This window comes from Wyeomyia smithii, chromosome 3 (genome assembly GCF_029784165.1).
Source record: "Wyeomyia smithii strain HCP4-BCI-WySm-NY-G18 chromosome 3, ASM2978416v1, whole genome shotgun sequence".
NCBI lineage: Eukaryota > Metazoa > Arthropoda > Insecta > Diptera > Culicidae > Wyeomyia > Wyeomyia smithii.
This window is the reverse complement of record NC_073696.1, coordinates 179,524,772-179,650,078: the sequence shown is the minus strand read 5'-3', so window position 1 is coordinate 179,650,078 and position 125,307 is coordinate 179,524,772. Positions and strand designations below refer to the sequence as shown.

At 39.8% G+C, this 125,307-nt stretch overlaps 2 protein-coding genes across 6 annotated transcripts; one reads left to right on the top strand and one right to left on the bottom strand.

Annotated features, from left to right (window-relative positions):
* Positions 1-4,196: 4,196 nt before the first annotated feature.
* LOC129726440 (uncharacterized) lies at positions 4,197-84,649 on the top strand. Of its 5 annotated transcripts, XM_055683133.1 has the most exons (11): positions 4,197-4,937; positions 5,022-5,592; positions 5,654-5,712; positions 44,777-45,072; positions 65,638-66,585; positions 78,630-78,782; positions 78,856-79,333; positions 79,411-79,578; positions 79,686-79,875; positions 81,964-82,112; positions 82,289-84,649. In XM_055683133.1, exons 5-11 carry the CDS (start codon positions 65,922-65,924, stop codon positions 84,261-84,263), a joined length of 3,777 nt encoding a protein of 1,258 aa, XP_055539108.1. In that variant the 5' UTR covers positions 4,197-4,937; positions 5,022-5,592; positions 5,654-5,712; positions 44,777-45,072; positions 65,638-65,921; the 3' UTR covers positions 84,264-84,649. The 5 variants fall into 5 exon arrangements, with proteins under 5 accessions (XP_055539108.1, XP_055539109.1, XP_055539107.1 ...); XM_055683134.1 differs by lacking the exons at positions 5,022-5,592; positions 5,654-5,712 and having other exon boundaries at positions 44,777-45,001; XM_055683132.1 differs by lacking the exons at positions 5,022-5,592; positions 5,654-5,712.
* A 26,819-nt stretch (positions 84,650-111,468) lies between these two features.
* Positions 111,469-111,855, bottom strand: LOC129728884 (uncharacterized). Its single transcript, XM_055687356.1, has 2 exons — positions 111,726-111,855; positions 111,469-111,683 (listed from the first exon to the last, which is right to left on the bottom strand). The coding sequence occupies exons 1-2, from the start codon at positions 111,853-111,855 to the stop codon at positions 111,469-111,471; spliced, it is 345 nt and encodes a 114-aa protein (XP_055543331.1).
* Positions 111,856-125,307: the final 13,452 nt, after the last annotated feature.

Below are 125,307 nucleotides of genomic sequence, written 5' to 3'. Positions count from 1 at the left end.
CACCGCAGGGGTTCCGCAAGGTTCCATCCTGGGTCCGGTGTTATGGAACGTCATGTATGACGAGGTGTTGAAACTAAAGTTTCCTGTAGGCGTTGTGATCGTCGGCTTTGCAGACGACATAACGATAGAGGTTTACAGTGAGTCGATCGAAGAGGTCGAGTTGACGGCTGCGCACTGCATAAGCAAAGTCGAGGACTGGATGCGCTCCAGGAAACTGGAGCTCGCGCACCATAAGACGGAGGTCACGGTTGTGAACAACCGTAAATCGGAGACTGCACCATCACCTCAAAGCGATCGTTGAAGCTCTTGGGGGTTATGATCGACGACAAGCTCACGTTCGGGAGCCACGTCGACTATACCTGTAAGAAGGCCTCATCGGCTATTGCAGCACTATCTCGTATGATGTCCAATAGCTCAGCGGTTTATGGCAGCAAGCGAAGACTTCTTGCCAGCGTGGTTTCGTCCATACTTAGGTATGGTGTGCCAGTTTGGTCCAAAGCGCTAGGTACTAACAGTTACCCCGGTAAACTGGAAAGTACCTACAGGCTCATGTGCCTGAGAGTTGTGAGTGCGTATCGTACGGTGTCATACGATGCAATCTGTGTCTTGTACGGCATGCTGATAGGCACATCGCCATCAAGGAGGACAAAGAGTGTTTCGAACAACGTGACACAAGGGGCATACGAGGTACCAGAAGGTCATTCTCGATGCTCCGTTGGCAGAGGGAATGGTCTAACTCCACAAAGGGCAGATGGACGCACCGACTTATACCGGAGATATCCGGCTGGGTCGGGAGGCGACATGGCGAGGTGAACTTCCACCTGACACAGATCCTGTCAGGCCATGGTTGCTTCATGCAATATTTGCACAGGTTCGGGCATGCGGGGTCCCCCATGTGTCCCGAGTGCGTGGAAGCGGAGAAGACTGCAGAGCATGTCTTCTTCGTATGCCCCCGTTTCGTAAGAGCGAGGAGCATCATGATGGCTGTGAGCGGGCCTGGCACTACTCCGGACAATTTGGTTCGGAGGATGTGCGACGACCCGAACATCTGGAACGCGGCCTGTGCGGCCGCCTCCCAGATTGTCCTTGAGCTACAACGTGTGTGGCGGGCCTGTGCGGCCGCCTCCCAGATTTTCCTGGAGCTACAACGTGTGTGGCGGGTCAACCACCAACACGCCAGTGGTAGCTAACTACCAGTCTCCAGGTAGTTAGCTAGGAGGTTATAAGAGTAAAGAGGGTGCATCACGCACAAAAGCCACTCCCCGACGTAATACTTAATCGTCGTTCCGGGAAGACCAGGGCTGGAGATTGGAGGGGTTATAGTGGGTCGGGACAGGGACCAGTAGGTGCCTGGGGGAGTGTAACTACCCCAGAATCTCTTCCCTAGTCTCATCCCCAAACCCTGAGTTCTCTTCTCAGGTGTCTGATTGCAGATTTCCCCGCCACCTTAAAAAAAAAGGAGGGCTTCGTTGAGGTCTACCCCATCCAGCTAGGCTGTCTCAAGGCTTTGCTTGTACTCAGTGGTGACTTCGGGGAGTTCAAGTCGCTCCAGATCATACAGTGGCGGGCGACGGCAGCGGGTGTGTTGGCGTTTTTCGATCATCAGGAGACAGTGGTCAGAATCGATATATGCGCCACGATAGGTTCAATCATATTTGAGAAATGCATTCATTCGGTCAGTTGTGGTGATCTTCAGGTGTACCCATAGGGATGGGTATGCAAGAAGCTGGTGCTGCGTATGGTCATGTTCTTGGAGGTGGCGAAGTCAACAAGTCGGAGGCTGTTTACGTTCGTGAGCCTGTGTACGCTGAAACTTTCCAGTAACCGGTCTAAATTCATTCTCCTGGCCGACCTAAACGCTGAAATCATCGATGACGATTTTGACGTAATGTTTTGGGCAGCTATCGTATGCCTCAGTTCAATTGCGCATAAAAGGGGTTCTTATGAAGGGATATGTGGTCCCCGTGGTTCTGTGGTTAGCGTTGTCGGTCGGCTAGCACTCCCACACGGTTGTGATATCGGGTTCGATTCCCTATCAGGTCGAGGATCTTTTCGAGCTAGAAATTTTCTCGACTCAGCACATGCAAAATGTGCCAAAAACAATATCGATAACGAATTCTCTCAACTAATCTAGTTGATCGAGACCGCATAAGCACCCAGGCTTGCGTGCGATATGGTTATGAAGGGATAAAGGGACTTAATGAAGGGACTTGCAATTCCATGATCAGAGTTTCCAATCGTTAATATCGCATATTTAATCGCCTGTGGATTGCATGCAATTGCTAATGACTAGCTAGAATTTCGTCGACGCCTTATGGCAGGAAATTGTGCCTACTTTGGACTTCGGAGGACGCTCCGCTCAAATAAAATCCACCGCCGCACGAAGTTGACCATCTACAAAACATTGATCAGACCAGTGGTCCTCTACGGTCACAAAACTTGAACCATGCTCGTGGAAACCAACGTGGGGTTTTCGAACGGAAGGTGCTGCGTACCATGTGTGTTAGAGTGCAGATGGATGACGGATCATGGCGGAGGCGGTTGCATCAGCTGCTGGAAGAACCACTCACGGTTTAAACGACGAAAATCGGGAGACCACGGTGGACTGGGCATGTCGTAAGGATAACAACCCGACTGAAACGAGGCGACGAGGCGCGCAGCGAGCAAGGTGGCTCGATCAAGTGGAAGACCATGGACTGAATTGAATAAAGACGACTTCTTTGAACAGCAAGGGACACTTCGGCCTGGAGCTGACTGGTAAGTAAGGTAAGTAGCTAAGATTGCGCATGAGCATAGAGTTGTCAAAATGATGCATGGAAGTAGTAAGTTATCCCCTGCATACAACTCCTTGTGACCTCACCACGAGCGGCGCAAAAAATTGAGGCATCATCCACTGGAATCACAGGAAGTGTCAGTGAGACGCTATTGAACTGGAGTTTTCAACAACTATCGTAGACCCTCGAAAGTTATATATTGATAAGTAAACATAACTCAGACGAAGTTTCCGAGCACAAGGCAATGATGTGACACACTTGATCATCTAACTATTACAAGCTTCAGTTCGGCTTGTAAGCTGTTTTATTAAATTACATTAGTCGACAAAAACGAAAAAAGTGCTGTCATAAAGCTGGAAATAGCTGCCCTAAAAATATTATAGCTTTTTAACCTTTCCTGTGAATTTTAGTGCCCCCAGCCATTACACAAAACGCGTCAACTTGCGTGAGAGTTCGCATAGTAATAGCTCTCCGGGCTCGTCGCTTCAACGTTATGTTCACGTGAAAATTCATTCAAGTCTCTGAAAAAAATTCAGTGGCAGGAACACCAAAATTCACAGAAATGGCTCAAAACCTATAATCTTTCATTTTTACGCTTTAGGGTCACACCTGTGTTGACCAGCGTTATTATAGTAAACGCAATTACCATACTGCACACGATAACTCTGATAAACTTTGGTCATTATAGGAGTGTTAATACTATTAATAAAGTGAAATAAACGGAATTTTACGCGAAGATTTATCATAACTAGTCAACCACGCTGGTAACCTTAGTTCGAATCCCAACTGCTGGATAACTGTCGGTGGTTGTGATGGCGTGATTCTTTAACAAGCCTAACTGGTTAATCCTGACCGCTGCCGAAAAATTTTCAAAGGCAAAAATAGCTAGGAATATATGCCTATATGTGTTTGTTAAGTAGAGTTATAACATGGGAGACACCTTCATGTGGTGAATAACCTTTAGTTGAGCGGTTCATCTTTTATTACACTTTGATTTATCAATAACTACTATCTGCTTTATAGTACACGTATTGTTATTGAAGTGTTAGATAGGTCATGTTCCGGTCCTCGAATGAAGCCCTCTTAATAAACATTGATCGCCTATAGATTAAGGGGTTAGCAGATTTTTATAAATAAAAGTTGTTTACCATGTTTGGTGTAGAGGTGAACTAATTACTACTTGTACCATGAAAGTGTTAGGAAATTTTTTTTCTACTAATAATCTCCAAAGCTTAACGCTAGATATCCTCTTATTTTTTGCAATATTTTTTCGCATCCCAAGGGCCAGACATTAAGCAAAAATCTAAAGATCACTGTAGTCCATGACGTATGATCATCATCGTCATTCGCGTCATCGTAGCGGTAGCGCGTCCTGAACTCAGGGAAGCAACACAAAATCTCTTGCACTCAGTCGTCGGTGAGTCTTTGGCTGGTGCGGACGTACAAATAAATTCTCGTCGTTTGTTAGAAAAGTGTAAGCCAGGAAAGTGTAGAGCGTCTAAAAGTTGTACGTGGATTAGGAATATCAACTGTTCGACCTTAAGTAGTGCGCAGCTAGATTTAATGCATTCCTCAACTAGAGCGAGAGAGGTTGATTGCGTTGTCTTTAATATTGAACTCGAACTCTGAAGCGTTGAAACGTTGATCGTGACTAGTTCCTCGAGGACGGAAGAACAGTATAAAATCGTACGAGTTGTTGTTGTGCTGTTGGTGTTTCAACAAGTATTGGGAAACCAAGGATATGATCATTTGCAGAAATTATTTAAGTGGCATTTTGAACTATTCGAGTACTCCACGCGGTCAGAGTTCAGTCACCTGCTTGTACATGTACCATTTAGTGCGTTAAGTGAACCTGCGAAAAGCGAAAGTAGAAATTTCCTTGGTGACTAAAAATATCCGCCGAGGGAAAATACATTTTGCCGGTTTAGAGCACACACAACTGGCAGCAGAAAAATGTGCTGTTCCTTCTTCCCCGTTCGGCTCATCTAAATATATATAGATTTATGTTTGGATGGTAAGTGAAGTGCGTGTTTCGATGCCTGTAAGAGGAAGCAGATCAGGAATCAATTGCAGCGTGACTGTCGTCATGCGTTCGCGCGAATTCTGCTTCGCCGCATAGAAATGCAAGGCGTATCATCATCGCCACACCACACGTCCTATGAGGTTAGTAGTCCTTCAAGCATTCGACACATCTGTGACGATTTTTTGTTTCTGTTTTATTTACCTCTGAACCCCCGCTAAATTTAGGAACCTCATACACACAGTGATTTTCATACAAATGGTTCTCTGCAGTGCGAACGACTGTGGCATTCTGAGAATAATGCTCACATGGCATGTGTATGATAGAAAGGAAATATATGTGTGCTGAATCACAACACACATCACGGATATGCGGTTGCTGAATATATGCCATATATTAGATTATTTGAAGATAACAATCTATCTGTTTTACTGTCATTTGAAAATGCGTAAAGAATCAAATGCTGTATTTTGTTAGATTTCTTTTATTATATCTCAGACTTGCAAAATAAAAGACTGTCATAGCAGAGTAGTTATTTTGCTGGAGTAATTCTAGGTCCAGTTACTTATTCACTGTTCTAATTTTAGAAAAGCTTGTAAAAATTATCTTGCCGGTACATTATATTGTCAATCAAAACAATAGACTCCTAGGAACAGGAATAGGGAATAAACAAATTATTGAGTTAATTTATCAAACGTGGCATCGAAGTGGATCAGTTATTGGAAAATTCTTTTTCATAAACCAAATAACACCGGAGGTGGACAAGAAACGATACTACTTCAGAGTGAAGCATAATAAGTAACAGCCAATAACATCTCGCACAATATGTTCACTTTTTAATACCGGATATATATTTCAGGCAAAACCCGGCAGTTGCAGAGACGCGTTCCGTAACGCTAAACTTTAGTAGCTACATTGGTTAGTAGTATGGGGCTATAGAAATGATTTGTGTAAATGTGACATAGCATATCAGACAGCTTACGATTCAATTATTTGGAGTTATACGAGTATATCTAATAGAGAGGCTAACCTGAGCTTCATTTTACATTTTGATGTCTATGGAATTTTCATACGAATCACAATACGACAAATTGGAGATTTTGAATGCTCGTTTTATATCACACTATCGTACTTTCATATTCTTAAATCTCTCACTAGTTCCAGTCAGCTCCAGGTCGAAGTGTCCCTTTGTTCGAAGAAGTCGTCTCCATTCAATTCAATCCATAGCTGCAGCTCGCCAGCCATGTCGTCTGCAAAAGTCCTGCAGGTCGTCTTTCACTTGATCGAGCCACCTTGCTCGCTGCACGCCCCGTCGCTTCGTTCCAGTCGGGTCGTTATAAAGAACCATTTCAACCGGGTTGTCGTCCGGCATTCTTGCGACATGCCTAGCCCATTGTAGTCTCCCGATTTTCGCCGTTTGGACGATCAGTTTGTTCTCCCAGCACCTGATGCAAGTCGTGGTTCATCCGCCTCCGCCATGATCAGTCTTCCATCTGCACTCCACCACACATGGTACGCAGCACCTTCCATTCGAAGCCCCCAAGGGCGCGTTAGTCTTCCACGAGCATGGTCCAGGTTTCGCGGCCGTAGAGGACTTCCGGTATGGTCAGTGTTTTGTAGATGGTTAACTTCGTGCGGTGGTGGATTTTATTTGAGCGGAGCGTCCTCCGGAGTCCAAAGTAGGCACAATTTCCTGCCATAAGGCGTCGACGAATTTCTCTGCTGGTGTCGTTGTCAGTAGTCACCAGTGAGCTTAGGTACACGAGCTCGTCTTTCACCGCGATTTCATCACCGCTAATATATATTCGTGGCGGGAGGTTTATACTGTCTTCTCTGAGACCTCTTCATCTGATGTACTTAGTCTTCGATGCGTTTGTGGCCAGTCCAATTCGGTCGGCTTTGGCCTTCAGTCTGATGTACGTCTTCGTCATCTTTTCAAGGGTCCTGAGGAAGACTGATTTTGTTTATTTGTTGCTGTTGGCAGCTATTGTATTTTCGGGTACAAAGAGGTGTAATTTTATTAGTAAATTAATCACAAAACTTTACCGTAATGAATATTACTATTTGATTGATTGAAACAGTAATTAATAAAAAAACGTGAAATAATCCACGCAGCGGTGAGATCTTTTTGTATTGTTTGTTATCAACCACATATGAACCACACTGACAACTAATATGTTCACATAATGAGCGTCTCCATCGATCAGAAAACAGATGACGCATGGTCATTTGTTTCTCTTTTGGAGCACAATCGTGGGTATCTAACTTTTAACTGCAAAATCTGTTAATCTGAAATTAACTTCAATTTGATGATCGGTTTGTCATGAGATCTAATTTGAGTAAAATCAGGCCATTCGATGTCAAAGGACTTTAGCATGAGGTTAATTCTTAAACTTACCATAAACCCTTTTTAAACACTGATGAATGGTAACAGTGGAATGAAAAAATATTTTTATTATAATAGCTTAGTTGAGTTTGATTCATCAATATTCCTTTTCAAACTTGACTAGAAGCTACGGTCCTATGCGTAATTGACCGACTCGCACTATAACTCTCGATTACCTCCATAACAGAGCGACAGAAAATCGCACATGCTGAGCTTAAAAACGAATTAGCCAAACAAAGTCATTAGATTGTTCAGCTATCCAAACAAATCACATCATCTGTTAATAAACCACTCATCGGAGGTAACAGCGTGGCAAATAATGGCAATGTTTTGACTGTGATTTTGACCGTTCCGAAGCTCGCTGAGCTTTTTTGGTTTTATCTCTCGCGTATTCACCCCAGTGTCAAACCGGAATCGTTTGAAAAATTCCCAGTGTCAAACCGGAATCGTTTGAAAAATTGGTTGAATTGTGTAAAATGTGCTGACCCTGCAAAAGTTATATCTCTGGTGAAAAAAGCAGCAAATACTGGCAGATTGAGCTACATCTCTTACAAAATTGGGATGGATCCAACCCACGAGGACATCGTGCTGGGCTCTGATACATGGCCGAAATGGATATTGTTCCGTGGATTTAAAGACTACCAAAAAAAACGATACCTCGCTTGAATACACCTCCAGCATCGTGTCACTAGTTCCGTGTCCCACATGCTGTCAACGTCCTTATCCTGAATTTTTTAACATCGCCGGAACGCACTGCCTGTCACGTCGAGTTTGAGGAAGGGGCCTCCCAACTTCAAACTTCAGGCAAGTATGCAACTCTTATGAACACTCACGTACTTGATAAGCTTCCGTGTTCCAGTCTACCTCTCGAATTCTCATCTGATGCTACACAACCTACTAGCGGTACATTGGGATGCCGCTGATACGTACTGCATTCCCAGTCTTTGGCAACCTGATATGCCGTAGCCAGTGTTCAAACAACGTAGCATCTCGGCTGATCACCATGCCCATGGACTTCGGATATACTACCAAAATGTACGTGGACTACGGACCAAAATTGACGACTTTTTCTTGAAGTCTATCGAATGTGACTACGAAATTGTTATATAAACCGAGACCTGGCTCGATGATCGTATTGATTCCGCACAACTTTTCGGTAGTTTTTACACTGTCTACCGATGCGATCGCAATCATCATAGCAGTTGCAAAACACGTGGTGGTTGTGTTCCATCAACTGTTTCCAAACGCCTCACAGTGCGTTGAGCCATAGACAAAAATCGGTTTTCTTTCTTTTTTATTTGGATGTACAAAGTACCCAGAAGTGTTCACAGATATCTCCTGGGTTGTGAACAAGTATTGGTGAGCTTTGGGAAGCATCACAAATAGTAATACAAGCATAGCAAGCGTCAGCGTCCAGAGCAATCATTAGTTTCACATTTCGTGCTAAGTTGTCGCGCGTTTTCTAAACGTTGGTAAAACTTAATTACTTCGTGTATACCAATACAAAAAAATGGGAAATAACAATCAAGGCTAGTGCAATATATTTCATTGATAGAGAGACTTGGTTTCGATTGCGGATTGCGGATTAATCGGTATGATGAGTTGGTGAAGGTATTAATCCTTAAAAAAACGCGAACTCAAACTTTCGTTGGCGTTTTAAAAAAAGTTCCACCGAGTTCCTCTCTAAAACATACATCAAACGTTTGCTTGAAGTGTCCTCTACAAAATATATAAAAATTAGCTGCAACTTCCTGCAACTCTGAGAGATTTTTTATTTTTCGTATGTCAATGCCGATCGCTCGTGAAGCGGCAGATATTTGAAAAGTGGTTTAACTGCAATGCAAGTAAAAGAACATCATGTGTATTTCGATATAATCTCTACCAGAAGACACAGTCGAGCATGTTTATGAAGATTTGCACAAGTTTTCTGCTGTATATTGTCCGAAATTGAACTCGAAATGGAAAAATTGCAATAGAGTAAAAAAGTATTTTATGAGCAAGCATGAAATTTGGTTGGAGTCACCGCTTGCTCTTCCTCGATTCGATGAGAATAATAATCATTTCTACTCGTGAGCATCCTCAGAAACTTTCTGAAAGCTGCTCAAGGAGAATTAAAAAACGGCGAGTTGCAGAGCTCGTTGAAAATAACTCCCCAAAAGAAATAGTATTTGCTGCTACCGTTTTGAACAACTATTCCAATTCGTCTGAAGATGACCTTGAAAATGATGATAAAAAAATAGCAACATGAATAATTTCAAATTGTTTGTTACTCTGGTAATTAAATATATAAAAAATAATAAAAATAATACGTAAAAGAATACCTAAAAAAATCTTTTTTTTTCGCTATAATTGCGCATAAGTCACTTTTGCAATCATGTAAAAGTAAGAAAAACATAGAAACCGCAGTTTTCGTTACAATGTACAACTTTTACAAAGAGATTAACGGTTTCTGGTATAGGATGAGTGCGTTGGCGTTTGGGACAGTTTTGTGATTTAGTGTATCACATAAGACCTTTATGCATTTAGTAGCGCTGAAGGTAACGAACAACTTCCCTTGTTACATCAACATGTTTTATCGACAAAATCGTGTAGTTTTGATTTTTGTCCCGTCCTACATTCAACGCACTGTGCGCCTGTGTAACTGTGTAGACCCTGCTATAATAAGTGACACCATTGAATACCTTTAGATTAAAATCTCTTTGCCAACTCACAGGATTAGTTTGGGTGTACTCTATCCTCCTCCCGATTGCAGTTCCAATGTTACCGGCGTTGAAAACCATCTCAGCTCCAGCAGCCAGCATGGTTTTTACCCGAAACGATCGATAACAACTCGATCAGATAAACAAAACAAAAATGTAACAGAAACTGTAAGTTTGTTATGAGAAAAACCTTTCAGGCTGTGTTTTCAATCTGATCCCGTTAGGTGTTAAAATAATAGAAATTATACCGGAATAATACCCATATTAAACTTTGTTACTAACGGATCAGCTTTCTAACAAAATAAGATAGCATATAGAACATTATAATGACAACCATTGTTAGAATCAAGTGCTTTTGATAGAGATGAAAAGTTTGTCAGACTTGTTCCAGAACAGCTTCATTTCTGGATTTGATATAATAACTCAGTCAGATTCGATGTTGTTATCAAAAGCAAATGGGAAAATATAAAATCGTATCAAAATATATTATTTGTATCTCCTGTTGATAGAATTTTGTAGTTTTTTAGTTATGCTCTTCTAATCGGGAACTAACATTGTCGAGTCCTCTCGACTTGCTTGCGAAACATGAGTAACGGTGTTCAAACAGACGCAGTATACACCGATCTGAAAGCAGCGTTCGATCGAGTAGACCGCAGAGTACTTTTAACTGAACTTGGAGCTTCATCTGCTCTCGTGCAATGGCTTGATACCTATTTAATAAATCGAATACTCTGTGTAAAGATAGGAAATAAGTTTTCTGCGCACTTCACGAATGTTTCTGGAGTCCCACAAGGTAGCAACCTAGGACCAGTCCTCTTCATGTTGTTCATCAATCATATTTCTTCCCTGTTTCCGGAAGGTTGCCGTAAGTTGTACGCCGGTGACGTTAAACTCTTTAAAGTTGTGACAAACACTGTGGACTGCGTTGAGCCTCAGCCAATAGTGGATATTTTTAGTCAATGGTACTCCAAAAACCTTCTTTCTGTAAGCATTTAGAAATGTAGTGTCATCTCCTTCTATCGGACAAGGAAGCCAATATAATTTGACTATACTATGTCGGGTAAACCTTTATCTATAATGACACAAAATCGAGATCAGAGAGCTATCTTGGGTACTGAGCTATCTTGCAAACAGCACTACAATGAGATCATCGCCGAAGGTAATTAACAACTCGGATTCATGTTCAAGATAGCCAACGAGCTCCGTGACCCGTTTTGTTTTACAGCGCTGTATTTCTCTTTAGTGCGTTCTATAGTAGAATTCTGCTCTGTGGTATGGTGTTGATTCCATAACTCCTGGATCGCTTGACGCTTGACGCTTGAGTGCAACGTAAATTTGTACGATATACGCTAAGATTCCTCTCTTGGCGCAAGCCATAAATCTGCCAGCCTACACTGAACGCTGTCGGTTGAAATCGTCGGATGAAATCGATGCTCCGGAAATCAACCACCTGGATATATATGCCCCCAACGATCTCTTAGACCAAGATCCCTAGTTGAACCTGCCTCAACGCAATGCCCAGTATGGTCAATTCGACCAAATACGCTTTAGGTCGGCTAGTTTTAACACAGTGGAAGCTGCGTTCGATTCTAATATGACTAGTGCAGCTTTTAAAAATAGAATTCGAGTTAGGTAACCTTTTTGTGATAATTTATTGACATTGTTTTAGTATTAAGATATTCATTTAGACACACACTTTGTCAGATGGATTTTAATACATTATAACAATTATAAAGCAAAGCAAATCCAAGCTTTGGTGCCACATTCCGTATCGAAACTCAACCTTCTGTTTATTATACACAGACTTCGCAACCAACTGTGAGTGCACAGGACAGCTGTGGGGCTAGCGCTACGATCCTACTGACACTAACAGTCTCTCCCGAACCGGGATTCGAACATACGACGAGTGGCTTGTTAGGCCAGCATCGTACCTCGAGGCCAGTTAGAAGAGTTTATAACAATGGGGTCCTAAAGTTTTAAACGGTTTTTTGATTTTCATATATCAGCTGGAAGAGTGCAATTTTCTGAGCAAAACATGGTTTTAAAAAAATGTTTATCGTTTTCCTTCGAATTTTAAATGAAGGATAAAAAACTGCTCGAAATGCCTCAAATGACAGTTCTCTCATATACCGTACATGGGCGAAACGTCATCTAAGACCTTTCGAGCAGTTTTTTTTATTCTTCATTTAAAAATTAATAACGATAAACATTTTTTAAAAATCACGTTTTGCTCAGAAAACGCGGCTTTTTCAAATGATATATAAAATCTGGTATAGCTTTAGGACCCAATTGACATTTTAACAATTATAACAAAAAAATTTAAACATGCTTTCTCGTGTTGTATTGTATTTTACATATGTTGGTGAAGGGTTGAAAAATTACCCAATCTGCTTCGAATAAGTTTACTGTTTTTGCAGAATAACCATTGGGTAAACCTTTTGCACAATGTTTGTGTGAAGTTAAATCAACACTTGTGTGAGTTGGAAGAACGCAATAACGCAATAAACGCAAAACGCAATCGACAAACTCCATTTTGCATAAAACGGTATTATCAAATTTATAGGTTATATTTAAAAAAAAAAAATTATAGGTTATATTTGAAAAAAAAAAAAAAACAACAACAGAAACGGATTTTCGATTAGAAAAAGAAGAAGGTTATAAATAACTTTTTCCTCTATTTCCTTTATATTCGTTTTATTTCACGTTTCACGTTTAGTAACATTAATATGAAATTAACCAGTTATTAATCTAAATAATGACGAAGTTTCCAAATTGCAGATTGTATTCATTCGATGCTTGACTCGTCATAAATTGATTTGCGCAATCATCTCACTTATTCGAGCGTACTTCAAACATCCTTGTGATAAGCTCGGGATTTGTAATAATTCGATGAAATTGATTTTCATACCATGTGGATCTTATCACGATAACATATTCAACACCGTATTAGTTTTCGTCTAATTAAACTTCAGAAGTAATCGCAAGTCACTCCCTTGCACTCAATAATTTGTTTTCCTAGGGATAAAACGGATATGCAAGAGTGTTAGGAGCAAAATAATATTAAATCCACCCACGCCAACCAACGGCGGAATGGAGATGTGTGCACATCAGCATACACTATACTCGGATCCGCGTGGACGAGTGATAAACCGTAAGCAGGGAAGTGCAGCTCACCGCAAACTCATCTCAGCGTCACCCGGAAGCAAAAAGCGTAAGCAGCTTCGACATTCTCTGGTTGGTTGCTTTGCAGGCATTAATTTATTGCTTCTGACTATAAGTACCAGCAAGTAGCAGTCCCGTTTTGCGATTCCTGTGCATGTTACCGTTCCTGGTGCGGATGAAGCCAAAGTGCGTATCTCGGTCGACCAGTCCAACCGTTAAGAGCTGCGGTACGAATTTATGGTGTCGACTTTAGAGAGGAAGATAAAAATATCTTTCCGTATCATGTCGAACGATTCACAGGAAGGAACTCGATCGATGACATTTAAATATAGGCAAGCCAACTCGGTCAAACTGCGGTAGCCACGTAACGACAATGATTAATCGCTACACAACAGCAACCAGGGCAAAAACCGACAGGTGGAATCAACGGTAGGTAGGTACCTGCAACTGGACGCGTACTCTGCTGACACTACATAGATACGCAGCGTCTTGTTAGATTCTCATCGATCATTTCACCTAATGATTCTTTCTGCTAACTGGTAGTGGCTAATGGGGATTTATTTTCAAATCAAATATCCATAAAACACTACTAACGGTGATTCATTTGATGCAAGGAACCTGATCATAAATGTTTCTGAGTTTAGTTTGTATCTTCATTAGATACAAACTACAAACTCACCATTTCTGTCTAAAGTCTGCTGTTAATACGAAACAGGCTTCGAGCTAATATAAATAAAACGCTAGAAGAATAAAGTGTAATTCAAAAAGTCAATCAGTCAATCAGCATCAATAAAAGCTATTAGTATCAGTAATAGTTGTCAGCCCTCATTTCAAAACATTTCATTATTAAATTATCGACTTGGTTTGTAGATCTTTTATTCTGAAGATAAGATTTGTTTGAAGTTGCATTAAGTGGTAGTTTTCCTTTTTGTACTAACTCCCACTACTCAAACTAGAACCATTTAGTTAAAAGAACTGCAATTGAAATTACTCAATATGATAGAATTATCGTGAGAGGTTTTAGAACAATTTTTGAACATTTTGCTAAAAATAAGATTGGCAGATTGATCTTAGTTGTTCGTATTTTGAAATAGTTTTTTTTATCAAAGACCTAGGTCACTATTCATTATTTAAGTAGGTTATCAAGTTATACATTATTATTATATCTTGCTTGAAATACATATTCCATATTTATATCCATACCTTATTTTACCCATCAGACAAGAGCTGTGGAGGTCCGTGCTCTGTCAAGAAGCTGTCATCATGTTGCTTGGTTCTGTTTTGTGTGACGCCAGTTGCACAGGCATCGCATCACCCGCAAGTTTCCTTCGGTTGAGCCATCGTGCACGCTTCGCCTCTCTATTACTTGTGCCGGTAGAGGGGTTGCTGAAGAGAAACAATTCCAAGAGTTGTCATCAGGCATCCGCCGCAGCCCAAAGACTTTCTCTCCAAGTAGTGCGTGTACTTCATGAGTCATGTGCCTTCGACATTCTCCGTCCTCCTTCTGTATTCGACCGTAGCACTTTCCATAAGAAAACTCAAAGGGTGTTCAAATCTTCCGCAAGAAGCGGTGTTGTCTCGATTCCGTAGAGGACTACGGGTCTAATCAGACTTTTGTACAGAGTCAACGTCATGCGTCGTTGCACTCGATTCCACCACCTCAACCTCAGACTGTGATGAGACAGACATTTGAGTTGGGAGGGTGATGCTATTTTTTTTGGAACCTCCCTCTTCGCCTTTCGCTCGCACTCCGATTCGTCTAGCTTCGGCTTTCAGTCGGGCGTAGGATTCTTCCGTTGTCGCAAAGCTACGTGTGGAAAAGCCATCCGCAAAGCCCACAACCGAACGTACCTTTCGCATCGATACTTTTGCTTCGGATCACACACTCAAGGGCGATGTCGAACAGAAAACAGAAAAGTCCATCACCTTGTTTTACCCACTGTACGATTCAAAGGGGTTCGAGAATATCCGCGCAACACATACGGAGTACATCAACTGCGCCATGGTGGCTAATCACGTCAGTTTATCCGGAAATTTGTTGTAGCTCTCGAACACATTCGACTGCATCTTAGGTCGCTGTGAAGTCAATAAATATGTGGTATGTAGGCACGTCAAATTCGTGACCTTTCTGTAAGATCTGTTGGATTGGAAAGATCTAGTTCCAGGCAGCCTGGGCTCCCATAAAGCCTGTTGGAACTGGGTATGAACCTTACGGTTAAAGGTGATAAACGACGGAACAGGATCTGCATACGTATTTTGTAGGCGGCATTAATAAGCGATAAGCCGCGGTAGTTGCGACTATACGCTTGTCCCCCGTCCCGCTTGACTCCGTCCTTGCACTCGTCTGGTAGCTTTTCCTCTTCCTGGAAATGAATCAGTGCCTGTTTACCATATTTGAAGATTTCTCGGTAGTCCGTCTCTGCAAGTGGCTTTAAATTTATGAGCAACGGTGACTGGAACTGGGTTATCTGCTGCTGGAACTCCTAGTTAAGTTCTTGTTCCGTTTTCGTAAGTAAACGGCTGGATAATGCGTACCAGCAATACAACTCGAGATGGCATAAAATAGACCCCAGTGTGGTCCAGAGCATAATGCCCAGAAACTCCTATTAATATCTCAACATAGTACCGATTGCGATACGAGTGACCAAAGGAAATTGGTCTACCTCTGGAGGCTTGGTCGTATGCTGACAAGGGAGGGGGAGTTGTTCTACAGCTTGTTTGAGCGTCTGTTCCATGTCAGCTGCGGCTCAAACAGCGACTCTTCCAAAGTGGATGGCCGAACTATGAAAAGCGGTGTCTCGCCAGCTACACACAAGACAGGAGCCCCGTCGCGAGGCTAGGTATCCGCAGTCCTAGTAAGGCAGCTTGTCGCAAGATTAATTCGTAGTGTTTAATCTTCAAGAAGTAAATAAGAGTCAGAACAATCGTCGACCAAGGCACATGGAAATGATCCGGGTTGTGACCGGATCCTACTGGATCAGCTAGAGCCCCACCATTTCGACATTGTAGCGTTCAATCAGCCGAAAGGAGTGAAGGAGAATATGTGGACGCAAGGCACAGTACTACCAGAGTGATAGCATAACCAACGACCTGGATATCGGCTTTATAATGCTGGGTAGGATGCATGGTCGTGTGATCAAAGGCGAGCGGCGACAAGATGCGTTTTGTTAGGCCTAAAACGCCGTTTCTACAACAGCACTGCCCTCACGAAAGAAGACCCGATGTTGACAAAGAATCGTTTTACGCGCAGCTGGAGAAACTCTAAGATAGCTGTTTGCGTCGAGACATCAAGATCGTCATCGGCTTGCACATCGAGACGAACGAAGTCGTCTAGTTATGGGTTTACTTTGCAACTTCGCGAGGACTCTTAGGTAGTCCGAAGTACCTTATTTCCCTGCAAAGACATCCACAAAATCGCTTGGAGATCACCCAAAAACCAATTTGACTATGTTCCCAGCGACAGCCGGTTCTACTTAGATATTACCTATGTATGCACCAACCACGGTGCGGATATTGATTCGGACCACTACCTAGTTTCGGTATACCTGTGCTAGAAACGGTTGTGCATCACGCACGGCATAGTCTAACCCCGCGGCTCAACAATAAGCAGCTCCGGGACTTCCAGGCTACGAAAACTACAGTTGACATCTCGAAGCAGCAATATCTACGGCGATGGGGCTTGGCACATCGCCTCTTGAGGGCGGCTGGTGTCGGATCCATACAGCTATCAGGGAGACCGCCACGGTGACACTAGAATTGGAGGTACCGATTGGCAGACTGATAGAACGGGCAGAGTGAGGCAGCGTTTGGTGAGAAGAACCGCACCTGGGCGATGATATTCCTGGGCGCAAATGGGCACAGAACAATAAGACCACGATTCTCAGACTAAAGAAGCGTGGGCAAGAGAATAGTGAACATGAGCAGCTAGCAGAAGCGATTACAAAGACATGTCGTTTGCAATTAGAACTGTGGTATTATGGAAGCAGAGACCAACAAATATTCTCCACAGCTTCAAATTTTCTTTCCGCAAATTTCGTGATAATTTTTACGCGGTTTTCTACACGGCTTTGCAGAATTTGAATGTTGACAATCAAAAAGTCGCTACCCATATAGCAATAAGTTTGAAACCTAATTGTGGAAACCATTCAGGAATTTTGATATAATCTATAGCGAGACACGCATACACGGTGTTCCAAATACCGTTATTATAAAATAAAATACGCCATCAAAACTGTTTATGCCAGTTGGTTTGTATTGCTGTCCTGCACTTCTGGGCCAAATTTGAAAATCATCGTTGGACTAATTTTTGAGTTAAGTCCTTTTAAAGTTTTAGGGAGGATTTCTCATACAAATATACTTAAACAACCCTTCCAAAACGAACATAAATCATAGTAGGTATTGTTTTGCAGACAACATATGCCCATTGATGACCTTTCTGAAAGATTTGAGCTTTAGTAGGACCATTGGGAAAATTTCCGAGTCAAAAAAAAACCCCGGATAAAATAGCCATTTGTCAATCTAAACCAATAAAACATCATTTGAACCTCAGTTCACACTGAAATTCGAAAACTAAACCAATGGAAACTTTATATCTTGATGGCTTAATACGAACAGTAATGAAAAATATACCTTAAAAACTGTTCACGTTAGATGGTTTCTCGGAGATTTATTATAAGAATAATTATTCCTTTCCTTTTGAGGTATAAAGGATTTTTATCGCTCCCAAGTTATCGTGAAACAGGGTGCATATATCGTTAGTTGAATTAATGATTGGCACAATTAATTTTTTTAGCTTTTGGTTGCAAACGATGCCTCAAAGACCCGTTCCAAAATTTGCCTCAAACCTCGAACATCATAGAAAAGATTAAAAAATTAGGTTTCAACTTATACAAATTGCTCATAATATGTACATAATAGACCAAAAACGTTCAATTAAAATAAAAGGTCATGAAATATGAAGTATTCGTGGCAATGAATAAAGAAATTTTTCGACATTGATCTCATAAAACGTGAGTTTTACCTCTTTGTCTAGTTACTACATATACATTTTAATGTTGAAAGGATTTGTGTGCTACTTTAATGTACGTATATGCTCCATTCATCATGTCTAAAAAAAGGGTTTACACAACATGTTTTTCATTCGATTCTGCTCCTGTTTCTAAAACAAAGTTCGTGCATTGTTCGAAAAGACATTGCTATTTCCCAAATATATCCACGAATATACATAACAAATAATATTGATAGATTTACCACAGACGAACAGATATACCTCTTCGAAAAAAAATCTTGTGAATCCTCGTCCTCGTTCGCAACGTTATACTTTATACTTCGTAGAAACGGATTGGACAAAGAAATCATTATTGAGTGACACGTCTGTTTATCTGTGGATTCACTATAGACTTTTTCAAGAACTGACAGGTGTCACCGAACCTGCTGATGTTGATGTTGCTTTTAGGTGCGGAACGTAGCTTTGAAATTCCAGTAAACTGAGGTGTCAAAAATGTTTTTGGTTCAGGCCCCGGGTAAAATGGCAATTTTCGCATTTTACCCCAGGGTTCTTTAATCCAAACAATTGTCCGATAGATTGTAATATTAGTCCAACGACGATTTTCAAATTTGGTTCAGAGGTGCAAGGCAGTGCTACAAATCAACTGACATTAACAGTTTTGATGGCGTATTTTATTTTATAATATCGGTATTTGGAACACCGTGGCATAACAACTAGCTTTTCATGCGCTTGTATTCAGTGCAGGATTTGTCGTAGACAAAAGTTTCAATTTTTATGAACTAAAAAGAAATAAAAATTGTTCCTTTTTTAAAACTAATTTAGATTGATTTCGCAAGAAACAAGTGTTCAGAGTTACTTGATAAGAAGTCTAGTTGTTAGACTTTAAGAGAAGACGCCGACTTACGGTCGAGCTGGCGTGAAATTCGTTAATAGGTAATATTATTTTACTGTACAAAAAGTGTCTAGATCTTTGCAATCTTCTATTCCGTCGACACCTCATTCACTGTTTGGACGGGTTTGTTGACAAAAAACTAATTATTTCATAAAAAAGCCATAAAAAATAAAGGAAATCGTAAAATCTCGCGACTTTATTTCTGTACGTTCTGCTGCTGCTACTGCATGTAAAATCTGACTGCGTGCTGCTGAAGGATTTGAAGGAACCAACGGTATGGTAAATTGCTTGATGATGTTAGCTTGTTGCCCTCTTCCTGCAAATATAACCGCTACATCTGGTTTACTTGACATCCCAGCGCTTGTGGCATTGAAAACAATGAAACCACGCGCAACGGTTAGGATGCCGTTATGGTACGCTGAACAATTGCATCTGATGATTGCGCTCACGGTAGCATGGATCCGATTTAAAGAAAAATTTACAGGAACATTTATTTATCTTCTTTGTAATATGATATTGTAACCATAAATCAAACAGCATTTCGAAATAAATTTCATTCGCTAGATTTCGTTCGTAGTCAAAGGAAACTGAATTCCATAGATTATAACATTATATAACCAATTTTCCAAGCGCTTCAATTAATTATATACAACTCACTTAGTTTTTTCAGAATATTACTACCATAAATAATCTATGTATTGTTTTTAAAACGTATATGTATAAACTGTGTATACATAAACCCAGTCTACACGTTTTTTATCTTTTATAATGAGAGGCATAAACTAACTCTCAAAACGCTCCCACTTCTAAAATGACACATCAACGCTTACTTGAAGTCACCAAAGAGCCAAACGTCATTTTCGACTAACTATGGAGTCATATTAGTACACTTCCTGGAAGTTCTATTATTTTGCCAATTTTATAAATTTCCAGCACGGGTTGGCTCAGAAAGAATCTAAGCAGATGTGCATCAGGGCGCGCAAAGTGTGTCTGCTGACATTTTCTGCTCCAGACGGGTATCGACCAGCGAAAGGTTGGTTCGCTCCGGGCAGCTGACAGGCCAGGCTGTGCATCCTATAGCTGAGAAGCTCGTCACAGCAATAATTATTAATTAATAGCGTCAAGCGAAACTTGAGAATCATTTCTCATGTTGCTGCTGACAATTCTTCGACGATACATAAATTAATTAGTCTAGAGAGCTTCACTTTTCCAAAAATAATGAAAATCTCAACTGCACCTCGCCGAGCAACAACGAAGTGGGGGCTATTGAAATTAGAAGTTGCAAAAAGGAAGGGGAAAATTCATTTGCAGAATCATTTTTGTTTTTTTTTGGCAAAGTACATCAATCTTCGTATTTCGTTGCTCTTTCCGTGCCATATGCGGCAGTTGTTCAGCTTGACTGGAAAAGGAACTCTGTCGGTCGGTCGTCCGTCGATGCGTTCTGAGTGCGCCAAACGGCCAAAATATCACACCGCTGCGAGTACCTTCCTACTTATGTATAGTCTGCCCTAGCTATATGCTACACAGTGAATGTGCTGTTCTAAGCACGAGACCGAATCGACCTGGTGCGAGTAAAGTTGTCGTTAGCAAGTATTTAAGCAATGCAATGTGAGCGATGTAAACATTCACATATGCTGTGGTTGAAGCCGGAACGTTGGCCACGAAATGAATTACCCCCCTGGAGCAGCAGTGCATTTCGGTAGCCCGGTGCCGGCTAGCCGCTCATTCCCGGTTTTCTCCACGGATGAACATGAGCAGAGTCGAGCTCAGGGATTTTCAGAAAACTTTTATTAGAAATGATTCGCTGGAAAATTTCTTGAAAGAGGTTAACCTACAGTACACAGAAAACTTTTATTTTCGATTGTTGTATATTTTCTTCTATTTTATATGAGACGCATTACGTGCAAACTCGACCTGATGTGCGCAGCACCGTATGTTGTGTTGTGGGTGTATAGGCCTCACTATACTTTGCATACTTCACTGCACACTTAATTTATTGCCGGGTCTCGGTAAATTTTGCCGAGAACGGAACCAATAAGTGCTCGGTTAAAAAGATAATGACAGCTGTCACATTTTTTCGTGAATCTCGGTTCACCTAATTGAAGTTTCGGCATAAAATATCCGTAATTTCGGTAGTGATAGCTCGGTAATATTTTATGCCGAAATTTCAGTTAGGTTGAACCGAGATTTACGAAAAAATGTGACAGCTGTCATCATTTGTTTAACCGAACACTCAGTGGTGCCGTTCTCGGCAAAAATTACCGAGACCCGGCAATAAATTTAGAAAAAAAACTCAGAAAGTGAGGTTGAATCTATCCGAATCCGCTAAAACCCCTCCAGTCTCCTGCTCTTATCTTCCCGGAACGACAATCAAGTATTTCGTCGGGAAGTGGCTTTTTGTGCTTCATGCACCCTCTTTGCTCTGATCCTCATTGCTAACCACCTGGAGACTGGCAGTTAGTTATGACTGGCGTGTTGGTGGTTGACTCGTCACAGTATTCGAGGGACACAGTATTCACAACGGAAGACAAGTCTTCTGACCCAAGAGAGATGGCTTACAAACCACAGGTTGGAAGCCACCAAAGCTAAATATAAACAAAATCCCGCTGGTAAGAAGTTTGCTTGTACACAACTGAGCTATGCGACGAGGTAGTAGTGCATTCTCCGACTCTGACCACTACCTGTAGCTCCTTTTAACGGTTATTCACAACCGTGATCTCCGTCTTTCGGTTAGCGCACCAAATTTCCTGTAGTGCATACAGTCACTGACCTTGCGTATTTAGTGCGCGGCCGTCAGCTCGACCTCTCCGATCGACTCGCCGTAGATCTCCAGCGTTATGTCGTCCGCAAAGCCGACGATCACAACCCTTACAAGGATCTTTGGCTTCAACACACTGTCGTACATGACAGTTCACAACAATGGGCCCAGGATGGAGCTTTGCGGTACTTTTACTCTGATTGGGTCGCACTTCTGACTTTTTTCCGTGTTTGTTGTGAATAAGTAGGTACTCGATTCCGGAAATGATTTTCCAGAATTTTGTACAACGACACTGGAACATGGATGCTTCTTGGAGTTTCAGCTGGCGCTATTGAATGCATTCTTCACGTCAAGCGCGATGATTGCGCAATAGCGAAAGCCCCTTCTTTTGTACTGGACTGCCTCCTCCGCCATCTTGATGCTGGAGAGAGCAGCATCCAGTGTGAATCTTACTTACCAATCAGACGAGAGCCGTGGTAGCTTGTGCTGTATCAAGAATTTGTCGCCATGTTGCTCGGTTTTGGGCTGTTTTACGCCAGTTCCCAAGGCGTCTCATCACCCGCAAGTCTCCTTCGATCTGTTCGAGCCATCGTGTACGCTGCGCCCCTCTATTTCTGGTGCCGGTTGGGTTGCTGAAGAGAAGTGATTTCACAGGGTTGTCGTCCGGCATCCTTACGACGTGACCGGCCCACCGCAACCTATTGACTTTCGTCAGGTGTGCAATGGGATTCTCTCCAAGCAGCGCGTGCAGTTCATGGTTCATGCGCCGTCGCCATTCTCCGTTGTCCGTTTGTACTCCACCGTAGATAGTCCGCAACACCTTCCGTTCGAAAACTCCGCGAGAAGCGTTGTTGTCTCGATCCCGTAGAGGACTACCGGTCTTATCAGGGTTTTGTACAGCGTCAACTTCGTGCGTCGTCGCACTCGATTCGATCGAAGTGTCTTCCGAAGTGAAAAGTAGACACGATTTCCTGCCTGGATGCGTCTCCGGATCTCTTTGCTGGTGTTATTGTCGGCGATCACCAGTGACCCCAAATACACGAACTCGTCGACCACCTCAAGCTCATCACCGTCTACAGAGACTTGAGTTGGGAGGGTGATGTTGTTCTCCTTAGAGTCTCTCGCTTGCATATATTTTGTTTTCGACGCATTTATCCGCAGTCCGATCCGTCCAGCTTCGCCTTTCAGTCGGGCGTAAGTTTCCTCCGCCATCGCAAAGTTACGTGATATGATGTCGAAGTCATCCGCAATGCCCAGAAGCTGAACAGACCTTGTGAAAATTGTGACCCTCGTGTCGATTCCCGCCCTCCGTATCACACCCTCAAAGGCGATGTTAATCAGCAAACAGGAAAGTCCATCACCTTGTTTCAACCCTCTGCGCGATTCAAAGGGACTCGAGAGTATCCCCGAAACACGCACGTAGCACATCACTTACGCCATGGTGGCTCTGATCAATCGAGTCAGTTTATCCAGAAATCCGTAGTCGTGCATGATCTGCCATAGCTGTTCTCGATCGACTGTATCATAGGCCGCCGTGAAGTCAATGAAGATGTGATGTGTGGGCACGTTGTACTCCCGATATTTCTGTAAGATCTGTTGGATTGAGAAGATCTGGTCCGTGGTGGCACGGGCTCCCATGAAACCCGCTTGGTACTGACCCATGATCCTCCTGGTTAAAGGTGATAGACGACGGAACAGGATCTGTGAGAGTATTTTGTAGGCGGAATTGATAAGCGAGATACCGCGGTAGTTGCGGCACTCTAGCTTGTCGCCCTTCTTGTAGATGGGACAGACGACTCCCTCCATCTACTCGTCTGGTAGTTTTTCATCCTCCCAAATCCTGGAAATGACCCAGTGCAGCGCTCTAGCCAGTGCCTCTCTTCCATGTTTCAAGAGGTCGCTCGGCAGTCCGTTTTTGCCTGCAGCGTTGTTGTTTTTCAGCTTCCCGATCTCACGAAGAACTTCATGAATATCGGGGGCTGGTACTCGGTCATCCGCTGCTGGTGCTCCTAGGTCAGTTCCTGCTCCGCTTCTGTTTACTGTTTCGCCTTTCAGGTGTCCATCGAAGCACTCCTTCCACCTCCTCGCTTGCATCCGTGAGAAGGTTCTCATCCGCATCGTTGCACATGTCGGCTTGTGGCACATAGCCTCTGCGGGACTGGTTAACTTTCTCATAGAACTTCCGCGTTTCACTGGCACGGTACAGCTGCTCCAACTCCTCATGTTCACGATCCTCTTGCTGGCGCTTCTTTCGTCTGAGAATCGTGGTCATGTCGTTCTGTGCCCGTTTTTTTTTTCTCTCTCGTTGACCTGCCCAGGTATATCGCTCAGGTCCGGTTCTTCTCATTCACTGCTGCCTCGCACTCTCCGTCGTACCATACGCTCCAGCATTGTTGGTGATTCCTCTGTAGGCGCCAAGACGCCTTGGTCTTGAGCATTGCGATCTTGTAGGTGTTACCCCACGGATTCAAAATGATATTACAGTAAGGGTGTGTGAAATTTCGCGAAATCTCGAGTTACTCGAAATTTAACGAAATTTACGAAACTGAGAACATATTTTTTCAACAAATAATATAAACTTATGATTTCTCAACCATTTTTTTTCTGTTATAAGCTCTAATTTAGGTTTGGAGTTGCTTCTAAGTATCAGGCTGTAAAAAATTTAGAAAAATCTAGGGTTTACTGTATTTTTCCTAATTTCCGGAATTTTCCTAAAAATTTTTCACTTAAGTATACTCTAAACATTTCTAAACCTTTTTCTTAAAATACGAATCAACTTAATACATGACCTTAAATTCATAAATTTTAGTTATTTTATGAAGAGTTTCGAGAAAAATTTAGTTAAATTTCGGGAACCGCGAAATTTTGCACAGCCTTATACTCTAGCATAGCCTATCAAAACAAGCTTTTCTGCTCGCCTTAATCGCACTCTTTAGCGACAATCTTGCAAATCCGAACGCAGGCTTCGTCAACAGGGTGTTGCCATGTGTGTTTCCGGATATCCCTTCGTGAAAAATATGTGCTAAAAATTGCCATACCTCTGTTGTCAGCGGCGAAATTTACCAATTTCAGGCCATTCTCATCACTGGCAGCATGGACGCAAGAATTATTCCCGTTCAACCTTTTTTCGGATGCGTCCCAAGTAACGATCTTTATATTACGTTTTAGTTACTCTCCGCATGTTTTATCGAGGAAGATGAAGTGAACTCCTTTTTCATGCCATCGGGTTTGCCGTTTGTCGGTGCATATACATTGAACAGACTGTTATTTAAGAATCTGCCCTTGATTCTCAACACGCATTAGAGGTCACTGACGAGGCATGCTTGATCTGCTTTCCTTGTATGACGAAAACGTCGTTTCGTTCATCTCTGTTATCCTTGAAAGTCGTTGTCACAATAAGATTTACCGTACGGAATTCACGTTCACCGGTCTTCGGTTACTGCACTTCCAGGATCGCTGCGACCATTACCTTCACTTTTGGTAGTTTCCTGGCTAAGCCACCCGTGCCGTTTTGAATAGAGTTCTGACGTTCCAAGTACCAAGTATCCAATCATTATCTCTTCGTTCACGTGAACGTTACCGATTGAGACTATCTTGTATCAATATGTCTATGTCAATGCCCATTTTTCAACAAAAAAAAATCACAGGAGGGTTGTGTGCAAAGCCACGACCGCAAGGTTGAAGTAGAATACTTTTACACAGCTCTACTTACGGCTGTAAATTAACCTACGGCCGGCGTATCGGTTCGCGCCGGTTATCGCGTTTAGCCTGGCAGAGGCCTAATGCGCACGGCCAACACAATAGAAAGGTGTTTTCGCATTGAAAATTAGACACGGCTTTACTGGAGTAAGTGTTGGCAAATGCATCTACCGCTAATACCGCCGCTATCGTACGGAAAATGACGCGCGTCTAAGAACACCCGAACTGTTTCGCCGTGCCGCTTCCATTTACTTCCTTATTACATCGGCCTCAGGGAAGAACCGGCTGCACCTACCGCTGAGGTTGTTACCATACTGCTACTGGTACCCAAAGCTATTAACTCTTCAAATGAAGTGTTTTATTTGTCCTCAAAAGAACAATTGTTCAATTCCATATCGGATATGATCGCATCTCTGTAATATTACCGACAGTGATATTCTTCTAAGCAAAATGATCCTACTTTTCCATTAGAGGAAGTGCCGGCTGATGTACCGCAAAAATCTCGCCCGATCACTCGCGTTGGCGTTCAGCCTGGCAGAGGCCTGAGACGTGGTGACCAACCACAGGGCAAGTGATTTGTTTAATTTGAAGGCAGCCATAGGCGCGACCCGCTGTTATGGTCTGTTACTGCTGAGTGCCGATATCTGCTGTTACTGCTGTCAACGTTGTGGACGGTCCATCCAGTTCACCTTCCGACTAATGAATGTATGTTCTTTAGACGAATTATTTCACAATTCGCATTTGATTTTTGTATCCAGCGAATAAACGCCGATGGTGCTCTCACACACGCAACGGTTTTAACCCGTATCTTATTGCGGTTTGTAACATCAAGCGATTTCGTTTGCTCGCTGTTGCGTGTTGCATCATGTTGCAACTTGGCAACTGGGAGACGACGAAATTCTGTTACTGCTGATTGATTGAATCGACTTCATATTAGCTCTGCATAGTCGAACTAACTGTCTTTGTGAATGCGGTCTAACAGGGCAGTTTGTTATTCAAAGTTGGTTATGCTGTTCGCAGCCTTTGCGCTGCCCCTACAGTGGGGAGTTTACTAAATAAAGTAAAAGTAAAAATAAGAACAACTACAACAGAATTTGATTGCGGTGCGGTATTTTATTTATTTTAAAACTATTCATCACATATAGGTAAAATTTGAAAACAAAACTATCTTATTTTGTTGAATATAAATCATCTTATTTTATTTAAAACTATATATCACATATAGGTACACTCTTTAGACATATTTATATGTTCCAAGAGTTCTATTTTTCGCCTTTCCAAAACAGCCTAAATATAAAAAATCGGTTGAAAAATAACCGTATTAAACATAAAAATGTGAGCTAAGGTAAAAAACAGGGTTCTGACCATAACTAATAATTTTTGGGGTATTTGAAAAACTTCAAGTAAATGCGCAAGTAACTTTTGACTAAAGCCCACACTAAGTCACATCGAAAGTTTTTGCATTTTTTCATCATTTGTAGCACCGTGTAATAAATGTGCGATAGAAGCCAAAAATTTTGGTTTTCTTTATAAAATATATAACTTAGCCAAATATCAACCGATTTCCACAAAACTGCTTTTATTTGATTCGGAATTGAATATACTTTCGAAATTATAGTGTATTTGTGGTATGTTTCTTACAAAAATAGACGGCAAATTCAAAATTAAATTGAAAAATTGCGTGAAAAAGTCTATAAAATTGGATATAAACTCAAATAACTAAACATGTTTTATTGAAATTAGAACAAACCTGTATATATTTTGAAAGCTCTATTTGTCTTCTTTCTAAAACTGCTTTAATATTTAAAATCGGTTGACAAATGACTGAGTTAAAAAATTTATATTCGCTGAGGTCCAAAAAACCGAATTTTGACCATAACTTCAGATTTTGAAGGTGTTTGGAAAATTTCTAGTATGAACGAATGTTACACTCAACAAGACCTACAACCTACACTAGGTCACTTCAGAAGTTCTTGCCTTTTTTTTTTCATTTGTAGCACAGTGTTATTTGTTTATTTGCCTTGAAAAAAGCATTTTGCGGTACAAAATCGGTTACTGATTACAACTTTGGAGCTGCCCTAACATTGGGGGAATTAAGATACACGGACAACATGCACTGTGGAAGCTATTTTACAGTCAGTAAATTCGACGGGTGCGACAGATTTAAATTGCTAGGATGCAACACAGAATGCTTGCTTGCGTTGACAAAAATTATTAACTTTCAATGACTTGTTCATTTGCCTTGAAAAAGGCATTTTGATTTCCAACATTGGATTTCCCGATGGCAATCTTCATGTTGCCCCAACACGGGGGGAATAATGGCTGTCTGGCGACACACGCTGAGAAAAACCGCGCTGCTCCTGAGACGTGGTGACCAACCACAGGGCTAGTGCTGCTGCTAAGGAAGGACGACTGCTGTTGTCGCTGTCTAGAACTATTATGAGCGGCTCCAGCTGAAACAGGCTCTTATATAGGTCAAATAGCATGTTTTCAAATGCAAGGTATATGATCCTGTCGACCGTGCTTGGGAAGCAAGCATAAAACGACCAATCAGAGGTCGAATTTTTCGTTTTGACAAGGCTTGACTATTTTAAATAGTACAATAGTTTGAATAATAAAATTACAATTATCTTATTTTGGGAAGAATCTTAGAAGATTTTCCAGTCTATTGCTGCAAGAACGAAGGAAATCCATCGAATACTAACCGATTTATTAGCATTTGAAATTGGACATATTTTTCACTTTTTTCGGTTTTAGATTTTCATTTCACATCCCTATGTAGCCGAACTTACTGAGAGAAGTATTCTACTTCAAAATTCCCGTCTTGGTGCTTCATCACAGTTTGTTGAGTGGCTTGAATCATTGCCTGAACTGGATTCCCCGAAGTTGCTGTCCAAGATGAATTTTCGTGCATCTCAACGTATGCCGTGGCACATTATACGAGAATCAGCATTATTTTTTTAAACAGGAAAAAAATCAAATAAAGTTATGAAAAAAGTTTAACAAGTTTTAAAACTCATATTAAGAATTCACACTGAACTGAAATTTTAGTAATCTGACGGACCTTTGCTGAATTCTTTCAGCAAAGTGCTGTCAAAATATGCCATAGCCGATATTGCTGAATGTTCGGTAATGCCTTAAACAATCCTGGAAATTCAGTAAAAGTCTTTTAAACTGAATGACATTTCATATTGCTGAAAATTCAGCAAAGTACCATCAAACAGAATGCAAAAAGCAAAGCCTTGGTGCTACATTCCGATTCGGAACTTGACCTTCTGTTTGTTATACACAGACTTCGCAGCCAACTGTTTAGTGTACAGGACAATTGCGGGGCTAGCGCTACGATCCTACTGACACTAACAGTCTCTCCCGAGCCGAGATTCGAACCTACGACGACTGGCTTGTTAGGCCAGCATCGTACCTCGAGACCATCTGGGAGATTACAAACACGATTACGTCAAACAGAATGACTGTTCACATTACTGAAATGCCCAGTAAAGTTTTATCGCTGAAAAGATTACTGAAGTTTCAGCGTGGCAAAAATTAGTAAAAGTTTACTGAATTTCAGCAAAAAAAAAATTGGTGTGTACTCTGCGGTCAGCGGAATGAATCAACTCATATAATTAAATAATTATTTATTATAATATGCAAGACTATATTTATACGGACTACTTTATACGGATCGAACAGTATTCCTCATGTAAAAATAGTTAACGGTACTATTCTTGAAATAGTACAAATGAATACGTTCACAAAAAGAGATGCAAAGAATTATAGTTATATTTCAGTAACTCAACTCAATTGATCAATGAATTTTTAGATTCTCTGAAAAATCTTTCGGCTGCTACGAGTATAAACATGTGCTGTCTAATTCACTCGTCGATCGATATTCAACACTTTGATTTTTATCAACAAGTGTTGCTTGAGCTGACAGACTAAATTATCGGCGATACCAATAACGGAAATGAATTGAAAGCCATATAACTAAGTAGTTATTGAAAGAATAAATAATGTTTATAGCCCTAATGTTTTCTCAACAGTGATTGGTTGGCTGTTCATCTGGTTTTATCTCATTTTGTTTTAGTCAATTTGAGTTCACTAGTGATACTACCTATATGGAACGATATGTTTTCAGTGGTTCTCTACTCTCACGGTATTTATTACGATTTTATCTGCAAGAGAAGATGAATCGACGAAAGTTACGCAACAAGCATAGATGCCGTTTATATTTCAAAAAGAAATTTTGCTGATATCAAATGTTCTTTTGGATAGATTCTTCACATTCTCATCGTCTTATACATTCATGTATAAGGTTGTTCGTAAAGTACAGAAAAATCGTTCGGAGTTTAAAGTTATACAAAGAAGTCATGAAATCATATGAAGCACAATATGAAGTTTGAATCCCTAAGCAATATTTGTACAAACTACAGATTTGTAAACACACCGGCCTTTCTTGCCTTTTCGATGTTTTTTGTACCCTTCAATGTTGTGCCCAAACAAAAAGCATAGCAGAACGATCAAACCAACAAACAGCATCAAGATATCAAGCTGAACCAAGAAAATAATAGTGTTCCAGTGAGTGTCAAACCAGCAATTAAATTGCTGTTATTTAGCTGTCATTTACAGACACCCTTATTTTATTTTACTGGAAAGGGGGTGTCTTGGTCTGGGAGATGATTAGCATTTAATTAAACATAATGTAATGATTGCACTACGAGTTAAATGTTTTTCAAACACCATTAGTACCGAGTGCGCCCCTGATTGGGATATAAATGTGTGTATATAACATGTGCTGCTTTACTCGGTGAAGCCTTTTTGTGCTGTTGCTGCCGCTGGTAATGTAGCGGAATTCAGCCCAAACGACCAGAAGCAGTTGCGGTGGATATACGGGCCCAGTTTCTATCTGTGTACGGTCGCGGTGGAAAAAGGGCAAAAGGAAAATTAAAAGTGCTCCACGGTTGATGGGAAGCTGCACTGGCAGGCAGATGCGAATCTCATCCCGCAACCGGCTGCTTTTGGTTCTGTTTTCTTTTCAATATTTTAATTTTCGCTCCAAGGCGTTGAGTAAGATTTTCCTCCTGTAGTCAGGTTTGTTCATTTCAGGTTGAACGATTTATGGTATGTTCAAATTGCGAGTGTGATCACTTGAACAACTTACATTGCGATTTAGGTTTTTTATTATTCTGAATGTTATCTTTAAATGTCGGATGGTGAAAAAATGGGACAGCCTTGGTTTGTTCCATTGAATATTTTCAATTTTACATATCGGACATCTGTTCTAATTGTTCGCTTTTTGCCAGTAAATTACAATTCTACCAAATCAAGAAAATTCATCTACCATTCAGTACACCTGTTTCATCTTCAGAGTAGTCATTTATGAGATTTGTTACATCGGTTATATTCGGAATGATTAGTAGAGGAAAATATTTTTGAGACATTTTTTAATGAACATCATAACATATTATGTTTCTATTTATCGTTAAAGGTCAACAATAAAACAACAACAATAAAATTAAACGATAAAAAGTAACACCAAATCTTTACCACAATAGATCAAACAATGGTCGCAGTGGTTCAGTCTTCTACAAGGGAAAACCAAATCTCCATCCATTACGCAAGCCACTTTTGCTTGGCCTAATCTAGAGCTATGTTGCATTTTTGTGACAATACGCACAGGCGTTCATATACAAAGTTTTAAATAGAATAGCAGGACTGGTACACGAAGTAAGTTTTCCCTTCCGACTGCCGGCTGTCGGGGATGTATTTGTGTATGTACCCTGTTTTAACGGCAGGTTGGGTGCTGTTGACGCTTCTGCTGCCAAATGCGGCTGTCCTCTTGGCAAATGCACACTCGAATCGGGCAGAAACAATCTGATTTTCAAGGTTTCAAATTGGAACGAGAGCCGAGGCTCATTTAGCCACTTACTTTCCCGTTCCCCTGTCGTCCTGTTCGGACTCGGTGTGCACCTATCGGACGAACTAATGAAGAACAGTTGCGTGGCCCATAATTTAGGGCGGGTAATTCGAATTTAAGGAGATCATACGGAGGATGATGCTCGTGTGGTGGCCTGTTCTTGGCATCGCACTATATAGTAAACGATGTCATTGTGAGCAACTGCTTTTGGCCCTTGTTCAAGCATTTCTACTATAGGTTAATGTAGGCCTGTAACGCTCACTGTGGCGTTGTTTCGGATTATAAAGTGTTTTCGTTGGCTGCACTTTTCGTTTATGATTGAGACGTTTGGTTTTTGATACCAATATTTTCGATGACCCATTAAACGATGTACCCATCCGGATGAGTAGTATCCGTAAATACGGCGGACAGATTCATGTAAACACAATAATTTATCTATCTCCTTTTTTGAGTAACTATTTATTCAAAGTCTTTTCCTTTTCGCATGCATGATTAAAATCAAATCAAAAATTCTGTAGTGGTTATGTATTGTCAAGCTTTACACGCTTTGTTGATCTTATATGAATTATATGGATGAGACATTTTATATTGTTTCCTGGGAAACTCTGCATCTTTGGAATCTTTCCAAGAACGGCAGACCGTTTGACCAGTAGTCTCTCGAGTAGCGCCATTATGACGAGCAAAAAGTTTGACTGGTGGATTCTCTCGTGCGGTTTGTGTGATACGCTGCTCGCACTGGTGCCTTGATTCCTGTTCTGCCTTTTTGAAGTTACTTGTTTTTATGTAACATTTCAGCTAATAACTTTTTTTAAAACCGATTTAACTTATGCTTGGGAGACCAAAACTTCGGTGGTGCTTCGCGTGTGTATTATAAACTAACCTTCCGTTTCGAAGAAAAATTGAAATTTATTTGAGCTGCTTGATAGAACAGCAGGTGTTGGGTAGCAGGTGGAAGAAATTCCTTGAATTTTAGAGCAAGGAGCATTAAATGTAAATTTTTTGAAAGCGAAATTAACATCAAAATTAACAGTGTAGAACATTTACATCAAAAATCTACAAGTGAATATTGAATTAAGAACAACAACATTGTTTAATTTTATTCGACCGTTTTTTTTTTTTCACAACAACAATGTGGAAAACAATTTTGAAACACGAGGTTGCCTGTGGTCAAAATAAGACAATGAAAAGTAAAGAAAATACTGTAACAATAACAACAAACGGCCGTTTGATAAATTTTGTTACATGTAACATCTACCACAAATTTAAATTGTTGATTATTGAGAATAGGTTATGTTTCCATCCAATTCTACTACAAAAGTAGTAGAATTAAATGGAAACATAACCTATTCTCAATATTCAATTCCGTTCTACTAAGACGCTCAAAAAGAAATTTATTTAAATTGTTGATATTCAGTAAGCATTTTGAATTTACGTTAAAAACTGCTTGAAGGTTTAAAAATTTGCGTTTTAGTTGAATAACTGGTATATAGGCTTGTCGTTTCTCCTCAGAGAAACACTAGCGTGTAGGAGTATGAAATGGGGTATGTGAAATCAATTGCTCTACCAGTGGTTAGTAAATCGACGCACTTATTTGAAGAGAGTAGTGAATTGTGTCTATCTGAGGAGCTTGCCAAAAAACCAGACGGGATTAACTGCTGTCAAATTTCATATACGTGTAAGTTATCGCAGATCAACTGGTCCATGACGTTTGTTGGTCCATAACGTTTGTAACTATAAACAATAATGGGGAAGAAACTTCACTACACATTCCTAAAAGTTTTCCGCGATTTGAGCCTCTATGAGAAGAAGACCGATTGTGGTAGCGAACAAGGCCTTTGACCGATTGCGTAGCAAGGTTAGGTGCTGCAGCCTAAAGATCCGCACAAAAATTGTGCTCTACATGACGCTGATCCTTTCGGTGGTGCTCTACGGTCATGAAACGTTTTCGTAAAAGTAGGGCGGTTTGGGGTTTTTGAGCGTAGAGTCTTGCGATCAATCCTCGGGGGCTAGAAAATGAGGTATGATGCAGACGTATGAAGTATTTGTATACTACACGCTTATATTATAAAACCGATGAAACACTGCAGGTTTTAGTGGGATGGTCACGTAGAACGTATGACAGATGAGCGACCGGCAAAGGAGAGGAGTAGGTCTGTGCGACGACCAGTGGCGTAGCTATGGTTTGGTGGGCCTGGTGCGGTAAAAACATCTGGGCCCCCGTTTTCCGCAAAATCGAAAATAAGGTTAATTTAAATACTCACTTTCCGTGCTTTTTAATTGGCAAAATCAGAAATTATATAGTCACGCGCGAACGCGGATTATTTCCCTCGTTCTGTTTTATGTTAGAAACACAGCAACACAGATAGGGGAACTGTTCCATTATTCATCTCAGCCCATAATTATAAAACGAAAACTCAATTGAAAACTAAAAAAAAAACGCATATCTTCTAACAAAACCAATCAACTAATCCATGGAATGGATTCTTATTAGTTCACTTTATCTCATGAAGAAGAATCCCTGAAAACTTACCTAAAATTTCTGAATTTGTTATTATAGTCGGGAATCTACACTGAAAAACTCATTTATTTCGATCATCTAACCAAGAAAACGAAATTTACCCATTGCTATATACGGCTACAACGGGATTCATTCAGCAGCCAACCAAAGTTTTTTCATCATTTGCGGACTACATTTTGTATTAATCACTAAACAAAATCACTCACTACACTAAGAATACAATAATTTTCAGAATGTTCACCTTAAATTTCCAAAAACAAGCTTTAAATTTGAAGAATTCTGACAAAATTGACATAAATCGACAGCACTGCAGTGGATAGCTAGACTATCAATTTGCGCGTAAACAACTACAGCGGATACCTAGGTAACCTACTACGACGGTATGCGGCTACGTTCATTAACAAAGTGATTAACTGTGTCGTGAATATGGGGGCGTCGTGAGATGAATAATTAAGCAGTGGTTTAGGTTTTGGAATGAGTGTGAGGAGTGTTGTGAAAAATGGTTTGTTTTACAAAATTTTGGATAAATGAATGGATTCTATGAGAGCTTGTAATCATATTTTGTTTATTTGTTTAATAAAAAATCTTTCGAAGGAACTTACATCTCCTTTGTTCTGGCTGTTTAATATGTCGTTGGAAACTGGAGTCTTCCCAAATACATGGAAAAGCTCATTTTTAGTGCCTATTTTCAAATCTGGGCGTAAATCTGACATACGTAATTATCGTGGAATCGCTATTATCTCTTGCATACCTAAACTCATTGAGGCAATTGTCAATGAAAAGATATTTGCTCAAGTCAAAAATCGAATAACTGACAAACAACACGGCTTCTTCAAAGGCCGCTCTACATCCACAAATTTACTTGAATTCGTAGATTACTCATTGAATGCAATGGATAATGGGAACCATGTTGAAGCTCTTTATACAGACTTTAGCAAAACATTTGATCGTATTGACATACCAATGCTACTTATTAAACTGCAAAAAATTGGAATTGAGTCTGGTCTCCTGAAGTGGCTTGAATCATATTTAACAAACAGGCAACAAATAATAAAATTTAATGGAAAAAAGTCAAATCCCTTTCAAGTTACTTCAGGTGTTCCCCAAGGCTCCCACTTAGGACCACTTCTTTTTATTTTGTACGTAAACGACATTTCCTTCATCCTCAAAAATATTAAAGTTCTAATATATGCCGACGACATGAAGTTGTTTTTGGAAATAAAAAGTCAAGAAGATATCAATGTATTTCAGAATGAAATCCACACATTTTACATCTGGTGTAAGGAAAGCCTACTTGAATTAAATGTAAAAAAATGCAATGTAATATCCTTTAGCAGAAAACTAACAACGCCCAAAATTGTAATTGCATTAGGGGATCAGAATGTGAAGAAATGTGATAAAGTTAGGGATTTAGGAATAATCTTAGATTCTAAACTTAATTTCATCGACCACTATAACACTATCATACACAAGGCAAACAACATGTTAGGGTTCATCAAACGCTTCTGCTACAATTTTCAAGACCCGTACACTATCAAAACTTTGTATATTGCCTATGTGAGGTCAATACTGGAATACTGTAGCATTGTGTGATCTCCTCGTCCTGGCGTACATGAAGAAAGAATAGAATCAGTACAAAAGCAATTTCTACTATATGCTCTTCGTAAGCTAGGTTGGACCGCACATCGTCTTCCGTCATATGAAGCACGCTGCATGTTGATTGACATTCAAACATTAAAAGAACGGCGAGAGTACGCGATGGCTTCATTTGAGTTGAGATAGGCATGGTTGAGTTCAGATAGGCATGTTGACCGGTTCGGTGTTCGCAAGATTTTGGGGCCCCTTTGAGTGGTGGGCCTGGTGCGGACCGCACCAACCGCACCCCCCTAGCTACGCTACTGGCGACGACCATATCATCGGTGGCGTGGACTGGCGTGACACTACCCAAGTAACACACGTTGTTATAGAGCTGTTGAGATGACTGCTCTAAAACAACCTGCAGATATAAATTTCAGTTGACATTACCTTTTCCATGACATCTCTATTACCAGAAAAGCGCAAAAATTAAAGGCTACTACAAGTACTGGTACTTTATAAAGTATTATAAAACTTCATGAAAGCAAGCCAACTTGTTAGACCGGAGCTGTAAAATACATCTCGAGTACCAATATGGTAGAAATACGTTGAAAATAGGTTATTTTTAAGTTGTAATTGCTAACTAATCAAAACATCGTTGACGCAAGCATAAAACTTTAAAATAAAAATATCGCAGAACGACACTGATTTATATCAGGAACAATAATGGAAAAAATTAGTGATTATGGCGTTTAGAATAAGCAAATAAGAAAAAATAATAAACCAACCATTTGATGCTTTTAATACAAAGTTTTACGTGCGCGTCAAATTTCATGGTGAAACATTACGTTTTACTTCTGAAAAAATTATGCGCCATTCATTGGATATTGTTTTCTATTTGTCAATCAGTGGAACATAGATTATGCATTAAAGAATGTTCACTGATTTATTTCATTGCGAAGAGTCAGTTTACCCCACCCTCGCATGGGCTTAGTTCGTAAACAACTATCTGGCATCTCTTTCTTACATGCGTAGTAAACCGCAATGTTCTTTTTTTCCTTGGGTAGATCTGCACTGACCCAATGTAATGAAGAAATTCGCGCATTCGTGGGTCAGAATTCGCCATAACAAAGCGCATGCGGAAACGCGTTGCTATGACAATATTTACCCAGCGCATGCGCAAATGTATTGTTACGCGCAGTGCAACCAGTTCGATGATCGTTTTGTCAGTGGCACTTTTAATCATTTATAAATTGATGATGAATGAATGTTCAACCTTTTAAAATGAATTGTTTCTGTCCCTTGAATATTAATATTGTTTTCGCGTTATGTAGACATAAAATAATTCATAACAAGAAAACGTTGTTAGATATACGGTAACAACAATTAGAGTGATGTTGGTTGCACTGTAGGCGTTTTGTTTACCTTTTCATGGCGCATTTTGACCCACCTCAAATAGGTTTATTAAAACCGTTTAAATAATTCTATTAACAATTTGATCAAGTAGTTTTACGTTGGTTTTCGAATACCAATGATAGGAAAAGTACTTTACAGGTACGTAGTATTGTTATTAGGCGTATAATATTGAACGCGCGCGGCTGCCCTGACTGGGCTTTTCATACACAGTTTTTCTAATACATAGTGAAAACATCTGGAGGACAACTTTAAGACAAGTGTCATTTGTGTCATAGTTGTTGTTTGTTTAACTCATGTTATTGCAAAACATCTCCAAAACCAGGAAAAATGAGTTTGTGTTCGAAATGTGGTTGAATTACTGATGAAAAACATCTCGCAAATGTTGTATTTTAAGTTGCTTTCTGTACTGTTTTGATAACATCATAAACACAAGTTACAGATAAGCAGCAGCAGTTTATATTCGATAATATATTAAACACACTTATGCTATGAAATAACATCTCGAGAACAACACAAGTCGAGAACAACACAAGTTGAATTGCGCTTATAGTATTCTTATATGACTACTGTCATTGTGAATTATTTTCTAACATGTTTTGTGTGTTACTTGGGTAATTACCACTTCTAAAATATTGCGTATAATGTGTACTCTCTCATGTTCGGTTTTTGTTTTTATTTCAAAATAAATAAATGAAAATATGTTCATCCGGCTTGACAGGATGTCAAAAAAAGAAACAAGAATGGTTAAAAATCAAGTAGACAAACAATTTAACAACCAGCAAAAAAATGACTATCGGCGCGATGTAAATTTCTTCGGCGGCGCGTCGACTCAAAATCATCGGCGGCGGCGCGGCGTGGCGGCGCACAGGACTAGAGAGGAGCAGCTCAAGGTCAGGTTTTATGGAGGCGTATACTGGATTTGGCATAGAATCTCTGTGATCTCTCGCCATAAAAGTAAGCACTGAGCACAATTATTATGACGGATGATAACTAAAAATCTTGAATTTTGTGGAGCTCTTTTACTCCATTACAAACAAGCTCAGAGAGGAATAAGAATATGTATATGAGAGCTGTATCTTTCCTCTTTATGCCAGTAGTTTTTGTTTTGTTTTTGCATGCTCAGTTCGTTTCAAAATGGCGTCCAAACAAGGAGCATTCCCCAAGCGCATTGTAGGGTTAGCTATAAACTGCCCAACAATTTAAGGGGTAATATCTACCAAATGCTCAAAAAACAAGGCTTTTTTCATTAATTTTTTAACAGGACATTTGAGATGTAAGGTATATGAATAATATATCATTGGATTGAGCAACTCTTGCAGAATAGAAAAAATAGTTTTATTGCTATTTTTGTTACAAAGCGGCGGCTGTGCATCGATTGCCGTGAACCGCTTTTTTTTTTAGTTGTTCCGCGGCGAGCAGTAAAAGTCGTACCCAACTCCACCTATAACCAAAACAAAATTTTTTTCATTATCTACATAAGTGTCGCCAGTGAAGTACAAATGATTATATTTTTAGAATTTTTCTTCGCAAAATGGCAACGGTTTGAAAAAAAAAAGTTCTGTTTCGACAAAAAAATCGGCTTTAATTGTTTATAACTTTTGTTGTTGTTAATCAATCGCCAAAATCGTGTGTACTTCACTAGATAATCTTATGAAGAAGCTGCAGTAAAAATTTCAAGTCAATCGGATGTAAACTTTTTCAGTTCTACTGCTCGCCGATTTTGAAACATAGTTTTGAGAAAAACGCGTTTAAAGTTTCAAAATGCTATGAATTTTGAGGATCGCAATAATAAAGCCCCTTCCAGTTGTCCTTCCTGGGTTTTATTTTCCTCCTTTTTCTTCTTGTAAACTGATGTATGGCTGCGCCTAGCCTCTTTCGCTATATCAGACTTGCGATGCTCAGGGACTTTGACACAGTTGGCGCCCGATCCCACGCAAAACTCAAACTTGTCACTCATATTTAAGTACCATGGAACGGGGTGAAATTGATCAATTTTCATAACAATTTCCAATTAACTGGCTTCATTTACATTTTTCCCGAAATAGTATAATTTTAAAACAAGTACTGGTATGTGCTTCAGTAAACATCTATGGCTATTGCTGAAATTTCTATCGTCTACTTCATGAAATAAATTCGATAATTCTGTAAGGTACTATGAGGTAAATTGAGGTGAAATGCTAAAGACAAATGATGATCTCTGTACTGAAAAATATCATTCACAGCTAGTTTGGAAACAGAAATAAAGATATTTCGGGTTGAAATTGGTTTATTTTGGCTCACGAGCTGCTTGTTGCTAAATTTGCTCTCATTGGATCGTCGTTAGACCGATTTCAATTCGGTTTATTGCAAAAGCTTAAAAACTAACTCTGAAATTCAAATCTTTGTGGTTTCCTGCGAATTCACCAGTATTTCTTTAATGGTATGTAATGATCATTGTTGAAAATTACATTTTTTGAGGTTTTATAAAACTTTACGCACTTCTCCAAATTTAACGTATTAAACCCTCAACTAAGATTACTTTAAGTAAATTCAATACTTGTTTTTGTTATTTGGAAACTTGTTTGATCAAATTTGACTGAGTTTTGACTGAGTTAGGAGAGTTTTTTGAAATTACGAAAAATTGCACCGGGCATGCAAGGGTTAACTTTGACAGGTATGCTGCCTATAATCGCATACCAGTTCCATATGGATTTTCATCGTTTTTGAGTTAAATATCAAATTCTATCTATTTCTTGCTCTACTATCGATTAAGGAAACAAAAAAGTATGTTTTATTCGAATAAGTCAGAAAAAAATGTAAGGTCAAATTGTCCCATCTTAAAAATAATCGCATATCAGTCCCACCAAATGTTTTTCCTGAATATGGCCATATTTTTTTCTTAAACTCATATAATAAATACTTGATGCTGTTTTTCAAGCTTTTTACTGTTAAAAAATCAACAAATAACTAATAAATGCAAGGTTGTTTCCATTAAATTTCACGCAAAAGTTAATTTTAAGTAGACACTGAAACTGCAACTTTTTCTGAAAGTTCGTTCTCGAAAGGTTATTGGTTTCGTCAACCCGAGGGATAATAGCCTTGAGCAATGCTGCTTTCTGTGAAGGGTTAATTTCCTGTGGATGATCTGGTCACTTCAAATAATTATTCAAGTTGGAATTGTTAGAACTCAAAAAAATTCGCTTTTGGTTGCTTAGCTAAAAACAGCTTATACCTCTTTTCATCGCCGTCGTCCTCTATCAAGTCACTGTTGTAATGAAATTGGAAACTTCCCTTTCTCAATACCACTTTTCCAATATGCTAGATGCACGGGCTAATGCGGAATAATTTTATTCAGCACGTATTGCAATAGGGCCATCCACATACCACGTGGACAGCTTTGGGGGAGGGGGGGTGGTTGGCTAATGTCCACGGTCCATACAATTTTTAGAATTTATATGGGCAGTTGTCCACGGAGGGGAAGGGGGGGGGTCAAAATCGTTAAAAATCTGTCCACGTGGTATGTGGATGGCCCCAAAACACTGACGACGTAAGAAAGGAAATTATTCAGTAGCATATCCAAGACTTCAACCGTATATTTTGCTTTATCAACGACGACCTTAAAGTCGGGGTAATGGGTGGACGTCTCCGTCATTCTTTATGCATCATATTTAGAAGTTGTCTGCGGCCATGAACGTCTGCCCATATTCAAAATACTTGAGAAAAATATGACAACCCCTACACCGAGCGGTTGAAAGTGAGACTGGTATGCGATCATTTCGCTACCTGATGGCCTTAATAATCGCATATCAGTCTCTTCCTTATTTTTCATTGTAATTTTCACGAAAAAGGCAATTCTTTAATGTAGAAGTTATGATTGAGGTCTATTCCATTACATTATGTCGAAAAAATTAGAATAACCCACCCCAAACAAGTGAAATACACAAAACCAGGAAAATATCTTTAAGCGCTGTTTTCTCAACTTGATGATTTTCCAGATGGGACCGATTTGCGATTATAGGCAGTATGTGAATCATGCAAAAGTTGCGTTTAAGGACACGTTAACATTGCCTAGTGTTGTAAGAGCAATATCTTTTGATTAGTATTTTTTATCACGAATTTTCAGGTGATCAATTTCACCCCACTGATCAATTTTACCCCATTCCACGGTACTTTTGAATATAACTCACAGTTAACAAGTATAGAAAAACTCAAACAAAGAATGTACACAACGAGAACGGCTGATCGACTAAACAGAGGGAAATTGTGAGTAAACACGTTCTGTAGAGACGCTATAACGGTCGAAACTTGATGCAGCGACCTCTATACTTCAAATTTGAAACACGATACTGATCATAGGTAACTTTTGCTAGTTTTCAAAGCCTCGAAATAAAAAGAAAAACGAGTATCGCCAAATTGAACGAAAAATGTGATTTTGGAGTATAAAAGTTGTTCGGTAAAAATTGACTTAAACGAACTTTGAGTTTAGATCAGTACTTGGGCGATGTAGATTTTCTTGGATAGTTTTAGCATGATTTAGACCAATAAAAAAATGGCGAAAAAAAATTTTTTTGGTAGATATTACCCCTTAAGCAAAAAGTTCACGGTAAACCATTTTGAAAACGAGAATCTTCCGGTTTCTCTTGTGTATGGTTCCTGCAAACCTCAATTATAATCCGCCAGAAAGGAAGGCCAGAGTAGTGGATAGAAAAGAACTTTTTATTTTTTGTCAAATCATGATTTAAGCCTAGTGGTTTGGCTATGAATCAAAATATATACCAGAACGAATGTTTAAATAACATTATGAATCCTTTTCTTACAAAACACCATACAGATGAAAAGTATGTATTTTGGCCAGACGAAATATTATCACAGTACGTCAAAAAAAAAAAAAAAAAAAAAAAAAACACACAAACGTTTCTGAACAACCACTCGACTCCATTTGTACCAGGGATGTTACGGATGTGATTTTTCAGACATCTGCAGATGCGGATGCGGATGTGGATATGTGATTACGGATGCAGATGTTGATGCTGATGCCAATTTTCATGCGGATGTTCCGCATTTGCGGATGCGGATGCGAATATCCGTTACATCCCTAATTCCCGATCAGTAAAAAATATCGGGATTATAACAAATCTTGATATTTTGTTACGAACTTTTTGTATCAAATCGTATTCTAAACTTGGTTTCGTTAATAGTTAAAATATCAAAATTCCTATCAAAATTACTTACTTATTATTACAAATTATAGCAAGTTTTGTAAGGTTTTTGGCAGAAAAAGATGAGAATTAGATGAGAATTCTGTACTTTTTATCATTCTGACATATCAAGAATATTACAGGCTTTGTTATTTCTACCAAGCTCAGATATATTTGTGCTCCCCGTTTGTTATAATCGTTTGATCGCGTTTGTACTCCAAATACGCAACCCAACGAATCCACCGCAGTGTCGTCCAATCGAAGATTTTTTTGTTAATTTGAGTTCCTTCGGTGCAAAAATAACTGGAGATCAACGAATTGTGAACATTTGATCGGTAGAATCAAGAAATGCATTCAAAAAGCTGACTTGAAGAACGTACAACGCTCTTGTTTCGGCATCATAAGAAAACTTCGTCGGGAAGCCAGTAAAGCCTGTATCAGACTAACCGTTGCAGCGGTCAACCGCTACCGTTCCGTTCTTTTTCGACCAATCAGAACACAGCGGTCGACCGTCGCTTGTTGTTGTTGCAAAAAATAGAATTATTTCTATTTTTGCCGCCAACCGTTCCCAACGGTTGGCGACTGCTGTCATTGTCATGGCGAAGGCAAACGTGCCTCTTTACACCTATACAAATTCACATTTAGAGACATGTCAAATAAAAATGTGTGCTTCTCTTTTTGGCACACACGACAGCCAGTCAAAACATTGCTAGCACCGGCAACGCTGGTTGGCGATGTCAAATTTCAACCAACGCATACTGGCAAAAATGAACCCAAATTTCCACTAATTAAAAGCCACTGGGCTGGATATCTTAAATATAGCATTCCTTATGTAAAATTGGTCAACAAATTGATTGGCGATGGTTTCATTCTGGACAGGGCACGGGAAATGGTCTTTTTCGCCTCTTTTCACCCTAGTTTTGAGTATTTTTGGAAAAATAGACTCTTCCTCGTGCCCTGCACAGAATGAAAATATCACCTATCGATTTATTTGCCAATTTTACATTAGAAATGCTATATTTAAGGTATTCAGTCCAACGGCTTTTAATTAGTGGGAATTTGGGTTCATTTTTGCCAGTGTGCGTTGGTCGAAAATTGACATCGCCAACCAGCGTTGCCGGTGCTAGCAATGTTTTGACTGGCTGTCGTGTGTGCCAAAAAGAGAAGCACACATTTTTATTTGACATGTCTCTAAATGTGAATTTGTATAGGTGTAAAGAGGCACGTTTGCCTTCGCCATGACAATGACAGCAGTCGCCAACCGTTGGGAACGGTTGGCGGCAAAAATAGAAATAATTCTATTTTTTGCAACAACAACAAGCGACGGTCGACCGCTGTGTTCTGATTGGTCGAAAAAGAACGGAACAGTAGCGGTTGACCGCTGCAACGGTTAGTCTGATACAGGCTTAACGGTTCTTCCTAAAATACTCAATATTTTTTGTTAGTTCACAATGAATGTATCTTCATGAGAAATAAATCAGTTTTTCTTTTACCTTTTATGACAGCTGTAGAAAAAAGGTCAAATCTCTGATAGAGTATTCGAAATTGAATTGTCTTTTTATGTCAATAAAGAAGTAAAAAAATTCTTTATCTGTGTATACATGCTTTCTGTAATCAAAAATTTAGCACTGCAAATTGCTAATCTGCTAACTGACAAATATAGCTTCAGAAATGTTAAACGTATTCTAACGAGTGAGAATGTTCAGCTTCGATCATAACATAGAAACATGAATCTAGCAAGCGTAACTTTTTACATGATGGTTATTTCGCTGTTTACATGAGTTACATGATGCATGGGCTATTGCGACCAAAGGTTGCTCCTTTTTTTTTCGGGCATTTTTTGCTTGCAACTTAATTTTATTTTATTTCAGAAATCGAAAACATCATTTTGTAATATAGTCTTCTGTTGTAAAATGGTGAATGTACCAGTCTAGTGAAGAGATGGCGGACAGCACAAAAAAGAATTTAACAGTTCCGGAAACATAAAAACATGTCCCAATTGGGGCACACCATTCCTATTCATATTTTCTTTTGCATACCATTGTAAATTTAGTAATTAGTGTTTCAAAGCCCAAATTTTTGACGGTAAGAGGAATAGCGCTCACCACTGCATGCTTAGTATACATGCTAACATCGATATTGAAGTAACGTTGTTGATTTATTATTTTCCGGATTGCTTTCCTCATGCGACACGAAATGTCATTACAGAAACGTTCATTGTCGGATTTCGTCGGTAGTGAGCCCCTACTAGTGCGTGCATGCAAATTCCAAACTTCTCTTTGTTACGGGAGACATTATCCGCTTATGTTTATTCGCGGTGACGCAGACGGTTGATCTCCATCGTGTGTCGAGAGTTCATTCGTCATCTGCGGGCGTCACCAGTTGCCGGAACTCCTTCAGGCATCCAACCACCGTCGTCGTGCAGCATCTAATGCCGTATATACGCTCTGTACGTAGTTAGAGCTAGCTACTGGTAGGAGCTCTACACAGCCCATGGTCGTACAATATTTTAAATACATCTCAAAGCAAACACACGGGGCACGCGAATGAGTGCGGAAAATGCCACACAAAAAGCGGTCCCCCGAAAATCAACTAAGGGGGCTTATAAATAGACGGGAAATATTTTCCTTTAAGCTGCCAGAATTGCAAAAAACGTAAACATCTGATTAGCTTGCTGAGTATTCACTTTTTTCCCCTCTCGGCTAATGTCGTTGTTTATAAATGTATTTTATTTTCGGCTATTCAATTCTCGCTCTACTTTTTCTCTTTTCGTTACAGAATGCTGTAGGACGCGGATCGTTGGCGGAGCACGCAGTGAGAAGCTAACTTTGGCAGTTGTACCTATGGTGGAAATCCGCATTCGGCAGGGCAGAGCATACCGAGAATCGTGTCGGTTCAAATCGAAGTGGAAAATGATCGTGAAAAACTGAACCGTTTTCTTTTTGTTTGTACGCGAGTGTTTGCTGCAGTACGTACGCGCGAGGTGCCAAAACAGAAACAAATGTATACCGAATTTCGAGAGGAAATATTAAAAACGTAATCCCATCGGAGGCACGTAATTTGATGAGAAGAATGTGTGTACAAAAGTGGAAATGCTTCCCTTCTATCTTGTTTGCCGTCACACAGCAGTGCTGACTGCTGAATGTTCAACTTTATTTGATTTTTGACTGTGTGCCGTTGGAGCTTGCCATACATCATTGCTGGCGTGAAAGGTGTTTTTGCTGGTGTTTTTTTCTGGTCAGCGTTCAGGCAAGGTGCAATGGGTTGTCTGTCAACACAACTGGAATTATTCTTGCCCCAGGTTGAAGATACTGACCGATTTGACTTCGAATTTCCGGACCGGGTTTTGCGAGCAACAGTGACACAAAACATTCGAAGAGACATCATGTTCGATCAGTTTATGTCAGCTGTGACAGGCAGCTGTGCGTTTTTTTTTCATTTTCTGTTGTACCAATGCTTTAACGGCTTCAACGGTTTCAACCAATTTTTGTGGCGCAACAGTTTTAATGCTTCTGTTGCTATGGTTAATATTATGTTATAAAACCAAGAGACCATTATATCAAATACGTTTCCTATGTGAACATGTTGAGATTGTTACCGCACACATTGATGGATTTTTATCCAAATATTCTCTTCCCATTTCACCAGTGAACCTCTGGAAATGCAATTTTTCATTCATCATTGCGGTTGCATTGCTGTGAAACAATGTGCAACTCGTATGGTTCGGAACTTTTCGAAGCTTTCCGAAAAATTCAGCCCTTACGCTCACCACTCAATAGAGCATACCTCCTCACTAAAATAACCATGTTTATTTTAAAAATGTTTGATGTTGTTGATCATTTCAGTACGCAGAAGTTATCTATGCGGCCTCCTTAATGGCATTAAGAAAATCCCCTCGATTGCCTTTCTTTTTATATTGTTTTCGGCGTTGATTATGCTAATTATTTCTTGCTTTTCACGACAGCCACTTCGCTAGCCTTTTATTGTAATTTGTCTTACTTTATGCATTAGGTGGTAGTGTGCAAAATTTATTAGCGAACCAGACGCAGCTTCTAAGTGATATTGGAGCTGTTCACTAGCACTATCTTGTTAGGAAAGTTATTTGTCATCGTTACGGTGCCAAAATTCAAGCGTCTTTTGAAAGTAGATGCTGAATATTAAAACAAGTTTGAACGTTTATTTTAGTTTTTTGTTCTAGTGCTCAGTTTTGTGACAAAAGAATGACTAGAACGATTAAACGAAAATTTGAGCTTCATTCGTTCGTGGTGATTAAGAATATCAGCATTGAAAACTAGAAACGACTCTGGCTGTGCTGTTATTTTAAGCTGCCGAAAGGAATTAGACGAATGTTGGATTACAGTTTATGAAATAAAAGCTCCCGTAGTATAAAAGTTCCCGTAGCAAAAAATTAGGTATGAAACGGCTGTATAACGAAACAATGAAACTGATGAGTTTTCTAACTGTTAAGGTTTGTTTCATTTTGGCCGCATATGATATCCAATTTCTCCATGAGGAAATAACATAAAAAATTGGTAAAAATATGTTTTTGCTTTTCATGAAACTTCAAAAAAAAAAAAATACAAGAAAAATTGTTTGTCTGCTGTTTTGACGAATTCTCGTCAAATACCTCTCTGCACAGTGGCAACATCATCGGCCCTTTTTTCACTACTTCGCCATATCAGATGATGTTTTGATTGATTTGCCACGCTTCGTCAATTTACGCTTGACTATTGCCCAATATCTTTCGATGGGGCAAAACTGAGGGCAGTTTGGTGGATCAATCCTTTTTTCGATAAGATCAATATTATTCTGCTTGTACCATTCCAATAAGTCCCGGGCGTAGTGGAAAATTTTTGTCTTTTTTCCACAGCTACAGATGGCTTGCCAAATCATCAACTTGCGGGCGAATTTATCTGCGAAAACAAATTTGAACCTACCTGGAGCATTCCTCTTACTACGGTTAGCAAATTTTCGACCCGGGATTTGTTCAAAGTCAATCTTGACGAATGTTTCATCGTCCATCAGAATACAGTCGTTGTACTCTGTCAGGAATCACGGAGGAAGGCCCCAGGATTTTTCCGGACAGTCCTTCGCTCGTAGTTTGCGGTCCAATGTTTCACTTCTACGTTTGGTTTGTTTAGCGCGATGCACCGTCAAAGTGTTCCGGTAACTTTTGAGCACGGTACTCACAGTCGATTTTGGTAGTTTGAGAGCCTTGGCGATCATTCCTCCTGACCATGTTGGGTTTTTAAAGTAAGTGTGCACACATTTTCTCGTCTCTCGCGTTCCATCTTGGATAACTTTTCAACGCATGGACCAATTTTGACGAAATTTTCACCACTAAGTAAACAAACCTTCCAGAAAACGCTGTCATTAGTTTCTCGGTACGGCAACTGGAGGCGCTGCAGTAAATAAAAGATCAAACCACAGTTTTTTACTTTGAATATCCTATTTGTTATGCATCATTCTCAGGAATATGGGGCTTTCGGGCGCAGCCAGATGAATTAGGAGAATTTTAATGCAGATGTCATTCTGAGTTTAACACAACTACCTATCGAGTGTCATGAATATTCATAAATTGTGGACTATTCGTGGTTTCTCTTGTTATAAATTTTACTTTATAAATATGATTTATGTAATCATGATTTAGTACTCATGTTTGGTGATCCATGTTTGGTGATCATGTTTGGTGAATAAATAGCACCCTGCTAGTCTGGTTTACTAACAATTCTGATTGTCTTCAAAATTTAACAGAGGATTTTCAACAAATTTGGATTTGAACTGAACGGAAATATTGACTTACAACGGTTTGCTGTAAATCAAATAATTTTCAGGAATCTACAAACGTCACCCAATGTTTTTTTGAAGTAGAATACTTCTCTCAGGAAGTTCGGCTACATAGGGAAAAAAGTGAAAAAATATGTCCAATTTCAAATGCTAATAAATCGGTTAGTTTTCGATGGATTTCCTTCGTTTTCGCAGCAATAGATTGGAAAATCTTCTAAGATTCTTCCAAAATGAAGATAACTGTAATTTTATTATTCAAACTATTGTACTATTAAAAATAGTCAAGCCTTGTCAAAACGAAAAATTCGATCTCTGATTGGTCGTTATATGATTGCTTTTCCAAGCACGGTCGACAGAGTTATGGACCTAGTAAATTGGGAATGCATTATTTGGCCTATATAAGAGCCTTCATCAGATATTAAACAGACATCAGATATCAGAGATCAACTGATATTTGAAGAACACAAATGAATATTTGAAGAGGTAATATTTTCTCGTTTTGCGCTATAATCCAAAGTTGATTATCGTCATCTACATGCATGCTCTGACTATTATTACGTGTTCGCGTCGCTAAGTGTTTGGCTATGGTTATGCAGAACGCAAATGACGGCGCGATGCGATTCGGCAAGACGAAATGTGTTGAAATGTATAGCTCTACTTCGCCTTAAGAAGAGCTGTACATTTTACCACGGTAAGGCGAATCGCATCGCATGTGCATATTACAATTCGGCAGCACTTCAACTTCTCATTTGCGCAAAATTTTGAAAATATTCAATAAAATAGATTCAAAATATCAAACAAAGTGAAATTACAATACTGCCAATGAACAGTCAACGTTTATTTACAAGAAAAAATGACTGACACGCAAGCAACCGGGTTATCTTTCTTGTAAAAGTAGTATATTTCTTGTAAAAGTAGTATAAGTATAGTATGTAGTTTGGCCGGCTCTCTCGTCAGGCATTTTGGCCACGTGTCCAGCCCACTGAAGCTGCTGTATTACCTTCACTGTATCAGCATGTTTGTTTACCTGTTACAACTCGTGATTCATGCGTCTGCACCACACTTCATCTTCCAATTTACCACAAAGTATCGAATGCAGAACCTTACGCTAAAATACTTCACCGTCCATGCTTAATGTCCGTAAAGGGCAATCGGGAGGATCTGCGTCCTACACAGCGCTTGTTTAGCGCGAGCTTGCAAACTACGGGACCTTAGTTGGTTACGTAGCTTATAGAAGGCCCTGTTAGCAGCTGCAACTCGTCGTTCTACTTCGAGGCTCATATCGTTTTCACATGTCACAAGGGTACCGAGATAAACCAATTCATCAAGCACTTTAAATCGTTCCCCATCATTCTCTACTTCAGCACTAACACTCAATGATGGTGATCGGCGATAAAATCAGCGATAAACATTGGAACTTTTTCAGCGTGTGAGTCAACTTCGTCTCTCAGTCGGTTCTGACATTCATCGTACGATATGCCAGTCCGAGTGAACCAATTCGGAGATTCGCTGAGATAATTCATTCTCTCTCAGAGATGCAATTTACAATAGCTCTACAAACTATTGATTAATTCTTCGCTGATAGAATCCAAGTGTCAAAACAAAAGGGAAGAATCGCAAGACGATAATTATCGGAAAAAAGAAACGATTGCGATCGCTTGGAAAATTATCCCCCTTTCTTTCCGAGTTGCAAGTGTTGACAGTAGAATAGGTTTTTCATCGTTTAACAAAATGTTGCCTGCTGTTGTCATTGTCAACTCAATGTTCTTTTGTTCGTCGGTTTATTTGCATAGAAGGTTTGTTCGCTGATGTATGTTGGCCGATATCAAAGTTTTTCTTAAACAAGCAAAAAACCTGCACAAATTTTGGAAAAAAATCCGCAAATATAAATAGATTCGAAAAAAGCTTGCAAGCTATGCACATAGTAACAACAAATATTTGCCATTTGAAAAAAAAGCAAAATCGGCAACGGACTCTGAAAATCTGCATTTCACAGACAATTCTGTAAATCTGGTATCCCTGTTTTGTGCTGCCTTTTAGTTTAGGTCTAACGCTTGCAGTTTTTTCCCTCTCTGAGTTTTTGGTTTGCGATACAATTTTACGATTATCGGGACACTCTCACTCACAAGGTGATTCAAACCAAAAATTTTCGTTCCACGACTCGATCGGATCGGGAGACGATAATGAATTACCTATTTAACCCGATGAGAGAATCGAGAAAGCGTATGAACAAGCGACGATAAACTCGCATACAGTTAACAGGCTTTAAAGTTCACGGAGTATTCTTTCGGCAGTTCATTTGTCACACAAGTTCTCTTCTCGAAGGACGATACAAAACATCGCGTATTATGCGTGATCAGAATCCAATAGGATTCTCTCATGATAACTCTCTGATACGATTTTAACCATCCTTGCTAACACTGCCTGAAATCCCACCAAAACTCTCACATGTACTTTGTTTTGGCAGAGTCAGTGTTGAGCCCCAACCTCGCCGCTTCCCTCTCAAAAGGTCTTAAGACCTTCTTCACGGCTCTACGGTTGATATCGATAATACCAATGCCGTCCGCAAAACCAAGGAGCATGTGAGATTTGGTGATGGTCGTACCGTTTCTTTCCACGTTTGCTCTTCGTACTGTACCTCCAAGGGCGATGTTAAACAGTTGGAATTAACTTGGAGAGCGCATCCCCCTGCTTCAGTCCATCTAACATGACGAACGCGACTGATGTCTCGCCAGCTATCCGCACGCATGATTTCGATCCCTCCAGCGTCATACCATTTTTATTTGATGCACATTTTAATAAGTGCAATTCAAAACCCAACTGCGACCTCTCACCTCTTCCGAGAATGTTCCTATCTGAAGTTCCTCGTGGTGCTAACTGTTATTCGAATAGCCTTACCGAAGATCGGTCTCAACCCCGGTGGTAGCTAGTCGTATGCTAACTGAGAAGTGCTTATGTACGCGTCTGTTTTCTTATATTGGGCGGCGTTTAGAAGCGTCTGATGCAGAGCGAACGGCTGATCTATGAAATGCGGCGTCTCGCTAGTTATATCCAAGACGGTGGTCCCCGTGGTTCTGTGGTTAGCGATGTCGGTCGGCTAGCTCTCCCACACGGTTGTGATATCGGGTTCGATTCCCGATCAGGTCGAGGAACTTTTCGAGCTGGAAATTTTCTCGACTCAGCACTGGGGCACGGTGTATCGTTGTACTTATCCTACAACATGCAAAATGTGCCGAAAACAATATCGATAACGAATTCAAAACTTTGATATCGGCCAACATACATCAGCGAACAAACCTTCTATGCAAATAAACCGACGAACAAAAGAACATTGAGTTGACAATGACAACAGCAGGCAACATTTTGTTAAACGATGAAAAACCTATTCTACTGTCAACACTTGCAACTCGGAAAGAAAGGGGGATAATTTTCCAAGCGATCGCAATCGTTTCTTTTTCCGATAATTATCGTCTTGCGATTCTTCCCTTTTGTTTTGACACTTGGATTCTATCAGCGAAGAATTAATCAATAGTTTGTAGAGCTATTGTAAATTCCATCTCTGAGAGAGAATGAATTATCTCAGCGAATCTCCGAATTGGTTCACTCGGACTGGCATATCGTACGATGAATGTCAGAACCGACTGAGAGACAAAGTTGACTCACACGCTGAAAAAGTTCCAATGTTTATCGCTGATTTTATCGCCGATCACCATCATTGAGTGTTAGTGCTGAAGTAGAGAATGATGGGGAACAATTTAAAGTGCTTGATGAATTGGTTTATCTCGGTACCCTTGTGACATGTGAAAACGATATGAGCCTCGAAGTAGAACGACGAGTTGCAGCTGCTAACAGGGCCTTCTATAAGCTACGTAACCAACTAAGGTCCCGTAGTTTGCAAGCTCGCGCTAAACAAGCGCTGTGTAGGACGCAGATCCTCCCGATTGCCCTTTACGGACATTAAGCATGGACGGTGAAGTATTTTAGCGTAAGGTTCTGCATTCGATACTTTGTGGTAAATTGGAAGATGAAGTGTGGTGCAGACGCATGAATCACGAGTTGTAACAGGTAAACAAACATGCTGATACAGTGAAGGTAATACAGCAGCTTCAGTGGGCTGGACACGTGGCCAAAATGCCTGACGAGAGAGCCGGCCAAACTACATTCAGCAGAGAACCAGAAAGAGACCATCGGCTCCGTGGTATGCCTCGCACTCGGTGGTTGTGCGCGGTGGAAGATGATGCACTGTCTGCTGGTGTACCAGATGACTGGAGAACGGCTGCCCAAGACAGAAGATGTTTGAGATCTCTGATTCATTCGGCCTTAGATCGTAAACGGTTCTTCGGCCAACAAAAGGAAATAAGTACCTAATAATAAAAAAAACCACAGGAAGGTTGTATGCAAAGCCACAACCGCCAGGTTGAAGTAGAATACTTTTACAAGAAAGATAACCCGGTTGCTTCATTCTGTGCCGAACACGCATCAGTACTGGACGTGTTTGGTGATCGGTCCGATAGAGTATAAAACAAAAGACGTGTGAACAAGTGTTGGCATTGTTTGCCTGGTCGAGTGAAATAAATCCGGGTTCAAGGTCGTTCCTTTGTGCAACTGTTTCGCATCGTGACTGCCAGCTGGTGCGTAAGCCGATTTGGCTGCTGGCTGGATTGTGCTACAGCAGTGGACGAGACACAAACGAGGAAAAAGAAGAAGCCATCAGTGTCAGCAAGTCGTATCGCTGTGTGGAGTGATCTCACACCTGGCTCGCCGCTGGTGGCTGTTTGGTGCTGCTGTATTGGTGCTGCTGGCTGTAACGGCTGCTACTTCGAACGATCGGACAACCAACCTTACTGGAAGGGAGAAATAAAAAGGTACGTGTTCTTGTCAGCGCTAGTGCGCTAAACATAGCGCGATGGATGTAGATCCCTCGCCTCCCGCGCCACCATCCCCGAACCCCTCTGACCCTGACCCTTCTGTTACCCCCTCCCCTGTTCATCCTTCAGTCCCCCCTCGCCCCAGGCTTTACCCAGACGGAGCCCAGGGCAGCTATACTGTTTATTTTCGGCCAAAGGCAGGACCGAAATCGAAAAAGTTGAACCTCTTGCAGATTTCTAAAGACCTGACGAAGGAGTACAAGGGCGTGACCGAAATTTCCAAGGTCCGGCCTAACAAGCTCCGTGTCGTGGTCGGTAACCTGAAAGAGGCCAACGATATAGCTTGCTCTGAGCTCTTCACACGCGAGTATCGCGTTTACATACCCGCACGAGACGTGGAGATCGACGGTGTCATAACCGATTCGAGTCTGTCCGTCGAGTGTATACTGCAAAGTGCCAAAGGGTGCTTTAAGAACAAAACGTGTCCCGAAGTAAAGGTGCTCGACTGCAAGCAATTGCGGTCAGCATCGATCATCGGTGGCAAAACAGTATACACTCCGTCAGACTCGTTTCGAGTTACGTTCGCCGGGTCTGCACTACCAAGCCACGTCTCGATCCACCGGGTTCGTCTCCCTGTGAGGCTCTACGTGCCCCGCGTCATGAACTGCCTGAATTGCAAGCAGTTAGGCCATACAGCTGCCTACTGCTGCAATAAGGCACGTTGTGGCAAGTGTGGGGAGTCTCATGCGGAAGATTCTTGCAGTGTTAACGCTGAAAAGTGTATTCACTGCGGAGAAAATCTGCATGAGCTCTCGACATGTGCGGTGTACATGCAGCGCAGGGATAAAATAAAACGGTCTCTCAAAGAGCGTTCAAAGCGTTCCTACGCTGACATGCTGAAGAAGACCGTTACCACTTCTCCCGTTACTTCGAACCCCTTCGATCTGTTGCCCTCTGAGGAAACCGATTCTGACGATTCACCAGCGGGAGCATCTTACGCCAATCCTGGGGAGTCTAGAAAGAGGAAAAGTGTTTCCTCTCCTAAACTTCCCAGAAAAGGTCCTAAGATTTCTCAAAGTGAAATGAAGGTTACAAACAAACCAAACAGTGCTGCGGAAAAACCGAAGCAAACTCCTCCTGGGCTGGCAAATTTAAAGTCCCAGAAGGAGTTCCCAGCACTGCCAGGAACATCTAAAACCCCAGTTGCTCCTTTTACACTCCCAGTTGATGAAACAAACTCTGGATTAGTGAAATTTTCTGACATTGTGGACTGGATTTTTGAAACTTTCAATGTACCCGATCCAATTAAAATTTTTCTTACAGCATTCCTCCCAACAGTTAGATCATTTTTGAAGCAGTTGACTGCCCAATGGCCTCTCCTTGCAGCGATTGTATCCTTCGATGCCTAATTCAACTGCGTATATGAAGGATTCTATCTCTGTCTTACAGTGGAATTGTAGAAGTATTTTACCAAAAATTGATTCGTTTAAAGTTTTGATAAATAAAAACAAATGCGATGCATTTTCCCTTTGTGAAACTTGGCTTACTTCAAATATTGATCTCAACTTCCATGATTTTAATATTATTCGCCTTGATCGAGACACCCCATATGGAGGAGTACTTTTAGGGATTAAAAAGTGCTATTCTTTCTATCGTATTAACCTCCCCTCGATTCCAGGCATCGAAGTTGTCGCATGTCAAATGACAATACAAGGTAAAGAGCTTTGTATTGCCTCAATATATATTCCCCCCAGAGCACAGGTTGGGCAACGGCTGCTCTTTGATTTAATAGAACTTCTTCCCTCGCCACGTTTGATTTTGGGAGACTTCAACTCTCATGGCGTGGCTTGGGGTTCCCCATACAATGATAACCGCTCCTCTTTAATCTATAACCTTTGCGATGACTTCGACATGACTATTTTAAACAACGGTGAAATGACACGTATCCCGAAACCTCCAGCGCGCCCAAGCGCTTTGGATCTATCCTTATGTTCGACGTCGCTACGGTTGGATTGCACATGGAAGGTAATCCTCGATCCTCACGGTAGCGACCATCTGCCTATTCTTATTTCAATTACTAACGGGTCAACTCGCATGCGACCAATTGACATTCCGTATGACCTCACACGAAATGTCGATTGGAAGTTATACGAGGAAATGATTTCAAAAGCGGTCGAGTCGATTCAACATCATTCACCACTTGAAGAATACAACCTCCTCGCGGGCTTGATTCTCGACGCCGCGTTGCAAGCCCAAACGAAGAAATATCCCGGCGTAACGATCAAAGAACGGCCTCCCACTCCGTGGTGGGACCAAGAGTGCTCCGATGTCTACACGCAAAGATCCGACGCGTTTAAGGCCTACCAGACGGGAGGTATACCTGGCGACTATTTACGGTATTCGGAGCTTGATACCAAGCTTAAAAGCTTGGCTAAAGCAAAGAAACGTGGATATTGGCGTCGGTTCGTGAACGAGACGTCGAGGAAGACATCGATGAGCACTCTTTGGAACACAGCCCGAAGAATGCGGAATCGCGTAACGGTCAACGAAAGCGAGGAGTCTTCAAGTAGGTGGATATTTGATTTTGCCAGGAAAGTATGTCCGGACTCTGTTCCTGAGCAAAATATTGTTCGCGATGCGTCTCCGGGCCACGACGCGATAGAATCACCTTTTACGATGGCAGAATTTTCAGTTGCCCTCCTGTCCTGTAACAATAACGCGCCTGGATTAGATAGAATCAAATTCAACTTGTTGAAGAATCTACCCGGCAATGCCAAGAGGCGCTTGTTGAACTTGTTCAATAAGTTCCTGGAGCAAAACATTGTACCGCAGGATTGGAGGCAAGTGAAGGTGATCGCCATCCAAAAACCAGGGAAACCAGCTTCTAATCACAACTCTTATAGGCCGATTGCAATGCTATCCTGTATCCGGAAATTGATGGAAAAAATGATACTCCGTCGTTTAGACCACTGGGTCGAATCAAATGGTCTACTATCAGAAACTCAATTTGGCTTCCGCCGTGCCAAAGGGACGAATGATTGTCTTGCGTTGCTTTCAACAGATATTCAGCTGGCGTATGCTCGTAAAGAACAAATGGCGTCTGCGTTCTTGGACATTAAGGGGGCTTTTGATTCCGTTTCAATTGACATTCTTTCGGGTAAACTTCACCGACAAGGATTTTCTCCAATTTTGAACAATTTTTTGCACAACTTGTTGTCCGAAAAGCACATGCATTTTACGCATGGCGATTTGGCAACTTTTCGCATTAGCTACATGGGTCTTCCCCAGGGCTCATGTTTAAGCCCCCTTCTTTACAACTTTTATGTAAATGACATCGACGAATGTCTGGCAAATTCATGCACGATAAGACAACTTGCAGACGACAGTGTAATCTCTGTTACAGGAGCCAAAGCTGCCGATTTGCAAGGACCATTGCAAGATACCTTGGACAATTTGTCTGCTTGGGCTTTACAGCTAGGTATCGAATTCTCTCCGGAGAAGACTGAGATAGTAGTTTTTTCTAGGAAGCATGAACCTGCTCAGCTTCAAACACAATTAATGGGTAAAACGATTTCTCAGGTTTTGGTACACAAATATCTTGGTGTCTGGTTCGACTCTAAAGGCACCTGGGGTTGTCACGTGAGGTATCTGATGAAAAAATGTCAACAAAGAGTGAATTTTCTTCGTACAATAACCGGACAATGGTGGGGAGCCCATCCAGGAGACCTTATAAGGCTTTACCAAACAACGATATTGTCTGTTATTGAATACGGGTGTTTCTGCTTCCGCTCCGCAGCAAACACACATTTGATCAAACTGGAGCGAATACAATATCGTTGTTTGCGTATCGCCTTAGGTTGCATGCAGTCGACCCATACGATGAGTTTGGAGGTTTTAGCTGGAGTACTACCATTGAAAAACCGCTTCTGGAGCCTGTCTTCTCGTATTCTAATCAAATGTGAGGTCTTGAACCGTCCCGTGATTGAAAATTTTGAAAGGTTAATCGAACTTAATTCTCAAACCCGTTTTATGACATTGTATTTCAATCACATGTCCCAAAATATTAACCCTTCTTCGAATATTCCAAATCGTGTCGACTTATCAAATACTTCTGATTCTACTGTGTTTTTCGATACATCCATGATAGAAGAAACTCGTGGAATCCCGGATCATTTACGCGTGCAGCAGATCCCTAAAATTTTTTCCAATAAATATCGAAACATCAACTGCGACAATATGTACTACACTGACGGATCACTTCTTGATGGGTCCACTGGCTTCGGTATCTTCAATAACAATTTAACCGTCTCCCATAAGCTCGATAATCCTGCTTCTGTTTACGTCGCAGAATTAGCTGCAATTCAGTACACCCTAGGGATTATCGAAAAAATGCCCACGGACCATTATTTCATCTTTACGGACAGTCTCAGTTCCATTGAGGCTCTCCGATCGATGAAAGATGTTAAGCACTCTCCGTATTTCCTGGGGAAAATACGGGAACATCTGAGTGCTTTATCCGAAAAATCTACTCAGATTACCTTAGCGTGGGTCCCTTCTCACTGCTCGATACCGGGTAATGAGAAAGCGGACTCTTTGGCTAAGGTGGGCGCAACAAACGGTGATATTTATGAAAGACCAATTGCCTTTAATGAATTTTTCGCACTTGTACGTCAGAATACGATCATCAGTTGGCAAAATGCTTGGACCAGAGGGGAATTGGGAAGGTGGTTACATTCCATAATCCCCAAAGTATCGACGAACCCGTGGTTCAAGGGGTTGGATGTAGGTCGGGATTTCATTTGCGTGATGTCCCGGCTTATGTCCAATCACTATAGATTTGACGCGCTCCTCCGTCGTGTTGGGCTCGGGGAAAGTGGTATCTGTGCCTGTGGTGAAGGTTATCACGACATAGAGCATGTGGTTTGGTCATGCCCTGTACACCGTGACGCCAGGTCTAAATTAATAGCTTCCCTGCAGGCCGAGGGTAGACAGCCGGCTGTTCCTGTTCGTGATGTCTTGGCGAGCCGTGACCTATCCTACATGTCCCTTATATACGTTTTCCTGAAATCCATCCACGCCCCAGTCTAGTCCCGTTCCCCTCCGTCTACACCCAACAAAACGACAAGAACACGTTTGAACCTTAAGCACAAAACCAGCAACCAGACCCCGCACAACAGAACCAGGACCCAAGGACTACGAGCCTCTGTCCCAACTCAAGACATCGTGGCTCAGCAGAACGAATCCATACATGCCATTCGACGATTATCAGACGACCATTGAACAACAAAACACTGATTGGAAATCCCATGCTAGTTTTAAGTTAGACTTAATTTCAGCTCGTAGTCGGCAGCGAGGATAAAAAATTTGCTTTAGTTTTTAAGTCATCAGATATAATTGGCGCCGTTAAACATTAAATTGTATTTGTGCCGTGTCAAATAAATGTTATGTGAAGAAAAAAAAAAAAAAAACCCGGTTGCTTGCGTGTCAGTCATTTTTTCTTGTAAATAAACGTTGACTGGTCATTGGCAGTATTGTAATTTCACTTTGTTTGATATTTTGAATCTATTTTATTGAATATTTTCAAAATTTTGCGCAAATGAGAAGTTGAAGTGCTGCCGAATTGTAATATGCACATGCGATGCGATTCGCCTTACCGTGGTGAAATGTACAGCTCTTCTTAAGGCGAAGTAGAGCTATACATTTCAACACATTTCGTCTGGCCGAATCGCATCGCGCCGTCATTTGCGTTCTGCATAACCATAGCCAAACACTTAGCGACGCAAACACGTAATAATAGTCAGAGCATGCATGTAGATGACGATAATCAACTTTGGATTATAGCGCAAAACGAGAAAATATTACCTCTTCAAATATTCATTTGTGTTCTTCAAATATCAGTTGATCTCTGATATCTGATGTCTGTTTAATATCTGATGAAGGCTTTTATATAGGCCAAATAATGCATTCCCAATTTACTAGGTCCATAACTCTGTCGACCGTGCTTGGAAAAGCAATCATATAACGACCAATCAGAGATCGAATTTTTCGTTTTGACAAGGCTTGACTATTTTTAATAGTACAATAGTTTGAATAATAAAATTACAGTTATCTTCATTTTGGAAGAATCTTAGAAGATTTTCCAATCTATTGCTGCGAAAACGAAGGAAATCCATCGAAAACTAACCGATTTATTAGCATTTGAAATTGGACATATTTTTTCACTTTTTTCGGTTTTAGATTTTCATTTCACATCCCTATGTAGCCGAACTTCCTGAGAGAAGTATTCTACTTCAAAAAAACATTGGGTGACGTTTGTAGATTCCTGAAAATTATTAGATTTACAGCAAACCGTTGTAAGTCAATATTTCCGTTCAGTTCAAATCCAAATTTGTTGAAAATCCTCTGTTAAATTTTGAAGACAATCAGAATTGTTAGTAAACCAGACTAGCAGGGTGCTATTTATTCACCAAACATGATCACCAAACATGGATCACCAAACATGAGTACTAAATCATGATTACATAAATCATATTTATAAAGTAAAATTTATAACAAGAGAAACCACGAATAGTCCACAATTTATGAATATTCATGACACTCGATAGGTAGTTGTGTTAAACTCAGAATGACATCTGCATTAAAATTCTCCTAATTCATCTGGCTGCGCCCGAAAGCCCCATATTCCTGAGAATGATGCATAACAAATAAATTTAATGAACTTCAATTTTTCTGGAAAGAATTCAACACAAGATTTAAACGATCACAGCGGAAGATGATGATGATGATGATGACTTTTCAATTTGTAATTAGTTTGCATTTCTTATGTTGTTTTAGTTTATTTAAAATATATATATATATATATATATATATATATATATATATATATATATATATATATATATATATATATATATATATATATATATATATATATATATATATATATATATGTATATATATATATATATATATATATATATATATATATATATATATATATATATATATATATATATATATATATATATATATATATATATATATATATATATATATATATATATATATATATATTTAGGCGAAATTCGTTCAGTTCGAAGGGTCGTCCATAAATTACTTAATTTTTTCTTCAATGGGAAGGACGCCCGGTGGCACTACTTGTGGTCAAAGATCATATAATTCTATAAAAAAGGAAAAAAGTGCCAAAAAAATATTAAAAATTGGGTTTCAAAACAACAAAAAATGGATGCCAAATTCGTGTTCAGCGCCTCAAAATTATGTGAATACCAAGTTTTTGTCGCATTTATCGACACTTATTTTGCTTGGCCAGCCTTGTATGGAGTCGCTCCACTGTGCATTGTGAGACTAGGCATCGCGACCCTAGTAAGCACTACGAGAAATTCAGAGAAAACAACGAATCGGAACAATCAGTATCGATCCAAGTAAACAACAAAGAACAACGATTAGAAACTCGCTTGGGCATCTTGGCCAAAGAACTGCGAAAAGGGATGATAGAAGTCGCTACCATCCGGGAAAAGCGGGGATCGTAGACGGATAAACGTGAGTTCAGAGCGGTAGATTCTGTCGCGAGAACGACTTTCAAATACCACATCTACTACAGTGGCGACGATAGAGGTAAACGAGGCATCGGTTTCGTCATACAAGTGAACAAGATCAAGCGCCTCAGTGGCCCATCAGTGAAAAAGGAGTTTTATGAGCTCTTTGATAAACAATAGTGCATAATAAAACAGAGTGTCCAAAACATCGTCATCGGGGACACAAAAGCACAGGTTGGGCGGGTGCAGTTCTTCCGTCCTGTTATTAATAGACACAGTTTCCATGCTACCGGTAAAAGGTCTGGTCTGATGTTGGAGAGCTTTGCCGCAGCCAGAGGTATGGCAATCTATAGCCTCGCACAAAAGGATATCCGGAAACATACATGACTACACCCTAATGGCGAAACCTATTCTCTAGTTGATCATATTCTGATTGATGGTCAGCATTACCCACATGTGGACGAAAACGTTCTCCTGTGAAACTAACTGATTGAGGCAACGATGGATTCTGTATCAAGCCCAGTTGAAACACGCAAGGGACTTCGACGGTCTTTTTTGTGGCCTTTAACATGCGGGGCACGATCTTCAATAAAAACAGTTCTATTGACGACGTGAACTCTGTCGGAAGGATGGCCCAAGGATGCACAGTACATGTAGCTGAAACGTGAAGGAGATGATTGGATTGGAGGTAAATACGTCGAAGATCAAGTATCTGTTAGCATGCAAAACCAAGCGCGATAGGGCTTGCATAGGCAGTAGCGTAGTAATCGACGGAGATGAGCTGGAGGCGGTTGACGAACTCGTGTACCTCGATTCATTGGTAACGTCAGACAACAATTGCAGCCGTGAAATCCACAAATTTATCGTGAGAAACATGAAAGGAAGAGGTTTACAAGAAGACAGTGCTAACCTCACACTTCGAGTTCAAGTTGGTAGTAATGAAATCGACCTAGTTCACGGCTTCGTGTACCTGGGCTCACTGGTAGCGCATTGTGACAGGAGATCGCGCATACATTGGCCTTCGGAGGACAATTCGCCGCCATACCAGGTTTGGTCAACTTCTAAAGGAGACTGATCATACCGGTCAACTTCTAAACCGGACCGGTCAACTTCTAAAGAGACTGATAAGACGAGGTTTGGTAAATTTCGCACCCGTACCAAGTGCTCCATGTCGCTTGTAAAACCGGTAGTCCTCTAAGGACACGAAACATAAACAATGCTCGGAGAGGACTGACAAGCCCTGGTCGTTTTCGAACGACGTGTGCTTGGGACCATCTTCGACGGAATATGTGAGGACGGCGTCTGGAGGCAACCACGAGAATGAACCACAAGCTGGCGCAACTGTACGGCGAGCCCAAAAAGTTGCTAAAGCCGGAAGGGTACAATAGATGGAACATATTGTGAGAACGCCGGACAACAATCCCGGCAAAATGGTATTCGCCTCGAATCCGGCTGGTACAAGACATAGAGGCGTGCATCAAACTAGGTGGTTGGACCAAGTGGAGCAAGATCTTGGAAGTGTGGGTCGCTTATGAAATTGGAGACAATCTGTCATAGACCGAATTTGTTGGCGTAACATTGTGACACCGGTGAAATCCTGAGAGATGTTTCACCAGGAAAGTATGTAAATATTCCCCAAATGATTAGAGTCCTGAAACCGGTTAAAGATCGAGATGAAATGTGGAGAAACATTAGGATTAGGTCAACAAAACAGCGAGAGAGGTGTGGGAACGATCACATCAACCACACGCAACACGTGATTCGATGCGGATTGTCAAGATTTGATGGACGAGGAAAGCCGAGTTCGTGCTTATACGATGGTGGCAGCAAATCGTGTGACACACCAAATGATGGAGGGATATCGAGAGCCTTGAGCGGCCGAACAAGGACTCCGCTAACGCAAGTAAAGTAAGCACTGCGAACGATTTCTTGCGGATGCTTGGGTTTGCTTCTCCAGCCACGACAAGAAAAGTTTCTCTGAAGTGGTAAATGGAATCAGCAGCGCAATGATAGGATAGGGATAGGGAAGGGAATCTAATAACCAATGGGATACTAGTGACCACGCGTTGTAAACAACATTTTGAGGTGTTATTGAACGGAGAATAGGATAGAGCCAATGACAGAAACAGGAGAGAAATCGAGGAAGTGTTAAGACAAAAGGATTTGACTAAACATGTCGAAATGAAACTCTTCACGGTACACTCACAAAAGTGACGGTAACTTTTTGATTCCGCTTGCTTCTTGGAAGTTTTTGACCAAACGATTATCGCTTATAGATTGATAGTTCAGATGTGTTGCTAGCGGAATGGGAATGGGAATTTTTTGGTCTTATCCCTTTTTCACTGACTGCAAAGCACGATCCCCTTTTCACTGACTGCAAAGCACGTTTTTGGAAAAGCAGAACTGACATTTATTCATCTTAACTTCTAATCCGAATTCCGCCAAACGTCGGAGAACACGGCGGGATTCTTTAGTTCTCAAGACAATCGGAAATGATTACGGGGGATTGGTCGGCCGTATAATGTCCGCGAATATAGACTGTTCCGAAAATTATAAATACATCTTCTTTGAATAAAACAAAAAATACATGATTTTTCGGGTCATTTTATTCTGAAATATAGATAATAAGTGTTTTCTTTCCAGTTTCAATTCAAGTTGGGATTATTTTTCGTAGGATACGCGAGTTCTCTAACTTTTCTCTTAACACTACTCATAAGCTTTTGCACAGTGTGTTCTCCGACCATTATTACCACTTTAAGCCAATCTTTTTTAAATTTTTCAACATTGTCCGCTGGTTTGACATATTTCCTCCGCTTTGCCTTGGTCAAAACCCAAAAAGTTTCAATAGGGCGAATTTCAGGGCAGTTTGGAGGATTCATCTCCTTTGGGACACATGTGACATTATTTGTTTTATACCACCCTAGTGCATCCTTAGAGTAATGGCAGGAAGCAAGATCGGGCCAAGAGATTGGAGGATTGTTATGCTGCTTAACCATGGGTAACAACCTTTTCTGCAAACACTCTTTCACGTAAATTTTACCATTCATTGTGTCATTCGTAATGAATGGACGAGATATTTTCCCACATTCACAAATGGCCTGCCAAACCATTACCTTCTTGCCGAATTTTTCGGAGTAAATGGCTTTCACTGGTCCAGGGACATCCATTCCCTTCGGTGATGTATAAAATTGCGGTCCTGGCAGAGTCTAATAGTCCAGTTTTATGTAGGTTTCGTCATCCATGATAACACACCCCATTTTTTTGGTCAGGAGTTTGTCATAAAGCTTCCGAGCTTTCGGTTTCACAGATTCAGCTTGGTTTGGATTTCGTTTTGGCTGCTTCTGCTTCCGACGGGTCTGCAGACCCATTCTTCCCTTGGCACGCATAACGTTACTCGCTGAGGTTCCAAGCTTTCTCGCCACATCTCGTACTGATACTGAAGGATGCCGCTTGTAGTATTCCTTAACCTTTTTGTCCATTGTGGGATCAACAGGCCCGGGTTTTCTACCACGTCTTGGGGCAACAGTAAATGTGCACTCTTCACAATACTTCCTCAATGCGGTTTGAACTGCTCCGACACTTATACCTTCTTCTCTGGCTAATTTTCTTATAGAAAGACCACTCACGGTGCCCCATTTGTGCACAATTCGCTTTCTTTGCTCGAGAGAAAGGCCACGCATTTTCAAAATTTCGCACTGAATGTTAGAAAAAATGGCAGCATCTGTTTCTTTTGGATGTAAACAACAGGACGCAGCCAACGATTGTTGAATACTGCACGTTATTTCAAATGACGGTTGATCGTAAGTGTATTTATAATTATCGGAACGGTCTATAGTAGCTCTTCAATTATGTTTTCAATTTCAACTCTATCGGAATACGATAACCGTCTCGGACCGAAACTTATTAGTGTATCGGAAGTCAGCTTCAACCTCATTTCGTAAGAATGTTTCTGCAGTGGAATTTGCGAAGTTTCCACGTAATTCTTATTGATCACATTGAGCAGCTCGTGTTGATGGACTTCTTTAGCAGTGTGAGATTAATCGGAAGTTCGTCTATTATGTCGATTGCAAAAATCTCCGGAAAGGCAACTCCGGTAGAACCGCTATAAATATGTTAGTTGTTCCTGCAGAAGGGACAATTTTCCGGAACTAGATATTCCGCTACTTCATCAGTCCGGTCTTGTTTTAATGGTTGGCCATTTCGTATCCCACTTCTGATTATGTGGAGTCAAATGGTATTCCACTAAACATGTCGAAGTTTTACACTCTTCGCAGTACACTTGTAAGCTCTTAATTTCAAACGCGACCAGTCACAATGGTTGTTCCTCTCGACAAGTTTTTAGCGTGAAAGATTATCGCTCACAGTTTTAGAGTTCGGAAGTATTGCTAGCGAAATGGGAGGAATGGAAAAAACGGAATTTCACACTCTGATATATTCACTCTACTAATTAACTACCAAAAGAACGGCAAATAACATTACAGAAGATGGACAAGCTGTGGATTCTCCTAGCTTGGAAGAGGTCAGGAAAGTTTGTGAAGAGTTAAAAAATACAAACTTTTCAAAGTCGGCAGCTACTTTTACCAACTTTTCAAAGTGAGCAGCTATTGCGTGCAATCCATCGGATCATTTTAAAAGTTTTTGAGATAATCGAGTGTCAAGGAAGAGTAGCGCGTTATAAATTGTCATAATTTCAGTTCTAGTCCATTGATATTAGGTCGTTTTATATTACTTTTTGTACTTTACGACCTTCAAAAGGGCATTACTCAAAAATGTACCTGCGAGGATTTTGAAATTTTGACCAGAGATTTAGGACATCATAACGAATCGAATGGTAAACTCAGATTCTTGGGTGCATAAAACTTATAAAACCGGCCTGTGGGAGCACCGTTTGTTATTTTGTTTGATGAAATGAAAAAACTCAGAATTGAACTCTGACAATTATTCGTAAACCCCCTTCTTGGTTTGCTACACTCGAATTACATAGACTTATTAGATTTGAAATATTAGAAGCTATGTCAGAAAAAATTATTACCAACTTTCGACAAAAATCGTCGCAATCCTCAGTTGCTACCATAAGCTGTCTTTATAGTAAATAAGTTAGCAATTGTGGTAGTTGTAATATTATTTTCCTTTTTCTTGACAAGTAGGTTTAAATCCCTACGAATGATAGGCTTATTTTTGTGAGAGAATCATGGCAAGAGAATCGATGAAGGTCGATTTTGAAATCGTGAAATGCTAACATTCGGCAGCAACCAAGTTCTTCTAGTTACCGTGTCAGTCTGTACCCCTCCCATTCTTTTTCTAACAGCGCCTTTCACGTCCCGTTTTCTGTACGGTAGCTTCTATCGGAAGCGGCGAAAACTGGACCGAACGTTCTATAAACGTATATAAAGGTACAACATGACTAAATGTGTTTAATTTTTCTCAGTTTGGTGCGACGACGAAGCTGATGAAAATGATGCTGACGATGATGATGTTGATGACGACGAGAAGCTAAATAAGTCCGGTTAGCAGAGGCAAAAGTATGTTTGTGTGTGCGGAGATGAAAATCTTGGCGCTTCGTCTTTGGCTGCCAGTGTGAGATGCATTCTGAGCCGGTCGGGAAGCGTTTTGTGAAAATACTGAATAATTTACTGCGTCGAAATGCTTGTTTACGGCAACGGTCGTCCCGTGTCCGTGTAGAACGGTTTGCTACAGTTCCAGTAGTGCAAAATGAAATTATTTGTTGTGCTAATTAACCTGGTGCTGTGCTTTAGTCTGGCCTATGAACGAGTGGAAACCAGGACCGACAGTGAAGAGAATCTTTTAGGCCATGGTGATTTGTTGAGTGACCGGAACGAATATTTGAAAAAATCCATCGCCGCTCTACTGGCTGACGATGGAAGCCAGATATATCCGTCCATGTCAAATGACGGCCCCTTCGCGGACTACCGGCAAAGCCAACAGGAACAGTACGGTGGCAGTCAGAGCTACCGCAAACCGACGGTTCAACGAGTGCACAGTGTTAGTTACGATCCGCGCGATGGCACCCCATATACCAGAGAGGTAGCAGTGAAGCAGGGTCGGATCAAGGGTGTTGTTCGGGTGATGCATCCACAGTCCGGGTTAAAAAATGTCGACCAGTACCTGGGAATACCGTACGCTGAAGCACCGGTCGGGTCACGCCGTTTTATGCCTCCTGGTGCTCCGATACCCTGGACCGGACTCAAGATGGCTATCAAAATGTCGCCTGTTTGCCCGCAGAATCTGCCCACCTTGAATAATGTAAATAACAATTACTCCAAAGGCAGATATGATCAACTGAAAAGACTGCTTCCCTATCTGAAGGTTGAGAGCGAAGACTGTTTATATTTAAATCTTTACGTGCCGAGCTACGGTAAGTGTCGTCGATGTCAAACAGTATTTCCTTTTAACCTATATCACAGAGCATGCCGTAGAAGTAAGCATTTTTAAACAAGTAAACTTATCGATGCCATCTTCCGAAACTCAATGGAATCCAATTTCCAATTAGCTATTCACTGCTGGGGCGAAGGGTGCTTTTGATCGCCCTGCGGGTGTCAGTTTGCTTATGTTACGTGGCTAGAAAGTTTTCTGTTCCAGAGCGGCCGGTATCTTTTTTTTACCTTTTTGACAGATGCTAAGAATTTCCTAGAGCATCTGGTGCAAGCATTTTAGCATCGGAATCGCTTGTTCTGGCAAAGTTTTTCGTAAATTTTTGAAGATTATGTTTTATTGAAAGCTTACCGTAACAAGCAACTCCGGCGCTGTTTGTTGACAGCTTTTGATTTAAGAGGAAGGTTTTTTCGAATATTTAAGTTTCAAATTCAACAGAACCATTTAATACCATACATTTCAAACCACTACCATAAAAAGAGATATCTGAGATCGTGTTACCGGGGTACGCTCTTGTTTTGACGTTCAAATATATAAATAGATAGATTAGTAAAACGTATTTCACAGTTCGTTCAAACACGCTTATTTCAATAATGACAATTCAATGTGTATTCACACAACATCTTGACTAAATGTATGAATAATGCCACACTGTCACAATATCGTAATGGCAGAAGCAGCAGTAAACTGCCGCTATTAGAAATAAATTTAAGTCGTTCTGTGAGCTGAATATCTTTAAAAAGTATGCCACTGATGCGATGATTACTGGAGTTTTTCCCGCCCACATTTTAAAAGCCTCGTCATATCGTTATTCATCACATTCGCATTGAGCGCTCGAGGGGAAACGCATTGGTAATGATTTTTATTTCTACCTTCGTTATACAATGTGTTTAACACAGCGTATTAAAATCTCTCTGAATTCATGACTTTCCTCATGATATAGATTATGAATTGACATAGATTATTAAGTTGACATAGACTAATCAAAATTATCTATCAAAAACGTTTTCAATATGCTCCGTTATACACTATCAGGTGGATTGATACTTTTCATTCTTCATAGGAATGATTCAAATTGACTTCGAAGGAAAAAGCCTGGAATGGAGAAAGTTAACGGCAATTCGTTACCTAATACAGTGACTATCGTCGATGGGCACGGGTTTTTGGGCGTTTACTGGTAGCATCTGAAAAAAAAAATTGTTGTAAAAGTGTCTTTCGACATTTACAACAATCGCAAAGTTGTCACTGTTATGTCGAAGAAATTTAACTTTTCTTCAAAACTGATTTATTTGATTTTTCGACCCGAACCGTCAGATGCCTTCAGCCGATCAACAAAAAGTTAATCTAATTCGACTTGCCTCCTTAAACTTTTTTTGGCTGATCAGCCATCGTGGTTCGGGTGATTTTGAACGAGTGAAATTTTGGGAATTTTATTATCATGAAGCTGAATGTTTTCAGTTCTTTCTGATTATTTGATTGGTACACAATGGTAATGTACGGATAGCAAATTAATGAGATGTACTTGTTGTGATTTAGTAAAAAAAATTCTCAATAAATTATATCTACGTTTCTGCATGCGAGAAGTTGAATTGAGAATCACCCACATTCAACTAATCACGAACTAGTTTTCCTTTTGCTCACTTTCAACTACTTGCTGGTTTACTAGAGTATAAGCTCTATTATCGTCAGGTTTTACCTATTATCATCCGGGGGTAAATGATGTCCTACAGCGTACAGCGTTTTCTTGCATGATGGTTCTTCATGATCCAGAGCATCTTTTTGGTTCTTCATAATGCAGAGGATCATCCAGATTTGTTCTCTATGGCTTCATTAACGGGAGGTTAATTGGATAAACCTGACGATGGTAGAGCCGATACCTTATATAAACAGAATGTGCGAAAATCAATCTCTCATCTAGACAGCGCATCATTTTAGTAAAACTACGCAATATTTTATGCGATGTTTTTTTTATTATTTCATTCTGTTACCTGCGTAATGACATTTTATTTCCTATATAACAAGAGTGTGCGAAAATGTTGTTTCTCATTCCACTGTTCTTCTGTCCAATTCGTTTCAGTGGTGTAGGCTAGGGTGGGAAAAATCGCATCAGAAAAGAAAAAGATGGCGACTATGACTCTTTCATGCATTGTGATCAATGTAAAGTGAAAGCTTTACAAAGGAATTGTAAATAATTATCAGGCGATCGGAACGAGTCATTCAGATGTTTGCATGTAAAGGGTGTCCCACATTAAATTTCATCATGGAAAAAACGCTGTAGAAAAATACCAAGTGAATCGATTCTTCTCAGATTTCCAGACAATGAAGTCCCCGTCAGTAATATTTTGGCATATTTATTCCATTCAACTTCTATGCCATAACATTATGTACGGGAACCCACTGCTTTCGTAGTACCTGGTTCATAACAGCCCAGTATTTTCCGATGTTAGGGGAATAAAATTGCGTTGTCCAACGATTTGAATTTTTGTAATATGTCTTAGTTCCTGTGCGCTAGAGGGGTATTCATGTCCCTGGGTACGAAATTGACCACGTTGGCTTCGTACCACTCCAGGACATTATTTGAATAGTGGCATAGAGCTGGATTCGACCAGAATATCGTAGGTCTCTTGTGTTGCTTCAACAGATGGAGCAGACGTTTCTATAGACAGTACTTGAAGTAGATCTCATGGTTTATAATTCCGGTAATCACAAACGGCGCACTCCTTCTGCCACATGAGCAGATCGCTTGCCAAATCAGGCATTTCTTGGTAAATTTTTAAAGTTTTTGCTTCCTTATTTCCAGAGCATGAAGCATGTGCTGGACAGTGAAGAACAGTAGCTCCGGAAGTTACCGGAAGCCCGCCTTGTCGTGAGGCTGCGTCAGCATCTGGTGTACAGGACCCGGGCTCTGCACATTTCAAATTGTTTTTCGATGTCCCGATGAGTGCGTTGACGATTTTCCATGTGCTTGCGCAAAATCAATTCATAGCGCTACTTTTCGGGTAACGGCATTTTTACCATCTTTCGAGAACTGACAGCGATATAAATACAGTGTAAACAACACGCTTCAAATTGTTTCCAAGTTTTCTAGACACCACCCCCAACTATTTCAATAGTGCAGTATCCGACGTTGACTATAATCTATTGCTCTGACTTGCGATTATTGATAACTATGATCTCTGACTTATGAAGTGCTAACTCCACTCGTTGTAGTGCATCCAATCCTCAACCGCACATATAATGTTCACGGCATCACGGCATCAAATCTTTGATCGCATTTCTTTCGAGTGTTTTTAACTCGCACTCGATTATGGAAATTACTATCCAGAGTTTTGTGCTGTGGCCCCGGCATATGAATGCACCGAAGCGTGTGGGCCAGGGAGTCTCAAATGACACTTTCAAGAGCATTTCTTGTGTCTAGCGTGTGGATTGCGTATCAGAGGAGGGCCTTCTCTTACACTGGAATTCTACCTATACCGTCTTGGTGACAGTGGGATGACATCCCCCGTAGATCTCTGCCATTTCGAAAGCCTAACCAGTTAGTTTGACAGAACGTTTACATCCTGGGTGTACTTCGCCAATTCATTGAGGATAATCCTTTTTAGATCTTACCCTTTTTTCTTTGTGTGGACTCATCTCTGCGACCAGAAACATTTGATCTATTGTGATATTGCACAAGTATTTTCTGTACTCCGCACTTCATATTTTTGGTAGTAGTGAAGCAAGGCTACTATACCGAGCCTCTTTTTATCCTGCCAATATAGCCTAGTTGCAATTCTAGAGAAAGACTTCACCTGGTCCTTAGGTTTATGTTAAGAGGAAGAAGTTTGTATCGAAACCTCGTTCCCGTACCAATAACGCCTATTACAACTCTCGAGAGGATTAATATTTTTACTATAATAAGGATTTATTTTGCCAAAGGAAGAAGTCCTGTCAACGCCTCGTTCCTTCTGCCAACATCGCGTCATTATCAAAAATACCTGAAGAAGCTCTTAATGCTAAATCTCTGGTAAGTTATATTATAGGTAGGACAAATTATTGTCAAGAGGAAGGAGTCTTATCGAAATCTCGTTCTTTTAGCCAATATTGCGCCAAAATTACAGTTCCCTGTAAAAAAAAAAGACTAAATGGGACAAAATATGCGGGTACATTTCAAAAGTACTCGCATATTTTGTCCCATCACATATAAATTCAGCCAGCAACCAGCAGTATCATGGCAACGTAGATTGTCCTACCGAAAAACAACATTAGTCTAGGTAATTAAATGACATACTTCTATATGCCTAAAATAATCCGATATACACTAATCTGGAGCAAAATTATATGTTTGCAGTTTGTACCACTATGCAGTGGGGCTGTAATGCGGGTACTTTCAATATGGGACAAAAACAACTTGGTATTTTTTCCATGTTTTTCCATACAAAAGTATCAATTCTAATTTTTTCCAGAAAATATGATAACAATTACCGTGCTGGATCGAAACCCGTACAGTATCGAAATCCGTACACCTTGATGTTTTTCTTCAGTTTTAAGCATTACAAAAATGAAAACTCATATAAAAGTTACATGCACATGTCCGTTGAACTGTTGGCTTTCTGTTGGCGTTGTATGCGCCAGTAGGCCATGAAATAAAAATATTAAAAATGAAGAATCAATCGTGTATCGGTTTCAGTTGCCATTTTGTCGCATCGTTAGATATTTCACTAAGGAAACGTTCTTCAGATAAAAACGTTTTTCAAGTGGGATATAAGTGTTTTACTCTGTGAATCTTTTTGAAATCGATTGAAAAGGTAAGTCTTTGTCATTTTCGAGCTGTGTATTGTCTGGTAAATAGTGCAAATTGCACGGATTTTGATCCGTGTTAATCGCTTGAATCAAAATCCGTACAGCGTGTGTATCATGCATATTTTGTTGAACTTTCATCCTTGTTTTCAGCATTTTATGAAAAAAAAAGCATAAATATACGGCAAACAATCCCGAAAGAGCGCGAGGGAAAGTCGTACCGGGAAGCTTCGAGAGGTTCCGGCGTTCTAGTGACTACGATATAAGAGCCGTAACTTATGGCTACGAATCTCAATCAAAAGGAGTTCCACCAACCCTTTACTGCTGGAGAGGGAGATTTGGATCATGAAGTGGGGTATAGCAATCGGGGGGCCCGGGGCATTTGCCCCCTCCTTAAATCTGGGCCTGGAAGAGGGCGTCTTGCAGCTGGTAGTTGAGAAAAAAATTATGTTTTTTATGTCGAATCATTCAATTGGGACCTAAAGCTATTCCAGTTCTTGGATATCATTAAAAGAAAGCCGCATTTTCTGAGCAAAACTTGATTTTAAAAAAAAGTTTATCGTTTTCCTTCGATTTTTAGACGAAAAATAAAAAAATTGCTCGAAATTTAGGGCATTTCGAGCAGTTTTTTATTCTTCGTTCAAAATTTGAAGGACAACGATAAACATTTTTTTAAAAAACATGTTTTGCACAGAAAGCTTCACTATTTCAGCTGATATAAAAATTAGAAAATCGTGTAAAACTTTAGGAACCAATTGACCGCCCCATTTTTTTTTGCTTAGTGTAGAATTTTATAAGAAGTAATTCTTACTCTACATGCTCAAATAAACAAACAATAAATAAATATTATATATTTATTCGTAAATTTTAAGATAAATTGAAAAATAAAATTTATTTACGTACTTCTATATCTATACGGATTTCGATTCACTGCTGTACGGTCTTTAATCCAGTCTATATCGCGTGCGTGCGGATTTCGATTCAAAAGTGTACGGATTTCGATTCAGACAAAAAATTGCGTACGGATTTCGATTCAAAACATGTTCTATTCAAACATGATTTATTCGAGTTTCAGAGTAGTTTAGATCATTTCGCTTGAAAATAGTGATAAAATATAAGTAGACCTATAAGTTAACATGTCAGTTTAAAGCAATGTGTAATTTCTTGATTTTATATTGACCGTTGAAGATTATCATGTGCTTAAGTGTACGGATTTCGATCCAGCACGGTAAGTCAACTCCCGATGATAACTCAAAAGTGACCAAAATCAGTATGGGACAGTTATGCGGGTACCGGCAGTGAAGAGAACTATCATATGTACTCAGACTGATTCTATTACAAGACGGATTTTTTTTGTTAGGAGGAAAGCCAACAGAGGTACCGCAAACTGTGGTGATTTTGATCACTTTATTGAACATACAGGTCGGAATCGATTATATACAGTCTCCGAAAAATTTTCACTATATATAATCAAATCCTGTATACAATCGAATCAGAAAAAAAAATTTTTTTTTGTTTATTTTGCATACATATTTTGTTGTTTTTGAATAAATAAGTAGGATTTTTTGACTAACCCCCTTAAAGTCGCAAAAAACCTTTCTTACAAATCATATGTATATATAATCTAATCAAAAAAAAATTTTTTTTTGTTTATTTTGCATACATCTTTTGTTGTTTTTAAATAAATAAGTAAATTTTTTTTGACTAACACCCTTAAAGTCGCAAACAACCTTTCTTACAAAAATATATATATGTAAAGATTTCGTAGTTATTCTTTAGGTTATTGCAGTCAGCCATGACAAGAACACTATACCGTGCTGCACGGGTGCCACTTTTTCATAGAAACACTACATACACGGCGTGTATTGCAACTTGCACTGCGTGACGTGTATTGGGTAGATAGTAGGTTAGCTAGATAAGCGACTTGCGTATTGGGTAGATAGTAGATTAGCTAAAAACATTGCCTTTAATTTATTTAAATTTTTGCTCACCAGTATTGATTTCAACTTCATGAAAATAAGTATTTGAAAAGAGTCAACCTTAACATTGAAATAGTAATTCCAGGGTCCATTCAAATTTAACGTGACCTAAATATTGGACTTCCGGAAAACCCTCACCACTTTGTCTAGCATGTTTCCAATACTCAGCACACCAGGCATAAAAGATTTCTTCAGCCCTGCTTTTGTTATGTAACATTTGAACAGACTTTTATGAATCAATAAGGAAGCGCTTATTTATAACGTAACGCAAGAATAATTATTGTTGATCTCCTTTCCCCCTTTGCCATGCTTTTTGTTTAAATTTTCCGTATGGGTTGCAACACTTTGCCAACCCAACACTCTTTCCCGTTTCCTGAGCGTTACATAATTTGTAAACGTTCTCTCGCGATATTTCTGTTTTAGATCAGCTTTACTTTACTTGAAACATTATGGCTCAAAAATCAACGTTTTGGGTCAAAAAATGTTGCGTTGGACTGAAGGGAACGTCCATTGACTACGTACCGTAAATAAAAACTATTTTCGACCCCCTCTTTCCTCTAGGAAACGCTCTTTGTATAGATCTTCAAAATTTTTAGTATTGATTGCGACGTTTTGTCAGATCTCTGCCTCCCCCTAAGCGTTACGTATTTTTGGACGATCCCTATACGACATTGCTGCTTGAGGTAAGTTATATTTAAAATTGAAGAAAAGAATTTTTTTTTATGATTCGATTATATATAATCGAATCATATATCGTCCCCTTAATGCTAGAACTAGATAACTCGAAATTTGTCGATTTGAGTTAAGTATGCCATCATATTTATCGCGTCGAGCTCTATAACATATCCAAAACTCGTTGAAACACGATTACAAGAAAAAGTGTTATTCATCAATTAAAAAACTAGATATCTCAACGAAAAACAAGTGTATTTTGTAGTCAATCTAAATAACTCGGTTTTTTGTTGATTTTTACGTTGCTATAACGGGCCTGAAACGATATGGATGCGTTTCATAAAACCTGAACCTTTAATAATTGCATTTGAATCATCATCACCAGCATACGTCAAATTTTCAAACTCGTTTTTTTCGAAACGTCAATTTTCGAGTTATCTAGTTCTAGCATTACGGGGACGATATAATAGAGTCAATATATAATCGAGTCTGTATATAATCGAGTCCGACCGGTATCATAAATATTTCAAGAATGTACTGAATACTGAATAGTTGACGGTACTGTAGAAGACAGCTTGAAGCAAGGGTAGAATAAAACCATGTCCTATGACAACCAAATGACCTGATTCAACTAAGATTCGAACTCACGACCACCTGCTTGTCAAAGCGGACTTTCTAACCTTGCGGCTACGGGCTTTCCCCTTTTCCCGTGTTGCGTACTTTCATCACTGCGACCAACTATTTGATATTTTGTGACAGACCTGCGGTGTCTAGCAGACGATAAGATTTATATACCGACGAGTCTTCTGGTGGTCTCCCTGCCATCGGCAACAAGACTTGTTTCTGTCACTTTCACCTCTCTGGAAAGAGGTCGTCGTCCAGGCACCGCTCTATGACTGTCCAGAACAGCCAGGGTAAATTGTGTTTGCTATCATTTGGTTTTAAGAGTTACGTTGAGATGCAGTCACGGCATACGATTGGCTTATTTCTCAGACACAGACATCAGAATGGTAAATAAACTAGCCAGAGTTGTCATTGTTGTCAACCAGAGTTGACATTTTCACAGATTGCTCTGTAAAATCATAGGTTTTTTACCTTTTTTAAATCACAGAATCTGTGATCACAGATGACAGATATTTTTGTAAAATCACAGATTTTTCTCACAAATACCGCAAATAAGAAATAACCTAATTTTTCTACAAGTCAGGCTCGTTTATTCAAACGCACGATTATCCGGAGTGTTTCGAAAACCTGGAAAAACAGGGATTGTCAGGAAATTCGTTTTTCGATCAGGGAATATCAGGGAAAACTGAGAAATATTCAGGGGAAATTTTTTAACCGAAACGCGATTATTTTTTAAATGACTCTCCAGGGCAAAAACTGATTTTTAAGCGTAAAAGGCTAATTCGCGACCTCTACGGATCAGTTTCACATCCGATTGAATACTTTTTTCGCTGGGATTTTAGACTTGCGTTAATCTACGTTGCACGTTTTTGCGCCGAATGCTGAAAAATATCAGGGAAAATAATGTTTCAATTCAGGGAATATCAGGGAAAATAAGGGAATCTGGTTTTGAAAATTTTTTCGCCACCTCGATTGATAATCCGAAAAAAATGTTTCAATTATCCCAAGTGTTTATTTTTTATTCAATTTCGAATTTTTTACAATTGCACCATTTGCTTTTTCATCAATTGCACTACAACGAGATCATCACTAAAGCTAATCGACAACTCGGATTCATGTTGAAGATAGCCAACGAGTTTCGTAATCCGTTTTGTCTCAGATCGCTGTATTTCTCTCTAGTGCGGTCTATCTTAGAATTCTGCTCCGTTGTATGGTGTCCATTCCACAACTCCTGGATTGCCAGAATTGAATCCGTGCAACGTAAATTTGTACGATATGCGCTGAGATTTCTCCCTTGGCGCAATTCCTCAAATCTGCCAGCCTACAATGATCTGTCGGCTTTTAGGAATGCAAACTCTTGAGCAGAGAAGATTCGAGGCGCAAGCTGTATTCATTGGTAAAGTTCTTTTAAATGAAATTGATGCCCTGGAAATCCTCGGCCACCTGGATATATATGCCCCCGAACGATCTCTCAGACCAAGATCCCTGTTTAACCTGCCTCAACGCAACGCACAATATGGTCAATTTGACCCAAAACGCTTTATGTCGGCCAGCTTTAACACAGTTGCAGATGCGTTCGATTTTAATATAACTGGCACAGCTTTTAAAAATAGAGTTCGCGTTAGGTAACCTTTTGTGATTATTTTTTGACATTGTTCTAGTATTAAGTTTTTCATTAAGACACACACTCTGTCAGATGAATTTAAAAAAAAATCTATGGAGGAACGCCATTATTCACCAGTATTTGGCGTTATGTGCTGCGTAATTAACTCAATGAATCATTAAGAGAGATGTCCTATTGATTAATCTCATTATGATTTAATTTTCGATATTTCGATTTTTACCGCACCCAACGGATGGACGAGCCGCTTCTGATTAAATCTTGGTCAGTTTCTCTGATCCGCAGCTTACCTGGTTAGTTTCAGCAAGGCCCCAAACAGAGCAGACGGTACAATTGCCTCGTCTCAGATCATTCATTTCCAATTTTTTAATAATATTTCTTTCATCAGCAGTTGGAGAGAGAATTTCATCTCAATACAAGGAAGTAGCGAGTTAAAATTTAGTGTTAATATACAGTTGAAGTATAAATTATTATAGAATGACTCATTAACAAATTATCAAACTGTATTCAACACTTTATGTAATCTCGTTTTGTTCTTAAACAAATACTTGTATCCCAGATATGATCACAGATTTTTTGCTCTGGTCACAGATTTTCACAGATGTTTTTATCAAAACACAATAACAATACTTTTGGCGAAAATACTGGTGTTTCAGGAAAAACTAAGATTCCTTTCAAGTTGGATTCATCTTATGGCTTCTTTCTTCCCTATTCCCATCGAAACGGTTTTGGCATACAGTAAAGTCTTTTTTACATGTGTTTTTTATACGTTTTTATTTTACATGTTTTTCTACGACGATTTTTCGAATACCGCGTTTTTTTCGCCATTTTTCAAATAACGCAGTTTTTTTTTGCACGATTTTTCATCCTCGTGTAAAACGGTTACAGTTTACACTTTTTTTTTGCACGGTACGTAAAATCGCGTAAAAAAATAGTTTACTGTACTTTGGTGTTCGAACATTGAGTTTTGGCAAGAACATTTCAGCAGCAGTTAAAGAATATCATTGATTTTGGGAAGTACAGCTGTGCCAGCATTAGTAATGGGTCGAACACCACATACTGAGAAAGGATTACTGTTATAAAAAAATTACTTTCGCCTTCCTTCTGCGCGTGTTATTTTTTAAATATTGAGTACACTTTGGTCTTCTCACTCTGATCTCAGTTTTTGTTCTTACATTTTTACCATTTGGCTGCAATTACCTACTTCTCAGCGTTTATTAGAGCTCGGGTGAAGCGTTCAGTACCATCTATCAGCTCAGACATCAAGACAACTCATCAGTTATTTTGCTTGTTCTTTACTTTTCGTTTATCATGAATTTTATACCTTTCTCTTCTATAGTTGTTGAATCGTCCTTGCTGCAGCTGGCTCGTTCAAAAGATTGCCCAATTTTAAGTGTTGCCTCATACGTTGAAAGGTACAACCTACAACCAATGCCAACATACAATTCTTACGAGATCGAAGAATGGTAGTTTAGTTCAAGCAATTTTCGGTTTTCAATACTCAACAGCTTCCATGTGCCTTACGATAAACCATGTTTGAAAGTAGTCAATCGGTATTAGTAAAGGGCACCATTTGTATGGTTTGCATACAAGGGCTGATACTTCGTATAAAACGATCTATCGTGTCAGAAAAATAGTACCAAGGTGATTTGGGCTTCTACATTATCGCTAATTTGCTTGCATAGAAGGAATAAAGATGTACTTTACCACTATTGCACTCTAGAAACGGTAGTTAATCAACTTCACATGAGTGATGCTCTCGGTCTGAATTTTACCAGTAGGGGTACAAAAAAAAAAGGTTTCGTAACTTGCACGGTTATTTTTTCAATTTATTCTGTCATAGACACGCATACTCTTTGTACCTATAAAGAATTGAACTTCGGCAGATTACATTTTTTTCAGCTTATCAGCGTTCGGTATTTTAAATAACGGTTGTTATTTTACTTTTGTTAGTCAAATCATTTTGTAATTATATAATATGCTGAAATGAAAGTAGTGGATTCTAAACTCGTTTTAAATAAAAGTTCAGTTCATAATTATTGTTAAAATTATTAACGATAGTTTAATTTTTATGAAGCTATATTTGGTTTACTAACACATAGTAACCCGTAATTGGAAATCATATAGATATCATATAATTCCATGCTAGCCAAATGTCCGAGGAAATTGATCAATTTATTGCAACAAATGTTTTAATTAAAAGCCACGCAAAATGCAATTTCTGCTCGGTGGGTGGCAAGCCAATTTCTGCTAGCTTTCGTCAACAGATGGCTTCGGTTCGTGTCGATGTTTCACTGAAATCAATTTGACCTGTCGGATTCACAACTGATTAATTCGTTTCTCTGGTTTTAGATGGAATTGGACCACAGACCAAATATCCGGTAATTGTGTACATTCACGGTGAGTCGTACGAGTGGAATAGTGGGAATCCGTACGATGGCTCCATTCTCGCTAGCTACGGCCGGGTCATCATAGTAACGCTTAACTTCCGGTTGGGAATTCTCGGTAATGATGTTAACGGATTTTGAGATAAAATATATTTGGACTGTCGATAATCAAAAAGATTTTGTTCCAACAGGGTTTATGAAACCGGGCATTAGTGATCACACTACAAGTAATTTCGGTTTGCTGGATCAAATCGCAGCTTTACAATGGATAAAGGAAAACATTGGCGCATTCGGGGGAGACCACAAATTGGTAACAGTGATGGGTCACGGAACGGGAGCTGCATGTGTCAACTTTCTGATGGTTTCACCTGTTGCCAAGGGACTTTTTCATCGTGCCATCCTACTGTCGGGATCCGCTCTTTCGGATTGGGCGCTCACACAGCATCCGCTGCAATCGACAATGCAAGTGTTGCAAGGACTGAACTGTCCCTTGAATGGTGACAACGATGAGGTTGCTGCTTGTCTACGTAGAAAACGGTACAGCGAAATTTTGAACGTTAAAATAGCGTCGCCGCAATTTTCAACGCGATTCGGACCGATTGTAGATGGGTTGGTGATTCCAAATACACCCCACAAAGTGATGGGTCAATACAGTGACATATTTAGTGGGTAATTTCAACGATTTATCATTGTTTGCATGATGAGATAATTTCAGTGTCTGATTTTCTGTTCTTTCACCGGCACAGATACGATTTGCTGTACGGAATGACCGAGTTGGAATCATACAACATCCTGAATGCTGTCGCGTTGGCGTATGGGCTGCTAGAGAACGAACGTGACAATTTACTGCGGTTTTATATGCAGAACCGTTTCGAAATTCGCCCGGATCTGGCACTGGCCGCCACGCTTAGCGAGTACGTACTACGAAATGTTACAATTCTGCTCTGAATCGAACATAGTGGCAATTTGTACTGTTTATTGTTTGAATGATCGAAACAACCAATTCAATTCTCCCACACAGGTACACTGGCATCCTTACCGACCCGAACAAGTCGCTGGCGGATATACACCGTGACACACTGCTAGACATCCTGTCCGATGCTCGGGTGGCTGCTCCGATGGTGCAGACAGGGCTCTATTTGTCCAAGGTTAATCCCAAATGCTATATGTACGTTTTCGGCCACAACAGCGAGGCAGGGGAATACGGACGGGTGAGTTGTAGATTATGTGTATCTTTTCGATTCGTGCTAGCGTCTTGGGATGGGCAGCGCAGCGCTATCCTTTCTACTTGTATAATTAAGACGTTTACACTGGTTAACGTGATTGTTCGCATTCAGTTTGAGGTAGTAAGCTGCTTTATCCGCGCAACAAAAGTTTGAAAGGCGTCAGCATGAATGGTGACGCAAGGTTGTTTGTGACAATTATATTTCTAAAAATCGTGAAAATTTAGTATCAACGTAATCATTCTTTTATTATATTCATACGTATGATATATTTTAAACAAATGGTGCTTAGATATGTAGATTTTCACAAAGTTTTAGAATTGCCATAGATCAAGCGCAAATTTTCTTGTTGTCGTTGGTGTTACAAACATGTAAATCAGAATCCCATCTGAGGTCGAATTTCTGCTTGAATAAATCAACTTTGAAAATGCCAACGGAAAATTATAGGAATACAGCCGCAAAACTATACGCAAAACAGTATACTTTAAATCTGACATTACCTTGTGGTAAACCTTCGCACAGTTTTTTGAATTGTTTTTGGGATTCCAAGGCAGCGTACGATTTAGTTAAACGAAATGGGATATAGCGGATTAAACTTGAACAGAATTTTGCAACAAGTTATCGAGATGCATTTCAAAATTGACAGTGAACCTGATTTTAATCAACAATTTCACTGAAGTCACAACGTGGTTTTTCAATACGTCAGTTACTAACTTTCTCCGAACTCTAAAGGAGTACGTGTAGAGTTCATCAGTGAATTTTGAAATAGCGGCTCTCGTATTTTTACTTTGGATGGATATGTCATTTTGTGATATTCGTATTTCTTTTTTGAATGACCACCAATTTCTAGAAAGGGGTTACGTAAAAAGAGTTCTTGTCGATTACAAATATTTTCAGAGTCAGTACGGTTGGTTTGATTGGTGTGACGTCTTCGACAAAATTCTAGATAAAAAATAAATATACAGCAAGAAAAAAATTTTTTTTCAACAAAAATATTCAACAACATTTTAATTTAACCATCTCATAAAGCTCATTTTTTTGAAATATAGTTTCTGAAAAAAAGTTGTATGAAAACTGCAAAATATTAGTTAAACATGGATGGTTGTCTGATTATGGAGAAATGAGAAACAAAAATGTAAAAAATTTTCAAGAAAAGGGAAAAAAAAATTTAATGTTTGTCTGATTATGTGCTCGGCAAAGTAACAGATAATTTTTTTCCTTCTAGAAGAAATATACACCGTAAGACAAAAAAATGAGGAAAAAACAACAATATATAATTATACATAAACATATCAAAAAACTCATTTTCAAAGAATCTGATTTTTTTCCCAAGAAAACTACCCACTGTAAGCTAAACAATGATAATTATCTTGGAGAAATAAATAATATATTTTTCATTGTTTGTATATCTTTTTATACATTATTATCTACAACTTTGCCGAAAACACTATACCGATCAAACAAATAATTTTGGCTGTAAAATTACAAAGTGCAACAAAAATTTAAATGTTTTTCTGCCTTGGCTTCTGTATATGATTTTTTTAGGTAGTTTGATGCAAAAATAAATTTCCTCGAGTATGGACCCATTTCACCTTAAGACGCAACAATGGCGCCATTTTGAATTATCGAAGACGCGATGATTCTGTCTCATAGCTGAAGCGAGATTTTTTTGTTTTGACCGGTCCTGGCCAAAACTGCGACCCCCAAACTCGCAAAAGGGGGAGGGTCATGTGAAGACAAATTGTTATTGTATCGTTAAGTATCGCCTACACTTTTGATATTACATTAAACAGATTTCAAATAAGTTAAGATAAACCTATTTTAGTATTGTATGGAAATTGAAGCAAAATTGACATATTGCTGACATTTTACCAATCACCAATGACAGTTACTAGTAGCAGAAAGATCATATGAATCCAATTGACTGACCCAAGTGCCTGTCAATGATAAAAATATTTTCAGAGCCAAAACGCTTTTTTGATACCGAGTGTCTTTGGCAAAGTTGTAGACCATAATTCTATCCTTTAAAAATAAAAAAATACATTTTGTTCAACTAATTTGTTTTCCGTTTTTCAGCTTTCACAAAGCGTGGTAGGAGAAGATTTGGCCTATGTGTTTGGTGCTCCGCTCGGACAGGTGGGACCCTTCCAAACGCATTACAATGCACGCGAGCGTTTGTTCTCCGAAGCAGTTATGAAATATTTTTCAAATTTTGCTCAAACAGGGTAAGTCAACAAATAATTTGTTATTGCTCAATTCTTTCGACTTTCATCCGTCTGTTATTATTTTTCTCGCAGCTTTTTGGAACGTTTTTCTTCTCTCACTGAAAAACGTCAAAAAAGTCTACAAGTAATATAAAGTGACAATAAACAATTTTCAACAATTTTTGTTTTCTTTTTAGTAATCCCAAAGCACCCTGGAAGGACTTATTTCTCAACATGAACCCAGAGGAGTGGCGCTACTACGATGTTGACTGGCCAGAGTTCAACAGTGTTAATCAAAGCTTCCTTCACATGGGATTGACGCCCGTTGTTAGCCGCCATTACCGTCAGCAATATATGAAATTTTGGAACCAGAAGCTCCCCGAAGAGCTAAAACGCATAACCACTTCGAAACCGTATTCGTCCTATTCGGAATTTCTTGGCACACCCGATCGACGAATGACGACACCCAATCCGGAATTCATCACCGGCCATATCAATCTATTTCCGATCAAAGTTGATGTTGAAAAGCCCACCGAAGACTCATTTAAAGCATTGGTCTATCGCATGAAGGACTCGCATACTGGCGGGAGTCCGGGCATGTATAATGCACCAGCAGCTTCAGTGGGCATCCCGGCAGAGGCACCCTCTAAAGAAAAACCAGAACCGGCCAATGTCGAACAGGAAGTGGATGGGTCGGATATGATGAAGACAGAAGCGTCACTGAAGATGCTGATTGCAGTGGCAATTGTTTTTCTATTATTCAACATTTTCGCTATTGTTGGATATGTCATCAAACGCCATATTGGCAGCAGGAAGGAGGAGAGGAAATTCAATGATAACATTCTAGAGAGCGCTGCTTCGATAAACGACAAACGATCAAAGTTAAACGATGCCGATGAGAGCTATATTTTGGATATGATGAGAAAATCTAATCCCTACGAGCCGATGGTGAAGGCGAACAATTTTACTTTACCAAGACAATTCAGTGGCGATATTGTGGACGCCCATACTAAGGTCTGTGACTGGATAGCGCAAGACTATGGAACAGTTTGCCCAAACCAACCTCAATGCGATAATGTTGGAACACTTAAATCGTGTCAAAACGAGAACCATAGTATTCCACAGAAAATTAGTGTTGCAATTGATGCTACCCCACAAGCTAGGAGCAATAGCGTTCTGCGGCAAGAGCCGATTGAAATCACAAAAGCCAAATCTTTCGAGTATGCTTCACCGGATGATTACGAAGAAAGTGTAAGCCCAGACTCACCATGTGATTCTGAACAACGACAGCAGTGTTCTAGCTCAGGATCATCATATTCTTATAGTGATTGCGATTACAAAATTGAGCCGAAACATTCGAAATCCGATCGAAATCCGATTTACAACAATTACCCTTACCAGGCTGAGGAAGTTACAAGTTTTATCGAAGCCGGTGATATAAACGTAACTTCAAGAGATAAAAGTGAGGAGAAAGACCCACTTTCCCCAGAAGAGGCTCTAAAAGTGATTCAGCGCCGAAATTTTCCCAAAGTCCTTCCGGATTATCCAAACGGAATGGCGGGAATATCAGCGTCCATGAAACGGCGTTCATTGCCTCCACAAGCCTTTTTACTTGGCAGTTGTAATAGTTTGCGGCGGGAAAGCTCTCGTCTCGTACCTGCACCTCCACCAAGGATCTCGTCAACATTGGGAAGACGTTCATCGAAACACAGAGCCAGCAACAATTTCTTGAGTTCGCCACCCATGATGGCCGAAGAACCTCCGATTGAGGAGGAGCCACCAATTTCACTCAACACTTTACACGTAGGACCGTTGCTGCCAAAGCACCAAGAAAACACTTACGTAACAATGTCTCGACAAAACTCAGTCGACAGGGAACCGGCGCAGCCGCTAGAAGAACCGGCAGTTGATATAATTTGTATAGAACACAAGCCCGAGAGTCATTACAGCTACATTAAACCACCCAGTGCAGTTAAGCCTCAATCGTCATTTAAATCGTCTCCATCGAGGGACTTGAACCGACCAGAAAGTCGAACTGAAGCTCAGTCAGAGCTTTCCGCGCTACCATCAATCCATCGACCCGGTCCCAGTGCCTTACGACGGGAACTCAGTTCCGATTCATCCGCCACCGATACCACTTCGAGTAGTACCGGAACCATTAAGCAGCTGTAGTATGTAGATGATGAGCTTTAATTTTTTGTACACGTCATCAGAAAACCATACAATGAACAGCACCAAGTGAGAGGAGGGGAAAAGAGAAGTTTATTACACTGCAAAGTATTTATTTACCAAAGCCCACTACTTCCGCTCACGTCCAAACTATTGACAACAATATTCCGATCAACTATTTATTCAAGTGTAAACTTTCTACTGTCAACAGTGTCGAACTTATAATATATTTACGGTTAGTGCTTGCGCCTGATATCTCCAGATGTTGACTATCAGCAGTCGGGATAATTATTTTTCTAGAGATTATTATTACACAATACGTCGCTTATTAAGGGCGACATCAGAATAAATACTACACATAACGGGATTTTTATATAGAGTAACACAGATTTTCGATGGACTTATGTAGATGGAACGAAATGAATTCCCTTCATCTGGACGCGTAGCTGATTTGGTGATACAACTATCTTGTCCAATTGTGTGACAATTTGGTGTTGGGACTCTTACTTATCAATAAAAACATGAGTAAAAGCGGAACTAGCGATTCGAGTTTACTCGAAATCGATTTGGAGGTCCTCAAATCTATTTAATTATAATATTTGCATTTGCAAACATTGCTCTTTTTCTCATTGCTCTATTCTCTAACAGATGGAGGAGCATGGTCTTCTAATTTACGAGTGTATAGTAAAGCGAAAGTATAGTTCATGGAGCTTCGATTTGTTTTCCCCAAGCATTAAGCTTTGAAATACAGCTAAAGCTTTGGTGCTGCGCGTTTATTTTTATCGTACGATGGAGTTGTTTTTGAAAGCTTCTGAAAGCCCTATTGAAACGATGAAATATTTCAGTGCAGAATATTATTCAAGAGAGTAGAGAAATTTCATAAAAAATGTCCCAATTTTTATATTATTTTAAATGTCATATTTGATTTAGCTAAAATCAAGGGATAAATATGTCCTTTTGTGCTATTAGTATTTAATTAAATACAACTAGTTCGTGAGAAGGGTATTCATGATTACTAATATTTTTAGAGTCAGAACGGTTTGTTCGATTAGTATGGCGTCTTCGGCAAAGTTGTACCTAGATAATTATTTTGTTTATCCGAAAAAAAAAACCGTGAAAATGATTTTTCTTTCTACAGAATAAATCAAAATCAATTTAAAAATTTTTATCTCGATATCGATCTGAAAATTATCTCGACTGCAATAGATTTGCCAATAATTTTGTTCTCACAAAAATACCGTATGGCAAAAACTAATTTTCCAATGAGAAAAACACAAAAATAATTATAAATTTATTATCTAAAAAACCCCTTTTTTGAAATAAAAATAACATTAAAATTTATTCTACAGTGTATACTGTTTTTATGACAAAATTATTATTTTTGTGTTTAATTTAATAATTTTAAATATTGAAAATGCATTGATTCCTTGTGATTTGTTCATGTCGTTTGAAATGATTGGTTTTATCGGAATGACAACATCCTCGACTTTTGGCTTTTTACATCCCCTCTATTCCGGAAATACCCATATTGCGTGGTATTCAGTTATTTACGAAACCATCCAGAAACTGAAAGTGGTCATCTTTGAATTCAAAATGGTGTCCAGGGTCAATGCTTGGCTTCAATACTGCCGGTACCCACATAACTGTCCCATATCGATTTTGGTCACATTTGAGATATCATCGGGAATCGACCTAATTGTTATCATATTTTCTGGAAAAAAAATTAAAATTGATACTTTTGTATGGAAAAACTTGGAAAAAATACCAAGTTGTTTTTGTCCCATATTGAAAGTACCCGCATTACAGTCCCACTGCATAGTGGTACAAACTGCAAACATATAATTTTGCTTCAGATTAGTGTATATCGGATTATTTTAGGCATATAGAAGTATGTCATTTAATTAACTAGACTAATGTTGTTTATCTGTAGTACAATCTACGTTGCCAATGATACTGACGGTTGCTAGTTGAATTTATATGTGATGGGACAAAATATGTGAGTACTTTTGAAATGTACCGGCATGTTTTGTCCCATTTTGTCTTTTTTTTTCAAGTTATATAACGTAAAACCAATTCCATCGATGGTTTTTTGTTCTCAACGATAAACTTGTGGTGCCATGAAACTGTTATGGTCATTGGTTTTGGATGTAATTGCTGGAAATCCTAAAATTCACGGATAATATTAAATCGCCGTTTTCTCAACATGTTGTTTTTCATTATGGGACAGTTATCCGGGTACCGGCAGTATACATCATTTCGATTACGGAAATATCTATATGTAGTAGGTGTGGTCCCCGTGGTTCTGTGGTTAGCGATGTTGGTCGGCTAGCTCTCCCACACGGTTGAGATATCGGGTTCGATTCCCGGTCAGGTCGAGGAACTTTTCGAGCTGGAAATTTTCTCGACACAGCACTGGGGCATGGTGTATCGTTGTACTTATCCTACAACATGCAAAATGTGCCGAAAACAATATCGATAACGAATTCTCTCAACTAATCTAGTTGATCGAGACCGCATTAGCCCCCCGGCTAGCGTGCGATATTGTTTTTTTATATGTAGTAGTATTCGGTTATTTTCGGCTGTTTCCCAGAAGTCACCATCTTACAATTCAAAATGGTGTCTAAGGTAGGGATACCATCCGTCCTGATTAAGCAGGACATGTCCTGAGTTTGAGATCCGTTTGGAGCGTCCTGATTTATTTTTCATATTTTAGCATTTGTTCTTGCAACCCTCAACTATCTGACTTTTGGATCCTAAAGTTATCCAGCTTTTTTCGCACCATAATGGCGGTCGCTATAATGCGTAATCGTAATATGCGAACCTCTCTGCTTCCGTCAGTTCTGGGATTTCTGAAAAATTGGCAACACAAATGTTGCCCGATTCATTTTTCTTCTGATAAAATACGTGACGACTTCAAATTGACATGAGCAAAGTTGTCAAAAGGGTCGATGATTTAATACGAATTTTGCATTTTAGCGTCCGCCATTATGGCGCGTGAAAAGCTTGATACCAGTTTTTATATATCAATAGCTGACCCGGCAAACTTCGTCCCGCCTGTTTAAGCGTTTAATTTAATTATTTTAAACATTTCAAATTCATCTCCTAATTCAAAATGGTGTCCAGGGTCAATGCTTCTCTACATCACTTCGATTAAGGATATATCCATATGTAGTAATATTTGGTTATTTTCGGCTATTTCCCAAAAGTTACCATTTTTCAATTCAAACTGCTATCTAAGGTCAATTTATAGCTCCTTGCATCATTCTGGATCCGGTGATACCCATATTGGTTGGTATATGGTCCTTTGGGCTATTTTTCAGGAACCGTAAGTCGCCATCTTGGATTTAAAAATGGAATTTGGAGACAATTTCTGGCCCCTGAGCGTCATTCTGGTTTAAAAAACACCCATATTGGGTGTTATTTGGTCATTTTCGGCTGTTTTCCAGAAACCGGATGTCACCATCTTCAAATTCAAAATGGTGTCTGTGGTCGATTCTAGCTACTGTGTATCATTCTAGTTCCGAAGATACTCATTTCGTATGGAAATCGACCATTTTTTGCTGTTTTCCAGAAACCGGAAGTTGCCATATTACAATTCAAAATGTTGTCTGAGGTCGATTTGTGGCTTCAGTGCATCATAACAATCCCGGAAATACCCATATTGGGTGGTATTTGGTCATTTGCCGCTGTTTTTCAGAAACCGGGAGTCGCCATCTTGGATTTCAAAATGGCATTAGGAGACAATTTTTGGCCTCTGAGCGTCAATCTGATTGAAGAAACACTCATATTGGGTGGTATTTGGTAATTTTCGGCTGTTTTCCAGACACCGGAAGTCGCCATCTTACAATTCGAAATGTTGTCTGAGGTCGATTTGTGGCTTCAGTGCATCATAACAATTCCGGAAATACCCATGTTGGGTAGTATTTGGTCATTTGCTGCTATTTTTAAGAAACGGGAAGTAGCCATCTTGAATTTCGAAATGGTATTTGGAAACATGCCAGAAGAAGGAAGGGTGTCGAAACATTATAGACATGTTTGTTACACCTAAAAACATTCACCTGCCAAATTTGGTTATATTCGCTTGATTGGTTCTCGAGTTGTGCGTAATTTGAGTTTCATTTGTATGGGACTCCTCCCTTATAGAAGAGAGAGGGGTGTCAAACCATTATGGATATATTTGTTACCCCTGAAAACAATCACCTACCAAATTTGGTTGCATTTAGTTGGTTAGTTCTCGAGATAAGCAGAAATTTGTGTTTCATTTGTTATGAACCCCTCCCTCACAGAAGAGGGAGGGGCGTCGAACCACTATGAACATACTTGTTACCTCTAAAAAAATTCACATACCAAATTTGGTTGTATTTGGTTGATTGGCTCTCGAGCTGTGCAAAATTCATGTTACATTTGTATGGGACCCCTCCCTTGTAGAAGAGGGAGGGGTATCAAACCATTATGGATATATTTGTTACCCCTAAGAACATCCACCTACCAAATTTTGTTCTATTTACTTGGTTAGTTCTCGAGATGTGCAGAAATTTGTGTTTCATTTGTATGGGACCCCTCCCTTCCAGAAGAGGTAAGGGTGTCTAATCAATATGGACATATTTGTTACTCCTAAAAATATCCACATGCCAAATTTGGTTCCATTTGCTTGGTTAGTTTTTGAGATGTGCAGAAATTTGTGTTTCATTTGTATGGGACCCCTCCCTTGCAGAAGAGGGAGGAGTCTCAAACTATCTTAGTCACCTTTCTCGGCCCCTAAAACCCCTACATACAAAATTTCACGCCAATCGGTTAGGTAGTTTTCAAGCCTATATGAATCAGACAGACAGACAGATAGACAGACAGACAGAGCTGCATTTTTATATGTTTAGAAGATAGATAGATAGATTTGAAAAAGACGCGTTTTCTGAGCAAAACGTGATGTTCAAAAAATGATTATCGTTTTCCTTTGATGTTTAAAAGAAGAATAAAAAACTGCTCGAAATGTTTCGCACACGCACACGTACGGCATATGGAAGAATTGTCATTTAAGGTATTTCGAGCAGTTTATTATTCTTCATTTGAAAATGAAGGACAACGGTATACATTTTTTTAAAATCACGTTTTGTTCAGAAAATTGCACTCTTTCAACTGATATAGAAAAATCAGAAAACCGTGTAAAACTTTAGGACCCAATTTTAAACAGTTTACGTGTGCTGCATTTTTTAAATATTTACTAATGCCTAATGAATCAAAGTTGCAAAATTGTATCGTCCGAGAAATACTTTAAATAAATAAATGAGGGGCGTATTTTAAAGTGTAAATCTCGAATTACGTGTTTTATTCATTGATACCTCACCTCATATTAAATTTGTGCCGGAAAAAGTTGTCCTGATTTTTAACCTCGACCAAATGGTAACCCTAGTCTAAGGTCAATTTTCAGTTCCTTGCATCAATCTGGTTCCAGTTATACTCATATCACTTAAGGGGCCATCCACATACTACGTGGACAGCTTTGTGGTGGGAGTGGGAGGGGTGGGAGTGGGAGGGGGTGTATGTGTAATGTCCCGGTCCATACAAAATGTTTAGAATCCACGGGGGATCAAAATCGTTTGAAATCTGTCCACGTGGTAAGTGGAGCTGCGTAGCCGCAAGGTTACAGAGTCCGCTTTGTTAAGCGGATGGTCGTGGGTTCGAATCTTAGTAGAATCAGGCCATCCGATGTCAAAAAAGGACTTAAGCATGGGTTTATTCTCAGGCTCCCCACCAGTTACCCTTCCTTTACGCTGAAATCTACAAATACCTTTGGGTGACTTCTTCTTAACAAAAAATAAGTCCCTCTTATCAATTAAACTGGCCAGAAGGACGCACGACGAAACTTCTCCAGAGAATTATAATTGGTGATATTTGGCAAGAGGAACGAGTATCGGTATAGTAGAACAGTAAGCGTGTAAGGAAGAGTAGCACATTACACACAAGCACTGATGAACAATAATAATAAGCATGCCACTTCTCAATAGAGGTATTGCTATTAACAGAAGTGCGGGATACAGCAGACACCCGGGCATATCTCACAATAGACCCACGATTCTGGTCGTAGTGAGGAAGCCCATACAGGAAAAAAAAAAATGTGGATGGCCCCTAAGGCTAGTTTTCAGAAACCGAAAGTCGCCAGCTTGGATTTTAAGATGATATTTGGAAACAATTTCTGGCCCCTGAAGGGTTCTGGTTCAAGATACACCCATATTGGGTGTTACTTGGTCATCTTCGACTGTTTGCCAGAAACCGGAAGTCACCATCTTAAAATTCAAAATGGTGTCTGTGGTCGATTCTAGCTCCTGTGTTTCATTCTGGTTACTCATATTGGTTGAAAATCGGCCATTTTTTGCTGTTTTCAGAAACCGGAATTTATAATGGTCTTGCACGCAAAAGTTGAAGTCTTGTACAATCATTGTGTCTTCCCGATTCGCATAAATATTGCACAGAAATCGCACAATAAATGTGTGAAACGCATAACGCAACAGTTGTACTGCGAATACATTGATATAAAATGAAATCAGAATATGTATCATATACCGACACTTTATTTCTCACGTCGAGTGTATTAGTGACTGCTCCACTCTCTCGCTCGTAGAATTTCCATGCATGTGCGACAAGACTAGACACGTCACATACAATTTGCAGGTTGCTCTTTCGCTTCTCTTTCGGTTCGGATTGCGACGCGCAAGGTGATATCTCGTTGCTTCACGAAATGAGCGAGACACCCGTGCTGTACATACTTGATACCAGTGTTGTTAGTCTCACTCATGCTGTCGGTGCGTGCTTGCTGCTATTCAGAGGAATGCATGAAGAAGAAAGAGTATCTCGAAAGCGTGTGTGCAAAAGACTTGAAAAGCGTAGCATATGTCTCGTCCTCAAGCAGAAAGGAGGAGAATGGTTTTGCTTCTCGCTCGCTTTGCAATGTTGCTTGAACTGTTTAGGTGTAGTAGTTTGGAATCTGCCAAATACATTGGAGAAACGCTAGAGCATTAATTGCGTTATGCCCAACACGCAATCATTATACTGGTTCCGAATTACATCAACAATTGCTCTAAAAACGCACAATTTTGTACTGGTTTCGCACCATCCAACTTTTGCGTGTACAATTCATAATGGTGTCTGAGGTCAGCTTCTTGCATCATTCTGGTTCCGGAGATACTGTTGTTCAGAAACTGAAAGTCGTCATCTTGGACTTCAAAATGGCATGTGAAATCGATTTTTCCCTCTGGGTGTCATTTTGGCTCCGGAAACATTCATATTGAATGGTATTTGGTCGTTTTCGGCTGTTTGCCAGACACCGGAAGTCGCCATCTTTGAATTTAAAATGGTGTCTGTGATCGATTTGAGATACTCATGTTGGATGGAAATCGGCCATTTTTGGCCATCTTACAATTTAAAATGTTGTCTGAGGTTGATTTGTGACTTCAGTGCATTACGGTTCCGGACATACCCATATTGGGTGGTAGTTGGTCATTTTCGACTATTTTCCAGAAACCAGAAGTCCCCGTCTTGGATTTCAAAATGGCATTTGGAGACAATTTCTGGCCTCTGAGCGTCATTTTGGTTAGGTAGTATTTGGTCAATTTCGATTATTTCTAGACACCGGCAGTCGCCATCCTTCAATTCAAAATGTTGTCTGAGGTCGATTTGTGGCTTCATTGCATCATCACGATTTCGGAAGTACCCATATTGGGTGGTATTTGGTCATTTTCCGCTGTTTTCCAGAAACCGGAGGTCACCATCTTGGATTTTCAAATGGTATTTGGAGACGTATTCCGGATAGAAACCGGAAGTTTCCATCTCAAATTTAACAATGGAGTCTGGAGTCGAGTTTTAGCTCCTGTGCATCGCCCCGATCGTTTTAGGCTGTTTTTCGGAAAACCTGGTTGAAATATTCGTCTGGTTTGTATGGGAGAACTCCCTCCTCTTCCAAAAGAGTGCCAAACCACCATAGAAATTTGTGTTTGATTTGTATAAGAGTCCTTCCATCCAGAAGTCGAACCACCATGGAAATATTATTTGCTCCCAAAAACCTCCACATGCCAAATTTGGTTCAATTTACTTAAATAATTCTTGAATTGTGAAAAAATTGGAGTTTCATTTGTATGAGCCCTCTCTTCCAAAAGAGGAAGGGGTGCCGAACCACTTTTTCTAGCTGAAACTTTTCTTGCTCTCAAACACCTCAGCATATCAAATTTAGTTCCGTTTACTGGATTGATTCTCGAGATGTGCAGAAGTTCGTATTTCATTTGTGTGGAACCTGTCTCTTCCAGAAAAAGGAGGGTTGTCGAAACATCATGGACATATTGGTTACCTCTAAAAACATTCACATGCCAAATTTGGTTGTATTTGGTCGACTGGTTCTCGAGCTGTGCGAAATTTGAGTTTCATTTGTATGGGACCCTTCCCTTATAGAAGAGGGAGGGGTGTCGAACCATCATGGATATATTTGTTACCCGTAAAATAATCATTCTGCCAAATTTGGTTCCATTTACTTGGTTAGCTCTCGAGATGTGCAGAAATGTGTGTTTCATTTGTATGGAGCCCCTCTTTTCCAGAAGAGGGTAGGGTGTCGAACCAACATGGCCAAATACTTGTTACTTTCAAAAACATCCACATGCCAAATTTTCTTCCATTTGCTTGGTTAGTTTTCGAGAGGTGCTGAATTTTGTGCTTTATTTGTATGGGACCCTTCCCGTCCAGAAGAGGGAGGGGTCTCGAACTATCTTAGTCACCTTTCCTGGCTCCTAGAAACCCTCAATACAAAATTTCCAGTAGTTTCCAGGCCTCTATGGATCAGACAGACAGACAGACAGACAGACAGAGCTGCATTTTTATATGTTTTGATAGACACTCAACTGCGGAAAATTTCCTTAGAAAAATAAAATATTTAAAATTAAAACAAAAACACACTGAAAAAAAAGTTGAAAATTAGCTGTTTTTTTGACAAATTTTATTTTTGATTTCCTACTCCAATCGATTTTTAGTGCTCAGTTTAAATTGTGTTGGTTTCGTTAAAAAATTCATATTAATTTTTTTTTGAGATATTTAATTCGTAATTATAATTTTGTGTTTTTAGGTAATTTTTGTTTGTTTGACGGTGTGTATTTTTTTCTAGGAGGACAACATTACTGTCTACAATTCTGACAGACATTGGGCGTCGTACACAAATTACGTAACGCATGATGGGCTTGGGGGGTTGATTCTGTTTTCTTATTGTAAGGAGGGGGGTTGTTGAGACAGTTACATAACTGTGATGTTTGTTTTATATTGAAAATTTGAATGGGGGTCAGGTCGTTTAGCGTTAAGTAATTTTAATTTTTTTTATTGTTAAAAAGAAGGGAGAGGGGGTCTGAAATCTATATTTTTAGCGTTACGTAATTTGTGTACGACATTTTATACTAATTAGGCAAACTAAACTGTCTTTATTTTTTCTGACGTAGAACTGCGTGTCTCAGGAAGTTCGACTAGAAACGGAAAATAGGACGAAATTTGTATCTTTTCAAATGCTTATTAGTCACTTAGTTTTGAAAGGATCGTTCTTGCAGCAATCGATTGTACAACTATCCACGCATCCGCCCAAATGCAGAGAGTGGTAATTTGATTATTCGAACTATCGTTCTATTGAAAATAGTCAAGCCTTGTTGAAACGCAAATCTCGACCTCTGCATGGTCGCTCAACGACTGCTTTTCCAACCGCGGTCGACATAATATTGAGCCTAGTTAATAGGGAATACACTTTTTGGGCTAGTAGCGGCAGCGGCAGCGTCTGGAAGAGCTGCATGCCCCCATGAGTCGGCAACGGTGTAAACCCAGATGAATACGCTCCCGAATGTGGAAGCACAGCCTGTCCAACTAGAGGAGTTCGCAGACGAACATGCTTGTCTTTCCTCCTCAGAAAACTTCTAGAGTGCAGGAGAACATCTTGCACTGCGAAAACAACTGCCGTCACACTAAAGAGCAAATCAATACGCTCATGCTAGAAGAGAGCGACAAGCGATTTTTATCTGTTGAGCTACCGCACTGCGGTGAAATCTGAAATCTCTCTCTTGCGAGACAATGAACTATGGTGTACTTTCTCACACGTGTGGACATCACGCACAATAATTACACTGCAGAGCTATCTGCGGTGCGTTTCACAGTTAGTTTCTTGAGCATGGCAGAAGAAGAAAAGAGATTGGGAGAAAAAAATAGACTGCGTTGCTCGTGCCGCTCGTGCCGGTTGAATTTACTCTGGTGGAATTCGTTCGTAGCTACACGAGGACTACATTTTTGCACGGTAGGTTTTTTTGCACCTTCCAGACTACTCGCCAGTGTACACTGTTGTGTTTTTCTGCGTTTTCTCTGTAGAGTGATTCACCCCTCTTGTTTCTAACAGATGTGGGGTGAGCTGGAAGTGTGTTTGTCTCTCTGTAAGCTGGTTGAGACACTTTGGAGTGGAGAAAGAAGTAGTGTGGTGAAAGCATTTGCTACACGCAGGCACATACTGAAAGGGAAGTGCGCGGTGAATTTTTTCTCCTCTCCTTTCACATACTGAGGAGAATGACAAGCATGCAGACGGACGTAGCAACATATCGAAAGACCTAGTACAGAGTCTTCTGTTGCTACGTATCTGCATCAACGATGTAAGAAAGCAGTTCGCTGAAATCCTGAGGAGGGCCGAGGATGCGTAAAAGCGTGCGCAAGCGGCAGAGGAAGCGGTTAAAAACCGCGATGTCGCGTTTGAGCGAAAGAGCACTACCACTTTCAAATGCGTGCAAACAGACGTGTCAACCTCCGCAGAGGTTTACTCCGTAAAGAGAACAAGGTAGTCTCCGGGGGCACGGCTCCCGCGAGCACAAAAAGACGGGTGATGGAGTTAAACCCAGAGGCTGGCTCGATAACTGGGCCAACTCGGCCCACGGAAGATAAGAGTGAAGCTACGGGTTACGGCCAATGGACTACCGCGGTAAACACTGAGCGAAAAACGCCCCGACAACCCGCGTAAAGGTAAGGCGAAATGTAAGGGCGACGCACTCATTCTCAAGAGTGATGGGGTAAGTACGCTGAAGTCTTGAAGACCATGAGAGGCGATGCCCAGCTCGAAGTCCTCGGCGCGGATGTCAAGACAAAGGCTTCTACCTATAAAACGGTAGCTCAAAAAGTGCTTGGCGAGGGTGTGAAATTTCATGAGAACCTGGACAAGGATACCGAAGGGTGCGGCATTGCACAAGCCTTGGACAAGCACTGTGGAGTGGTGGTTACCACTGAGGCCATCCGCCTCCGTAACGGCCCAGCAAGGACCCAGATAACCAACATAAAGCTACCACTAGAGGAAGGAAACAAAGCCCATAAGATGACCAGACTAAAGGTCGGCTGGTCTGTACACCCCCTGGGTACCTTCCAGTAGCCCGATGTCTACTTCAGGTGCTTTGAGAGCGGGCGTAGATCCTGGTCCTGGAAGGGCCCGACCGGTCTAAGCTATGCAGAAGTTGCGGCGGTGCAGGCCATGTAGCTAGAGGTTGCAAAGAACCTCCATAGTGTTTTGTATGTACCGTCAAACGAAACGATCAACACACCACGGGGGAGCAAGTGCTTGGCAAGCAAGTCGGTTACTAAACCGCAGGCGTGAAGGCGATCCAATTAAACCTTTACCACTGCTATGTGGCACAGCAGCTGCTATACCAAGCAGCATCCGAGTCGGAGTCCTACATTGTCATCGTATCGGACCCGTAACGGAAATGGGTATCAGACTGGCTTGAATGAACTGGCTTGAATGAAGGGTACGTAGTTGCCAAAGTGGACGGAGCATTCTACTGCAGTTGCTATGCTCCGTCGCGTTGGTCTATCGAAAGGTTCACCCAGATGGTCAACAAATTGTCAATGGAATTAACAGGCCGATCGACGTCGGTTGTCGCAGGCGACTCCAACGCATGGTCTATCGAGTGGGGAAGTCGCTGTACGAGTTCGAGGAGCCGGATCCTGCTGGAAGCTTCGACGAAGCTTGAAAATGGAAGGCACCTACAGGCTCATGTGCCTGAGTGTTGCAAACGCGTATCCAACTCAACAAAGGTAATTGGACGCATAGACTCATACCGGCGGTAGCCGGATGGGTCGAGAGGCGTCATAGGGAAGTCAACTTCCACCTGACACAGATTTCGTCAGGCCATGGTTGCTTCAGGCAGTATCTGCATAAATTTGGCCATGCAGACTCGCTGTGGTGTCCCGAATGCTCAAATGCGGGGAATTCTGCACGTGCACGTGATTTTCCTATGCCCTCGTTTCGCGCAATCGAGGAGCGACATAATGGCGGTGTGAAAATTATCTAGACTAAAAACATTTTCTTCGCACATAAGTGCAAACACGTTTTCTATGAAATATCAACAAAACTCTTCTCATGAAAACTAATATCTCTCGAGTGAAATAAATTCAGATTTCAAATTTAATTTAACAATATTTAAGATTTTTGAAGAATAATATAAGTATGTTTGATCATGAGTTCCGTAAAGCATTGGTTACTGAAACTTTAGTGAAAAACTACCTGGATATTCAGTATCCAGCTTCAGCCACAAGAAAACGTGTAATTCAGTAGAGCAACAATGATGTGTGTGAAACTTCTCTGTTGTTCAATTGCGTGCATTCCTCAATCCAAATATTACGCTGTGTAATTGTGCATGGTGCTAGTCATGGAAAATACCGAACTTGCCGGGTGGTAGCTAAATTTCGAGATTTATTTTCCAATTTACTTAATTAAAAATATCCTAAGCCGCAGTACAGTTCTCTCCGCGTTGTTTCCATGAAATGTATACTTTGAGCAAAACTTTCCCGCTGATAAAATAGCATCGATTGAGCCAAGAAAATATCCCGTGGAAAAGGAGAAGGATCTATTTCACTTTCTTACCATTCTTTTCCTCAATGATAGGGGAAATTTCAATGCCGAAAGAATAAAAGTTGGTTCTTGGCACAGAGTGCATCTTGCAACATTTTTTCAATTATTCTTAAAGTTGGTTGGCAACTAAAACAAAAAAATCGACACTTAACAGGGATTATAGGAGTCTTCCTCTGATGCACGTGCAAGTTGGCAAATGAATTTTAATTAAGCTAAACTGTTTCAGGTTGGTCGATCACATTGGTAGGAAACTCGATCCGCATTTTACTTCGTTTCGATGGAAATCTGTTCGTGGAGCTTGAGTGACAATGAGAAGGACGCAAAAAAAAACAATCAGCCATAATACAAGGGCATGAAACGGAAACTTTTACTTTATCACGCTGCTCGTTGGTTGAACGGAATCAGTATCGAAATAAAGAGAGGCTTTATAAATTATTCTACTCGAATGGCATCGAAGTGTTATCTGATAAATGATTTAGCTAGTTAGATTACAGTGATTTTCTTCAATTGTTCCCGTGCACAGCAATCACATTTGGAACGTCATTGTCATTATCATCAGTGGTTGGAAGTAACTGGAACGCATCAGAAATCGGTAAAGTAATACTTCATTGGTCACGGACAAAGCAGAATAGAGACATTTCTGTCAGTGGCTCTTGTCAGAAAAAAAAAAAAAACAATTTTATCCTTATGTGACATTGAGAGATATGGACGCATCATTGAGGACTTATACACAAATGTTTTAGTGCATTCGCTAACCGTATTAACGTCCTAACCCCGAAAGCTTTTATGTCTTTGTTACTGAATTGCTACTAAACATCTGTAATTAATTAAGGACAAGTCAAATACCATCAATTGAAATATCAACTTTTTATAAAAAGGTCAGTCGTCCTGCAAATATTGTTTCCAATTAGCGCTACATTTGCTACGAAAAGCTCTAAATAGCCCGAGTACACTTCCAGATTAGCATTAGGTGCAGACAGAAAATCTTAAATCGCTATTAATCACGTTGCTGGAACGAAATTTTTCAGCACAACCTCTGTTCTTTCGCTCACCATTCTACATTACCTTCTTTGCAGTCAGCACCAGTGGAATCCGGGGCGGATTAACTGCAAACGGAATCGTCGGGAAGTTATCGAGATAAAATATGGTTACATCCATTCCCGATTCCAGTGTTTTTTTCGCGCGCGTTTAAAGTTCGCTGGAAACGCCATTTATCACCCACTAATAAAGCAGTATATTTTCTACTTGGACGGCTCTCATTACAATGTAGGTGAGCAAAACGTACAGACAACATAAAAACAGAATGAACTAATTCTCATTCCGACCATGCGCTCGAAGCTTATACCCAGAATCTGTAGAGCTTATCTACAATATGCGGGATGAGCAAGAGGTAAAACCACTTTTAGTATTAATTCACCTAGCGCGGAAATTTACCGTAAACCCCTGATAGTTCTAACCGTGTACGGCAGCTGATTCAATTAACTGTAATTCAATACTGTTCCATTCAGGATTCATCGTGGTTGAATATAACAAGTTGATTGCAATTTTTCTTACTTGCGAACTTCAAGAAATACGGCGAAGAACAAGCTTCGTAAAAATGCAATAAATCATCAACTTTTGCACAAGTTCAAATAAATAAAATATACTGCCGAGTAGGTAACGCTGCTCCTTTGACACATTTTCTATATTTAGATTTACCTTTTTTTTATTTAGATAAAACATTTTCAATTTTCGTTGTAATCTTCAGTTACGAACGCAAACTACAACATACTTGATACATAACAGGGGGAATCTATCTGTCAAATATCGTTTAACCGTGACCAACAAATTTGCAACAAGGCGTCCAGTTGTTTTGGTTTTTTTCGTTTTGATCGAAGTTAAATTTAGTAGAGTTGGAACGTTCATTTTAACAAAACTCGAGAAACCGCAGAAAACTTTTATTAACCGTTATGTACTCGGCAATTTTACCACACGTAAATACTCGGCAGGGTGCCCGAACGAAATGCTTCTTACTTCTTCAATTCTTGACCGATTTTCGATCTTCACCCGTCAAAAGATTGAAAAACTTGTCTATTTTTATTATAAGGGACCTAAAGAGCCATTGGTCCCCATAATTTCGGATAACTTATCAAATGTACTCAAAATGAATGAAAATCAACTCCTGGAGTGATTGCATGGATTTTGATTACCAATGCACACTGGGCCAGGAATGCAATCAAGCTGTACGAAATTATTAGCGCTCTCAGGGTTCGACCAATCGGTTTTCGATCTTCTACAAAGTTTCTTGGTATAGTTAGGGCTTCATTCTGGATGTTTGAATTAGTTCGAAATTCAGCCGCGAAGGTGGCGTTGCGATGCCAACTTCTTCACCTTACACGCTAGAGCTTTGCGGTGTTCGACAAAGTTGTAGATCTTTAAATTCCATGAAACCTTACAGAATATACAAAATTCACAAAACTATTACAAAAAACGTGAAACTCAAACTCAAAACTAATTAAGTGACAGAAATTTTGTTTCTTCTACAAAGTTACATAAAATTTTCTAATCTGAAACTTTGTCGAAAACTGCAGAGTTTTAGAGTGTAAGAATAAAAAGTTGGTGTTGAAGCGCCATCTCTGCGGCCAAATCGCGAACTGAACTGAGCGTCATGTTGAAGTTCTTATTACACTGAGAAACTTTTCTGAAGACTGCACATAGGTTGAATAGAGCATCAGAGTACTGGACAGTGTATTCCATGCAAAAAAAAAAACATAGCAATTGTATTTTTATATGAAACCTATGGTTATATTCAAACTGAAATATCACAAAAACACCAAAAAACACCTCTTTCAATTTTCAGAAAATAAAGATTTTTTGATGAACAATTTTTAGAAAAAAATTGGTTTGCTACTACTTGCTACCCGCTGAGATATCTACTTCACAAAATTATGTATTTTTTCAAATTTTGTGTATTATTTTCACTTAAGTACTTCAGAAACTTCTGTACTTCGATGCAAACGACGTAATTATTCAATTTCTATCGAGAAAAAATTTGTAAGAAATTATTTCGAGTGAATTCATAAAATTATCACAATAAAACGTGAAATTCAGACGAAATTTATAAAATCTCGTAGATCTCTGAAACTTGAAGAGTTAGAAATTTTGTATATTCTGTAAAGTTTCATGGAATTCAAAGATCTATAACTTTGTCGAACACCGCAAAGCTCTAGCGTGTAAGGGAAGAAGAAGGCATCGCAACACCACCTTTGCGGCTGAATTCCGAACCAATTCAAACATCCAAAATGACGCCCTAACTATACCAAGAAACCAAGCTATTAATTTCGTTCCGCTAGATTCCATTTCTGGCCCAGTGTGCAATTCTATGAAACTTCACAAAACACACTAAATTTCTAACTCTTCAAAATTCAGAGATCTACGAGTTTTTATAAAATTTGTCTGAAATTCACGTTTTATTGTGATAATTTTATGAGTTCACTCGAATTAATTTCTTACAATTTTTTTCTCGATAGAACTTGAATAATTACGTCGTTTTCTTCCGAGTTCAGAAGTTTTTGAAATACTTAAGTGAAAACATCACACAAAACTTGAAAAAAATACATAATTTTGTGAATTAGATATCTCATAGGTTAGTAAGTATTAGCAAACCATATTTTTTCTAAAAAATGTCCATCAGAAAATCTTCATTTTCTGAAATTTTGAAAGATGTGTTTTTTGTGTTTTTGTGATATTTCAGTTTGAATACAACCATAGGTTTCATGTAAATTGTGTACCCTGATACTCATATCTGGAGGCCGGAAATTGATTCCCAGGAACTGAAATATGTGTCGAAAACGGGGAAGGGCAACTATTAATGAGGGAGGGGGTTTAATTGATACGAAAGTAAGGCCTTATAGTGCATTATGGGAACTCTTTGAATGAGTACGATAACATTCATGCTCTCGGTTGGTCATGGCCAAAAGATGATGTCTAGCGACCGGAATATGATATCCGATGTTTTTCTAAAACAAGGATGGTGACTTTCGGTTTCTGGGAAGCTGTTTAAAACTGTGAAAAACGTTCACAAACCCTCCAACATTTGTATTTCCGGAACCAGGATGACTCTTAGAAACGAGAAATTAAAGTTCAACGTCATTTTTTAAATTCAAGATTCCGGTTACAAAATTTTGCGAAAAACGAATATATGCATATCTCTGCAAAACGTATGTTTTCGGTATCGAGATGACTCATGTCCGGTGCCAGTTTTTTAAATCTCACATGACGGCTTACATCTTCTGGAAACCTTGCTAAAATAGAGGAGAAGACTTGAACTTTATTTTGAAACTTTATTTTGAAATCAATTTCCCGATCTCTGCTTTCTGTCAAGCTGTGTGAAACTGAGTAAAATGTTTAAATAATGGAGATATTTCTAGAAAGAGAACTATGTTCAGGAAATGACAACGGGTGTCCATCGCTATTTGCAAATTCATGATGGCGACCTCTGGTATCTGAAACGCTGTGAAAAGCAGAAGAAAATATTCAAATACCCCTGATGTTAGGTTTATAAATCAGAGTTGACTCCCCAAAGCCAAAAATAGTGGTCCGAACATTTGGTATGGTGAGGGTTGATTCTATGTATTGGAAGTGATTCAAAACTTGAGGAAAATGTGAAGATAGTTCTCTATCTCCAAATTGATAATCAATGCATGGGGACTGTTGATCAACCGTAAGGATGATATTCATATTGTTTGCACAGAAAAGTATAACGAGGAGACATAGCAAGCATTGATTTTCACTACCAGAGGTGAGCTTAGGCTATTCGGGACGACGTTGTTTGTTATTTTGCATAAGAGAGTAATGGAAAGAAATGTCGTTTGCTCGAGGGTTGGCTCACCTGCAAATTTATTTATTTTAGCTTCTGATGGAGAAACGAAAATTGTGGTATAAAAACAAGTTTGTATCTAAAACAGAAAGAAATATTTGAAATGATAGGTTGGTAGAAAATATTTATAGATAGAAAAAATTGAAAAAGCAGAAATTTTTACACGAGCAAGGCCGGGTAAATTCAGTTAGTATTACAATAGTATAGGTTGCCCATTTCAAGATGCTTGTTGCCGTTTCCAAAATATTGAAAAATAGCTGAGAAATATCAAAAACAAGAAGTGACGTTAGTGCCATTTTGCATAGGAGTGACGTTGAGGTATGAATAGAATAACGTACCTTGCTTGTAGAGTACTGCGATGCATTTTTTCGCCAACTTCTTGCCCGATTTTTGTATAGCATTGCGCAGCAGGCATGTGGTCGATTTAGGGGAACTGCTCCATTATTCATCTCATTGAGCCGACATTCACGAAGAATGCACGGATTAAGCACCAAATTTTAACGAAATCATTTTTTTTCTTCATCTATAGTTTATTTGACTCGGCACAAATACAATTCATTGTTTAACAGCGCCAATTATATCTGGTAGCTTACTTTCTAAAGTATCCTAATAACTAAAAGCAAATTTTTTATCCTCGCTGCCGACTACGAGCTGAAACTAAATCTAACTTAAAGCTAGAATATTTTGCATTAAAAGCACAGGTTTGCTGTTTGATGGTTTTCATTGCCATGGGTAAGCAGCATATTAAATTTGTTCCGCTGCTGGGCCAAGATATTACGGACTGGTATATTGGGTTGTTTCCATCGGGCCTTGAGAGTATCGTGCGGGTCTGATTGCTGTTTTCGGATCCGGGGTCTTAACGTGTTCTTGTCGTTTGGTTGGATGTAGGCGGAAGGGGATAGGACTAAACTGGGGCGTGGATGGATTTCAGGAAAACGTATATGAGGGACATGTAGGATAGGTCACGGCTCGCCAAGACATCACGAACAGGAACAGCCGGCTGCCTACCTTCGGCCTGCAGGGAAGCTATTAATCTAGACCTGGCGTCACGGTGTACAGGGCATGACCAAACAACGTGCTCTATGTCGTGATAACCTTCACCACAGGCACAGATACCACTCTCCCCGAGCCCAACACGACGGAGATGCGCGTCAAATCTATAGTGATTGGACATAAGCCGGGACATCACGCAAATGAAATCCCGACCTACATCCAACCCCTTGAACCACGGGTTCGTCGATACCTTGGGGATTATGGAATGTAACCACCTTCCCAGTTCCCCCTTGGTCCAAGAATTTTGCCAACTGATGATCGTATTCTGACGTACAAATGCGAAAAATTCATTAAAGGCAATTGGTCTTACATAAATATCACCGTTTGTTGCGCCCACCTTAGCCAAAGAGTCCGCTTTCTCATTACCCGGTATCGAGCAGTGAGAAGGGACCCACGCTAAGGTAATCTGAGTAGATTTTTCGGATAAAGCACTCAGATGTTCCCGTATTTTCCCCAGGAAATACGGAGAGTGCTTAGCATCTTTCATCGATCGGAGAGCCTCAATGGAACTGAGACTGTCCGTAAAGATGAAATAATGGTCCGTGGGCATTTTTTCGATAATCCCTAGGGTGTACTGAATTGCAGCTAATTCTGCGACGTAAACAGAAGCCGGATTATCGAGCTTATGGGAGACGGTTAAATTGTTATTGAAGATACCGAAGCCAGTGGACCCATCAAGAAGTGATCCGTCAGTGTAGTACATGTTGTCGCAGTTGATGTTTCGATATTTATTGGAAAAAATTTTAGGGATCTGCTGCACGCGTAAATGATCTGGGATTCCACGAGTTTTTTCTATCATGGATATATCGAAAAACACAGTAGAATCAGAAGTATTTGATAAGTCGACACGATTTGGAATATTCGGAGAAGGGTTAATATTTTGGGACATGTGATTGAAAAACAATGTCATAAAACGGGTTTGAGAATTAAGTTCGATTAACCTTTCAAAATTTTCAATCACGGGACGGTTCAAAACCTCACACTTGATTAGAATACGAGAAGACAGGCTACAGAAGCGGGTTTTCAATGGTAGTACTCCAGCTAAGATCTCCAAACTCATCGTATGGGTCGATTGCATGCAACCCAAGGCGATACGCAAACAACGATATTGTATTCGCTCCAGTTTGATCAAATGTGTGTTTGCTGCGGAGCGGAAGCAGAAACACCCGTACTCAATGACAGACAATATCGTTGTTTGGTAAAGCCTTATAAGGTCTCCTGGGTGGGCTCCCCACCATTGTCCGGTTATTGTACGAAGAAAATTCACTCTTTGTTGACATTTTTTCATCAGATACCTCACGTGACAACCCCAGGTGCTTTTAGAGTCGAACCAGACACCAAGATATTTGTGTACCAAAACCTGAGAAATCGTTTTACCCATTAATTGTGTTTGAAGCTGAGCAGGTTCATGCTTCCTAGAAAAAACTACTATCTCAGTCTTATCCGGAGAGAATTCGATACCTAGCTGTAAAGCCCAAGCAGACAAATTGTCCAAGGTATCTTGCAATGGTCCTTGCAAATCGGCAGCTTTGGCTCCTGTAACAGAGATTACACTGTCGTCTGCAAGTTGTCTTATCGTGCATGAATTTGCCAGACATTCGTCGATGTCATTTACATAAAAGTTGTAAAGAAGGGGGTTTAAACATGAGCCCTGGGGAAGACCCATGTAGCTAATGCGAAAAGTTGCCAAATCGCCGTGCGTAAAATGCATGTGCTTTTCGGACAACAAATTGTGCAAAAAATTGTTCAAAATTGGAGAAAATCCTTGTCGGTGAAGTTTACCCGAAAGAATGTCAATAGAAACGGAATCAAAAGCCCCCTTAATGTCCAAGAACGCAGACGCCATTTGTTCTTTGCGAGCATACGCCAGCTGAATATCTGTTGAAAGCAACGCAAGACAATCATTCGTCCCTTTGGCACGGCGGAAGCCAAATTGAGTATATGATAGTAGACCATTTGATTCGACCCAATGGTCTAAACGACGGAGTATCACTTTTTCCATCAATTTCCGGATACAGGATAGCATTGCAATCGGCCTATAAGAGTTGTGATCAGAAGCTGGTTTCCCTGGTTTTTGGATGGCGATCACCTTCACTTGCCTCCAATCCTGCGGTACAATGTTTTGCTCCAGGAACTTATTGAACAAGTTCAACAAGCGCCTCTTGGCATTGCCGGGTAGATTCTTCAACAAGTTGAATTTGATTCTATCTAACCCAGGCGCGTTATTGTTACAGGACAGGAGATCAACTGAAAATTCTGCCATCGTAAAAGGTGATTCTATCGCGTCGTGGCCCGGAGACGCATCGCGAACAATGTTTTGCTCAGGAACAGAGTCCGGACATACTTTCCTGGCAAAATCAAATATCCACCGACTTGAAGACTCCTCGCTTTCGTTGACCGTTACGCGATTCCGCATTCTTCGGGCTGTGTTCCAAAGAGTGCTCATCGATGTCTCCCTCGACGTCTCGTTCACGAACCGACGCCAATATCCGCGTTTCTTTGCTTTAGCCAAACTTTTAAGCTTGGTATTAAGCTCCGAATACCGTAAATAGTCGCCAGGTATACCTCCCTTCTGGTAGGCCTTAAACGCGTCGGATCTTTGCGTGTAGACATCGGAGCACTCTTGGTCCCACCACGGAGTGGGAGGCCGTTCTTTGATCGTTACGCCGGGATATTTCTTCGTTTGGGCTTGCAACGCGGCGTCGAGAATCAAGCCCGCGAGGAGGTTGTATTCTTCAAGTGGTGGATGATGTTGAATCGACTCGACCGCTTTTGAAATCATTTCCTCGTATAACTTCCAATCGACATTCCGTGTGAGGTCATACGGAATGTCAATTGGTCGCATGCGAGTCGACCCGTTATTAATTGAAATAAGAATAGGCAAATGGTCGCTACCGTGAGGATCAAGGATTACCTTCCATGTGCAATCCAACCGTAGCGACGTCGAACATAAGGATAGATCCAAAGCGCTTGGGCGCGCTGGAGGTTTCGGGATACGTGTCATTTCACCGTTGTTTAAAATAGTCATGTCGAAGTCATCGCAAAGGTTATAGATTAAAGAGGAGCGGTTATCATTGTATGGGGAACCCCAAGCCACGCCATGAGAGTTGAAGTCTCCCAAAATCAAACGTGGCGAGGGAAGAAGTTCTATTAAATCAAAGAGCAGCCGTTGCCCAACCTGTGCTCTGGGAGGAATATATATTGAGGCAATACAAAGCTCTTTACCTTGTATTGTCATTTGACATGCGACAACTTCGATGCCTGGAATCGAGGGGAGGTTAATACGATAGAAAGAATAGCACTTTTTAATCCCTAAAAGTACTCCTCCATATGGGGTGTCTCGATCAAGGCGAATAATATTAAAATCATGGAAGTTGAGATCAATATTTGAAGTAAGCCAAGTTTCACAAAGGAAAAATGCATCGCATTTGTTTTTATTTATCAAAACTTTAAACGAATCAATTTTTGGTAAAATACTTCTACAATTCCACTGTAAGACAGAGATAGAATCCTTCATATACGCAGTTGAATTAGGCATCGAAGGATACAATCGCTGCAAGGAGGGGCCATTGGGCAGTCAACTGCTTCAAAAATGATCTAACTGTTGGGAGGAATGCTGTAAGAAAAATTTTAATTGGATCGGGTATATTGAAATTTTCAAAAATCCAGTCCACAATGTCAGAAAATTTCACTAATCCAGAGTTTGTTTCATCAACTGGATGTGCAAAAGGAACAACTGGGGTTTTAGATGCTCCTGGCAGTGCTGGGAACTCCTTCTGGGACTTTAAATTTGCAAGCCCAGGAGGAGTTTGCTTCGGTTTTTCCGCAGCACTGTTTGGTTTGTTCGTACTTTTCATTACACTTTGGCAAATCTTAGGACCTTTACGGGGAAGTTTATAAGAAGAAACATTTTTCCTCTTCCTAGACTCCCCAGGATTGGCATAAGATGTTCCCGCTGATGAATCGTCAGAATCGGTTTCATCGGAGGGCAACAGATCAAAGGGGTTCGATGTTATGGTAGAAGTGGCCACGGTCTTCTTCAGCATCTCAGCGTAAGAACGCTTTGAACGCTCCTTAAGTGACCGCTTGATTTTATCTCTGCGCTGCATGTACACCGGGCATGTGGAGAGCTCATGCTGGTTTTCCCCACAGTGAATACATTTTTCAGCATTAACACTGCAAGAATCTTCCGCATGAGTCTCCCCACACTTGCTACATCGTGCCTTATTGCAGCAGTAGGCGGCTGTGTGGCCTAACTGCTTGCAATTGGTGCAATTCATAACACGGGGTACATACAATCGCACAGGCAGACGAACCCGGTCGATCGAGACGTGGCTAGGGAGTGCAGATCCGGCAAACGTAACGCGAAACGAGTCTGACGGAGTGTAAACTTTTTTACCGCCGACGAGAGACATGGACCGCAATTGCTTACAATCCAAAATCTTCGCCTGTGTTTCGGTATTTTTGAAGCAACCGGTTGCGCTTTTTAGGATACACTCGACAGACAGACTCGAATCGGTTATGACACCGTCGATCTCCACGTCTCGTGCGGGTATGTAAACGCGATACTCGCGTGTGAAGAGCTCAGAGCAAGCGATAGCATTGGCCTGTGCCAGATCACTGACCACGACACGGAGCTTGTTGGGTCGGACCTTGGAAATTTCGGTCACGGCCTTGTACCCCTTCGTCAGGTCTTTTGAAATTTGCAGTATGTTTAATCGCTTTGAATTCACTCCTGCCTTTGGACGAAAATAAACAGTATAGCTGCCCTGTTGAGATCCGTCCGGGTAAAGCCTGGGGCGAGGGGGGACTGGAGAATGAACAGGGGAGGGGGTAACAGAAGGGTCAGGGTCAGGGGGGTTCGGGGATGGTGGCACGGGAGGCGAGGGATCTATATCCATCGCGTTAAATGTAGCGCACTAGCGAACTAGCGCCGACAAGAACACGTACCTCTTTACTTCTTCCTTCCAGCAGTGGTTGTCCGATCGTTCGAAGCTGCACCCAAAGCAGCCAGCAGCACCAGTACAGCAGCACCAATACAGCCACCAGCAGTGAGCCGGGTGTGAGATCACTCAGCACAGCGACACGGACTCGACTGTCAACTGATGGCCTTGAATAATACACTTTTTTGTTTGGCTATTCGTACACACGGACCGGATTGTAATAGAACGACCACTTTGCACGTCCGTTTCTGTCGAGTGTTCGACGCGGAATGTGAACGAAATCATTGAACTAACAAACTAAATATGATTACGTGCTATCGTTCAACATTGTATATTTAGTAAAATCAGCTAGATTTATCCTGAATTTTGTAAAACATACCATTTTCCACAACGCTTCCATATCCATCTCAAAGCTTGAATCACTGCTCAATTATTCATCTCACGACGCCCCCATATTCATCACACTGTTAATCATGAATGAATCACATTATAATGAATGAACGTAGCCGCAGTTCGTCGTAGTAGGCTACCTAGATATCCGCTGTAGTTGTTTACGTGCAAAATTGGTAACCTAGGTAACCACTGCAGTGCTGTTGATTTATGTCAAGTATGTCGGAATAATTCAATATTTTCAGTATAATTTTTCCGTAGTAACAGAAACTGATTTCGCAACTTTTAATTTTCTTCATCGCAGTGAAAACAGATGAAAATACATACAGTTGAAATTTAGGATTTGTAGAAATTTATCTCATATATTTCTGCTAATTCAAGCTTGTTTTTGGAAATTTGAGGTGAACATTTCAAAGATTAAAGTATTCTTAGTGTAGTGAGTGATTTTGTTTAGTGATTCAAATAAAGTGTTCCGCTAGTGATGAAAAAACTTTGGTTGGCTGCTGAACGAGTCCCGTTGTAACCGTATAAAACAATGCGCGGATTTTGTTTTCTAAGGTAGGTGATTGAATTAAATGAGTTTTCGAGTACAGATGCCAGACTATAATATCATATTTAGAGCTTTTAAGTGAGTTTCTGAGGATTACATTTTTATTATTATTATTATTATTATTATTATTATTATTATTATTATTATTATTTATTTATTTATTTCCATCTGACCCGCAGTGGTCTTAATGAAATGTTGATACACTAACAATAACAAACAAAGAACAAAGTACAACATTAACAAACAGATTTCCAGCAATACAAACTATCTAACAAGCACAAGAAACATTTTTAAGCTATCTTATGCACTACATGAGTCGTCTTAACCTATTCTTGAAAACGTCTATGGTTACATTGAAGTCAAAATAGTCAAAAAATCTATTGAATACGTCACACATTGCCCTTATAGGTTCGTTCTGGTCGTAGTTAGTACGTTGGTAGTCAAGTCGTAGAAAGTTCCATGATCTCAGGCTTCTCGCAGGCACAAAGATGCTGAGTTGAGAGAGAATGGCCTGGGCATCAATTTGTCCAGCGAAAACAACTCTCGAAATATTTCTCTTTTTTGCTAAAGTGTCCATATCCAGTAAACGGCAGCGATCAATGTATGGAGGAAGCTCACTCGGGTTACTCCATGGTAGAGTACGTAGTGCATAACGGATGAACCGGCTTTGCACTGACTCAATTCTATTTTTCCAAATCTCCGCATTGGGGCACCAAACAACAACAGATGTTTCTAGCACCGACCGCACCAGGGAAAAATATAATGAACGCAGGCAATATGGGTCTGAAAATTCTTTGGCGATTCGAATTATAAACCCTAGGTTCCTATTCGCTTGTGCAGTTATGCTCGTGTAGTGATCTCTAAAGGACATCGAGAATCTAAGAGCACACCAAGATCCTTAACTACAGTGACGCTTTCAAGCGGCAGACCAGAGATTGTGTAACTCCACAGGATTGGTTTTTTCTACGGGTGAATGAAATCGCAGTGCATTTGGAGATACTAACTGTCAGGCAATTGCGTATGCACCAGTTATAGAAAGCATCAATATACTGCTGTAGTTCCTCACAGTCAGCTGTAGATCTTACGACGAGGAAAATCTTCAAATCATCGGCGTAGATTAATTTACATCCTGGCGGAATGACAAAACAGACATCGTTGAAGAACAAGGGAAAAAGCAGCGGTCGAAGGTTGTTTCCTTGAGGCACGCCCGACAAATTTACAAAACTGTATGACTCGCTGTTTCCTAGTTTCACAGACAGAGTACGACCAACTAAGTAAGATTGAAGCCAGCCGACCAGATTCGATGTTGCACTCATCCGCTCAACTTTCGCCAACAAGATGTTGTGATCCACGCGATCGAATGCTGCTTTGAGATCCGTGTAAATAGAGTCTACCTGAGCACCATCTTCCAAATGTTTGATGCAATGAGAACAGAACTGTAGCCGATTCGTTGTTGTAGATCTTTCAGGAAAGAAACCATGTTGGTACTACTGGTGATGCTAATCCATTTCTAGTAGAGGCTCACAAGCTTCAACGACAGTGCAATCCGGTGCCGATTCGTCATTGAAGAATAAGTGATCTAACGTTCGATTCCTATCGTTAGTGACAGTGCACATTTGTAACATATTCAGCATCGACATACCGTCCAGAAGAGCAGAAGCAGTTCCAGAAAACGTAGATTCGGAAATGTTTGGAATAGCATAGCCCGAGCTTGTACGTGTCCAGGTAATACCAGGCTGATTGTAGTCTCCAAAGAGCAAATGAGTTGCATGCGGCTGGAGCGAGCACGAAATTTCAAGTGCGATATGGGGAATCTAAAGTGAACTAAGAAGAATCCATTCGATGGATTAGCAGATTGGTTTCAGAAGAAAATATGCGTTTTTTCCTTTTTTTCAATTGTGTTTTCATGTTGTATGAGATGAATATATGGGCTGAGATAAATAATGGAGCAGTTCCCGTACGTCACTTATTTTACAAAACGTTGCAATGGTGTTGTTATTTTGCAAGAAAAGTGACGTTGATGTTAAAACTCAATCCATTTATAAAAAATAAACGTGTTAGAACTATGGAATGCATTTTTTAGCATATTCACTAAGATTCTATCAGATCAGAATGCGAATAAAAGTGTTTCTGGTAATTTGCGAACGATTTGGAATAAATCGCTTCTGGAGCGATTTCGTGCTTCTGGCGCTAACGTCAAAACGCCAGCCCACGCCAGAGCAGATGAACTAAAGCATGCAAACAGTAAACAGTACACGAACACTTCTCGACCTGCATCATCAATGAATGTAATGTAGAATCGATTCCCTTCCAAGCGACGGAACTTCAAGCAGACCACAAACATCTGAATGTACCAGGTCAAGTAAACCTTCCGCACTCGTGGAACAAGTATAGCAAACATCTCGGGTTTGCTTATCTTGTAGGCAACCCTTACAATTATGAAAAGCCGACAAGAGTTTCTCCATACTCTGCTGGTTCATATATCCCAATCGCGTGTGCCAATTATTGGAATCGACCGTCAAAAACTAATTCTCCGTTTTCCTCTGGTTCAGCCGATACAGCCCATCTTCTTCCGTTCCTGAAGCAATAACAGCACCGACTTCATCCAGAACTTCACATTCCGTTGCAGTGAACACAACCGTCAATCCTTTCTTGCAAATCTTACTGATAGATAACAAACTGGTTGCCAGATCAGGGACGAGTACCACACCCTGAACTTTGATACTACCTTCCTTGAGATCTAGCTCGACAAATCCTTCGGTAATTGACTTCTAGGACTAACTGTTCGCCGTGTCGACTGAATTAACCGAAACTTCTTGCTTCTTGAAACCTTCGTCAGTTCTGGTCATATGACTACTCGCAGCTGAATCGAAGTACCATTCGTCCACTTCTTTTCTGGCTACAGCCAACATCGCACAAAGCGCCTTACTTTTGTTTTTTGTTGGTTGCTCCTGCGGACAACTAGCTGCAAAATGTCCAGGTTTCTTATAATTAAAGCAGTTTCCAGTCTTCTTCTCAGCCTTGACGTGTTTTGGTTTTGGATAACGCATCGATCATTGGATTGTAGTACTGCGGAAGCACTTTCAGACAAATTTGCCCCACTGTGCGTCGTAGCAATGATAATACGATGGTGGGTTGATTGACGTTGAATTTGCATTAAATACGGAAATAAAATATAGTGCTTATAACATATCTTATATTAACACGAGACGATTGACGCATAAACCATGGAAATGTGCTATAGAGCCTTACACAAGAAAACGTTTCATAAATGCAGGAAAATCTTAATAAGCTCCCCATCAGTTCTACCTCAACAGTAAACAGAGAATCTCACCAGTAGACACACACCGGTTTCATTTCGTGCAATTTCAATTAAACTGTCACTGTTTCCCCAAAGGGATGAGGCGTACTTTGCAATAATCGAAAAAGCAAAACTTCTGCTAATCCACGCTCAGGGTGAAGAAAATAAATAGCTACGCCGGCAGTCCCTAATTTATCTCGCTAATCATGCAGAAACAAATAAACTTCGAAACAAAGAGATCAAAGATTACGATACGGCCGGGTTCTTGTGTTGCTCTACCCCGAACGAAGTGGAGAGCATCGAACATTCTTTGTCACTTGGGTAAATCCTAAAATTGAATTGTAACTCGCATAGGTTGACTCGCACAAATCCCCAATGATACCACCGGGATGCGGTTTTGCTTTTACATCTCCGAAGAGATACATCAGCTTGGAGAATATATCGCTGCTCGAGCGAACTAGAGAAGTATGTGATGCGATAAGGATTTGTCTATACGTAAACGATTTGTTTCGGTATTCATGGTAAACTTGCAGATAAGTGGTGTGAATGAATCCGTTCTATTTCAGTCTGCTTTCGACAATGGGGATTAATTACTGCTATATTGAAAAAGTTTCTCAATTTGTCGGGTGCAGTATCACTGCATCCTATGAATTTGGCGATAATCTTTCTGGCAGGTTCATTAATATGCAAAACGGAAATCATAATCTTTAGCAGTTCTAGATGATGCAGTAGAAATGTGTGAGGGGGGGGGAGGTATTTTTAGGTTAGCTATACAATGATATGCTGGAGCAAGTTTGTCGTCATACCCTCGAATCCTGGCTTGGATAGATTTATATTTTCAAAGCAATAGCTCACGTTTGTCTAGCTATTAGTACCTACCTTTCATGTAGATATAACATCTCTTTAAGTTTCGAGAACTGAGTTGAGTGTGTCCGTCCGTATCGATGTTTACCCCATTTGTTGATACCTGTTAAAATTTTTTCGTTAGGAGGTATGACGTCAACTTTTCAGATTAATAATATAAAATAACTGCAATCGGTATGCTGGGAAAAACAATAATAAACCGATGTTCTGCAGTAAAGGCTATAGTTTTTAATATCAAACTAATTTTTTAGAACCTGATATTTTTTTGAGTAGTAGTTGATATGCATTTGGCAAAATTACGAGATGAAGATGTTTTTTATTATCGTTTTAGCAAATCGCATTTCTTAGATTAGAGAATAGAAGCATTCATATTACCGTGATTGTTTAAATTTTGCCGTTCTGATTTTAATATGCAGTTAGTGAAACGAACAGTTTGCAGCACACTTTCTACTGCTCAAAATCTTTCAATTCCAACATGTTACTGGGCTCTTGTTTGCGAAAGAAGAAAGTTCAGTTGAATAAACGTTCTCCTGAGAGCTCCCAGCTTTCCCATCCCTTTCGCTAAACGTTCACAGCATCAGTATTCAGGGACCTCTATGATGGTCTACACTCTAGATAGCATTTACAGATGCTTCCCAAATTCAGCGTACACTCGCGGTGAGACAATATACTTTCTGACGTGGGACTACGTCCTTGTTTTCTGTACTGGTATGCATTCTGTAAAATTGGAAATGAAACTGGCAAATGTTGCGCCAGACTTCAAACGATAATAACAACACAACCACATGATGGATAACAATAACCAATATGTTGGTGGATGGATAATATGTAGAACAATTTTGTAATACACTATCATTATTTATTCATTGCAAAGCAAAGCAAAGTTTGGAACAACCCATTTTCTTGAGCAATTTCTAAACCTGCTATTAGAGTGTAATAGAAACTGATGTCTTGAGAGAAAGAATGCTGGTAAAAGCAACAGTACCGTACAGTATATGTGGAGCAGAGTGCCGCTGGTTTCTCGTCATCTATCGTTGCAGCGTGCAATTTAAGCTGCATTGCTGCTACTGATGGGGATTAAAAGTTTATCTCAAAAAAAAAAAAATAAACATAAATTACTCAACAAGAATTGAAAATTTATGCAACGGTTATAAGTTATATTTGTTTATTTTTTATCTTCGATATTCACCAAATAATCGATCTCTCCAAAACCGTTTTTTTACATTTCAACATTGTTAGATATTTTTTTCTATTTTTAACTTTACGAATATAATAATATACTTATATTAGCTGTCTTCGTAATATAGTGAATGTAATTGTTGGCAAATGCAACATACTTGTGAAGCAAAAAAAAATGAATCTATTTAAACTTTAACTTCGCTGTATTTGTTAAATGTTGTTTGCACAAAAAAAAAAAACAGTACTGGCACTACATCACCAGGTGTAAATAAAGTTCTTTCGAGTGTAATTGAATATATTTCTGAAAAAATGAAGGGATGGCGAGAATCAAAATTCGTAAATCACTGAACAAACGAATTTATTCTGTTTGTAATTACAGAAATTACAGTATTTAGTCCCGCGTCACCATTTCATACAACCCTAGGGCTGTATACCCTGTAGTATTTAACGATAATCTATATATAAACGTTACTTACAAGATGTAAACATAAGCTAGATTAAAAGAAATTAAACGAAGAATGATACTATTTCAAACAGTTCTCAAGTGTGAGAACTTAAAGGAAAGCTTTCTATTGTAATCAAATCATGGTTGCAAACCATTTGTATTATGTTTAGTATACCTTTTTTTGTACCAAATTATTGGAGAGCTTATATTTAAATAACAATTACAAAATCTTGTACATTTCAGCTATCCGAACGAAACATTGATCGTTACGTTCCATTCAGATGTATGAGAGCTATTAGCATCTTTCATTTTTCTCTCGTAACGCAGTAAACTCAAGATCAAAACGTAACGCAGTAAACTCAAGATCAAAAATGTGGTCTCCAAGTGATATTTTCGGTTGAATTTTTATATTATTTTTGATATTTTGTTTTTCAAATAATGAAAATCCAAATTTTTTAATTTAATTTTTGAATTCTTGATATTATTAAATCATCGGGAAAGTACTCTTAATTTCAGAAGCAACTGTAAGTTTGCTTAGCGTAGGAAGACGAGGCCAATGAGCACCATCCAGTAGTCTTTGCGGTTCTCGAATACAGCCACAACACAGTACTTTTCCTGTGTATCACGAACCTTATGCATAGGGTTATGTGTGAAGCGCCAGAAACAGACATCTGCTGCATCATGGATAACATGTCTACGGTGCGAAAACTGCAGCTGCACTTATCCACAAAGGATACTGACTAAGTAGACGATGTGACCATCGGAGATAGGCACTGGAAGTCAAAAGCTAAATGGAGCACAGCTCCTCAGGGGTTAACTATGACTGTCAAATCCTGTATAACCGCTGCGCACCCGGCATTTATGTTACTGCCTCCGTTGATGAAACGATAAATATTACAAGAAACTTTTGAAAGCCAAGTGCCGGTTTTGATTGCGGCTGGGATTGATTTTTGATTAATGACTCTGGAGTATAATTTAAACGTATCATATTTGATGATATTGTTCCGGTCGGTTTTATTAATTTGAGATTCTTTGCCAACTATTTGATTAGCTTAGAAAATGATGTATGAGAATAAAATATCTTCACTTGTTGCTAGCAAGAAGCAAGTACTTTTAGTCAACTGCTCTATTAATTTCTACCGATTTCTTACAACCTGTTGCATACGTCCGAAGGAATAAAGACTAAATGCTAAGTGTTAAACAGTACAGTAACTCATTTATAATTGATGGTTAAGAATGATTGATGGTCAAGAATCCAAAACTTTCATTTCGGAATTAGAGATGAACTGTTGCAAATGGAAAAAGTTTCCAATAGTTGATAACGTGTCTGAATTTGTGGAAATCCATTGGAATCGAATTGATCCATAATTGAAGATTACTTATCGTTAAATTATTTGTTGTCAACAATCAACATTCAGCTGAATCATAAGAAAATCTCCTTGATCTTTGTATAAGCAGAAATTTTGACAGATTCTTATTGACAACATTGTACGCTCATAAAAAACCCATCAATCTCGGGATCAATAGGATATTTTTGTATTCAAAGCTAGTTGATATGGCATATTTTACATGCCTTCAAACAGTTTGTTCAACAGAGTTCTTTACCTTGAAACACTAAAGTATTTCAATCTACTGTTGGATGATTTGTTTCTCCTGCTTTTTGGCACTGTTTTGGTTACAAAGGTGTTCAAAGTTATAAATTCATTCATCATTTAATTTGATTTCACCGACAAGTTGTTGAATTAGCAACTGGGTATCGCAGCTTGTTTTTGCAAAGAAACACTATAAAGCTCACCACCTGTTGGCCGCCAGTCGCATGCATGTCGTATGCTCTGTGAAAACTGTACGCTGAGAAAACTAAGCGCAAAACGGCAGTGTAGGGAGAAAGGCAGTAAAATTAACACCCTAAGCGTTTGTTTTATTTCTTCTTAATGAATGTAAGAAGCTGCGCATAAAAAGTAGTTCACCCAATCGCCATTATTCTTGGAGGGGCGTCACTATTTTGTTTCCCGTGTTGTCGATTAGTTGTTAAAGCGTTTGAGACATATATACACATATCGTTGAATAAAACAAACAATCATAGCTAGTCAAATTTTTTATTATTTTGGCTATGCGAGATGACGAATAGTTTCGTGAAAATCATTGTTTGTGTGTTAGGAAGAAAGTTGTAAAAGCCGCTGATATCGTTAAGGACGTGAATGTTTGGCCAATCACTGATGCCTGTTAACATTTTATGTGCGGTTCTTGCAATAATGTTTTATCGTCGCCGTTCTAGTGGCGCTATACTAACTATCGAACAGAGGCGTAAGGCGATAACCTATCGGGATTTCGTCGATGCAAGGTGTGGACAATTCTTCTAACGAAAAGTTTTTATGATCTGGCAGATTGCTATATCATCTGCTTGCATTAATCTCCTGTCATGAGGCAGCGGTAATATAGTTAATAAATAGTGAGAATAGTAGATGTCCTTGGCCTTGAGGTACTCCGGAGTTACAAACTAGAGTGTAAAATACCCAGACCATCGCTTCGTAGACATTGACAGTATGCGGCTTTTACGTTGTGTCAAAATCATGTTTCGATTCAAAGTTTTAAATTCACCTTGATATCTTATCGAGCTGTCTTGCTATCATAAACTTATTTTCCCACTGACTGACATACTCAAAGAACGTGTAGGGTAAAAAGGAACAAGTGAAATCATGATTCCAAACCTTTCTATAAAAGTTTATTTCGAGTGCTAAAAATTGTTGTAAGTTTCATTTGTCCCAATCCACCCAATTTTTACGCTACACGTTCTTAAAATTAAAATAATGTTTAGCGAGAAAATATGCTAAAATATGCTAAACTTTCTTAGGAAAAGTTCTTGAGAGGTGAAGTCTTCGACAAAAACGTGTGTTTTGTATGCCCCAAAGCTTCTTCAAAATCACATTTTCTTGTAAGATGCAACTAACAAAAGTTAAGTACAATAAACTGAATTTTAGTAACATTCATGTAAAATACTTTGTAAATCTGTACCCAATGAAGATAGGAATTTTATTTATTCGGCAAAGTTTCATGTTTTCACATGTTCTAAAACTTCGCCAAATGAATTATTTGTTTATCTCTCAACACAAAAAAGTTAGTGTTGGTTATATAAGACAACCTACTGTAACATATGCTCGCCGTATTCTAATATGAGTGCATTGGGACAAATGGAATCTACAGCAGTTTGTAGTACTTGAACTAAACTTTAAGGAAAAGTATTGACATTATGATTCCACTAACCCCTTTTTACTCTATACGTTCTTAAAGTTATCGGAGAAATAAGCTAAAATAAGCAAGCAATAAATTTGTAAGAAAAACTCTTGGATATGTGGTCTTTGAAAAAAATGTGTGTTTTATGTGCCCCAAAAATTTTCCCGAACAATGTTTTCATGTAAAACGCAACTTACAAAAGTTAAGTACAAAATACTATATAATTAGAAACTTCCATATATTATACTCTATTACTTTGTACTCAATGAAGATAGAAATTTTGTTTGTTCAGAAAGGTTTCATATTTTCAAATATTTTACACTTTTGCCAAATAAACTATTTCTCTATCTCTGAGTACAAAAAAGTTAGTTTCTTTTTAATTTTAATGTACCCAGTAAATTTTTGCTATTTGAGGTTATGTGGGCCATTCATACAAATAACTGTCTCGAAGACATCATGAAGCTATGATGACGGTGAAAGGTGTTATGAAATCAAGGTTCAATTTTTTGTTTTTTTGGACCACTGTGCGCTGTCAGTATAGGGCTCAAAAATGGCGAACCACTAGTGGATTGGCTGAGCTCATGTGCATTATCAACTAAAAACCCTCGTAAGAAATTGCTATAGAACAGTTGAAATAACTTCAGTTAAAGATTTGAGTTGACATAACATATACCGTAATTTATTTATCACTAATTAATTGCCAAAATTCAAGCCTAATATGACATCACCGTAAAGTTTAATATATGCTGAAAATTTTGTGGTGCACATTGCGCTTTACCTCTGAAAAATGTGTATGTTTTTTTATTAGAATTGGGTTATCAATCAAGTAAAAAAGCTCATCATCAAACAATGCTCGTTGTTGTTTTTTCTGCACACTGGAGGATCAATATAGTGATTGATGACAGTACGCCAACATAAGGAACTTTTTTCATGCCGTCTTTGTTGAAAGAAGTATTTTTCAAGTAGGGAATTGCCATACTTTGGTAGCAATCGCTCTTCGACAGGTTTTGCCTAAGACTGCTGTAGAAAACCTGCCGAAGTAATTCGATACCATATTCCGGACTTTCTCAATTACTGTTATTCTCAATGCCGATGAAATTTTGGATACGAAGGAACTCGCTAGTGCAGTAGCAGGAGCTTATTATAAGCAGGAGCTATAAAATCCTGAGAGGGATATTAGGAAATAAATATCTATCAATAAAGGTGATTCACCTAAAAAACTGAATTTACCTTCAGTATGTAGATGTTGGCGGTGTTCTCTCAAATCATATAAAACCTTATGGGTATGTAGGCCTTACTAAACTAAACAACTGTCCAAGGGATGGCATTTAGAAAATTGTTGAAATAATGTAAAATATAAAATAAGGAAATCTAAGATCTTACACTGATGATAAAAATAACTGTCCAAGGGATGGCATTAAGAAAATTGTTGAAATAATGTAAAATATAAAAAAAAGGAAATTTAAGATCTTACACTGATGATAAAAATAAGTGATTTTAAAATCAAAAAGGAATTAAAAAATGGTCATCACAGATTTTTTTTTTAAATTGAGTTTATTGGATAAACAATTTAGTTACCAACCACCTGGATAGAACTTTTTCATGTTCAGTATTTTTCACGATTTTTGCTTCTCCATGCGTCCTATTGAAAAGAGTTGGAAAACAAGTTACAAAATGATCTGAAATTTCATGAAAAATATTCAGGAAAAACCTAAATTAATCCACCAAGCGGTCAGACCTAGCTTTTCTCATTCAAACTAAAAAAAATACACCTTGATAATATTTGCTAGATTTATTTATAAGAGGCCATCCACATACCACGTGGACAGCTTTGGGGGGGGGGGGGGGGGGGTTTGAGTTTGCGATAAAGCAACACAGGTATTTTTTTACTTCGGTGTTGATTGACAAACGAATTAATTTTTCGCATAGTTGCAGCAGGTTGTAGCTGAATATACATTAATTTTATAAGACACTTTAAAATTTTTTTTGATTCGTACTTTGATTATTTATTATTATTATACTCTGGGCGAAAAATTTCGACGCAGGTTTTTGGATCCGGCTCCGCTAAATTTTCTATATATGTAAAAGTAAATTTCCACAACGGTCCACAACAGACCAAATGTCCACCTTGTGTCAAATTCTAGACAAGTAAAAAATCTTGCATATTCATCATCTCGTTATAGATTTCCAGACGGCATACGATTCAGTTGAGCGCAATGAGTCATGGCTTACCAACAAAACGAATTGAGCTGATGCGTACCACCTACGATGGTTTTTCATCATACGTCAGGATAACGAGCATAATTACGGACATGTTCGTCATATTGGACGCTCTGGAGCTAGGTGACGGGCTCTCGATCTGGAGGGTGTAGTACAAAAAGCATACATGTAAAGGAGCAGTACCTTTATCTGAAAGAAGCATTTGCTCCTTGGTTTGTCGAATGGAATGGATATCGTTAGTAAAAGCCGCAGAACAGTCGGAGAGGTATTCTTACTTTTCAGTAGGGTACATGATGGCGGGCAGATAGCGTGGAAGTTCAATATGAAACAGAGGTCGGCGACTTTGTGGTAGACCCAAACTCACTGGATTTGTGGTGTGGATATGGACGCTCGATCGGCGGGTGCTGGGGGACCGAATATATATTTATTTATTTATTTCGTCAAGAAAATGAAGACTACATACAATTTTTCATTACAGTTATTACTCATAGTGTTTCACAATGTTCTTCTTACGTGCTAAGCATTATTTCTAGTGTACTTCAGACAGTTTTTAATTTGTTTTTTTTTTTGACATTATTATGCCAATGGTTTTCACACTGTAGATTATACTGACGCATCATTCGATTTATGGGACCATTTTTTGCACAATTAGTTCTGCACTGTTTTTCGGAAAAAAATTTCTTGTTCTAAGATGCCGTAAAGGTGTATAAAAGCTAAGTTGTAATAGTAATGCAAATGAGTCTGAACGATTTGAAATAATGTCATTGACGAAGAATAGCATTGCAAATTCGCAGCGTTGCTTATGTGTTTGCAGATTAATGAGCATGCAACGTGCTTCATACGATGTCAGAGGAAATGCAGTCCAATTCAAGTTGCGAAGCGCGTATAGAAGAAATTGTTTTTGGACTGATTCTACACGTTCTTTGTGTGTGGCAGCATAAGGATTCCATATGAGATTACAATATTCTACAATAGGTCTAACATATGTAATATATAATAATTTGATAGTGTACGGGTCTTGAAAATTGTGGATGAACCGTTTGATAAAGCCCAGCATACTATGTGCTTCTTTCATGATGGATTTATAGTGTTCTGTAAAGGTTGGCTTGGTGTTGAAAAGAAGTGGACCCAAATGCGAACCCTGGGGCACCCCAGAGGTGACTGAGATGGGATTTGAAAGTTTGTTTTGGAAGCGCACTATTTGTTTGCGATTTATTAAATATGACTGGAGCCAACTCAGAAGTTGAGGCGCCACTCCATTTTTTGCAATTTGAAGAGTAATAATGGTATGTCGATTCGGTCAAATGCTTTACTGAAGTCAGTGTAAAGGGATTCTACGTGCCTACCATAATCCATTGCGTTGAAAATAAAAGTTTCAAATTCCAAAAGTTTCGAGGTCGTTGAACGACCTTTAAAGAAGCCTCGCTGTTTACTAGCGATATGGTTTTTTACTTGCTGCAAAATTTTGTCATTTACAAGTGATTCAAAAAGTTTTGGAATGCAACAGATAATGGCAATTTCAAGATAGTTACGAACGTCAGATTTCGCGCCTGATTTTAAAATAGGCATTGAATAAGAACTTTTCAGAGATAAATTGAAAAGACGTTCTAATGGAACTGTGAGTTCTTCTGGAAGATTCTTCAAGAACATGGGAGCAATTCCTTCAGGTCCAGGCCCTTTCAATGCGTCTAAGCTTTTAAGTGCGTTTAAGACTTCGTGTTTACTTTTTTGTACAGTTTATGTGCTTTTTGCTTTTGTTTTTTGATTTTTTTTTATGTGGATTAAACCATAATGGTAGTTTACTATGCTGTGTTCTTCTTCTTCTCCTCATTGGTACAGTTTCCAATATTATATTCTGCAGGACTGTGTGAAATTTAGCTGCCTTATTGTTGACATTTCTTTCAGTATTAATAAGATTCTGCAAATTCATTGTAAGAAGTCTACTTTTTGCTTGCTCATAGTTGACTTTATTGAATTCCGGCACTTCTTCATACTCCCAGTCGCACGGAAGATCAATTTTATGAATGAAAATTGAATATTCTATTGCTGTGTGAAATACTTCATTTTTCCATAAAGTGGATAATGACAGGGCTGGCGTCACACTATTTTCCCAAGTGGGTAGTAAAGAATAGGGAAGGTTCATGGATGACAAAGGTTTAGCCAGGGAGAGGCGACCTATACATAAACAATAGGATGTTAATGGAATGTATAAGAGAAGTTTGATTTTCGAATTTACCACATCGATACTGAGCCACTCCATCTCCTTTAACGATCGCTTCGAATAGTGAGCCGACGTCAGGATCGACCAGAATACGGTGTCTTCGCCCTTATGGTATTTCTTGCTGAAAGACGCAACTTCTGGCAGGCAGTCCGGAGCGAGAAAAGAGAGGATTTGACATCTTCCATATGAGATTACAATATTCTACAATAGGTCTAACATATGTAATATATAATAATTTGATAGTGTACGGGTCTTGAAAATTGTGGATGAACCGTTTGATAAAGCCCAGCATACTATGTGCTTCTTTCATGATGGATTTATAGTGTTCTGTAAAGGTTGGCTTGGTGTTGAAAAGAAGTGGACCCAAATGCGAACCCTGGGGCACCCCAGAGGTGACTGAGATGGGATTTGAAAGTTTGTTTTGGAAGCGCACTATTTGTTTGCGATTTATTAAATATGACTGGAGCCAACTCAGAAGTTGAGGCGCCACTCCATTTTTTGCAATTTGAAGAGTAATAATGGTATGTCGATTCGGTCAAATGCTTTACTGAAGTCAGTGTAAAGGGATTCTACGTGCCTACCATAATCCATTGCGTTGAAAATAAAAGTTTCAAATTCCAAAAGTTTCGAGGTCGTTGAACGACCTTTAAAGAAGCCTCGCTGTTTACTAGCGATATGGTTTTTTACTTGCTGCAAAATTTTGTCATTTACAAGTGATTCAAAAAGTTTTGGAATGCAACAGATAATGGCAATTTCAAGATAGTTACGAACGTCAGATTTCGCGCCTGATTTTAAAATAGGCATTGAATAAGAACTTTTCAGAGATAAATTGAAAAGACGTTCTAATGGAACTGTGAGTTCTTCTGGAAGATTCTTCAAGAACATGGGAGCAATTCCTTCAGGTCCAGGCCCTTTCGATGCGTCTAAGCTTTTAAGTGCGTTTAAGACTTCGTGTTTACTTTTTTGTACAGTTTATGTGCTTTTTGCTTTTGTTTTTTGATTTTTTTTATGTGGATTAAACCATAATGGTAGTTTACTATGCTGTGTTCTTCTTCTTCTCCTCATTGGTACAGTTTCCAATATTATATTCTGCAGGACTGTGTGAAATTTAGCTGCCTTATTGTTGACATTTCTTTCAGTATTAATAAGATTCTGCAAATTCATTGTAAGAAGTCTACTTTTTGCTTGCTCATAGTTGACTTTATTGAATTCCGGCACTTCTTCATACTCCCAGTCGCACGGAAGATCAATTTTATGAATGAAAATTGAATATTCTATTGCTGTGTGAAATACTTCATTTTTCCATAAAGTGGATAATGACAGGGCTGGGGTCACACTATTTTCCCAAGTGGGTAGTAAAGAATAGGGAAGGTTCATGGATGACAAAGGTTTAGCCAGGGAGAGGCGACCTATACATAAACAATAGGATGTTAATGGAATGTATAAGAGAAGTTTGATTTTCGAATTTACCACATCGATACTGAGCCACTCCATCTCCTTTAACGATCGCTTCGAATAGTGAGCCGACGTCAGGATCGACCAGAATACGGTGTCTTCGCCCTTATGGTATTTCTTGCTGAAAGACGCAACTTCTGGCAGGCAGTCCGGAGCGAGAAAAGAGAGGATTTGACATCTTCTTCTCGCTGATTGCGAGCTACAGCAGCACCTTTGTAGGGAACTTAGTGGATGAAATCAACTTCACCTCGGAGTTCACTTCCTTCGTAAGAGAAGTAAAATACGAAGTGCCCTGCCAGTCGTTGCCATCCAGGTTGAGATTGGTTTCGACGTCTATCACTACCGCCACGCTGCGATTCGGTGGAAAAATCGACTTGACCATCTTATTCAGCCGCTGCCGTTGCATGATTGCTTGCAGTTTCGAGAAAAATGGACGGGACTGCCGCTGTATGTCCTCGTTCGCCAAGTACTTTTTTACTGTTTGGCCAATGGCACCTCCCGGCCAAGCGATGCTGTGAATGCTGTCCAATAATGCTATGTTGTAGATGCCTGAACGGGTGTAGCCGGCGTCCACAAAGTGCCGTACGATGTCCGTATAGGACGTACGAAGTAGCTTCACTGTTTTCACCATCTACAGGGTGACAAAAAAGTCCGGTCACACAGGAAAATCTCAATATTTCAAAGAATAGGGAGAAAATCTGAATCTGGCTCTCATAGCTTTATTCAGTAACTAATAAAGATACTTCACAAACGATATCTCGCAATTACACCACCTTCCTCTGATCGAACCAGCTTCAGACGTCTCGGAAAGTCGTCGCAAGCGGCGCGCTCGTGCTCCATCGGCATCTCGTCACAGATTTTCGTGATAACTCGCGTGAATTGCTCCAAATTTGTTATTTTATAGTCGTTTAGCTTCGAAATCATGTTTCCCCACACGAAATAATCTAGTGGATTCAGATCCGGAGACGACGGAGGTCATTCATTCTTCGAAATGAAATCGGTCAAGTTTTCCTCACACCATGCCTGAACAACCTTTGCGGTGTGGGATGGGGCACCATCTTGCTGGAAGTAGTAGTAATCGTCTTCAAAAAATAGTTCAGCTTGAGGCAGAACATTTTTATTCAAAACCGTGTCCAGGTAGTACGCTGCGTTGATTTTGACCCCTTTATCGATAAAAATAAGAGGCAGTTTACCTCTCTTGCAAATGGCTTCCCAAACCATCACTGACGTCTTATTTTGGAACCGGGAAACGTTCAGCTTGTCCGCAGGAGCTTGCTGGAGGCTCACACTCCAAACTCGATCATTTTGGCGATTGACTGTTTGCTCCAAAACGAACAGCTTCTCGTCCGAAAAAATAATCTCGTCATCTGCGCGCCAACCGAGCAACTCCCGCGACCGTTGGTACCTCTTGTCCTTTGTAGCTTGGGTAACCCCATGAACCACCTGTT

What these genes read in the sequence shown, in the direction of transcription:
- LOC129726440 (XM_055683134.1), top strand. Translation starts at nt 65,922, where the DNA reads ATGAAATTATTTGTTGTGCTAATTAACCTGGTGCTGTGCTTTAGTCTG. An exon ending in CTGGCCGCCACGCTTAGCGA is followed by an intron (nt 79,579 to 79,685) that starts GTACGTACTACG and finishes TCTCCCACACAG; the next exon opens with GTACACTGGCATCCTTACCG. An exon ending in TCAAATTTTGCTCAAACAGG is followed by an intron (nt 82,113 to 82,288) that starts GTAAGTCAACAA and finishes TTTTCTTTTTAG; the next exon opens with TAATCCCAAAGCACCCTGGA.
- LOC129728884 (XM_055687356.1), bottom strand. Translation starts at nt 111,855, where the DNA reads ATGTTGGCTGTAGCCAGAAAAGAAGTGGACGAATGGTACTTCGATTCA. An exon ending in TTCAGTCGACACGGCGAACA is followed by an intron (nt 111,684 to 111,725) that starts GTTAGTCCTAGA and finishes TTGTCGAGCTAG; the next exon opens with ATCTCAAGGAAGGTAGTATC.